Source organism: Lithobates pipiens, unplaced genomic scaffold, assembly GCF_037356315.1.
Source record: "Lithobates pipiens isolate NorthernLeopardFrog02 unplaced genomic scaffold, aLitPip1_a1.2 Scaffold_22, whole genome shotgun sequence".
NCBI classification, from domain to species: Eukaryota; Metazoa; Chordata; class Amphibia; order Anura; family Ranidae; genus Lithobates; species Lithobates pipiens.
In genome coordinates this window covers 99692908-99811668 of record NW_027507784.1, presented here as the reverse complement: position 1 = coordinate 99811668, position 118761 = coordinate 99692908, and the positions used below count along the sequence as shown (strand labels likewise).

Below are 118761 nucleotides of genomic sequence, written 5' to 3'. Positions count from 1 at the left end.
AAATAGGCACTGTCACTGTACTAATGACACTGGCTGGGAAAGGGTTAACATCAGGGGCGATCAAAGGGTTAACTGTGTGCCTAGCCAGTGTTTTACTACACTGTGTGGAGTGACACAAACTCCATCCCTCCCATCCCATCCTTGTTTACATAGGCAGATCTCAGTTTTGTGTCTCTGTCTGAGACACGGCGGGTATCAAGCACCCGGTGTCTTGTCAAATAGGGTCCTCCATCAGATGCTGTCCCCTGCGCACTGCGCATGCGCAGTACACAGGAACACAGATTCCGAAAATTGCCGAGGATGAACGGCGCCTGCGCCGTGAGTCCAGGTTCTATCCCCACTATCCAAGTGGACATAGAGTTAGAATAAAAAAGAGCCGAGTGCAGCCCTCTAAAATTCACAACCCTATGTCCGCTTGGATGGTGGGGCTACCACCTCCTCTCACGGCGCAGGCGCCGTTCAGCTTCGGAGATTTTCCGAAGCTTCGTCTGCTCCGTACTGCGCATGCGCAGTACGGAGCGGACACATATTGATGGCCGGACTCTATTAGGCAGAACACCGGCACCTGCCGCTTGGTCTCCGCTGTCTGTATTTACAACGCATGCAGGCCCTCTATGTGGAGGTGAAGGCTCACATATATATATATACGTGATCCACCCTGTAGCAGTAAAACTTTAAGCAGACTTTTAAAAAAAGGAAGAAGCAGAAATCTTTGATTATTATTATGCAGAATTTATATAACAATATTTTGTGCAGTACTTGAAAATATAAAGGGTGGCAATACAGTTACAATGTAATTCAAGACATGAGGGTTAGGAGGGTCCTGCTTGTGGGAGCTTACAATCTAAAAGCGAGGGAGAAAAATTATACAAATAGTAATAACTGTGTGGGGGTGAGGTAATGAATAAAGAAATGTTAATTTGTTAGGTAGAGGCGGGATAAGTTTCCCTGGGGAGAGGTTTTCAGCGACTGCCTAAAGCAGGGGTGCCCAACCTTTTGAAGAGCGAGGGCCACTTAAGTGACTTGGTAACCGGTCGCGGGGCCACAATGAGCAGAGCAGGCGGATGACAGCCCATGCAGAGCGGACACAGACACAGCCCCCTCTACTCTATGGGACCTCCGATCCGCACTGACGGAAGGGGATTGATCCCCTTCTGTTATTTTTTATTTTTTTTAGCGAATCAGATTGGAGGTAGGCGGGTGTAAAAGGACACAAATCTGTTTACATCTGCCGTTTTATAGAGGTAAATGTAAGGTCCGATTGAGTCGGATTAATTGTGTGAAAGGGGCCTTTCACACTAATGCAGCGCAGTGCACCTGTGTCTTTCCTGCGGGTTAGCTACACTTTGCCATAGACTTCTGTTATATCCTGCAGGTGTGGTGCACTTTCTGAAAGCACAACAAACCCGCAGGTAATAACAGAAGTCTATGCCTCAGTGCAGGTAACCTGAAGGTCAGTTTGAAAGCAGCCCAGTAACCACTGCGCAGATATGCCCATATATACACTGAAATTTTAGTAATAAACTGACCTTTAATAACAGTCTTCCATTTAGGTATCGCCTGCTGTTGCTGTCCCCGGCAGAGTGCATTTGGTATCACTCCGCCTGTGGCAAGAGACGGCGCTGTACAGGAAGCATCAGCTTATACAGTTCTGCTCCACAGCTGCTTGCTTTGCTGGCTTCATTAACAACACAGATGCTCTGGGATGGCGGGTCTGCAACCCATGATCTGGGTTTGTCAATCTGCCATCCCACACAAGGAGGTCGCGGGCCACATCAGAGGGCTCCGCAGGCCACTGGTTGGGCACCCCTGGCCTAAAGCATGGGTCTGCAAACGTTCTAAACAAATAATTGGTTTACTATCCTTCAGACTTTAGGAGTGCCAGACTGTGGTCATTGGGAGTAGATAATGCCTCAGGCTTGGTGGTCAGTGGAAGTACAAAAAAAATAAAAAATACACAGAACCCCTGTGGTCAGTAGGAGGAGGAATAGTGCCCCATCATTGGTATTAGCAAGTGGAATAGTGCCAGTATCGTTGGTGTCAGTGGAAGGAATAGCGCCCTATTATTGGTGTTGGTGGGAGGAATAGTGCCCCATCATTGATGTTGGTAGGAGGAATAGCTCCCCATCTTTGGTTTGGTGGGAGGAATAGTGCCCCGTCATTGGTATCAGTGGGAGGAATATTGCCCCGTCATTGGTGTCAGAGGAAGAAGTTATGCCCCATCATTGGTGTCAGAGGGAGGAATTATGCCCCAAAGGCAAGAAAAGGGCTGCATCTTGCGTGCAGGCTACAGTTTGGAGACCACTGGCTTAAAGTATGGACAAAGTAGGAGTAATGCATACACACGATCGGAGTTTCCGTCAGAAATATCTTGGATGGTTTTTCCGATGGAATTCCGCTCAAGCTTGGCTTGCATACACATGGTCACACAAAAGCTCTCTGAACTTTCAACGACCAAGAACGCTGTGACGTACAACACTACGACAAGCAGAGAAAATGAAGTTCAATGCTTCAGAGCATGCATAGGAATTTTGCACGTCGGAATTGCTACAGATGATTGGAATTTCCGATCGGAACTTTTTCCATCTGAAAAATAGAGAACCTGCTCTTCATCTTTTACCGGTGGAAATTCCGCCAGCAAAAGTGCGATAGAGCATACAAAGAGTCGGAATATCCGACCAAAAGCTCTCATCGGACTTTTGCTGGCGGGATTTCCGATCGTGTGTACGGGGCTTTAGAAGGCCTGGCTTTTTATATTTATGGACATATGTTGGTTTTTTCAATAAAACCCACTTTTTTGATCTACACCATATAGAGGCCTTTTTGCTTTCTATCTCCCCTCTGATGAGCGTTTTTGGCTTCCCACTCCGGCTCCTTAACATCTGAGTTCCAGCCTCACATTCATCTGCCTGATTCCCTGGATCCTTTCTTGGAGTTCGTTGGATTCCCTGGATCGTGTCTGCAAGTCAACTGATTGGGCCATTCTTGCGTAATTCACTCGTTATCACTGACACTCGAGTCCTCTACTTCCGGTAAGGGTGAATTCCCCTCAACTTGGGTGGAGGACACATTATCCCTGGTGCTCTACATGCCTGCCAAGGCCATTGTATCCCACTTCTGAGCAGCAACCTTATTTGTGGTGGACTCGTTTTACCTTAAGGTCTTTCCATCTTTGGGACGTTTCACTTGTGTTTCTATACACTATATATATAGCTCTTCACATGTTAATTTCATTTTGTGATCGATCATATGTTTTTGCACTCTTTTTTATATATTATTTGATATATTGTTATTGATTATTGCTTTTCATCTTTTAGCTCTACATTTATACCAGTCTCAAAGTAGGAGATAGCCAAACAGATTGGGATAGGGAATTCAAGAGAATGGGGGAGGCTCTGGAGAAGTCCTTCAGGTAAATATGGGAGGAGGTGATGAGGGCATTAGAGAGCAGAATGTCTTGGGAGTTAAGCTCAGGCATGTTTGGATCATAGCATGAACCCACCTGAAATCTGTTACTGTATGGGCTAATTCTGAGTGGCTGAGGCATTCCCTGTTCTGTTACGGCATGTATACAATGGGGAATGTATACATGCCATAGACTTCTTTTATATATTACGAGTGCGGTGCATTTTCTAAAATGCACGCCAAAACTTGCATTCAGGAGTTTTGGTGCAATTTCAGTAAGTGCACAAAACTGCAGTATATATTAGAAGTCTATGAGTCGGTGCAGCTAACCCGCAGCAAGTTGCAGGATCAGTGTGAAAGCAGCCTGATAGTTGTTAACCCTTTTATAGGTGCTAATATGCTTATTGCAAAAGCACAGTGTATGTGTTTTTTAATGTGGCAACAGCTGGCCCTACAGAGGAAGCATCGGCTTATGCGGCTCCTGCTTTTCTCCGGGACTGCCTGCTCCCTTCCCTGCCGCCACTGCCAGCTCCATGCACTTTGATGCTCTGGGATTGGGAGTCGTCGAGCCCACATTGCGATCAACAGGTTGCAACCCTGGGTATGTGCTTCCCTGGTTTGAGGTTAAGAGCCACAACTGAAAAGCGATTTCATTCCCTATTTTTTTTCCATTCAAACAGGTAATATTTATTGAACATTATTGCAAGAGTACAGTCACAAAGGTACATATCAAACATTAAAGAGGTGTTGCATCATAGCCATAACAGTAAAGGAAATACATTTCTCCAAACCAGTAGTCACCATACATCACAGACAAAGAACAAAGGGTCCCAATAGTGACATGTTATTCATCGTAACAGAACATCAAATTCCCTCATCACACGTGGCAACCTCCTACAACCATTTATCCCAGATTCTATGGTATTTAGCTGGACAACCCCTGTTTTTATACAAATTTTTTTTATATGGGAGAGTAAAATTAACTTCCGGCTTCCAGTCCTCAACTCGGGGTGGAAGGGGCCTCATCCACTGTCTAGCTATCACCTTTCGAACAGAAAACAAAGTTTCCTGTAAGAAAGTGCTAGTAATTTTATCCAATACGTCAGGAAATATCCCTAGTAGACAGGGTTTGGGATCGAGGGCCAAAGGGGAGCCCATGACATCATGTAGAAATGACACTACTTGCTTCCAGAGTTCCTGCAGTTTGGGGCAAGCCCAGATAAGATGGAAAAACGTCCCAGTCTCAAGGGAACACATTGAGCAGAGCGTAGATTGATTCGCATTATATTTAGCAGTCCTGAGTGGGGTGAGGTATGCTTTATGTACTATGTAGATCTGAGAGAGCCTGTCCTGGAGCCTAGGGGACACCAATTTGCACGTTTCCAGAGCCTCCTCCCATTCCTCGTCTGTCAGAGCACCCACATCGCCCTCCCAGCGGGACTTGAGAGCATACGCTAGTCTCGCCGAGACGGGGGCCGTAAGCATACCATAGAAGCACGAGATTAGCTTTTTGGGATCAGTATCCTTCACTATGGCGACAATAGGATTGGGAGCAGGCCGAGGCAATGACTGCGAAAATTGTGCTCTAAGTGCATGCTGAACCTGTAGGTATTGAAATAACATAGTGTTTGGAACATTAAATTCCTCCTGCAGTGCCCGAAACGTTTTAATAACACCCTGGTGAATTAGGTGGTGTAGGTAGTATATTCCCCTCGATACCCATAGCTGTATACCCTGGAGCTTTTGAAGTTCCGGCAAATGTTTGTTATGCCAAAGTGGGGTATAGTCATTCGGCGATGCCACATTCAGTTTAGTGGATGCCAGATCCCAAATCCTTCTGTAATGAAAGAGCATGGAATGTTTACCTGGCTCCATGGCAGAGTTCCCCGCTCCTGTCGAGATAGCCGCAATCGGGTCATCTGCAATTTGTGCCCAAGTGGGGCATAGAAGAGTTAGAAAACGTTGTTTATCAGTCTTGTCTATGTGGAAGAGTTGAGACAGTTGTGAGGCAACATAGTAAAGATTCAGATCTGGAAGAGCCATGCCCCCCATATCAGTCGGGCTTTTCAAAGCCTGCCAAGCAAGCTTGTGTCTAGCAGTTCCCCACACAAAGGGCCTAAGGAGACTTTCAAGGGATTTAAAGTATTTCAATGGCAAATATACCGGGGCATGCCACAACACATACAGTAGTTTAGGTAATAGGACCATTTTAATCAGATTAACTCGTCCCCAAACCCCTAGGGGGAGACGGGACCAGGCCTGAATCTTGGTACGTACCAGGGCAAACAATGGTTCTACATTCAACACAATGTAATCAGCTGGGTTCCTAGAGACATAGACCCCCAAATATTTAATAGTGCCAACTCGCTGAAGAGGTAGACTGGCCTGAGACTCTGACTGTGGAAAACTGTCAATAGGTAAAATTTGGGATTTTTCCCAGTTTATGCGGAGACCGGAAAAGCTACCGAACCATTCTATCATGTGGAGGGCCTTTGCAAGGGAAGGGCCAGAGTCCGCTAGGTATAGCAGCGTATCATCAGCGTATAGACTGATTTTCTCGATAAGTCGACCCATCGCCAGTCCCCTGATCTCAGGGTCGGCCCGAATCGCCACCGCTAAAGGTTCAGCCGCCAAGGCATATAGTAGCGGGGACAGTGGGCACCCCTGTCTGGTACCCCTACCGAGGCCAAACGCCCGGGAAGACCATCCATTCGCCACCACCTTAGCCGTTGGGTGATGGTACAACAGTCTCACCCACCGAATAAAGTTCGGGCCGAAGCCGTACCCCGCTAGACACTTCCATAAATACTCCCATTCTACTGAGTCAAATGCTTTAGCCGTGTCAAGTGACACTACCACACGCTCACCCATCTCCTCATGTGTTGCCTGAAGGTTTATATATATAGCCTACGCAGATTGAACGACGTATTCCGCCCCGGCATAAAGCCCGCCTGGTCAGCCTGAATCAGACTGAGGATCACTACGTTCAATCTGGTAGCAAGTATTTTGGCCAGAATCTTAACATCTACCTGCAATAGGGATATTGGGCGGTAGGATTCCCGGGAAACCCGGATCTTTTCCAGGTTTGGGAATCAAAACTATCGTTGCCTCCCTCATAGACGGAGGCAATGTTAGCGTGTCAAAAAGATTCCTATAAAGGTCGAGAAGCCTAGGCACCAGCATGTCTTGGTAACGGGAATAAAATTCAATGGGAAGACCATCTGACCCTGGTGACTTGGATTTTGCAAATCCCGCAATAGCTTCTACTATTTCATCGGTGGTCAGGGGGGCCTCCAGAGCCTGCACCTGCTCCTCCGTAACCTGAGGAAGGGAAACCTGAGCCAAAAAACGGTCCATCGGGGTGGTGTCGTTTGAGACTGTAGTGGTGTATAAGTCCGCAAAAAAGTCCCGAAACCTCTCTGTTACCGCAGAAGGGTCCGTGATGATCTCATCACCCTGACCCCGCAAAGAAATAACAACCGGGGGTCTGTCTTCCCTGTGGACCAAATATGCCAGCAACTTACCAGCCCTTTCTCCGGATTCAAAATATTTTTGTTTGGAAAAAATAAGTTTCTGTCGGGCCTTGTCATGGTGCAGCTGAGAAACCACTCTCGACTGTAATCTAAGGGCATCTGCATTTGCCGTAGACGGGTCATCGACGTAGGTGCGTTCCCTGGAGCTCAATTCTGCTTCAGCCTCAACAATAACAGTGGCCGAGTCAGCCTTGAGTTTATTAATGCGGGCAGTCAGTACCGATCGGGCGTGTAATTTAAACGTGTCCCACACTGCCGGAACTGATGCCGTGTGGTCATTATTCTCAAAAAACGTTTTCCATTCCATCTCAATAGTGTCATCATCGGGCAGTAATGTCAGCCAGAACGGATTCAGTCGCCATGCCCGCGGGGGTCTACCTAGGGGTACGTCAAGCACTACAGAGTAGGGGCTATGGTCCGAAAGTAGTCTGGGGCAGAACAATACTTCCTTAAGTCTGGGAGTGAGTTGTTTAGATATTAGTATAAAGTCAATCCGGGAAAGAGAGCCGTGTGTGGGTGAGAAGCATGAATACTCCTTCTTTTGAGGAAATTTGTATCTCCAAGTGTCCACAAGGTGAAGGGTGGTTATAAGCCTGGACAGCCTAGTGGACCCAGCTTGCCCCATCATCAGTTCAGGGGGCTTGAGCCTATCAAGAGAAGGGTTAAGCGTAGTGTTGAAATCCCCCAGCCAGACAACAGGAACCGCCTGGTGTCCCGGACATAAAAGACAGTCCTTCAACCACCAACGTCATGTTAAATGGGGGGGGGGGGATATAAAAAGCCATAATAAGGTAGGGTTCCCCATAGAGTTTAGCATGTAAAAAAACAAACCTGCCCTGTGGGTCAGTAAGAATTTCGCAAGGTTCAAATTGGACAGACTTAGCTACAAGTACCGAAACCCCCTGCGAGTGAGACGTGTAGGTGGAGTGAAATGCCCACCCAATCCAAGGGCGTTTGAGGGCCATCTGCAGTCCACCCTCTACATGCGTCTCAACCAGAACCATCACCTCCGCCCTTTGTTTTTTGAGGAACGTGAAGGCTGCCGCGCGCTTAAATTTGTCACGCAGGCCCCTCACGTTCCAGGTAAGAAACCGTATAGACGCCATATGGATACATAGAAAGTAACAAGTGCAGGCAACCCACCTCCAAACAGCCCTCCCATAAACACACCCCAAAGCAGTTGTGCTAGGTCAAACCCGAGCAGGGGCTTCATAGACAGCAGTAGTAAAAAACATTCAGGGAAAGCAACACTTAATTTAGATACATACTCCAACACATTTATAGTAACCTTCTGCATGGAAACCCCAACCAACTCACCCCCCTCCCCCCACCCTACCCTACACCAACCCCAACTCGTGCGGGTATATTCCCTGAAAAACCAAACACGTCTGGCTGGGAAAACCAGTTTCATGAAATCAATAAAACAGTTAAGAACATTAAGTCTGAGAGAGGGCTGTGGCCACCGGTACCAGAGGGTAAGATAAAATAGAACCCCCTGTATAGTGGTACACAGTGTTGAACAAGAAAAAGTGTCTGTTGCTGTCCAGCCCCGGTGACCATCTCCCTCATAGCAAAAAAAAGGCCCAGCAGACAGTGGAGCAGTCTTCCGCTGCACCGTGCAATTAGACCGTAGGTCCAACATGTCTCCCCTTGCTCTGGGAGAAAAAAGAATAAGAAAAGAAAAAGTGTAAACCAAAAAAGTTTTGAAACAAAGCAAACAGGAATGTACTGCAGAAAGGGTCCCTCATCAGGGACACTAGACAAAAAAGGGGAAAAAGTTGATGCATATACGTTGACACCAGCAGCATGTGCATATGTTCCAGATTCAAGAAGTTCAGCAGGTCACACTGCAGTAAGAGTTTAAAGAGAGAGAACATATGCCCCGGATGCAGGCACCCTGAGCAAAAATAGAACAGTACAAAAAGATCAGGCAATCTGTCACAGTTCCAGGAGCCCAGGGGTGAGATAAGAAAAGTGGTAGCTTACATGTCCCAAGGAGTCTCAGGCGGCTCCATCTCGAGGCGCCCTGCGTTCCAGCCATGCTATGACCTCTCTGGGTTGTTCAAAGAAGAGCGCCCGGTCCCCTGCCTCCACCCTGAGGCGCGCAGGGAAAAGCATAGAGTATTTCACTTGCTGTGCACGCAATAATCGTTTGGCCTCCATGAAACCCTGCCTGCAGGGAATATTGCAACTTTAGTATTGCCCACCGGGATATTACCCTTTTCCCGGGCCATGCGGAGGGCAGCATCTCTGTCCTTATAGTTCAGGAGTTTTGCAATAAAGGTGCGTGGAGGTGCACCCTGAGGTGGAGGCCTGGCAGGCATGCGATGCGCGCGTTCAACCGCCAGCATGGGGGAGAAAGACTCTCTGCCATAGGTACTTATCAGCAATTGCTCCAGAAAAGTTGTGGGGTCCTTACCTTCAGCCCCCTCCGGAAGACCAATCAGTCGGATATTGCATCTGCGTATGCGGTTTTCCATTTCGTCCTGTTTAGTAATCAGGAGGTCTATTTGCTTCTGCATGTGGTCAGTGTCATTTTGCAGAGGTGAGAGAGCATCTTCCACATGGCTGATACGGGTCTCAGTGTCCCTCACCCGGTCCCGCAGCTTCTGGAAATCTTGTCTTAATAAAGAAATGTCCATTTGCACCTCCTCAATCTGGGATGTAAGGGACGTGCAGCATAATGTAATTGCTTCAAGAAGCCTGTCTGTGTCTCCCGCCACACGCGGCCCTCCCGGTTCCTCCGCGCCGCCATGTTCCTCCCCCTCCTCACTCACATGTCGGCGGTACTGGGACAGCCGTGCCGCCGCTGAGCGCTGAGATTTTGAGGGAGACATATGCTCCGGACTGAAGGGATGCCTGCCAGAAGTATTAAGGTGAGTATCGGTGCTGTGGTGTCACAGGATCAGCGTGGGAGACAGGATTCCTCGGCGGAGCTCCGGAGACACGCGTCCTACTCCATGCAGGTTCAGGCCACGCCCCCCTCATTCCCTATTTTAACTACAACACTTAAACTGCAAAAAAAAAAAAAAAACCTCAAATATTTATTGATTATCAAATAGCATTTATTTTTTTAGTAAAAATTGTTCAGCTCTAGTTAAAGCAGAACTAAAGGCAAACTTTTTCTTTCCTATCAAATACTTACCGTAATTTTCCTTTCCTGATAGGCTCCATGGCAGCATACGTGTGGGTAGCACCGCCTCCACGATTACCCAATAGGACCCAACTCCCATAAATCTTTGCTCCTGGCTACTATCAGTGTTCCTTTTTTGTCCTCCCCAGTAGGACCAGATGGTTTCTTTCCTGGAAACAAAACTTCACGACGATCGATTGGCTGATTGACTGAGAATTATTCCTCCGATAGGCCCTGACTGTCAAGCAGGGTATGGAGTGTATTTGCAGAGTAGCGCTGAAGAAAGGATTTCCTACCTGAAGTGCGCACGGTCTGTGTCCCGTTGCTGTGGGTGACCATTATCTGATTGGAGGTGCGGCGTGTGTGTTCCAGTCCGTTCGGCCAGCTGATCGTTGGTGGAGTGGTGAGCCTTTTGTCTATCCATGGCAGCAATGTATTTGTGTGTATTTTCTCTTTTTCTGTTTGTCTAGGGGTTCCCTCTATGCTGTTTGCGGACGCTTCCGCATTCCAGCAAACCTCTCTCTCCTACTTCCGGGTTACGCAGGCGTTCTGCGCATGTGCGAACCCGATGTGAAGCCGAGGCTTGGTTCCAGCGCATGCGCGCGAGCGCCTCGCGTCTGACGTCAGCAATGACGTCACGGGCGCCACTTTTAAAAATCTTTGGAAGCTGTCAGAACCCTGGGAATGTTTGCAGTGGTCGCAGCGACTTCCCGGGGCTGACAGTTCGGCGGTTTAAGGTAAGAGCATGCCCCTTAGGCTAGGGAAATGCTTTTTTATTTTCTCTTTGGTTTGCAGTATTTCTTAATCTGTTGGTTTGTTTGGAATATGGACGCCTTAGGCCGCGTACACACGCGCGGACTGTTTGCCCAACCTTGTTCGTCAAACAGTTTCGGCAAACAGTCCGCTCAAAATTTGCATGAGCGGACTTGCCCACACACGAGCGGACTGTTTCAGCGGACTGTTTGCCAAACAGTTCGCTCAACTTTTGAAATGAACGGACTCGCCCACGTAAGGAGGAGGCAAATCCGCCCATTTCGAGCGCGTGTACAGGTAGGCGGGGCCCGCGAAGGAGACGTCGCGGGCTCCGCCGCCTGGAATGGGCTTAAAGGGGAACCCCAACGCCGAAAAAAATCGGCGTGGGGGTTCCCCCAAAGTCCACACCAGACCCTTGTCCGAGCACGCTACCCGGCCGGCCAGGAAAGGGGGGCGAGCGAGCCCCCCCTCCTGAGCCGTACCAGGCCGCGTGCCCTCAACATGGGGGGTGCCTTGGGGAAGGGGGGGCCGCGCGGCCCCCCCACCCCAAAGCACCTTGTCCCCATGTTGATGAGGACAAGGGCCTCTTCCCGACAACCCTGGCCGTTGGTTGTCGGGGTCTGCGGGCGGGGGGCTTATCGGAATCCGGGAGCCCCCTTTAAGAAGGGGGCCCCCGGATACCGGCCCCCCACCCTATGTGAATGAGTATGGGGTACAATGTACCCCTACCCATTCACCTGTGAAATAAAGTACAAAAAAAACACAACACAGGGAAAAAATATTTTATTGCACAGCTCCGGGGGTCTTCCGTCTTCGGGGGTCTTCTCGCCGGACTCCTCCGCTATCTGTGTGTAGCTCTTTTACTAGCGGAGGAGTCCGGCTTTCTTCCTCCCCGCCGCCGGCCTCTTCTCCCGACTTCGGGGGTCTTGTCCCCCTCTTCGGTTCTTCTGCCGGGCCACCGCGCCTTCTTGTAGCTCTTTTGCAGGCGGTGGCCCGGTCTTCTGTCGCCGCTGCCTTCCGTTCTTCTGTCGCCGCCTTCGGTTCTTCTGCCGGGCCACCGCGCCTTCTTGTAGCTCTTTTACAGGCGGTGGCCCGGTCTTCTGTCGCCGCTGTCGTCGTCGCCGCCGCCGCCTTCCGTTCTTGTTCTTCTTCTTGTTCTTCTTCTTCTTCTCCTGGAGATGTTGACTCGACGAGCTCTCCGGCCGGAATGCCAGAGCCGCGCTGTGCGGTCACTTATATAGTGACAATGGGGCGGTGTCACATGGTATATGTCACATGGGTTGGTCACATGGGTTGATGTCACATGGGGACTATGACATCGTAAGGGGGCGGGGTCACCATGTGACCAACCCATGTGACATATACCATGTGACACCGCCCCATTGTCACTATATAAGTGACCGCACAGCGCGGCTCTGGCATTCCGGCCGGAGAGCTCGTCGAGTCAACATCTCCAGGAGAAGAAGAAGAAGAACAAGAAGAAGAACAAGAACGGAAGGCGGCGGCGGCGACGACGACAGCGGCGACAGAAGACCGGGCCACCGCCTGTAAAAGAGCTACAAGAAGGCGCGGTGGCCCGGCAGAAGAACCGAAGGCGGCGACAGAAGAACGGAAGGCAGCGGCGACAGAAGACCGGGCCACCGCCTGCAAAAGAGCTACAAGAAGGCGCGGTGGCCCGGCAGAAGAACCGAAGAGGGGGACAAGACCCCCGAAGTCGGGAGAAGAGGCCGGCGGCGGGGAGGAAGAAAGCCGGACTCCTCCGCTAGTAAAAGAGCTACACACAGATAGCGGAGGAGTCCGGCGAGAAGACCCCCGAAGACGGAAGACCCCCGGAGCTGTGCAATAAAATATTTTTTCCCTGTGTTGTGTTTTTTTTTCTACTTTATTTCACAGGTGAATGGGTAGGGGTACATTGTACCCCATACTCATTCACATAGGGTGGGGGGCCGGTATCCGGGGGCCCCCTTCTTAAAGGGGGCTCCCGGATTCCGATAAGCCCCCCGCCCGCAGACCCCGACAACCAACGGCCAGGGTTGTCGGGAAGAGGCCCTTGTCCTCATCAACATGGGGACAAGGTGCTTTGGGGTGGGGGGGCCGCGCGGCCCCCCCTTCCCCAAGGCACCCCCCCATGTTGAGGGCACGCGGCCTGGTACGGCTCAGGAGGGGGGGCTCGCTCGCCCCCCTTTCCTGGCCGGCCGGGTAGCGTGCTCGGACAAGGGTCTGGTGTGGACTTCGGGGGAACCCCCACGCCGATTTTTTTCGGCGTTGGGGTTCCCCTTTAAGCCCATTCCAGGCGGCGGAGCCCGCGACGTCTCCTTCGCGGGCCCCGCCTACCTGTACACGCGCTCGAAATGGGCGGACTTTCCGAGCGGGAACAGTTTGCTCATTTCGAAAGTAGCCTACACACGGGCGGACTGTTCGCTCAAACACAGTTTCAGCGGACAGTTTTTCGGAATTTCCGAAAGACTTTGTCCGTCCAACTGTCCGCTGAAACTGTCCGCTGAAAGCCCACACACGGGCGGACTGTCCGCCCAAACACTGTTCAGCGGACAAGGTTGGGCGAACAGTCCGCCCGTGTGTACGCGGCCTCACTGCCTCCTAGTGGCCAGCCTGCTCATGTTAGGTAGGTTGCTAGCATTCATGTTTTTTATATAATGGAGAGAGTTTTGCATAGGTAGGATTGACTGTGTGTCTTTTTCTCTCTCTGTCTGTTTTGTCTTTACAGCCCTTCTGGGTCTGATCCACAGCATAATGCCTCCAGACGCAGTGGATCATCAAGATCACACCGCCATAAATCCTCCTCAAGGTCTAGAAAGCATAGGTCAAGGTCTGAACAGCGTGACAAGAATTATTCTCACCCCCCTGCTGCTCACTCCAGCAGGCATCCGGAAAAATCATGCTGGGGGTGCAGGATGCCTGTTCCATCAGACAAATCCCTATGCGATCACTGCTTCTCCAAAGCTGCAGATAAAAGGGATGGTGCAGACCAGCGTTTGGAGTCATTAGTAAGACGGGTTGTGAAGGAATCCTTGCAGGAGAGGGATGCTCTACAGTTGTGTGAATCCCCGTCAGATTTATTGGCTCCTCCAACCGGAGAGAACCCATTGCAGGAGACATGGGAATCCTCTCAACCAAGTCGCCTATCTGCTCCCATCTCAGACAGTGAATCTGACTGTGAGGATCCTGGTTTAGGATTTGACTATGGACTGGTGCCTTCATTGGTCAAAGCAGTGAGAGAAGCTCTGAAGTGGGAAGACCCTATTACTTCCCCACCAAAGCAGAGAAAATTCTTTAAACAGCTCAATAAGGAGCGACAATATTTTCCTTTCCTTTCAGAGTTGGGTGACATTATCACCAAGGAATGGAGCAAGATGGATAAAAAGGGTTCCATGCAGTCAAAAATCCTGAAGTTATACCCTTTTAAAGAAGAGGATGTGAAACACCTGGAGTCAGCTCCACTGGTGGATGCAGCGCTCATGCGTTTGGTGAGATATGCAACCCTCCCTTTAGAAGATACGGTATCTTTTAAAGATCCTTTGGAAAGGCGGATCGACTCAGACTTAAAAAGGATCTACCTGACTTCTGGAATGGCTTGCAAACCAGTGCTTGCAATGGCAGCGGTATCTAAGGCCATAGAATCCTGGGCTGATTCTGTAGAAGAATTTCTGAGGGGTATTTCTATCGAAACAGCCAAAGACTCCCCTATTCAAGAAATCGGAATGGCGTCTGCCTTTTTGGTGGAGGCATCTATTGATGTTATTTGCCTGATATCTCGGGATATGTTAGCAGCGGTCTCAGCATGCCGTGCGTTATGGCTCCGTCCATGGCTGGCGGATCCAGCATCCAAACAGGCCTGGTGCCGTATTCCTTTTGAGGGGACATCTTTGTTTGGTAACAAGCTGGATACTGCCATGTCCCGGGCTACAGGTGGGAAATCTGGGTTTCTTTCCCAGGACAGACGTCTTCAAAATCAAAAGCGTCCATTTCCTAGAAGACAAGGCCCTGATCGTGCCAGGGAGGTGCGGAGCTATAGACCTGGTCGAGAATTCTCAAGGTCATGGAGATCCAGGCAGTCTTCTTTTAAAAATACCTCAAAAGGGGGTTCGTCCGGCAAGCAGGATTCCGCTAAATCCTATTGAAATTGGGCCCGCTCAAACTTGTCAGGTGGGGGCTCGTCTTCTCCACTTCAGGCATGTTTGGGCGGCCTCAATTCGGGATTTTTGGACAGTAAAAACAGTTTCCTCAGGTCACAAGTGGGGTTTTATCAGCACCCCAAGGCTAAGATTCATTCCCACAAATCTTCCAGAATCAGAAGAGAAGAAACAAGTCCTATCGACCTACGTGAACTCTTTACTGGATCAAGGCGCAGCCGTACCCTTTCCAGAAGAAGAACGTGGAGAGGGCATGTATTCCCCTCTGTTTATGGTTCAAAAGAAAAACGGGACATGGAGGCCGGTAATAGATTTGACCCATCTCAATTCCTTCATTTACAAAGAGAAGTTCAAGATGGAATCTCTGCTTACCATCCAGCAGTCAGTGCATCTGGGGGACTGGATGATATCAGTCGACTTGAAGGATGCTTACTTCCATGTGCCCGTGGCAAAGGAGTTTCAACAGTACCTCCGCTTTGCGGTAGGCAATCAACATCTTCAATTTACATGTCTTCCCTTTGGGTTAACAACGTCCCCACGGGTCTTCTCCAAAGTTCTTTTGGCAGTTGTGGCCTTTCTCAGAGTCAAAGGTGTTCGTCTCCACCACTATCTCGACGACCTACTTCTGCTATCTCAGAACAGAGAGCAGCTCTTGGAGCACAAAGACCTAGTCATCTCCACTCTGCAAGAGTTCGGGTGGCTTCTGAACCTAGAAAAGAGTCACCTAGATCCAACTCAGTCTCTCATTTTTCTAGGGGCACAGTTCAACACGGTGGAAGGTACTATCGCCCTTCCAGAAGAGAAGGTTGGAGTCATACGAGACAGGATTCATGCAGCCCTTGTGTCATCCCATCTCTCGGCTCTCCAATGTCTGAAGGTGATTGGCACAATGTCAGCCACCATTCCCATGGTAAAGTGGGTCCAGTGGCACACTTGTCCCTTTCAGAAGGGGTTTCTACAACAGTGGGACTTATCCAGCCAGACACAGCGCATATTCCTCACTCCAGCCATGAGGACGTCTCTTCTTTGGTGGCTGCAGGGGAAGAACCTGCGCAACCACCATTCGATCATTCCCATCTCATGGGTCACGGTAACTTCAGATGCCAGCAACCGAGGATGGGGTGCTCACTGCCTTTCGGATGTCGCTCAGGGCAGGTGGACATTTCCATCACAAAGAGTCGTCTCCAATGTTCTGGAGTTGAGGGCGGCCTTCCAGGCGCTTCGGTCATTCCACCATCTGATAGCGAATGCCTCGGTCATGCTAAGGTTGGACAACACAACCGCGGTGGCTTACGTAAAGAAGCAAGGGGGAACTCGCAGCTGGTCTCTGTTACAGGAGGTGGAGCCGATAATGAACTGGGCTCAGAAGAATTTGTCCAACCTTTCTGCGGTCTACATCCCAGGGGTGCAGAATGTTCAGGCGGACTTCCTATTGCGTGTCGAGTTGGACAACAACGAATAGTCCCTACACAGGGAAGTATTCGATTGGCTCCTGATCTTAGGTTTGTCCCTGGAGGTCGACTTGTTCGCTTCCCCATGCAATCGGAAGCTTCCCAAATATTACTCAAGGTTCAGGGATCCTCAGGCATATGGGATAGATGCCCTCACAGAACATTGGAAGTTTCAGACAGCTTATGCCTTCCCTCCAGTTCCGGTGATCCTGCAGTTCCTTCGGAGGCTCAGGACAGAGAAGGTGGAGATTCTCGCAGGGATTCCATTCTGGCCCAACAGGCCTTGGTTCCCTCTACTGCTGCTCCTCAGTTATCAAGAGCCGGTTCCCCTGCCTCTCAGGCCGGATTTGCTATCTCAAGGCACAAGGTTACATCCATGCCCATCATGTCTACACCTCAGGGTATGGTTTTTGAGAGGGAAAGGCTAGAAGCTCTTGGTTGTCCGGAAGAACCTATTCCAACCCTTCTCAATTCCAGACGAGGGAGTACTAACAGGGTATATGAGCACATATGGTCCAAGTTTTCAGCCCATATGTCCTCCAGAGAAAATTCTTGTAGTTCTCCAACAGTACAAGACATACTAAGCTTTCTCCAAACAGGCCTTGATTTACCTTTAGCTATCACTTCATTGAGAGTCCAAGTGTCGGCTATTTCAGTCTTTACGGGTATTTCCTGGGCAAATCATGCACTGGTACGACAATTCTTCAAGGGAGCTATCAGGCTCAGACCCCAAAGAAAACCAAGGTTTCCTAAATGGGACCTCCCTTTAGTGCTGGATTTTCTTTCGAACCTTGGAAAGGATCCTACAGAGCCTCTGTCCGTAAGGGATCTCACTCTCAAGACCATATTCTTGGTAGCTATAACCTCAGCCAAGAGAGTTTCTGAGATTAGGAATCTAGGTTCGGAGGAACCTTTTCTGACTTTTTTTCCAGACAGGGCAGTATTGATTCCCATGTTGGGATCGAATCCCAAAGTAACCTCGGTCTTCCATGAGAATCAGGAAATTGTACTTCCCACTTTCAAAAACTCAGAGAGTCAGGATGTTCATCCTCTGGACGTAGGACACACACTAAAGCAATATTTGGAAGTCACAGCTCCTTTTAGGCAAACAAAATTTCTTTTTGTTCTCCCTCATGGCAAGAATAAAGGATTGCGAGCTTCGGCTAGATCTATCTCTACCTGGATCGTTCAGATCATCCAGAGGGCATACAGAGCAAAGGGCTTGGCTCCTCCTGAGGCACTAACGGCTCATTCAACATGGAGTATCTCAACATCGTGGGCAGCTTCTCGACATGTTGCGCCTGAAGTTATTTGCAGAGCGGCCTCTTGGTCTTCCATTAATACTTTTGTTTCTCATTATTGTGTAGAGCCAGCAGCTCTGTCTTCTGTTAATTTCGGTTTTCAAGTTTTGTCGGTTGACAATGCTGAATAAACTTTTGTTCTTTGCTCGACATTTTGCCCACTCGGGTGTGTTTGGCGAGTTATTTCCCACACGTATGCTGCCATGGAGCCTTTCAGGAAAACTGAAAATTTATATCAAATACTTACCGTAATTTTCCTTTCCTGATAGGCTCCATGGCAGCAGGAGTTCCCTCCCAAATGTCTGGAGTAGGCTAGTTACGGAACACTGATAGTAGCCAGGAGCAAATATTTATGGGAGTTGGGTCCTATTGGGTAATCGTGGAGGCGGGGCTACCCACACGTATGCTGCCATGGAAAGGAAAATTACGGTAAGTATTTGATATAAATTTTCAGTTTTTCATTTTCCATAGCATAAGGAAGGGTTATCACCCTTGCAAGTTTTTTTTCCCCTTTGTCATTTGTGTCCTGGTGGGGAGATTTGCTTTCACTTCCTGCCCCATAGCCAAAACAGGAAATCGCTTCAAAATTAGGGTAAACCGGGTCACCAGAACTAGTGTCCTCATTGGAACATTCCCCCTCTATTGCTGTTCTGATGTCACTTTCACTTTTAGGCTGGGTTCACACCATTGCGAATTGGATGGGGAATCACTGCATCCAATTCGCAATCACAGGGGATTTTGACCGGCTCTCTATAGAGCCGGTTCACATATCTTCGCAGCAGGTCCGGTGTTTTTTTTTTTAAAGAAAAACCCTGTGCGTCTTTTGATCCGTTTCAGGTACGAATTCAGCCAAAAATTCGGCCCTATGATGCCAGCAAACAGAAGAGCGTTACTGCTGATCTCACAGAGAGCACTCTGGTCCAGGTCCACAGCAGTCCAACACATTGCCCCAATCAGCAATGCTGCCCAGGGAGGGATTAGCCATCTGTGTCCAAATATGGCGATTTTTTTTTCTTTACTTCCTGTCCCAGAGACACAAAAAGAAGTGGTCATCAAGACAAATATGAAAGGTGAATCTCCTGCACAGGGACACAGACAGCAAAGAGAAAAAAAAAAAAAAGAGGTCCTAAACCCTTTCCTAGCCTTAATATACAGTTAATGTATCTGAATTTGTTTCAGCATGTTTGCTATCATCACTGTATACAGTTTTACAATAGTTGTTTGAGAATCTGTACCAAAGTTTTCTGTCTCTGCAATGCCAACTATCTGATAAACCTGATAAGCAGCACATGGCTAACTGAAGACGCGCATGACAAAGCTGCAAGGCTTAGCATTGTCTTCACATTCCAAGTCAATATTTGAAGAGAGAAGAATGTAAATATTGTTTTGGAAGACAGCTGAATTTTTATACCAATAAGTAGATTTAACCGCTTGCCGACCAGCGCACGCCGATTTACGTCAGCAGAATGGTGCTGGTAGGCAAAAGGGCATACAGGTACGTCCCCTTTAAGAAGTGGTGTCGCGGGCGCGTGCCCGCCGCGGTCTCCATGGCCATGGGTCCCGCGGACTCCATCTCCACCGGGTGCCCGCGATCGTGTCACCGAGAGGAAGAATGGGGGGGGGGGGGGCGGGCGCAGGGATGCTTTTGTAAACAAAGCATTTCCCCGTTCTGCCTAGTGACAGGACAGTGATCACAGCTCTATCATTGAGAGTAGTGATCACTATTCTGTGTGTTAAAGTCCAGCCACCTAACAGTTAGAATCACTCCCTAGGACACACTTAACCCCTTCACTGCCCCCTAGTGGTTAACCCCTTCACTGCCAGTGTAATTTACACAGTAATCAATGCATTTTTATAGCATTGATCGCTGCATAAATGACAATGGTCCCAAAATAGTGTCAAAAATGTCCAATGTGTCCTCCTTAATGTCGCAATCCCGATAAAAATCGCAGATCACCACCATTACTAATGAAAAAAAAATTTTGTAGACGCTATAAATTTTGTGCAAACCAATCAATATACGCTTATTGTGATTTTTTGTTTTTTTACCAAAAATATGTAGAAAAATACATATCGGCCTAAACGGAGGAAAAAATAGTTTTTTTATATATTTTTGGGGGGTATTTTTTATAGCAAAAAGTAAAAAATATTGTGTTTTCTTCAAAATTGTCGCTTTTTTTTTGTTTATTGTGCAAAAAATAAAAACCACAGAGGCGATCAAATATCACCAAAAGAAAGCTCTATTTGTGGGCGGAAAAAAAGACATACATTTTGTTGGAGTAGAATGTTGCACAACTGCGCACTTGTCAGTTAAAGGGATGCAGTGCCGAATCGCAAAAAGTGCTCTGGTAAGAAAGGGGGTAAAATCCTCCAGGGCTTTAGTGGTTAATATGCATAAGCAGTGCAGTAGGTTCTGAGATAATGAGGGCAATGTATGTACAGATAATTTTTTGAATAATGTAAAGATTTCTGCAATGTCACTGAATCTCACTGATTATTATTTGAAGTGTAGTTTAACATATGGGAATAGAAATTTATTTTGTGAATCTATCTTCCTAGTGTAGAAAAGAGGTTTATTTCATGAAAGTTACATTTGATGAATCTGAAAAAAGACTATTATGGCAATGTGTTTTTTTTTTTTTAGTTTCATACATGTTACTTACTTTGTTTGGATTTTACTTACCCACTTAACCACTTGCTTACAGGGCACTTAAACACCTTCCTGCCCAGACCAATTTTCAGCTTTCGGTGCTCTCACACTTTGAATGACAATTACTCAGTCATGCAACACTGTACCCAAATGAATTTTTTGTCCTTTTTTTCCCACAAATAGAGCTTTCTTTTGGTGGTATTTGATCACCTCTGGGGTTTTTATTTTTTGCGCTATAAATGAAAAAAGACCGAAAATTTTGAAAAAAAACGCATATTTCTTTGTTTCTGTGACAGAATTATGCAAATTATTAATTTTTCTTCATAAATTTTGGTCACAATTTATACTGCTACATGTCTTTGGTAAAAATAACCCAAATTAGTGGATATTATTTGGTCTTTGTGAAAGTTAGAGAGTCTACAAGCTGTGGTGCGAATCGCACAAAATTGATCACATCTGATGTACTGATGGCCTATCTCGCTTCTTGTGACCCGAACAAGTCAGGAAAGTACAAATACCCCCCAAATGACCCCTTTTTAGAAAGTAGACATTCCAAGGTATTTAGTAAGAGGTATAGTGAGCTTTTTGATGTTGTCATTTTTTTCCCACAATTCTTTGCAAAATTAAGATTTTTCATTTTTTTTTTTCTCCACAAAATTGTCATTGTAATAGGTTATTTCTCTCACGTGGCATGTGTATACCACAAATGACACCCCCCAAAAAATTCTGCTACTCCTCCTGAGTATTACAATACCACATGTGTGGGACTTTTTCACAGCCTGGCCACATAGAGAGGCCCAACATGCAGGTAGCGCCATCATGTGTTCTAGGAACATAAGTTACACATCTAACTTGTTGACTATTTATTACACTTTTGAAGCACCAGGACAATGACACGTGACACTGATGACAGATGGCACTGATACGTGGCAATGATGACAGGTGGCACTGATGACAGATGGCACTAATATGTGGCACTGATGACAGATGGCACTAATATGTGGCACTGATGACGCGTGGCACTTATACGTGGCACTGATGACACGTGGCACTAATACGTGGCACTGATGACACGTGGCACTGAAACGTGGCACCGATGACAGATGGCACTAATACGTGGCACTAATATGTGCCACCGATGACAGATGGCACTAATACATGGCACCGATGACGCGTGACACTGATGACAGATGGCACTGATAAGTGGCATTGATGACACGTGACACTGACAACAGATGGCACGTGACACTGACAGGTGGCACTGATGACAAATGGCACTGATACGTGGCACTGATGACAGATGGCACTATGTGGCACTGATGACACGTGGCACTGACGGCAGGTGGCACTGACGGCAGGTGGCACTGACGGCAGGTGGCACTGACGGCAGGTGGCACTGACGGCAGGTGGCACTGGGGGCAGGTGGCACTGACGGCAGGTGGCACTGGGGTGGATGGCACTGGGGGCAGGTAGCACTGGGGTGGATGGCACTGGGGGCAGGTAGCACTGGGGTGGATGGCACTGGGGGCAGGTAGCACTGGGGTGGATGGCACTAGGGGCAGGTAGCACTGGGGTGGATGGCACTAGGGGCAGGTAGCACTGGGGTGGATGGCACTGGGGGCAGGTAGCACTGGGGTGGATGGCACTGGGGGCAGGTAGCACTGGGGTGGATGGCACTGGGGCAGATAGCACTGCTGGGGGCGGATGGCACTGCTGGGGGCGGATGGCACTTTTTATTTCATTTTTTTAATTTATTTTTTTTCCAGAATCAGAACGGCTGCCGCTGCAGCCGTTCATCTCTCCCCTCTCGCACTGTCTGTGCGAGGAAGGAGAGCGGCGCTGCGAGATGATCTCATATGTTTACATATGAGATCATCTCCCATTGGACACGCCGATCACGCTGTAAACGGCCGCTGTGATTGGCCGTTTACAGCGATCTGTGTTTGCCTGTCCCCGGGGGACACGGCGAACACAGAACTTCCGCGATGCGCGCCCGCGGCGGCGCGCATTGCGGAAGTAAACATCAGGCCGTCCAGGGACGACCGCCCGAACGAACGCGCCTGCTCTACGGCCGTAATTCGGCTATAGGGCGGGCGCGAGGAGGTTAAGGACTAGCCTTGTTTTGAGATTTTGGCGTTTACATGTTTAAAACAGTTTTTTTTTGCTAGAAAATTACTTAGAATTTTTTTTAACAACCTAGAGAATATAATGGCAGTCGTTGCAATAATTTTTTCACAATGTATTTGCGCAGCGGTCTTATAAACGCCTTTTTTTTGGAAAAAATAAATCACTTTTTTGAATAAAAAAAAATAAGACAACAGTAAAGTTAGCCCAATTTTTTTTATATTGTGAAAGATACTGTTACGAGCATATCACGCTTCAAAATTGCACCCACTCGTGGAATGGAGTCAAGCTTTTACTCTTAAAAATCTCCATAGGCGACGGTTTAAAAAATTCTACAGGTTGCATGTTTTGAGTTACAGAGGAGGCTAGGGCTAGAATTATTGCTCTTGCTCCAACGATTGCGGAGATACCTCACATGTGTGGTTTTGTGGTTTGACCACCGTTTTCATATCCGGGCGCTACTCACGTATGCGTTTCGCTTCTGCGCGTGAACTTGTCGGGAAGAAGTACTTTAAAAAAAAAAAAAATCTTATTTATTTTACTTGATTTTTTCACTGTTTCAAAAAAAAAAAAAAAATAAATTGGGTCACTTTTATTCCTATTACAAGGGATGTAAACATCCCTTACAATAGAAAAAGGCATGACAGGTCCTCTTAAATATGAGATCTGGGATCAAAGAGTCCTCAGATTTCATATTTGGACTAAAATGCAATAAAAAAAATGTCCCTTTAAGACGTATGGGCGGAAGTGATGTTTTGACATCGATTCCGCCCTGCTATAGTATGGAGACAGGTGGGGGCCATCTTCCCCTCACTCGTCGCAATACCGGGTCACGGAAAGGTCCCGATTGTCTCTGCCATTGCCGACGGCTTCGGTAAGCGGCAGAGGGTGCGGGAGAGCGGTGGGAGGGGGTGTGGCACCTCTCCCGCCGCCGATAGCTGTGATCTTGCGGAAAATCTGCCACAGAGACCCCCATTATCGTAAACGCGTCCGGCTCCTGAAGAGATGGATACCTCTGTTGTGGCAGCAGCTGCTGCCATTACCAAGATATCCCTCTTCAAAGTGCCAACGTATATGTACAGGAGCCGGTCGGCAAGTGGTTAAAGGTGTTACAATTTACATTTGTGCAACAGTAGAATTATATAACCTAGTTTGATTGTAGGCATATGTTCCAGCCTAAACCCCTACATGGGGCCTTTTCTTTCCTCTTATTTACGGGATTGGTGTTGGTTGGAATGTTTAAATGCTGTCAACTACCGAAGACATATAGACTTTTTCTCTTTTGCATGCTGCCTTTACATTCTTTATGTACATTCAAAGGAATAATCCTTGCATTTTTAAAATTTTTTGGGGGAATATTTTACACTTCCATGTCTAGCACAGACCACTAAAACCCCATAGGCTCAGTTCACAAGTCACGCAACTTCAGTGAATGCTTGTGTAATCTTACTGTAATGTCGGATTCAAATCACATCAATTAGGATGAGGTTCTGTCTTGGAAGCAATCTATGGGCACAAGTTGGATAGAAGTCACCATGAAGTAGTACAGGAACCTTTTCTAAAGTCGGAGTGACTTCAGTAGTGCCAATTAAGACCGTTCTTATGGACTAAAAATGGGATTTCACATGTCATGCGACAAGTCTGATTCAGTGTAATGCAAACCAGTGGACCCAATGAAGGTGGTAAACCAGCTGCGGGATCATGACGTTCGCACTTTACGAGGTCTGGGCATTTAGGTAATTTTACATAGAGCTTGTGTATCATTAAAATCCAGACCATTCACAATCTTTGCCCAATTAAAACACCCATACAGGTTTTTTTTATGTTTTCAAAAATTCTTTTATGTTGGTGATGTATCTCTCCTCTGATGTATTCACCTGTGCAATGTGAACTACTGACTATTCACAACAGATCAGTACATGGTAAAGAGCTGCAGGAGTACCCTCAAGTGTGCCAGCTGGTGGCTGCATGTGGTACATTTTCACATGCAATACATATTTCCTCAACTAAAAACAAGTCAGGTGATAAGGGTAAGGGGGGCGGGAGCATTTGGTTTTAGGTCTTTTTGAACTCTTTAAAAAAGGATGGGTTCACGGTTTTAATTTTTTACACCCCTATAAAAGGGTGTAACATCTTACTGTGCTTCAGTCCCCGCACCCTGATGCCCCCGCTGAGAGAGTGGGCAGGGGGTCCTCTCCTTTCACAATTTTAAAAATGGGTCGGTCACAGGGTTCTGCCCACACAGCTGCATCATTAATTCACACAGATCTGTGAATGAACTACAAGTCCCGTCTTCCACCGTGGCATATGGCTCGTAGTTCATTTACTGTTCCTGCAATTCAGTAACTGTCTGCCCGTATGGCGGTAAATGCAGACAGCTACACCAAAAGTCTGCAATTGCACCCATGATACACTGATTGTGAGTGCTTTGCTTTACAGGCTGCAATCTAAAACAAAATAACAAATGCAATATATATATATATATATATATATATATATATATATATATATATATATATATACACATTTTTTTTTTTTTTTTTTTTTTTACAAAAAGGTGAACTTCACCTTTTAACTATAGTGAGGTTCAAGAAGTGAGTGGAAAAAAATAATAATAATATCACAGGCACCGTGGATACCCCTTTTAAAGAGGGTGCATCAAGTTGGAGGGCATTCTGCTTTTGATATGTACAGTTTGCAACAGTATTGCTTGTCATAAAAGCTGAAATAATTTCTTCCAGAAACACTGCCACAAAAGCATGCTGTATGAAGCAGCAGATTGGAAGAATACTTCAGACTGAAAAAAAAAAAAAGAAAGAAGAAAAAAAAAAGAAAAAAAACTGATGTAAACAGGGGACGTTATGCAAACGATTTGGAATGTATTCAAACTTTGCATAACACAGTAGCTTAGTAATACCATAAGTGCATGATTCAGCAAGTAAGTAAAGTATATAGATATTTTTTGAATAATGTCTTAAAAACAGGACTAAAATACAAATGATAGTGAAGTCATTAAGCAGGTAGATGAAACAGATATGAGCAAATTATGACTGATAGAGAGGGAATCACGACCTGCTTTTAGAAACAGTGGGAGCCCTGGACCTCTTTTAGTTCACATTGCGGAAATAAATACTGGAATTATCAATAAAATAAAAAAATTACGGAATATGTTTTGGTAGTGAGTCTTATGCCTTTACATTCTGTTATGCTATTTTCAAGATTTCAGTATCTCTCTCTACATTATATTATTATATATATATATATATATATATATATATATATATATATATATATACACACACACACACACAATCTCACAAAAGTGAGTACACCCTCTTTTTTAAATATTTTATTATATTTTTTCATGTGACAATACTGAAGAAATTACACTTTGCTACTATGTAAAGTAGTGAGTGTACAGCTTGTATAACAGTGTAAATTTGCTGTCCCCTAAAATAACTCAACACACAGCCATTAATGTCTAAACAGCTGGCAACAAAAGTGAGTACCCCCCTAAGTGAAAATGTCCAAATTGGGCCCTATTAGCCATTTTCCCTCCCCGGTGTCATGTGACTCATTAGTGTTACAAGGTCTTAGGTGTGAATGGGGAGAAGGTGTGTTAAAATTTGGTGTTATCACTTTCACTCTCTCATACCGGTCACTGGAAGTTCAACATGGTACCTCATGGCAAAGAACTCAGAGGATCTGAAAAAAAATAATTGTTGCTCTACATAAAGATTGCCTAGGCTATGAGAAGACTGCCAAGACCCTTAAACTGAGCTGCAGCATGGTGGTCAAGACCACACAGCGGTTAAGCATTACAGATTCCACTCAGAACAGGCCTTGCCATGGTCGACCAAAGAAGCTGAGTGCATGTGCTCAGCGGCACATCCAGAGGTTGTCTTTGGGAAATAGGCATACGAGTGCTGCCAGCATGGCTACAGAGGTTGGGCGGTCAAGCCTGTCAGTGCTCAGACCATACACTGTATCAAATTGGTCTGCATGGCTGTCGTCCCAGAAGGAAACCTCTTCTACAGATGATGCACAAGATAGCCTGCAAACAGTTTGCTGAAGACAAGCAGAGTAAAGACATGGATTACTGTAACCATGTCCTGTGGTCTGATGAGATCAATATAAACTTATTTGATTCAGATGGTTTCAAGCATGTGTGGCGGCAACCAGGTGAGGAGTACAAAGACAAGTGTGTCTTGCCTTCAGTCAAGCATGGTGGTGGGAGTGTCATGGGGCTACCAGCATTGGGGAGCTACAGTTCATTGAGGCAACTATGAATGCCAACATGTACTGCGGCATACTGAAGCAGAGCATGATCCCCCTCCATTTGGAGACTGGGCTGCAGGGCAGTATTCCAACATGATAACAACCCTAAACACACCTCCAAGATGACCACTGCCTTGCTAAAGAGGCTGAGGGTAGGTGATGGACTGGCCAATCATGTCTCCAGACCTAAACCCTATTGAGCATCTGTGGGCCAGCTCTGTGATGTCATCATGGAGGAGTGGAAGAGGACTCCAGTGGCAACCTGTGAAGCTCTGGTGAACTCCATGCCCAAGAGGGTTAAGGCAGTGCTGGAAAATAATGGTGGCCACACAAAATATTAGCACTTAGGGCCCAATTTGGACATTTTCACTTAGAGGTGTACTCACTTTTGTTGCCAGCGGTTTAGACATTAATGGCTGTGTGTTGAGTTATTTTGAGGGGACATCAAATTTACACTGTTCTACAAGCTGTACACTCACTACTTTACATTGTAGAAAAGTGTCATTTCTTCAGTGTTGTCATATTAAAATATTTAATAAAAAGTTTACAAAAATGTGAGGGGTGTACTCACATTTGTGAGATAATGTATATGCCCCTGCAGAGGCTTTTCCAGATAGAACCCACAACTGGTTTGTACCATAATCTAGAGCAAGGTGTACTGGCCAAAAGCTCTAATATATTTATGGGCAGTTTTCTCTCCTGTGGAGACAAAGTCCATTGAACTGTAGCCACCCTCAAACCAAACGGAGAAACTGGCAACGGTAGTTATCTTCCAATACCTGAAAGGAAGAATTCAACCTTTCTAGATTCCGAACCATCAACCACCAATGTTTAGCTGGGCAACACCCCAGGAACAGAGCCCTCCGGCAAGCCAATGCCTGGATCTTCAAGTTCCAGATAGAGAGAATGATCCTCTCCAAGATCAGGAGTAGGACTGTATATAAGGAATGTGCTTCGACCTAGATACAGCTTCCTACTGCAAAATGTATCGAAGGAAAATCTGGACCAATTGCTTCCTGTGCAAAAATTATTGAGGTATACCAAGATTGACACCCCCTGCGTCTTTAGCAAGTACAGCACTGGACCTAGGCGCTTTGTGAACCTCAGAAGCTGTGGCCAGCCTTAAGGATGGTCACAAAAAAGGAAACAGACCTGCAGAGAGGTCTGAAACAGAAGGATGCCCAGCGGATTGAGATCTACAGCTAGACATGTCCCTATTCAGTTTTGAAGCTTCTACCATTTAATTATTTTGCAATAATTAGCCCATAACTTTTGCTCCAAGACCCAACGCAAGGCAGACTGACCCGACTAAGGAAGGAGCGAACCAACTCAGACTGCTCTAAAATCTTAGGATCTGAGATGCTCTCAAACACAGCAATCTCAGATGCCTCCCTCACTTACTAGGCAAACCTGGGCAGTCTCCCATCCAAGTACTAACCAGGCTTGATTTGAGATCAGGCGCCAGTGGCTCAGATCACCCGGATGCCATTCGTCCAACAGGAGACGTGAATATTGCCAGACCACTGAACCAGAGGTCTGTGTACCTGCCTCACCATTCTAAGTCATTTAGCTAGTCTAAACAGATACATAATAAAGTGACTGTATTAGGCAAATATGCAGATCCACAAGGATGCAGGCCTAGACAATGTTGGTCTACCACTACGCAACCCCATAGGTATGCAAGTATGCAGGTACCCAGGTATGCAAACATGCAGGTATACAAGTATTCTTGCCATTCATGCATCTGTGTATGCAGCTCAAGGCAATAAGAACATATGCATGTATCCCTAGACCAATAAGCACATATGTATGTAGTAGTCGTGCACCGAATGTGTTTTTTGGTGCCGAAACCGATAACGAAAATGAAAAATACACTATGCCGAAAACCGAAACCGATACCGAAACATATTTAAAAAAAAAATATTTTTATACAGGAGATGGTCAGAGACTGGGGACATGGTACAAGAGATGGTCAGAGACTGGGGACATGGTACAAGAGATGGGCAGAGACAGGGGACACGGTACAGGAGGTGGTCAGAGACAGGGGACACGGTACAGGAGGTGGTCAGAGACAGGGGACACGGTACAGGAGGTGGTCAGAGACAGGGGACACGGTACAGGAGGTGGTCAGAGACAGGGGACACGGTACAGGAGGTGGTCAGAGACAGGGGACACGGTACAGGAGGTGGTCAGAGACAGGGGACACGGTACAGGAGGTGGTCAGAGACAGGGGACACGGTACAGGAGGTGGTCAGAGACAGGGGACACGGTACAGGAGGTGGTCAGAGACAGGGGACACGGTACAGGAGGTGGTCAGAGACAGGGGACACGGTACAGGAGGTGGTCAGAGACAGGGGACACGGTACAGGAGGTGGTCAGAGACAGGGGACACGGTACAGGAGGTGGTCAGAGACAGGGGACACGGTACAGGAGGCGGCCAGAGAAAGGGGACACGGTACAGGAGGCGGCCAGAGACAGGGGACACGGTACAGGAGGCGGCCAGAGACAGGGGACACGGTACAGGAGGCGGTCAGACAGGGGACACGGTACAGGAGGCGGTCAGAGACAGGGGACACGGTACAGGAGGCGGTCAGAGACAGGGGACACGGTACAGGAGGCGGTCAGAGACAGGGGACACGGTACAGGAGGCGGTCAGAGACAGGGGACACGGTACAGGAGGCGGTCAGAGACAGGGGACACGGTACAGGAGGCGGTCAGAGACAGGGGACACGGTACAGGAGGCGGTCAGAGACAGGGGACACGGTACAGGAGGCGGTCAGAGACAGGGGACACGGTACAGGAGGCGGTCAGAGACAGGGGACACGGTACAGGAGGCGGTCAGAGACAGGGGACACGGTACAGGAGGCGGTCAGAGACAGGGGACACGGTACAGGAGGCGGTCAGAGACAGGGGACACGGTACAGGAGGCGGTCAGAGACAGGGGACACGGTACAGGAGGCGGTCAGAGACAGGGGACACGGTACAGGAGGTGGTCAGAGACAGAGGACTTGGTACAGGAGGTGGTCAGAGACAGAGGACTTGGTACAGGAGGTGTCCCCCATTGCAGGCCAGCGTCCCCCATTGCAGGCAGCCAGTGTGCCTGTGCCCCATTGCAGCCAGTGTGCACCATTGCAGCCAGTGTGCCTGTGCCCCATTGCAGCTAGCGTGTCCCATTTTGCAGCCAGTGTGTCCCATTTTGCAGCTAGAGTGCCTGTGCCCCATTTTGCAGCCAGAGTGCCCCCATTTTGCAGCCAGCCTGTGCAGGGAAGAGAGGAGAGCCGCCTCCGCCGCCTGTTTGATCACAGCGCCGGGAACATCACAGCTTTCATTTCAATAGCTGTGTGTTCCCGGCCGTGCCGTCACACACAGCCCCTCCCCCTTGTCCGGGCACTTTGATAGACAGATCACCCGCAGGATTGGACGGATGATCTGTCAGATCCGTCCAATCCTGCGGGTGATCTGTCTATCAAAGTGCCCGGACAAGGGGGAGGGGCTGTGTGTGACGGCGCGGCCGGGAACACACAGCTATTGAAATGAAAGCTGTGATGTTCCCGGTGCTGTGAACAAGCAGGCGGCGGAGGTGGCTCTCCTGCGCTATACACCCCCCATGATGGGCGCCACCTAGGCCACGCCCCATTTTCGGCTCCATTATCGGACGTTTTTCTCTTTCGGCAAATTGCTGAAAAGGGCATTTTCGGCCCATATGTTTCGGCGGCCGAAATTTCGGTGTATCCCTAGTATGTATTCCTGGGCAAATAAACACATATGTATACAGTTTAATGTAAATAAGCCCATTTATATGCAGTTTAATGCATATAGCAACTAAGTACATATGCATGTAATCTATATGAAAACATGGCAGCCTATGTCTAAGCAATAGGCAAAACACGAAAGCGCGTGTCCATGCACACGCTTATAAAAACCTGCGTCTACGCAACACACATCCACGCAAACACACTGTTGCGGCCAGCCTGGGGGGGCTGTATGCTGGGAGGATGGGCACCATCCGCTTGTTAAGAACAGGGCCACAGGGCAGGCGGGCCGGGCCCTCTGCAAACATGTACCTATGCAAGTAAGCAAGCGTTGTCAAACATGTATACTATGCTGCACCTGGTCCATACTAGTTATAGTCAAGATTAGTCAAATACATAGGCACCCAATGCAGCTTCAACAGCCCAAGGCCTCTTCCACACCTGTGCGACCCGTCCTGCATCTTGGGACTGCAAGGTCACCTGACAAGTCGTACCCCACGATTTCCAAAGAGTACCTTTCACATCTGTGCATCTTCAAGTCGCAGCAACTTCAAAGCAGCCCCTGCCTTACTCTGTCTGACCTCAACACAACTTTAGGTCCATGGACCTCAAGATTACGCAGGCACTGCTTCACTTAACTGAAAAATCACATCAAAAGTTGTGGCAAAATCGCACGACATTAAAGTCACACAAGTGTGAAAAGGAGCCCAAAACTAAGCTCCTGCAGACACAACTCCTTCAAGTGCACCGACGCCCATGTACTTCCAAACGTGCTTATGTCACATGAATATATGCAACATCTATGCAAAACATGTTTATTCAAACAAGCATTTAGGCAACAAGCTTACAAGCATGTAAACTATGCTGCACCTGCTCAACTACACTTGGCCCCATACTAGTTTAGCATATATGCATGTCATGCAGCCTTTTTCTGCTTCATCTCAAAAGTAAGCTCCTGCAGACCAAATGTACATTATTCTGAAGTTTGGGGCCTGGGCTACTGAGAGAACACCAGACAGTCAGATCTTTATAAAGAGAACCGCAAACAAATGCAGACTTACCATTCTTGCCGCAGGACTCTGAACAGTCCAATCTTTACCCATCACAGCAAGCTTTGTCATAAAAAGACCTTCAGGGACTGGGCCCCCCCTAATGTGGGGTCCACTCCCCTGGACCTGTATAGCACCCTGCAGGAAAGCACCTTGGTCAGAACAAACACTGCACAGGGTTCAGCGCCATAAGGCTGCATTACAGGTAAAATCTTGAGGAAGCTTCTCTCCTTCCAATAAGGCTTGGGTACCATCCATTTTGGCTTTTTTTGAATGGATCCGAATGAAGATCGTGATTCTAAATAGAACCGTCCAGACCTTCAAGTATGCGCCAAGAGCACATGCATCACATCAGTAACCATTCCACCTTACAGACACTGGCGAAAAAACGGAGGTCCTTCCTGTGTAGGAGGGGTTATATAGGGGAGGAATTCATGTTTGACTATCTGCCAGTGTCCATCCACCAGTAGGTGGCATATAACCCATATAGTCATTATTATGGTTGCTCTGTGTCCCGTGCTGTACGATAAAGAAATTATTTTTCTCGCTATCTGGGAATCAGTATGGAGGTCCAAAACCAACACGTAGAAAATCAGACCATCATGCATTTGGTGGGCTCCAAGAAAGGATAATGCTTATAGCATAGATACCAATGGCCTCTATGCCTTCCCCATAGTGAGACCCAGGGATCTTGAGATGAGATGAGTATACTCGCAACTACAGTGTTTTATCTAACAGGCAATCTAGGGGCATAGTATGTTGGTAAGAATGAAAATATAAAGTTATTATGTATGAAAGCTGTGCTTTATTTTTAAGGCAAGAATACCATGTTTGATTGGAGTATACTTTTCAATAATATATTGCAGAAAGCCTATTTGATATTTGCAGTTTGTACTCTAAAGTCATCCCCCCGAAGATTTAAAGAACAGACAGTAAAGGATTTCAATGATAAAACTTGGCTGTCCAAAAATATACATTTATTGCTTTTATGAACCAAAATACTAAACCAAACATGATCACACATTCGTTTTCAGAGTTTAAAAAGTCTTTCATATCCAACATTAATCCTCCAAGTTGCAGTGCATTTTGTAAACATAGCATGAAAAGTTATGGTTTGGCCTTTCCTCTATGTGTATTAGAGTGTCACGATCAAACACTAAGGCGTGGCTGTGAGTCTGAAAGAGAAAAAAATGCAAAAATTAGACTTCAAATGAGACTTGATAATATCTCACTAGTAAATATAATCCAGGCTCTATACAGAAGAGGAAATCAAAAATAGTACAAGTTAGAACTGATCTAAACAGACTATAAAGTAAACCATAACTGACTTCCATCCCTCCACCTACTATTCCCTAAGCACTCATTCACACTACTGTAGAGCGTCATCAGGCAATCGCACATAAACTTGTTATACTTCGCATATTGGTATGCTATAAGCGTAGGGCAGCTCATTCATTTCAATGGGCTGTCCTACGCACGACAAAGAAGCTCCTGAACCTTTTTGAGCTTCGAGCTTTGCGTGATTTCTAACCATGTGTTTGTTGTGCATGCAAAAAAAGCTCTCCTTTCTTGGTGCGTTCGAGGTGCAATTAACAATAATTTGTACGCCAAGGATGACACTCATTTTTTGCACATTTTGTGAACGCACACAAAACAGCATGCGTTCAGGGGCTACACTTTTCTCTGCTGTAGTGCAGTAAAGCCAGGCATACATGGATAGAAATTCATCTGGTTGGAGCAGGGACCTGCTGAATTTTGATCCATGCATGAAGAGAATGGTTGGACACCCATCCTGTTGGGTTTTTTCAGCGAGATCAGTGCTGCTGGCTAAAGCCAGCTACACTGATCATTGTTTTGCAAAGGCAGGGAATACAAAACCACAGCAGGAAGGATTTCACCCATCCACATCAAATGTGTGGATGGGGGAACCGGATCATTTTTTTATTTTTTGCTTAACCCACTGGTTAAACTAAAAAAAAAAAAAAAAAAAAAAAAAAAAAATGATCAGTGTATGGGCTACCTAAGGCTTGCTGGTCCTTTCCCCACCCCCCTAGTCTTATTACACAGTGCAAGGAAAAGCAGCACATTTATGAGCCCATCTCTGTCATTCTGCTCTCTCCTCCTATCGGGCATCTGCATTGTCTCCTTGTAGGCTCAGGTTTTTAACGGATTTCTACCTGTATCCTAAATGTAAATATCAAGTATAATAAAGTTTTAAAACCATAGGTGGGCACAACAGGTACAAACAGTGCATCATCTGTATAGTTTGATTTACTAATGGTCTGTGTGATGCGAGAATGGTACCAGAGGACAGACCTAGCCTATGGGGAAATGCAGCAGAAAATGAAAGGCAAAAATCCAGCTGAGCAGACTTAGCAAAGCTAAATCCTAAATAGATTTAAGGACATCATCTACGATCACACGAGAAATCCGAAAGCACCTATTCCCTGGCATCCTTCCAAGCCACAGCCTGCAGTGCAACCTATACTGCAACAATATCAGGATACCAAATGACAATGTTTCAGTAGATCTCAAGAATCCAGCGAGTGTTTATTGGTATAAAATAATACACAGCAGTCATCTCAGAGGGGTCTTAACATGTTTTGAACTAATGTGTTTAGGGGAGGCCTTATGAGTAAATGCGTTACTACGAGATGTGTTAAAGGCACTTCCAAGATGATTATGAGCAATTAGGTTAGTGCAAAATATGTTAAAGCTGCTTCTATGATGACTGCTGTGTAATATTTTATATCAATAAACAAACACTCAATGAATTTTTAGGATCTTCAAATTAGTGAATTAAAAATAGTCACAAACACAGGGAATACATGTGCATCTTCATATTCAGAAATATGCAATAATCATAAGTATCCATGCTCAAATTGCATAAATAAATGTCCATATATCACCACATTGATTGAATCTGTGTCTTCAGTGTAATAACATCTATTCAAGTTTTCCCTGAAGAAGTCACGGGGTATGTGACGTAACGCGTGGACGCAAGCAGGCAATCGCCGCAAACCGGAAGTTGTTAGTGTTGACCGGAAGTAAACATCACAATACCGGAAGTAACGTAGGTGGCGGCGGCGAACGCCAATGTACCATTTGTCTGCCCATTTTGTTATATGTTGAATGTAAGCAGCCACTTTTTAAGCGTATTAAACTATTTTGTTCATTGGGGTAATACACTATTGGAGCCTTATTCATTTTTACATGTGGATACTGTTCATCTATGCGAGTATTCATCCAATACTTCTAGTGGACGCTCATCTTTGCATTTGGCACAGTGGTACGATGGATCCAAGGGCCTGCACAGATGGCTAAAGCACCCATTTAAGGCACTTTTAAATGCCTATGAGGTAAGAGCACTGCGAGCGCACCAGTGGAATTGTAACCAACGCCTGACAGTGGTCATCTCGTTGGCAAGAGCACATTCACTCACTTGGATGTCCTTTTTTGAACTATTTTGGACTGACACCAGTTTTTGCACTTTGTTAGCACTTTAGATCTGTTTTGCACCGTATGGGCTGTCAGCCCTTTTTTGGCATTGAGCACACTATTTTACTTTATATAGTCAGCTTTTTATAGAATTTATATGTTATTTGTTTGACTTTATTAATTCACCAAGAGGTTTTGCGCATTATCTGCATTGTTTGCACAATTTTTATTCCTATTTTATGCGATTGGTGATCGCTATTTGATTCTGCAGCAATTCCATTCATATAAGCACTTGTCACTTTTAGTAGCGCAGAGGTCCTTACACGTGTTAAATTTATTTATTTATACTGCACCACAGTCCTTTATGCAATTTGAGCACTGATATTTATGATTATTGCATATATCTAAATGTATATATGACGATACATGTTTTCACAGTTTTTGTGACTATTTTTGATGGTATAGTGTGACACTGCACTTATTCATGTGTATAAAATTTGGTTGGTGCAGGAATGCATGTCAGTGATCTAGCTGCAACAATCATAGTATATTGTTGCTTGCTTATATACACATTGCTGGTAGCACAGAGGATAACCTAGGTTTAGTTTTGTACTTTTGAGTATTTATTTTGTGTCCTAAAGCTAAAATTTAGTTCTGCCTTTAGAGCTGAAGCCCATCGCCTCACTAATCAGAGCGATCCAGCAACCACTAATGACGTTCCAATTGAAAAATAGGGCAGAGCATAACAGAAGTCCAGTAATATAATGTAGAAGTATGTAGATACCTATCTTAATGCAAACTGCTTACAGCAGTACAAAATAACAGAAAATAAAACATGGATGCAGATGCGTATCTTACCACATCCCAGGATTCCTGGAGTATGGTCTTCTTCAGTACTCTGCCCGTTTCATTGCAGTGTAGATTAACATGTGCTCTTCCTTCAGAGTCTGTTTGGGTCACAGCCACCACCGTCAGCAAGTCCAGCTCATCTTCATATACTACAGCCTCGAATGTCTGGTGTGGCCAGGAACAAAAGCACAGGAAGAGGTTAACTGTATAACATGCTATGAGCATCAGCCATTTTTGAAGAGTCAAAATGTTTTGCTCTATTCCTAATACATGTACATATTCACATATATGAAATACATACATATATATATATATATATATATATATATATATATATATATATATATATATATATGAAATACTACCGTATATACTCGAGTATAGGCCGACCCGAGTATAAGCCGAGGCCCCCAATTTACCCCCAAAAAACTGGGAAACCTATTGACTCGTGTATAAGCCGAGGGTGAGATATGCCTGTCCATCCCTGTGTGTGTCCGTCCATCCCTCTGTGTCCGTCCATCCCTGTGTGTCCGTCCATCCCTGTGTGTCCGTCCATCCCTGTGTGTGTGTCCATCCATCCATCCCTGTGTGTGTGTCCATCCATCCATCCCTGTGTGTGTGTCCATCCATCCATCCCTGTGTGTGTGTCCATCCATCCATCCCTGTGTGTGTGTGTGTGCGTCCATCCATCCATCCATCCCTGTGTGTGTGTGTGTGTGTGTCCATCCATCCATCCATCCCTGTGTGTGTGTGTGTGTGTGTGTGTCCATCCATCCATCCATCCCTGTGTGTGTGTCCATCCCTGTGTGTGTGTCCATGTGTGTGTGTGTGTCCATGTGTGTGTCCATGTGTGTGTGTGTGTGTGTGTGTGTGTGTGTGTGTGTGTGTGTGTGTGTGTGTGTGTGTCCGTGCAGCCTTGTGTGTCCAGCCTACCTGTGTCCCGAGCCTCCGTGTCGTCCCGTCCCGAGCCTCCGTGTCGTCCCGTCCCGAGCCTCCGTGTCGTCCCGTCCCGAGCCTCCGTGTCGTCCCGTCCCGAGCCTCCGTGTCGTCCCGTCCCGAGCCTCCGTGTCGTCCCATGCCAGGATCGCCGCTCTTCGTCGGCGCCCTGGCGGCCATTCCCCTGTTCAAAAGCCGCGCCTCCGCCTCCGCCTGTGATAGGCGGAACACTCAATTTCCCAGCAGTCAGTGTTCCGCCTATCACGGACATCGGCTCATCCGATGTCCGTGATAGGCGGAACACTGACTGCTGGGAAATTGAGTGTTCCGCCTATCACAGGCGGAGGCGCGGCTTTTGAAAGGTAGAATGGCCGCTGTCTGTCTGCTCGACACGCTGTTCGGGCAGTCAGACAGCGATGACTCGAGTATAAGCCGAGGGGGGCACTTTCAGCCTCAAAAAAGAGGCTGAAAATCTCGGCTTATACTCGAGTATATACGGTAATTTACTTTTTTTATTTTAATAGAACTATACTGACTGGCCATTTTAGATAATACTCAGAGATCCATTTATCATAATTTTTACCTAATTTTGTAACTGAATCTGGAAAATGAATGAATGAATTTTAGGGAGAAAGTTATGTTAATTATTGAGAAACTTATTTCAGTTATTGTAGAAAATACATTTTTGTATTCACCTCTTCATGTATAGCTGATGTGTTTGGTGCGTGAAACAAGTACACTGTAGAAGTTACAGTAGGCTCTGTTCTGGCCGGTGAAGCATAAAACTCAAATACTTTTTAAACTAAATCACTTTTTCAAATGAGGAAAAAGATATTGAATCCAACAGGATGTCTTTGGCCTTCCAGAGAAACAAGAGCACCCAGTAGAAGCCCATATATAACACAAGGAGTTACAGCTACTGTGTGTACTAATAACTTTTTTAAATCCTCTATAAACAGAGAAGGTTTATTGTAGTAATATTTACCTCTTGTTCTGGATCATCATCCAGCTGATCATAGCGCCTTTTCACCAACCTCCCATATGCAGTTACGGTAACCTTCTTGTTCACCTATAAAAATATTAAAAATTTTATTTTATTTTTTATTTGAAGATAGATAGGCTCTCATTGCCCAACTTTTGTTTTGAAAATGCTAGTTGCCAGACGGCTGTTATTCCAAAGGCATTAAAGTGGAATTCCAGACCAGCAGTAACTACGGTTAAAAATGTACACCCCCCCCCCCCCCCCCATGCCACCTATCCTGCTTGCTCTGTGTAAAAACAAAACAAAAACAAATGATATGTATACTGCCATATTTTTAGTACTCTTTGGCCTGGCAACCTCATCTGTGTCAGTGAGTGGTGGCTTCAGGGGAGAGGAGGGAGTGCTGATAACAGATAGGAATTAAGGGAGCCACAACATCACCCATAGGTTCCCATGGCCCAACTGTTGTCTGCACCCCCCTCCTTTCCCCTGCAGCCGTCACTCACTGACACATGGAGTTTTTGGGGTGTCAGGTTGCTGACTGCAAATTAACTGCTCTCTGCTCTTTTGATAATAATATTTAAACATTTAAAACAATATTGTGTTCTTTCATTACATCAAACTTGTTTAAAGAATGAACTACTATATCCAAAAAAAACTATTAAAAAATAAAATAATCCAACAACTTGAGGCTCCTGTCCGACAGTGTGAAGTACCAAATCCAGTTACTATGTAAAGCACAAGCTTCATACAAGTAACCAAAAACACTTTATTTACCTTCCCTGACTGAGCCAAATCCTCCATGTCATACAAATTACACATGGCAAATTAAATAATTATTTCAATGGTTGTTTTAAAGACAACCATTGAATTACTTAATTTGACATCTCCATTATACTACCATAGTCTTCCATATGTGTAGATGTACATCCTATCCCTGATAATCCGTACATGGTATGTTTGATTTGATGCAGATGTACACATGCATCTGCACACATTCTTTTTACTTAGTTTATTTTATGCCTTTCTTCCTATTTTAACCTGTGGTTTTAGTGCACTGTGGTATGCTTACAATTAGGCATGCATTTTAAATCATTTTAAATAAGACTAGTTTGTCCTTTTGTCTATGTCCCGCCCCCTCCCCCTTGTCTATATTTTTTGCTCTCCCGTCTCAACGTGACAGCCAATCATGGCAATCTAGACGATAACCACTCCCCTTCCCCGCCCCTATATTACCATCTTACCAGCCCCTGTCTAAACAGCTTGAGAAAGAAGTGCGGCTGCTCGCACTATCCACAGCCTGCACGCTCGAGAAACGCGTCGCATTCCGGTGATGTCATCCCCTTTGCCTGGACACCTTTGTGCGCTTCAAGCCTCGTGCGGAGGACAGACTCCACTGCATCCGGCCGAAACAACATCCAGCGGTGTTTGAGGATCAACACAGGACAGGAAAAAATAAAAAATAAATCAGGGATAGACTACACCGAGAACAGCCTCATTTGGGACAACACTACATACCTTTTATTAACTTCAGAAATGTGAGTGCATTGTGAATATTTTTACTGCATATTAAAAATCTGCACCCAGAGGTGCCTCTTCTCACTCTCTTGTCTTTTCAGTTTTGGGAACATGGTCTCTGTTCCCCAGTGATGGAAGCCCTGACAGTGGATTACCACCATTCCTCCTTCTCCTCCCCCACTTCTTCCTAATGACTATCCTAATGACTATCTCAATTGTTTTAAAAAAAAACATAATAATTTTTAAGGATATATTTTTATATACCCTTTTTAAAGGAATATTATTGTGGACTTCCTCTCTAACAATCAGATTGTGGACTCGATGTTCCTGTTTGCATATAATACAATGCGTATCCAAGCACATTAATCACATGCATACAGGATATATACTGTTTTAGTTTTTTGCAGTTTTTACTTGTATTAAAGTCCACTGTCGGCTGATGAGCCGTACTCTCGACAGGGATTCCCAACAATAAATAAGAGGCAGAGTAGAGAGTTACCACATTTGATTGCTCAGTTCTCAGTGCCAGCCGGGGACAGCTGCAATAATAGACCAATGCTGCAGCAGATAAGTATTTTTGTTAATTTTATTTAACATTTTCATACTTTAACTGCTTTAGGGCCATCCCACATATATATACTGCGGCAGGGCAGCTCCTGAGCACAAAATCACGTACCTGTATGTGATATTTTTCCTTGGGTCAGGGGCGCACATGCGCCGCCGGCAACCTGCTCCCGCTGTAATTGGACACAGCGGGAGCCAATCAGTAGGTCCAGCAGACCTGATATTTGCTGGGACCCGTCGATCGTTCCCGAGGCAGACAGAACAGCAGTCTGCCAAAGTAAACAAGGCAGATCGCCGTTCTGTCAGAGGGGAAGATGAAGATCTTGTGATTCTGATTAGCAGGGACACAGATCTCTGTCTTCCCCCACTCAACCCCCCGCCCCCCCCTCATTAGCAAGTACTACCTAGGGACACATTTAACCCTTTGATTGCCCCTAATGTTAACCCCTTCCCTAAAAGCGTCATTAGTACAGTGGCAGTGTATTTTTTTTTAGCACTGATCGCTGTATTGGTGTCACCAAAAAGTGTCACGTAGTGTCAGACTTGTCCGCCGCAATGGGCAAGTACCGTTAAAAACTGCTGATCAACGCCATTACTAGAAAAACCAAAAAAAGACATTTCCATAAATATATCCCATGTAGACGGTATAACTTTTTCGCAAACAAATTAACATACGCTTATTGGGATTTAAAATATATATATATATATATATATGTAGCAGAATAGATGAAGAAATTTGATTTACATTTTTCTATTGGGTATGTTTTATAGCCGAAAGTAAAAAATATTGTTTTTTATTTCAAAATTGTCAGTCTTCTTTGGTTTCTAGCACAAAAAAAACAAAACAAAAAAAAAAAAAAAACGTAGAGATGATCAAAAACCTTTAAAAAAATAAAAAATAAAAATAAGCTTTATTTGTGGTAAAAAAATTAAATAAAAAAAAAAAAGCACATCAATTTTATTTGGGTACAGCGTCACATGACCACACAATTGTGAGTTAAAGTAACCCAGTGCTGTATCACAAAAAATGGCCTGGTCATGAAGGGGGTAAACCTTCCGGAGCTGAAGAGGTAAAGAATAAGTTCACCTTTTGGCACATGTTGCATGTTCCACATGTATTTAGGTTGGAACACAAAACATGTTCCAGCAGCTACAGCCTCTCGCCCGTTCCAATCTGTGACAGCAGAGCGGAGGATCTGCTTCCTGCACCCGCTTGTCACTATTTAAAAATACTGCGGCCGTGCGAGGTTCTGCCCACGTGGCTGCTTCATTCAGTTTCCTGTGAATGTACAAACTACAACTACAGTCAGCCATTGCAGCCAATGGCTTGTTGTTCTGAATGGACTGTGAGGTCGCTTATTAGCAGCCTTGTAGTCCATTCACGAGTCCTGCAGCTTGTCCATATAAAAAGGTATGGACAGAAAGGTGCAGGGGCTGTCTGTAGGAGTGTGGCATTGCATTCCTAATCCACTGATCATGGGTGCAATGTTTTCCAGGCTCCTTAGAGAAAAAAATAATAATAAAATCCCATTTATAGACTTATCCCCTGAATGACATTACAGTATTGTTCTCTGCACCTTTAGCAAGTGAAAACCATGTTCAGACTGGTACAGGTGGTATATACAAATTGTGCTTACCGTACGGTCTCGCATGGCTAGAATGTTGAATTCTTCTATGACACCATATTGGTATGAATCATTTTCCAGCTCCTTAAGCCGTAAAACACTGCAGTAAAATACCAAAGAAGTAAACACATAAAATTATGTAACACAAGGGCAGTACTCTATTTGGCAACAGCCAATTCTGAAAAAGAAAAAAAGGGAACGGATTGTTACAGCAAACTGATCACATATGGTTTATGTATATATCTACAGTATATGGTGCTATACCTTTGTGCAAGTTACGTCAGATTAAACTCAAAAACATTCATATGCCTACTATTCCATCCATGTGTGTCCAACTGCCAAACCACTTAAAATAAATCGATGAAATTCATTAGCAGTATATAATAGCATTGGAAATATTCATGGTAGTCCAATAAATGGTACAAATTATGGCAGATTAATGTACATGTTGGTAAGGTGTGCAAGAATTGATTCAGACAGAATTTTATCTGCAACACAATTTACTCCAACATGGAAGCGGTCTTTTTTACCTCCATTTATCTTATCACTGATATGGCAGGATTTTATTATGCATTTGTCACAACACAAACACCAGACAGTAAAGATGTTGCAAAAAAAAAAAAACTAAACTTGTTGCACACATCAGGACCAACAGTCACAATGTCCAATACGTTTAACCACTTGACTTCCGGAAGGTTTAACCCCTTCATGATCAGGCCATTTTTTGCTATTCAACTCTGCGCTGCTTTAACTGGCAATTGTGCAGTCATGCAACACCGTATGATATGTTATTCTTCTCGTCATTGACCATGTCTATTCATTAGGGGTGCAATGGATCGGCACCGATCCGAACGGGTCACCCCGCTCGGATCGGCACACGCCGCCATCTGCGGAGCACTCCGCGGTCTCGGCCTTAGGAAAGGCCGCCGCTTTGGCCTAGTTCCGGAGCGGCGGCCATCTTGGTGCACCCATCCGTGTTTGCAATGTGATCGCTCCATCAAATGGAGCGATCACCTGTAAACAAACCGGAATCACGAGGACGCCGGTTCCTCTCTCCCCTCTCTGTACAGTGGAGGGTAGAAATCGGGTGGCAGCAGCGATGTGGGTTGCATCTATAGTGCCCACAGCGTTCCTCTGTGACAATTGTAGTCACAGCCATCCCTCCATACTCTGCCGTACCCTGCCAATACTCTAATATCCAGCCATACTCGGCGATACCCAGCCATAACCATCCATGCTCAGCCAATATTACATTGGGGGAGATTGTGGATATTACAGTAGAGAGATTGTGGATATTACAGTGGGGACTATATGGTGGTGGAATTTTCAAAGGTTTTTGCAAATTCAATTATTTGCTGATCCGAAAAATGATCCGATCCGTGACTCTGATCTGAGAAACGATCCGATCCGTGAGTTTTTTGATCCGTTGCACCCCTACTATTCATGACAGTGGCTGCAGAGGGACTACAAAATGGTCACTTTATGACATAAGTAGTTAGCCTGCACAATTGTGGTCCCAAATCATAATTCCAACATGGGGGCATCTAAACCAGTCTTTGGTGTGATTGGCATTTAAGAGACAGCATGAAAGTGTACAAACGACTGTTAAGTCGTGGCTAGCTAAAAACGCTTCACCATAAATGTTGCGGAAATCTACAGTGCGACTGTGCAATAACCAGACGGAAAAATATTCAGTGTTTATACCCTGGAGGATTCCAAACACCTTTCCTCACCTGATCCGATCCGGTCCAACATGGATTATTCTTTCAGATGCATCTGGATGGAAGTGAATCCAATCAGGTTCCAGCGCACAGTATTTCAGGTCACGAATGCCATTCTTTGCCTGCAGTAAATATATACCACATAATAAGATCAGGGAGAAAACAAGAAAAAAAAAAAAAGACTTGTTAAAAAAAAAAAAAAAAAAGAAGAAGAAGAAGAAGAAGGGGAGCAGACTCTAGGCAACCAGTGAAAACATCTAGCTGTCTGAGTGAGAGGCTGGGAGGAGGAGTATTCCAGCATCCCCAGCAGGTGTTTTCCAGGATCACCACTTTACAGGCAAAAAAACAAACAGTGGGTGGACAGTAAAGTACAGCAGTGTTTGGGTGAGTAACCCATCTATTTAACAGACAGGCTTTGCGCCCTTTATTGGCAAGGTTTAAAATGTACCTTTACACGACTAGTTCACTTTTAGGAAAAAGCTACATTAGAAAACCCCCATAGCCCCTTATACCAAACTAATCTAGAAACCCGTACCCTGCTTCTTTCTTCAGTATTTGCTGGGGCTGTACAGCGAGCCTCCATAAACTACCATGGATTTGTACTGGTCTCCATTGTAGCTAGTGCTCTGAAAGATTTATTTTAGAGCATTAAATCTATATTCTAATTTTAATGAACACCTAAGTAGATTAAAGTCTATTTTTCCTATATTTGCCATAATAGCTGCTTTCAGGTGGTTACCAGTATCATCAGATCATAGGATTTCCTATGTGCATAGTCATGTTCAGGAAATATGAGTGTGCAGGATTGTGAAATGATAGACCTAGGAAACCACCTAATAAAACAGATTCCACATCCAACCACCATTTAATGTATTAGTTAGCTTAGGAAATGTACAAAGTCACATCAATTAATTTCTGCTGTAATATCTAATTAAAAAAAAGTTTGAACAAGAAAAATAAAATTGTGCTGCAATGTTTTTTTTAACCACTTCAGCCCCAGAAGGATTTACCCCCTTAATGACCAGGCCATTTTTTGCTATACGGCACTGCAGCGTTTTAACTGACAAATGCATGGTCGCGCGTCCGTGTACACAAACAAAATTGATGTCCTTTTATTTTTCCCCCACAAATAGAGCTTTCTTTTGGTGATATTTGATCATGTCTGCCGTTTTTATTTTTTGCGCTGAAAAAATAATAGTAAAAAAGAAAAAATAGCACCCCTTTTGTTTCTTACATCACCACTGTGCACAAAGAGAAGAAATGTAAAGTAAATCTCCAGCTGCCACTTATAAATAATATATAAATACGTGATTTCAAGTGAATAAAACAGTAGCGCTAATATTCACATCTAAATGAATAAAACTAACACAATCACCCTGTGAAACAAGTGATCAATAATAAGTGTCCATAAATTCAAACTCAAGTCCATGAGTAATTAAATAATTGAAACATCAAAGTGTTTAGACTCCAAAAGTGAACAGATAATCTTGAAGTGACTTGAAGCAATCTTCCACCACACCATATGTGTTCAGTGTCACCGCTCTCTTAAGAAATGCACTTACCAATAGAACATGCCTTGCACTCTCATGCTCAGCAGCATCGCTTAATATCCCCCAGGGGTATCAAATAATTCCAAAGGTGTTATTTAAACAATTTGCAAACCTTTTTATCACACAAAGGCACTTCAACATAAACTTTCCAAAGTGGGGAATGCACAGTGGCAACGCGATGTAGTGCGGTCTCGGCAGACCCGGAAACAACTTGTGAGTCTCACCCTCCACTCTGCTCTCTCTCCTATCCACTCCACCTTTCTCCACTTCAGAAGTACTGCACACTCAATGGCTGGTATCCGAACGTCATAAGCTCCTTTTTTTTTTTTTTAGCTTTTAGCCACATCAGCGAATCCTCAAGGAGACTAGAATCAACTTTACGTTCATTGCTGTCTCGTATTTATTTTCACATCATAGTAGCTATCGTTTATTTACTCCCACTTTTTTTTTTTTTTTTTACTTTTTTAAAATATAAATGGATTTCGGAGATAACTTTATTTCTTCGCTATAAAAAGTAAAACAACTTATTTCATCACCCATCCTCTTATACTTTATTTACCCTCTACCCAATCTCCTCCCCCCCCCCCCAACCCCGCCATGTCAGTGGTGTTCCTCTTCTAGATATCTTCCTCTATTACCTATCTTTTAGGTCTCAGCTGTGCTGCATAGCTCCAATTCCGTTTAAACTCTTTCCATCCTTTCCATTTTTTTTTTCAAATGCTATTCTTTCATCTTCATCATTCATACATAGACTTTCGTGATCAATTATTCCCTCTACCGCATCTACCTATTCCCATATCGTTGGGCATTCAACCTCATGCCACTTCCTGGGAATCAATTTTTTTTGCGGCGTTTAAAAGATGTGGAATAATTGTATCTTGGTATTGTTTAATTCCCCCCTCAGTCCCGTGAAAAAGCACTATCCAGGGGTCCGGTTTAATAGTTGTTTGAGTTATTTCCTTTATCCTTTGAAGGATCTCATCCCAATATCTCTTAATTTTTGCACAGTCCCACCATAGGTGTGTCATTGTTCCTGTAACTTTACACCCTCGCCAACACTCAGCCGTTGTTCCTTGTTGGTATTTAACCGTTTTATCTGGAGTGTTATACCACCGCGAGATGAGTTTGTAATTCATCTCGGCTGTCCTATTATCTATTGCCGAACTATGTGTTATTTTCAGTATTTTATTTATCGTCTCTTGACCTTTTTGTGACCCTAATTCCTGCTCCCATTTTTTTTATATATGGCGGTATCTCCCTCTGGTTGGCCAATATCAACAGTTCATATATCCTTGATATTGTACCTTTAGTTCGGTCTGCTTTGCAAAGTTGCTCTAGCCCTGTGAATTCATTTTCGACTCTAGGTGGCTGAGGCAGTCTTTGTATAAAGTGGGCCAGTTGGAGATATCGCCATCTATCGTTCACCATAAATCCAGTGCGTACTAATTCATCAAGTGAAATAAGTTTGCCATTCTTAATTATATCATTTAATTGTGACCCTTCTTTTTTTAATCCAGTTCCCCGCTATCTCCTTTTTACCTGGGGGGAAGTATTCATTATCTTTTAAAACTATCATCAGTGAGTTATAGTGTCCATTTAATCTTTTATATACCCCATCCCAAATCCTAAGTGCCTTCTGTGTCAACTCATTCGTGTTTATATCCAGTGCCCTATATTTCGGGGGATTCCATATCATCTCTCTGAGTTGTACCTTACTATATATATATTCAAGATTCACCCACCTTTTTTCATTCCTTTTTCCCCTACCCCATTCGACTATTCTAGACAATAAGACTGCTTGGTAATAATAGTACAGGTCGGGAACTGCCAGTCCCCCTTTCCTTTTCTCCTGTTTTAATACCCTATGGGAGATCCTAGGTTTTTTATTATTCCAAATATAATTTACTCATTAATGAATTTAATTTTAAAAAATAGCTAGAGGGTATATTAATCGGTAGCATCTGAAATTTATATAATATTTTGGGAAGGATGAACATTTTAAATACATTTATTCGGCCCAGCCAAGAAATAGATCCGTTAGCTACCTTCCTCAATTCCGCTTTGATTTTTTTTTTGTAATTGTTTATTTAAAATTTTCAACATCATACAGAAGAAAATATACATGAAATATTAATATTAACATATCGAGATTGCAGGTATACTTTGATTACAAGGCATACAAACTCTAAACATATAGAGGCATAGCGATGTGATTAAAGTAGTGATCTTCTACCGTATCTTTAAGGGGGTTATAGACAGAAACTGTAAACAGACTATGTAACTTCAAAGAGAGCTTTAAGGAAAAAAAAAAAAAAAAAATAGATTTCAGACCTTCTCTCGGGGACATGTATGTATCCAGGTTTAACTAAGTAGGAGCAATCCCATCAGAGCCATATGTAGACTCATCCCATGTTGACCAAATTTTAGAAAATTTCTGCATCTTACCCTCCACTACGGCCGTCAAGTGTTCCATTCTGCGTATGTCAGCTACAGTGGTGATCAATTGCGGAAGTGTAGGTGGAGAGGTGGACAACCATAACCTGGGTATGACCCTTTTAGCAGCCAATAAGATGAAGGACAACAATCTGCGCAAGGCCTTAGAAATACCAGAGAAAGGGAGGCCTAGCAGATAATGCATGGGCGTCAGGGGAATAGGAGTGCCAGCCAGTGTTTCTAACAGATTTTGGACTTGGAGCCAGAACTGGTGGACTAGGGGGCAGTCCCAAACAATATGGTAGTGAGAGCCGACTTCCCCACCACATCTCCAGCATTGCTTCGAAATTAACCTGTTACGGGCATGTAGAATATCTGGAGTCCTATACCAGTGCATTAGAACTTTGTATGCAGTTTCCTTGTGGGTCACACATCAAGATATTCTGGAAGTGTGCTCCCATATGTTCCCCCAGTCCACCAGGGAAATATCGTGTTGTAGAATCTGAGACCATTTCCTCATGTAGTGGTGGGTGTTCACCGTCATAGGTATGGCGTCATGTAATATCGTGTAAATAGTAGAGATCAGTCTGGGTTCGTAAGGACCCTTAGCACATAGGCTCTCAAAGTCTGTGGGTTTGTCCAGAGTCAGAGAAGGGGACCTGATAGAGAAAAAGTGTCTGATCTTTAAGTATGAATGTAGAAGCCTTTGGGGGATCTGGTGTTGCTTTTGCAAGGTGGGAAAAGTCAATAAATGGCGTGTCGCCGGATTAACAAAGTGTCGGAGTTGAAAGAGTCCCGCTTGGGTCCATGGTAGCATACGATCATAGGACAGGCTATCTGGGATGTCTGGGTTAAATAGGATATTTAAAAGCGGTGGACACGGTGAGGCTAGGGAAAAGCGGTCATTGCACCTTTTCCAGATATTCAACGTGAACAACATGGGAGCTAGGCATATGCGCCGTAATTGGGGCATATGAAGGGCAGTAGAAGGCCAAAGCATATAGCAAGGATGTACCGGGGCTGTAACACTCATTTCTATTTCTGACCATCTATTTGGGGCCTTCCGGGAGGTCCAGGAGGTAAGAACTCTCAGGTGTGTGGCATAATAGTATTTAATGAAATCTGGGCCTCCGAGCCCCCCCCTATTCCTCCGAGCCAGGACCACTGTCCCCGCTAACCTGTGGGAAGCGTTATTCCAAACAAAACGGAGGCTTCTCCTTTGAAGGGATTTCAACTGTGACATAGGGATAGCCACAGGTAAAGTTTCAAACAAATATAATAACTTAGGGAGGATAGACATTTTAAGGACATTGATTCGGCCCAACAGGGATAGGGGGAGAGATGTCCAGTATGTCAGCAAGCGATTAATTTCCGAGAACATGGGGGGGAAATTGGCCTTATATAAAGTATCATAGGAAGCAGTAATGCGAACCCCCAGATATTTAAGTGAGTGAGGACACCAGTGGTAATTATACTTACTTTGGAGCGAAGATAAGAGGGACGGGGTTATGTTTACAGGTAATGCTTCTGTTTTAGTATCATTAATTTTGAAACCCGAGAGGCTACCAAAAGTGGATAGTAGGTGGTGAAGGTGTGGTAGGGATGTGTGCGGGTGGGTGAGAGTTAGGAGGACATCATCCGCGAATAAGGATATTTTATATTCTGCGTTGCGGAGGCAAACTCCTTTAATATCTGAACATTCCCGTATAGCCGCAGCTAGGGGTTCCAGACTGAGGATAAAGAGCAATGGCGATAGAGGGCAACCCTGTCTCGTACCATTGCTAAGGGAAAACGGACGGGACAGATGGGAGGAGAGTTGTACCTGGGAGGTGGGCTTCGAGTATAGGGCTTGGAGGGCGTGAATAAAGGGGCCTGAAAATCCAAAGTGGTTTAGTATCGCAAACATAAATGGCCAGCTAAGGCGGTCAAATGCCTTTTGGGCATCTAAACTGAGTATCAAAGCGGGGTTTTTAGTTTTAGTAAGCAGGTCTATAAGGTCAATTGTGCGGCGAGTATTGTCCCCCGCATGTCTTGTGGGAACGAAACCCACCTGGTCTCTATGGATCAACGCTGGCAGCAGTAGAGAGAGCCTGTTCGCTAGAATCTTGGTAAAGATTTTGTAATCAGAGTTCAATAGGGCTATGGGACGATAATTGTCAGGGAGGGAAGGATCCTTATCTGGTTTAGGGATAGTGGTTATGACTGCATGTAGGAACGAGGGGTGTGGTATTGTGCCCTGGAGCAGTGAGGAGAATAGGGTCAGCAGGTGTGGGGACAGGGACTCTAGGAACGTCTTATAATAGGAGTATGGAAGGCCATCTGGTCCTGGGGCTTTATGTGTGGGGAGATGTTTAATTACGTCAACTAGTTCGTCAGTGGAGATAGGTTGGTTTAAGGAGGAGCGTTGCTCTGGTGAGAGTTTTGGGAGGCGAATAGATGATAGGAAGGAGTCCAACCTGTCTTGTGGGAACTGATCCTGTGTGCCCGTGTTCAGGCAGTTGTAAAGTTTGTTATAATATTCTCTGAATACTCCGGACATGGTCTGAGGGCAGTGCGTTGGTGTACCGTCTGATTGCAGTATATAATCAGGAATGGATAAAAAGGGCCGGGGCTTAAGTTTGTGGACAAGCATCCTATGTGGTTTGTCTGCAAACTCATAGAACTTTCGCTTAGACCATAACATTGATTTCGAAATGTCCTTTGCGTCTATAGCCTTAATGTGGTTGCGAATAGTAGTTACTGCACGCAAGCGATCCACCGTAGGGGAGCGGAGTAACCGCGCCTCCGCCACCTGCAGCTGGGCCACAAGCTCCACCCTCAGCCTAACAGAGTCCCGCTTCAGACGTGAGCCGGCTGAGATGCACTCCCCCCTAAAAACTGCCTTGTGGGCCTCCCACACAGTAGATATGTCTGAAATGGAGCCTACATTGAGATGAAAAAATTCCTCCAATCTCTTGAGCAGTCTATCTTTGGTTTCAGCATGTCGCAATAGAGACTCATTCAGTCTCCAGTGGCAAGTTTTAGGTGATGCGTTATGGAGCGTCACATTGAGAGTGATGGGGGCGTGATCAGACCACGTGATAGGCTCCATTTCAGAGGATACTACATTGGGTAGCAAGGGTGCAGTTATTAGAAAGTGGTCCAGTCGGGAATACAATTTATGTGGGGGGGGAGAAAAAGGTGTATTGGCGATGGGTGGGATGTTTCACTCTCCATGCATCAAAGAGATTGTGGGAGCGGATTAGTTTGCGAAAGGAGGTGGACAGTTTAAGAGTTTGGAGGGACGGGGTTTGTTGAGAGAGTGCTAATCTATCCCTACCAGGGGACATACACATGTTGAAATCCCCGCCTATGATTGCGAAAGGCTGAGAGTAGGAGCGCAGCCGATCCAATACTCTAGTGAGGAAGCCAATTTGTCCCGTATTAGGGGCATAAATATTAGTTAAGGTAAAGGAGGTGTTCAGGTGAGAACAGTTCAGGAGTATAAACCGACCTTGGGGATCTAGGATCGAAGCAAGGATCCGTATAGGGCATGAACGTTTAATCAAAATGGCTACTCCAGCCTTCCCAGATGGGCTGGAGGCCATAAAAACAGTAGGGTACAGCTTGGAGGCAAATTTAAATGAGCCCTCCGGGCGGAAGTGCGTCTCCTGAACCATTATCACATCAGCCCCTGAGGATTTGAATTCTCTCAAGGCTAGCCAGCGTTTTCTTAAGGAATTCAAGCCCTTAACATTACAGGAAAATATTTTTAGAGCCATAATACATTCATGGAATAATTAGCAGATGATATTGGAATCTGGTACATGTGGTTGGAGGGCTCTGATCTAAGGAGGTCTGGAAGAGGCATATACACATCAGCATTTCCTAGTAACATAACATTGTATGTCAAGTTTACAACCTGCAGCGACATGTAAGAATCAGGACAGGTCAAAAAAGGACCTGGTAAAAACTTTAAAAAATTGAAAAAAATAACCTGAGTAAAATATAGAGAGACAAAAATGAAGAGACAAAAAACAAAAAACATAAAAACATGTATCTTGAAAGCCTGAAGGATATAAAATCTTCAGGAAGCCAAGGCAGAATACCTTGGACCTATAAAGGGACATAAACATTTGGAGTGGTAAACTATGTACCGCTCCCGCAAAGAATGATTAACCTCGGATTCTTAACATTTGAACAGTGGTCAGACATACCACCATCGACTGGGAGTACAATACCAGCTGGAGGGGCCCCGCGGGGGGGGGGGGGGGGAGGAGGCTCGTTGAGCACTACAGAAATGGGAGAGATTTAAAGTTAGGGGGATGTTCCCCGAAGAGTTCCTGAAGAGGTCCGATAGGTTCCTGGAAACCAAGGGTAAGGAGGTGCAATTCAGACAGGCTCTGGAACCTCAGGTGGGTTGTTTAGGCACATTGGGGCGTTGCGGTGTGGAGAAGCCTCTCTGATGTCTCCGACGAACTGGGGTCCAAATTGCCGTAGGGGCTTGGAGGTCCTCTTCCGGGACAGGTGGGAGGCCCAAATTTCGAATGAAGGCCTCACATTCATGCAATTCTCTGATAGAGTATTGTGTGCCATCTTTGGATGCTGACAGCCGAAAAGGGAAACCCCATCTGTAGGGGATTTGGTGTAGTTGGAGGTGTGCAGTGATTGGTCGGAGGTTGCGCCTTTTGGCCAAGGTGATGGGAGAAAGGTCGCTGAAGATGTGGATCTTAGAGCCTTTGAAATCGATGCGATTTTTATTGCGTGTGGCTGCAGTTAAAGCTTCCTTGCTGTCATAATAGTGGAAACGGACTATAATGTCCCTTGGATTGGATCCAGGAGGAGGTTTAGGGGCCAAAGATCTATGGGCTCTGTCTAGACGCCAATCGATATCTGGTATGTGCGGAGCCAGAGTGACAAACAGATCAAGCAAGTATACCCGCAACTCCTTATCACTGACTGTTTCAGGGACTCCACGAATCCTCACGTTTGAGCGACATTCTCTATTCTCCAAATCTTCTTGTTGTAGTTGTATTTGGGAGACTGTGTGTTTAAGAAATGCGTTTTCGTCCTCCAATACGTGCATGTATTGCACATTCTCATCAAATTTAGATTCCAAAGTGGCAGTACGCTCTCCAAGCTGGTCGATCTCTCCCCTAAGCAAGCTTTCCAACCTCTTTAGCTATATTGCGTGTCAAATCCTGTAGGAGTGTCTGTAGTTTCAGGTCCAGGACCGTTACCGTAATTGCTTCGGCAGGATTTGTTTGCTGGGTAGAGCCACCTTTGTGAAGAGAACTAGGTGTGGAGGGCAGGGGGTCGGTGGCCTCTAGTGGTTCTGCCAACGTGTGTAAGGCTGGAGATTGCGATCTGTGTAGGTATCGCTCCATGGCGTGTGCAGGACGGGAGGTCGATGGCGGGATAAAGCCTTGATATATATTCTTTCGAAAACCAACTTTGCCCATGTAGTATCCGGAGGGGTCCGGGGGGCAGCTGATAATGACCCTGTGTATGTGAGAGCTTATGAAGCGGTGCAGGGTCCCTTAGGAAAGGAGCGGTATATTAAGCCATACTAAGACATGGTGTCAGCGTTGTTAGTCGCCCATGAGTTCTGCTAGTTTGCGCTGATTCCAACAACTGAAATTATGAAAGTCTCAGGAGAAGGGGGTATGTCTCTTTAGGGGCTTGTTGAAGAGGCTGTGTAGGGAGAGCCGACTGGTGAGTAGATGACTCCCGTGGACTCACCGTAGCTGTCCGCCTTGATGGTCAAACAATTTCACCCAGATCGGGGGGGGGGGCCTCCTGGATTGGTCCACGGAGACTCCGAGCGGAGATGGCGGAGGCCAAGCCAGGTGTAGCCTGGAGAAGGGGCCTTAGCCGGAGCTCTAACCCACTAGGGCGGTAGTCAGGCTGTGGAGAGCCTGAACCCAGGAGGAGGCCGGGTCGAGGAGAGGGCCGTGGAGCCGTGGGGATGGGGAGAGTGTCCAGAACACAGCAGGGCGAGGCCTGGGGAAAGCAAGGGCCCCCTGGGCTAAGACAGTGCCTCACCTGCAGTCCGTGGAGCTCACAACTCTACTTCAGCTGTCTTGGGATCTTGGAGTGTGGGGGGATGAGATGGCAGCTGTAGTGTCCAGGTTCCAGTGAGTAGGCCCCCTGCCAGGCGCTGGGGCAGGAAGGTGTGGTAACTGGCAGGCTTCACTGGGCCTCGCTAGGCCTCACTAGGCCGCATCCGCGGCAGACAGTCCGGTGATGGAGTCCAGGAAACACTGCACTAATGGGTTACAGGGAGAGACCAGGCACAAATCAGGGTGCAGATTGGAGAGATGTGGGCCTCAGGAGGGTGGAAGGAGGGACTGGGTGCACCAAGATGGCCGCTGGTGGGGCCTAGAGCGTGTGCAGGACTTAGAGAGGCGTTTGGGCCGAGTGGACAGCTATCCAGTGGGGGGCAGGCTGTACTGAGATTGGGGACAGTGTCCTCCCTGAAAGGATTTGCGAGACAGCTGCCAGAGGGGGTTTGCAAGAGAGCTGCTGTAGGCCTCAGGTGTACCAAGATGGCCGCCGGGTCTCACCTCTCAGGATGTAGTGCTGGATCCTCTCCTGACCTCCGACGGGCGATCATCAGCCCCCTGTCCCAGGCAGGGGAGTCCTGTGGGCCCAGTGGTGAGTGGCGCCTTGGGATCCGGCTCGGATGCGTCCCGAAAGCTGGCGCCCGGAGGTCTCGAGGTGCGGAGTAGGCCGCAAGATGGCGGCGGAGACCGGCCTGTCTCGCCGCCCGCAGCCCCGGGATCGGTTTCGGCGTTGGAGCAGCCGAAAATAACGACTCCGTCTGGAGCTCAGATGTTCCCCGGGATAGATGGAGGGTCTAGCGGGGCGAAAAAACGCCCAGTGGACACGGATGGACGAAGATGCTGAGAGGCCTCGGCGGAGCTCAGCAAAGGCACGTCCGTCCACCTCAACTTCCGGTCACGCCCCCACCAATTCCGCTTTGATTTCGTTTAATAATGGGATATAGTTTAAGTGGAACATCTTATCCAACGTACGTGCTAGTTTTATTCCCAAATATTTCAGTTCTTTTGCCCATTTAAAATTACATTTTCCCTGGATTAGTTGTTCTTCCTGTTTGCTAACGTTTATATTAAGGATTTCTGATTTTATTTGATTAATCTTAAAATTCGATATTTTCCAATAGTCGTCAAGGGCCTCTATTACTTTTAATAATGAACTTTTGGGATTGCTAATATAAAATAGCACATCATCTGCATATGCAGCGAGTTTGTGCTCTTCCTGTCCCGCCATAATTCCCTTTATTTCTGGGTTATTTCTAATCGTCGAGAGTAAAGGTTCCAATGAGAGCACGAAGAGGAGGGGCGAGAGTGGACAGCCCTGTCTAGTCCCATTTTCCATCTCAAAGGGAGGGGAGGGTAACCCATTAATGTTTACAGTCGCCGTGGGATGTTGATACAATGTTTTGATCCACCTGGCCATCCTGGGGCCAATACCCATTTTTTCTATTGTCTGGAACAAATCCCCAGTCAACCCTATCAAAGGCTTTTTGGGCATCTGTTGATAGTAGTAAAGCCGGGGGTTCCGTCTCCTCCCTTTGAGATAGCAATAATAGGGTTCTAACCCCATTGTCTTTTCCCTCTCGACCTGGCACAAACCCCACCTGGTCTGGGTGTACCAGGAGGTTCATTACTGTCTTCATCCTATTCGCCAGTACCTTTGCAAATAGTTTGGTATCTACATTTAAAAGTGAAATTGGTCTAAAACTGGCACACTTGGTTTCATCTTTCCCTTCCTTTAATCTGACAGTAATAGAGGCAGATAATGCCTCTTTACTTATATCATATCTTTCCCCAATTCCATTCATGTACCCGCAGAGTTCCGGTACCAGGATTTCCTTAAACCTTTTGTAATAGTAGATTGTTAATCCGTCCGGTCCTGGGCTCTTCCCCAGAGCTGAATCTGCCAATACCTTGTTTATTTCTACTACTGTTATGGGGCTAAGTTTTCTTGATCTATTTCCCCTATCTGAGGAAGTCTCGCGTTGTTAAGGTATCTATCGATTTCCTTTATGTGCCCCCCTTTTCCCCAACTTCTTATTTTTTATGGCATATAATCTCTCGTAGTAGGTTTTAAATGTTTCTGCAACCTCCTTAGACGTATATACCAAGTCCCCGTGTTCTGTTTGTATTTTCTCTATGTAGTTGATGGCTTTTTTCTTTTGAAGTCTATTGGCCAGATATTTAGTGGGTTTGTTCCCCTCTTGGTAACTTATTTTCCTTAGTTGATTGAGGTATTTTTTTGTTTCTTGTTCTCTTAGCCCGTGTAGTTCTTCCCTTTTAATTAGTAGATTTTGATGTATCTTCTTATCCGCGATACCCAATTTATGTTGTTGTTCTATCTTGCGGATTTCCTCGCCAAGTTTGTTAATCCTTTCGACCCGTTCTTTTTTTTTTTTGTGTACCTCTAGCTATCAGTATCCCACGGATATATGCCTTATGGGCATCCCACAGGACTTGTCCAGAGATGCCCTCAGTATCATTGATTGAGAAATACTTTTCTAATTCTCTTCCTACTACTTCTCCCCCCTCTGTCTCGGATTAATTCATCATTTAACCGTCACCTAGTGGCTGGTTTACTATATCCAGGAATCTGTATCTTCATTTTTATTGGAGAGTGGTCTGATTGTGTTATTATTTCTATGCTTGTTTCCAAAACTGTTTCAAGGGCTCTATGCTCCACGAGAATATAGTCGATCCTGGAGTACGTCCCGTGCACCGGGAGAGAAGAACGTGTAGTCCAGTTTTTTAGGATGTTGTACTCTCCAAACATCTACTAGTTGATTCTTGTTCAGATCTTGAATAATCTTTTTCATTTGGACTTTGCTCCCTCCCCATGCACGGGACGTACTATCCAATTCGGGGTTCAAACAGAAGTTCAGGTCTCCCATCAGAACCACATATCCACATTTAAAATCCTGTAGTTTAGCTAAAATTATTTTCAGAAATAATATGGGGTTTTTATTCGGGGAGTAAATATTGACTAGTGTGTACGTTATACTGCCAAGTCTGCCTTTTAGAAATAGATATCTTCCTTCTGGGTCTGTTTCTCTTCCCTCTACAATGAAACGGGTATTTTTCCCGAATCCTATTGCGACTCCTCTTGCTCTGTTGGTGATCGTGTCCCCGTAATACCAGCTTGGATAATCTTTAGAATGGAGCCTAATCCTAGACGTATGTGGGATGTGCGTCTCTTGTAGGAAGACCACATCTGCCTGATACTGTAACAGTTAAGCCAGAATTTTGTGCCTCTTTTTAACAGTACTGAGCCCCTTGACATTATAAGACATAAAATTTAAATCCTTTTTTTTGTTATCCATATCTTATCTTTTTAACCAATTTGCTTTCTTTTTCCTGGAGGATTTTACCTCTGACATGTCCCCTTCCCCCCCTCCTCACCCCGACACCCTCCCTTCCCTCCTGCCACCCCCCCCCCACCCCAACCCACCCACCTTCTTTTAGCCACTGATCGGCCCTCGACTTGTCAATAGGCCTACGTTCTTTGGCCATTTCCAAGTCTTTGGTGTTCTAAGGTGGGATTCTACCTTTGGCCTCCATATCCACCCTCTTTAGGTGTATTCCCAAAGAAAGAGGGGGGATATTGGGCCCGTCTCCCGTCCAGCCATTACGCTCAGAGTCTCCCCCCCACCCCTCCTTATATTGCGTTTTGTGCTCTCATAGTATTACATCCATCTCATCCAGCCAACCTGGAAGGGTTGGAATTTGAATTTCCATTTTTTCGCAAAAATCCCCTAACTCCTCTGGGAAACTCAGCTTAGCAGTTCTTCCATCTTTAAATGCTAACAGACATGCCGGGAACCCCCAGATGTATCTGATGTTCTGTGCTCTCAACTGTTCCAGCAGTGGTTTTAAGAGGCGCTTTCTAGCCAAAGTCTCAGGCGCTAGGTCTGGGAAAATTTGTATTTCTATTTCAGCATATTTTAATGGGGTTTTCCCCCCTTAATTTTCTCCAGATCTCTGTCTTGTCTTTATAGTGTTCAAATCTAACAATAATATCCCGCGACCTTCCTATCTCGTCTGGTTTTTTCTTCCCAACCCGGTGCACCCTCTCAATCTTGGGGAATGCTTCTTCTCCTCTGTCTATTATTGGCCGGAATATATCTTCCATGATCTCCTTTAGCTCTTCTTTCTTATTTTCTGGGACAGATCTTACTCTCGGATTTTGTCTTCTGATTCTATTCTCTTGATCTTCGAGTCGATAGAGAATTCTCCTCTGATTTCGACGTGCAACTTTGGCTTGTTCCTGCGCTTTGTTAAGCTCCTGGGCTTGTGTATTGATTTTTTCTTCTACAGCCTCGACTCTTATTAATAACTGTCCCAAGTCGCTTCTTAACATACTTATCTCTGATTTTATGGCGTTCTCCAATTTTGAGAGCATCTCCCTCATCACTTCTTTTGTTAACCCGTTGTCATCCGGTCTTTGATCTTCACATTTACTTAATTCTGGTTCACTCTCTGTTGTCAATTCCTCTCTAGATTGATCTGAAGTTCCCTCTGTTTTTTTATCCATCCCCCTGCTCTCCTCCGGGTTAGAGGTCTGCTTATCCTTCCCTCCGCCCTTCGGGCTAGCTCCTTGGTTCATATATTGTTTTATAGTGCTTTCAGTATATTTATTTTTTGGGGTCTTAGGGCCGCCTCCCTTGACGGTTTGTTTTGCGGTTCTGCTCATGATGTTTTTTTTTTTTTTATCTCCCGTGGTCGTCTCCCCAGTTTGATAGTCTTCTTATAACCCCTTTGTCTTGTTATATCTTCGCAGCTTATTTTGCGAGGCGGGGTCCTATATTTAATGGCTACCTGCGCGCTTCAACTATATCAGTCCGTTTACCCACTACCGGGGAGTTTCCCAGGTTGTTATACCGTTCGTACTGTTCCCTGCCTTTTACTATTGTATTAACCATCCAATGCTTTTATGTAGTTCATACCTAGGTAGATAAAGCCTTCAGAGCCGGCACCAGACGAGGCTATTCCTGCGTTACCGCACTGCGTTTCCTGATACTGTCCAGCCTGTAGTCTTCGTTAAGCATCCGCTATGGTGGATTTATCAGATCTAGGTGTTACTCTCGTTCCAGGTGACCTCTTATATAAATCCACCGAAATGCCCTGCACCAGAGTCGCTCCGAGGAATTTCTAGGTGATTATATCATATGTAATGTTCACAGCCAGTTACTTCCTCAGACTAGTCAATCAGTTAGAGATACTTTATAATACTCTAAATTATAAGCAGTAGGAATTTTTCCCACTATTGCACCATGCCTAATGTCTCCGGCCGATCATAACCGTTGAGCAATTTGTCATGCTTCTTCTGGAGTTAGATGTCAGGTGCATATGTGCTGGCAATCTCTGTAGATGATCTATTGCATACTACTGAGAAACAGGAAGAAAAATTTCCAAGCTGTTCTATCGTTTGTATGGTTCCTTCTCTGTTACTGTCGTATCAGCAGACCATTAAATAAATTAAATAATTCATGTATAATTATAATTCATGTAGTGATGGTTCTTATATCAGTTAATGAAAATTGCACGGTCACTACTACACGTGTCTGTTTCCTCAGTATATCAAAATGACCTCAGCCTAGTAGCCTCTTTTTAAACTTCTCTATAGTGACTTTTTACCAGCAACTAGGAAGGGTTTCACAGCTAGTTTCTCATACTCCCCTTCCTTAGCCTGCAACCACTCAATACTTTTAACCGTCAATGACATGTACTACTTTGCAGACAATTAGGGTAGTGCAAAACAACTTTCAAGCGAGATATCCCTCTGCGGTTACCAATCTCACCAGCCCGGTGGCTACAAATAAACAGTCACATTTAAAAATCCATCTGTAAAGCCTTTTTAGTGATGTTCCAGGCTATTATGGCTCAAACCGTCTCCTTCCTTTACTGTTGAACGGCACTAAATTAATAAATCACAGTCTGACAGTCTACCGGAGTTCCTAAGCAGATTAACCAGAGTGAGCTACAAGATATCAGCTGGACTTATCTGAATGTGAGCGTTGTTCCTCTGTGTGCTGGTCTCTTTTCTGCCTCTGTGTTCCGTGCTTGCCACAAATATCCCTCCAGCATTCCACTGAGATCCTGTGCGGAGGAGGTATAGTGGGAGGGGGGGGGAGCGGGGGGTGAAGAGCGAGGGACAGAGAGCCCTCGTCAGCGATGCCCGTTCGCTCGGCCGGCTGGTGGACGGGTGCCGGAGAGGTCTCGAACGATGGTTTCAGCAATACATACTTCAGTTCAGCGGGTCTGCCGAAGCCTCTCACCTTCCGGCTGTCCCGCTATTTCACTTCCGCACGCCCTCTCCGGCAGCCTCCTCAGAACCCCTCCCCCTAGCAGAACGTCCCTACGTCATCTTCCCGTGGATTTATTCCAGGTTTGGTTCGAACGTCATAAGCTCCTAATCTTTGCCGTTTAGCCATGACTAGACATGTTTCACCAATATGGCTTAATAATTGGGGTTGGCTCCACGGTCCAAGCTGCTCCCCTTTATACCCCACTCCTTGAACACGTAAGCAAAATTTAACACGCACAAGCGCTCAGACTCGTGCATGCGCGCAAATCGAGACTTATTGCGCATATGCGTGCACAAGTTCACACAATCGCACACATGCACGCGCCAAAAGGCTTTATACGCACTTTTGTGCGCTATATACAAAAAAGACCAACAATTTTGAAAAAAAAATGCTATTTTTTACTTTTTGCTATAATAAATTTCCAAAAAAAAAAAAAAATAATTTCTTCATCAGTTTAGGCCAATATGTATTTTTCTACATATTTTTGGTAAAAAAAATAATATCATTGCAATTGGCGTATATTGATTGGTTTGCGCAAAAGTTATAGCGTCTACAAAAATAGGGGATATATTTATGGCACTTTTATTATTACATATTTTTTTTACTAGTAATGGAGGTGATCAGCGTTTTTTAGCAGGAGTGCGACATTGCGGCAGACAGATCGGCCACTTTTGGGACCAGTGACATTTATACAGTGCTAAAATTAGTCACCGATTAATGTATAAATGGCACTGGCAGGAAAGGTGTTAACAATAGGGGCCGATCAAGGGGTTAAGTGTTCCCTAGGGAGGTGGAGGGAGTGTATTGACAGGGAGTAGAGAGAGATTGCTGTTCCTGATCACTTGGAACAGCAGAACTCTCTCCTCCCCTGTCAGAACGGGGATCTGTTTGTTTATATTGGCAGATCCACATTCTTGCTCTCTGTGGAGTGATCAGCGGTGGCCTACATCGCGGCTGTGCCGTGCACCTCCTATTACTCTTAAAGCGGCTGACGTACAGCTACGGCGATTTGCGCAGCTGTGCCAACTTTCTGCAGTATAATGATGGTGGCTGGTCGGCAAGTGCTTAAAGAGAACCTGCAATTAAACTACACGAGTCTACCGGTTTTTCACAAGCGTGTTAAATCCACATCTCTCATGTATGACCAGCGTTGAGCTATTAGTCACTGTGAGAAAGATTGAGAAAGGCAAAATTTAGAGATGGTTTTGGAGGAGCTCCTGACTTCCCAGACCTGCCTAATCTTTAGTCCCCCAAGACCCTCATGTACAAACCACGTGGCCAATGCTTCAGGATTGGCTATATGATTGGGTACCAGATAGATTAAAAAGAACCCTTATTACAGAAATGAAACTGGTTAGAGCGTATTTTACAATATCAAGATGACTACATCTTAAAATAAGCAGGTATTAAAATTCAGAGATAGGTCTGCTTAGGGGCGGACTGACCACTGGGCCACTCGGGCACTGCCTCTGAAACATCTGTCTCTGAAATGTCCCTTACCGACATCCTTTTGGTCTAAAAATCCTGAGATTATAGCTGCCCCACCTCTCCAGTACCTTCTCAGCTAATAGAAACATGTCTGTGTATAGTCTGTGTTTGTGTGTGTGTGTGATTGTGTTTGTGATTGTGATTGTATAGTGTGTGTGTGTGTGTAATTGTATAGTGTGTGTTTGTGTGTGTTTGTGTATTCTGTGTGGCCCCATAATCTCTGATTTCCTGGGGGCCCCATAGTCTCTTATTGCCCAGGGGCCCCATGAGTTGTCAGTCCACCCCTGCTTTAAAATCAGACTAAAAAGTTAATACAATTGACCTGGTAAGAAAAAAAAGTTTGCATTGCCATCATAACTGGCACTGTCCCTAACATTGGGTTTTAATTAATTACACAAAATGAATCCACTGTTTTTCTGTTTGCTTTGTGGCATACATGCGGAAGAAAATTATACTTTGTTCTGGAATAGTTGAAAATGAACACCATTGGTACTCTCAGCTACAAACACTACAACGTTGCTTGAGCTTACAAGTCTCTTAGTATGCTAAAGATAATTGAGTTAATAAGGTGAACAGCAATAAGCAGTAACCTTAAAGTATCTAATCAACTCTCACTGTTAAAGCCAAACTTTAGGCAGATAAAAAACACAAAATTAATGCAGCTCTGTAATAATTAATAGATTATTAAATGTATTTTGGCAATTACACGCAGCGCAAGTCCCTGAATTTAAAACAGAGCTTGTATGCGAGAGGAAAAAAACAGCACAAGCAGCCAAACATTTCATGAGCTGCCAAAAAGCATGCCGATAGGTGGAGAAAGCAGAATGACAGAAAGAACAGCTCATTGTGGTGTGTTGCTTTTCCTTTCACTATTCAGATACAAGAAAAAATAAAACAAAGCTGCGCTTACCAAAATAATACATAAAAATGTGAGTAAATAAAATTTTAACCCGCATCTACCTAAAAAAGTCCAGATAAACAAAAAGACTACAAGTAAACAAAAAATGGTAGCACTGGGATATCACCTAATAAGGTTAGTGCAAATAACATTTATAATGCTTTCAGTTTTGATTGGAGTGGCATGGACTGAAGACCCATTTGAGAAGTTCCTTGCCATTTGGTTATTATGAGTTTTGAATGTGGCACTGTATATGGGATGTTTATAATGTCTTCAGTTTTGGGTGCTACAACTGAAAATAATAATTTAAATGGTAGACATTGAGTGTGGACATTTTTTATGTACAGTCTATTTACACACTGTTAGTGGGATGTATTAGAACTATAGCACTGCACTATATGGCGTATTGTTCCTTTAAAAAATAAATAAACTCTAGTAATTGTTATTACAGGCCAAGAATCTCCTATAGCGCACAGGACACGTTCTAGAGCACGACTTCGAGGAGCAACAACCCAACGGCAGAACCTCTCACAGAAGTCACTCTCCGAGAGACCCGTCATCGCACAGACTAGCAGCAAGCGAGGAGCAGCCGATTTGCAGAATTTACTTAAAGAACATGAGAGAGGAAACTACAATGCTGCCGTGCACCCACCAGTTCCACACTGGATGCATCACATGGATGGAGCAGAGCTCTACTTGTCCCCTTTGCCGGGCCATTATTTCTCAGCCCAATCATCGGAGGATCTATTAATGGGAGATACCTTACCTAAGCCTTGTAGAATTTATGGCCCTTCAGTTTTCCTTTGAGATAGATAAAAATGGTACCAAACATCTGGTTCTCTTTTGTTTAACTGACATATCCTGTATTTTTTCCAACAGAGCTGGAGAGTGTTTGCCGAGACAGCAAAGAACAGGGTGACAACCCTACCATTGTGCCATTCTGCTCTCAAGAATTCCACTCCACCTACCTCAAAAGTCTGACAGAGGAAAGATCTTTCTCCATTTATCTTTTTGTAAATATGAATATTTAACTCTTTTACCCTTTAAAAAGTTAAAGCAAAACCAAAAAACTAAAAATGTAGTAGTGTTGTAGATTATAGCGCAGTGTTGCATGGAGTAGTGTCATGTAGAGTACTGGAGTGTATACTACAGTAGAGTGGTGATATATAGCGTACAGTACTGTAATCGTCTAGTAGTGTATTGTTGTGCAGTATAGTATAGTTTAGTGCAGTGTACTGTAGAGAAGTGTACAGTATTCATGTGTAAAGTACTGCTATATAATGGAGTGCAAAGAAGTGTAAAGTAGAGCAGTGTACAATAGTTTAATGCTGTGTAGTGTTGTGTAGTATCATGCAGAGTAGCATTGTATACAGTAGTGTCATGTAGAGTAGTGTAGATAAGTGAAGTGTCTAGTGGTGTAATGTAGTGTAGAATAGTGTAATGTGTTTAATAAAGTAATTTTGTGTAGTGGTGTCATGTACAGAAGTGTAATGTAGTGCAGCATAGTGTAGAGTACTGTAGTGTAGTGTCATGTACTGTAGTGATATGTAGCATTGTGTAGTGTAAAGTAGATTACTGTAGTGTAGTGATGTGTAGAGTACTGTAGGTAGAGTAGTATAGTGTATATGTAGCGTAGTGTAGGTGCTATGTAGTGTAAAGTAGAATGCTGTAACGTATTGTTGTGTCATGTAGTGTAGTATAGTTTACAGTAAAATAGGAGCAGTGTAGCGTAGGGCCTGGCCAGAAACAGAAAAAAAAAAAAAAAGGCCCTAAATCTATCCCGTAGTTTGTAGACATGATAACCTTTGCGCAAACCAACCAAAATACGGCCATTGCAATTTTTTTTTTACCAAAAATATGTAGAAGAATAGATAATCAGCCTAAACTGATGAATACATTTGTTTTTTTATAGATTTTTTGGGGATATGTATTATAGCAGAAAAAATAAATAAAATACATTTCCAAAATTGACGCTTTTTTTTGTTTATAGTGCAAAAAATAAAAAATAAAAACGCCAGAGGTAATCAAATACCACCAAAAAAAAAGCTCGATTTTGTTTGAGTACAGCGTCGTACGACCACGCAATTGTCAGTTAAAGCGGCGCAGTGCCGTATCGCCAAAAGAAAAGCTCTGGTCATTAAGGGGCAAATCCTTCTAGGGCTGAAGTGGTTAAAAAGTACATATGTCGTCAAATCCAAATCTGTGTAGCATCTCCGTCGATGACAGAAATCCAAGGCCGCTGGAGGTGCTCAAAGGGTAGGAGGAGAAGTCCTGGGAGCCCTGTGGGTATAGGGCGGAAGTGATGTCAGCTTTGGGGTGGACTGCCTATACATCTCCTTCAGCTGCCATGTTTTTCTATTATAGGCGGCACAAGGACACTATGCAGATTTGGATTTAATGAGATTTGTACTTTAATGTGAGTTCTTTTTTTAATAAACTGCCCATCGCTGCACTAGATGGCGCTTCCTTTGCTATACTGGGTTCACACACAGGAGCGGTGGGGGAAATCGCACCACATTCATGTTCAAAATTGCATGCGATTCTTTTTCAGTGTGATCTGAGCCCATTCATTTGGTATGGGCTCAAATTGACTGCAAAGGTATCGGTTTCGGGAGTATTTGCACAAATACTCGGTATTGGCACCGATATTACTAATCGATGCAACTCTAGTTATTAGATCTGTGCACATACAAAGATGCCGATATAAGCTTTAAGCTATCAGCTCAGATCATGCTTGAGGCAGTTTTGTGGTTGCTTAAAATGAAACCAAAGCAAAGGGTTGATCTTACCAAACACTGAAACACTGGTTAATGATAACGTACTTACAAGGATGTGATCATCCAAGGAGCAGATATGATAGATTCCTTTTTGTGTTTTCTTGTTGGGTGTAATTATATAATGCCAGGGATAGCCACCAACTTGGAAAGCATTTTCTAGGCAAGGTACTTCAAAGAGAATTGGAGGTCTTTCTACAGAAAAATAATAATGAAAATAAAGCTTCATTTCATGATGTGACATAAGTGAGCAATGATGTGCAGTAACCCATAGCAGCCAGATTTCAGCTTCAGATAGTACAAGGGAAAGCTTTAGTCAAGAGTAATATGGCAAGAAGGAAGTGGAAAATACCGATTTTGTATAATGACAACTACATTAACGACTATATTATGGCAATTCAAAATTTTCACACATATGGAAAAAAACTTACTTTTTTTTGCTAGAACATACAGTTGTGCTCATAAGTTTACATACCCTGGCAGAATTTATGATTTCTTGGCCATTTTTCAGGGAATATGAATGATAACATAAAAACATTTATTTCACCAATGGTTAATAAATGCCTTAAGCCAAACACTATCAATCAACCGTTTACTCTTTTTAAATCATAATCACAACAGAAACTACCCAAAATTACCCCATCAAAAGTTTACATACCCTGGTGATGTTGGCCTGATAACATGCACACAAGTTGACACAAAGGGGTTTGAATGGCTATTAAAAAGGTAACCATCCTCGCCTGTGATCTGTTTGCTTGTAATTAGTGTGTGTATAAAAGGTCAATGAGTTTCTGGACTGCTGACAGACCCTTGCATCTTTCATCCAGTGCTGCACTGATGTCTCTGGATTCTGAGTCATAGGGAAAGCAAAAGAATTGTCAAAGGATCTGCGGGAAAAGGCAGTTGAACTGTATAAAACAGGAAACGGATATAAAAAGATATCCAAGGAATTGAGACTGCCAATCAGCAGTATTCAAACTCTAATCAAGAAGTGGAAAATGAAGGGTTCTGTTAAAACCAAACCACGGTCAGTTAGACCAACTAATATTTCAGCTACAACTGCCAGGAAAATTGTTCAGGATGCAAAGAAAAACCCCCAAATAACTTCAGATGAAGTACAGGACTCTCGGAAAACACGTGGTGTGGCTGTTTCAAGATGCACAAGAAGGAGGCACTTAAAGAAAGATGGGCTGCATGGTCGAGTTGCCAGAAGAAGTCCATTACAATGCAAACGCCACAACAGCACAGAGACAAGCCTCAAACATTCTGGCACAATGTCATTTGAAGTGATGATACCAAAATTTAGCTTTTTGGCCACAACCATAAACACTACATTTGGACATTAACATGACAATGATCCAAAACACAAGGCCAAGTCGACCTGTCATTGGCTACAGCAGAATAAAGTGAAGGTTCTGGAGTGGCCATCTCACCGTCTCCTGACCTTAATATCATTGAGCCACTCTGGGGAGATCTCAAACATGCCGTTCATGCAAGACAGTCCAAGAATTTACAGGAAATGGAGGCTTTTTGCCAAGAGGAATGGGCAGTTTTACCATCTGAGAAGATAAAGAGCCTCATCCACAAATACCACAAAAGAATAAAGGTGTAAAAAAATACTGCGCTGTGAAAGGATGTGTTCTACCCAGCTGCCAACACTACTGAAGACTACACAGTAACATACAAAAATTAAAACAAAAGTGTGGCGCTTAGGTGGCAACAAACCACATGAACCAGTAAGGCACTAATTCAAGCAAAGAAAATGACATACACTTCAAAAAAAGAAAATATGTGTAAATTCTGTTGTATATCAAGAGATCTTACTCCCAGGTGGAAGAGTGCATGAACCTCATGCACACAAAAGGTTAAGGTAAATAAAATTAATTTAACATATACAGTCCATCAAGTGAACGTCTAACAGTCCTTGAAATGTGTAATATCAATCACAATTCCAAACTTGAGGTGACGTGAAAAAAGGTGAAATTCAACTTCTGATGTGTAGAATAATACCACCACCACCGTGATAAAGAAGGGGAGAGGAGGCTTACCAATTGACGTGGACTCAGAGGAAGGCTTACGCCTCTCGAGTCATATGGGCCTGTAGGTTAGCAAACCAGATAATCATACATCTAGAGGACGGCTGTTTAGTTGAAACGCGTCGGGTGGACCCCCTTACAGACATCGCTACTTTCTGACTATGTTATTACGATTGAACCAAATGTGAGTGTATTTTATTATTATTTTTTAATAAATTGGATGTTAAAACGGCATCACGCTATGCTAGTTTTCTACTTCCATGGTCTTTGATACCTGAGCCCCCTATTTTCGTGGGATGAGCACTATAGGAGGATTGCTACGGATGATTTCATGACCTGAAGACATGCGGGAGATTACATACTAGATGTATGATTATCTGGTTTGCTAACCTACAGGCACATATGACTCGAGAGGCGTAAGCCTTCCTCTGAGTCCATGTCATTTGGTAAGCCTCCTCTCCCCTTCTTTATCACGGTGGTGGTGGTATTATTCTACACATCAGAAGTTGAATTTCACCTTTTTTCACGTCACCTCAAGTTTGGAATTGTGATTGATATTACACATTTCAAGGACTGTTAGACGTTCACTTGATGGACTGTATATGTTAAATTAATTTTATTTACCTTAACCTTTTGTGTGCATGAGGTTCATGCACTCTTCCACCTGGGAGTAAGATTTCTTGATATACAACGGAATTTACACATATTTTCTTTTTTTGAAGTGTATGTAAATTTTCTTTGCTTGAATTAGTGCCTTACTGGTACAAATACCACAAAAGACTTCAAGCTTTCATTGATGTTAAAGGAGGCAATAAACGGTATTAAGAACTGGGGTATGTAAACTTTTGATCAGGGTCATTTGGGTAGTTTAGGTGATGATTAGGATTTAAAGCGGAGTTCCACTCATCGGAACCCTCCCCTCCTCTGGCACCTTTTAGGGGGGAGGGGGTACAGATACCTGTATAATACAGGTATCTGCACCAATTTCCGGGCATAGATATCCGCAGGAATCTGCGGGTATTTACAGCACTTCCTGCCAGGAAGCCCCCGCTGTCTGCTGGGAAACATAAGGATCCCAAAGACAGCAGGGACCATCCTTGTTGCGCAGAGCGACTCGAGCATGCGCAGTAGGGAACGGCGAAGTAAAGCCAAATCATAAATTCTGTCAGGGTATGTAAACTTATGAGCACAACTGTACTTTATATCCCCCCCCCCCCCCCTAAATGAAATAAATAAATAAAATAGTAGGCATGGCAAATGTTTATTTTGCAAGAAAATTTTGTGCAGCTACCGGTATTTATCAAACATTTTCAGCATATGAACAATATTATCATTATTATTAAATTGGGTTAAGTAAAAAGCTATAAAAACTAGGGATGCACCGAAATTTCGGCCGCCGAAACATATCGGCCGAAAATGCCCTTTTCGGCAATTTGCCGAAAGGAAAAAACGGCCGATAATTGAGCCGAAAATGGGGCGGGGCCTGGGCGGAACTCCGCCCCCGCCCCGCCCCTGGTGCCTCCCATGATGGGGGTGAATAGCGCAGGACTGATGCAGCCAGCGATGCCCCTCTGCAGTGAAGAGAGCCGTCTGGTTGAATAGAGCGCCGGGAACATCACAGCTTTAATTTCAATAGCTGTGTGTTCCCCGTCGCGCGCCGTCACGCACAGCCCCTCCCCCTTGTCCGGGGAACTTTGATAGACAGATCACCCGTCCAGATCAAAGTGCCTGGACAAGGGGGAGGGGCTGTGTGTGACGGCGCGCGACGGGGAACACACAGCTATTGAAATTAAAGCTGTGATGCTCCCGGCGCTCTATTCAACCAGACGGCTCTCTTCACTGCAGAGGGGCATCGCTGTCTGCATCACAGGGGGCAACACACACTGGCTGCATCACAGGGGGCAACACACACTGGCTGCATCACAGGGGGCAACACTGGCTGCACTTATCTCTTATCAGGTCGCCAGCCTCTGACCACCTCCTGTACCGTGTCGCCAGCCTCTGACCACCTCCTGTACCGTGTCGCCAGCCTCTGACCACCTCCTGTACCGTGTCGCCAGCCTCTGACCACCTCCTGTACCGTGTCGCCAGCCTCTGACCACCTCCTGTACCGTGTCGCCAGCCTCTGACCACCTCCTGTACCGTGTCGCCAGCCTCTGACCACCTCCTGTACCGTGTCGCCAGCCTCTGACCACCTCCTGTACCGTGTCGCCAGCCTCTGACCACCTCCTGTACCGTGTCGCCAGCCTCTGACCACCTCCTGTACCGTGTCGCCAGCCTCTGACCACCTCCTGTACCGTGTCCCCAGCCTCTGACCACCTCCTGTACCGTGTCGCCAGCCTCTGACCACCTCCTGTACCGTGTCGCCAGCCTCTGACCACCTCCTGTACCGTGTCCCCAGCCTCTGACCACCTCCTGTACCGTGTCCCCAGTCTCTGACCACCTCCTGTACCGTGTCCCCAGCCTCTGACCACCTCCTGTACCGTGTCCCCAGCCTCTGACCACCTCCTGTACCGTGTCCCCAGCCTCTGACCACCTCCTGTACCGTGTCCCCAGCCTCTGACCACCTCCTGTACCATGTCTCCAGCCTCTGACCACCTCCTGTACCATGTCTCCAGCCTCTGACCACCTCCTGTACCATGTCTCCAGCCTCTGACCACCTCCTGTACCATGTCCCCAGCCTCTGACCACCTCCTGTACCATGTCCCCAGCCTCTGACCACCTCCTGTACCATGTCCCCAGCCTCTGACCACCTCCTGTACCATGTCCCCAGCCTCTGACCACCTCCTGTACCATGTCCCCAGCCTCTGACCACCTCCTGTACCATGTCCCCAGCCTCTGACCACCTCCTGTACCATGTCCCCAGTCTCTGACCACCTCCTGTACCATGTCCCCAGTCTCTGACCATCTCCTGTATAAAAATATTTTTTGAAAACAGTCATTTTCGGTATCGGTGCTGTTTCGGTTTCGGTTTTCGGCCTAGTGTATTTTTCATTTTCGGTATCGGTTTCGGCACCAAAAAACCCATTCGGTGCATCCCTAATAAAAACCATGTCAAACCATAAAATTACTTGTACCTGTGAAAAAACAATGGTACCCAAAAAGTTAACCATGAATTATGGCCCTAGAATTATTGCTCTCACTGACATTCATGACTGTACATCTCACGTGTGGTGCAATTTGTGTTTACACACATTTCTATCATAAATTTTTATTTTTTTTGTAATTCTCGTCTCTTAAATTTTATTGCTATTTCAATATCTAAATGACAGCTCTAGACCCAGAAGCGACATAATGCACATTTGTTCCTGGTTCATTAGAAGCAGGGGGAATTTGGAAAAAGGAGGTTTCGCACCTTTAAAGCTCCATAAAAGTGATCAGGTGGCTCAACAGCTGCCCAGATCACTTTTACCTGAAAGCCCATTGCTGGTTCTAAAAATCCATAACAACTTCATGGCTGCAGTAGCAGTAAGCTTGATTTAACCCCTTTAAATACCAGAACATGAAATGTACCTTGGTAGACCAAGAGGTTACTGACAAATTTTACTTAATGCAGGTCATGCAAAATTTTAAAGATAGTGCTTGCAAATCTGACTTCAGCTACCCTGTAATGTTTACGGCCAGCTTTAATTTAAAGCCCCAGTGTCCTTATGGAACAGCATATGAGACAGCATGACTCCGCCCCTCCCCTACGTCTTCAGGATCCTCTCATACATACCTCTCAGAAAGCTTGTCATTTGTTTGATGTCTTCCATCTTATGAAACCATTGCCTCAGTGGTGGTGGAGTAGTTGGTTTCCATAAGGCAAGGACACAAAAGTAGGCTGCATTCACTAAATGTCTCAACTGATCTCCTATAGCCCTGCAAGCTTGCTGTTTTTTAATGAATGCCAAGCGTATCGGTTACATCATCTTTCCCTCCCCAGATTGGATTTGCACAATCAGACTTTCCTAAACAATCGCCGATGTTCTCAAAGCGGGCCAGTTTGAAGTTGTGCGAGTTCAGCTGAACTCGCACAATTTCAAACCAGCATTTCAGTCCGACTTCGGAGGCGGTTTGGCAGACATCTGTGTGGGTTCATGTATAGAAGTCTATTCAAATCAACCCCAAAGTCACAAAGGTAGTTCAGCAACCAGATGGTGCCGTTGCCGGCAATAGGCAGTGATTTGACATGTCAAAACAGCCCCATGTGAACGTGAATGAAGAGTACGCTGAGTGTTCTGAAACCTCCAGTATAGTGACAATAGCATACAGACTTTTTTCTAATATGTCCATTTGTGGGTTCCCCAAAGAAATGTTGGCCATGAGGGAGGTGGTGTGGAGGCAGGAGTATATGTGGGTGACGTGATGTCACTAGCTTGTACTCGAGCATTCATCACCTGGCGACACAATTTGTTTCCTTCTATTTAGAACACTCCATTACTTTACCTCCAACTCAACGTGCATTCATCTTGGATGTTTTAGACTATCTTTTGAAGCACAATTTTTTTATTTTTGATGGTACATTCTATCTCCAGCAGTGTGGGGCCGCGATGGGGGAGTTTTCACCCTCTCTCGCCAACCTTTTCATGGGTTGGTGGGAGCGGCCCCACATCTATGAAGATAGAAACCTTTTCAGGCCACATATTCGTGAATTCTTTCGCTACATAGACAAAATTATTGTTTGTGACAAATTGGGGATTTGCAATCCTTTCTGACCTATTTGAATTTAAAAACAATTTGTCATTCACAAGATCAATGGGAGAAAATGAAATTAATTTTTTGGACGTGCTATTGGTTTCCACTAAGGATCGTGTTATTACACGCCTCTATAGGAAACCCCTGACTGGCAACAGCCGCATTATGGCACAGTCCAATCATCACACACACACACACACACCACTAAGGGGATCCCTGTAGGACAATTCAATAGTCTACGTCGCATATGCAGTGAGGATACAGATTTTGAAAGGGGCCAGGGGCACTGTACATACAATTGGTTTAGACAACAGGGTTACCCCGTTTGGATGTTAGAGAGTGCACTGAGCATCGCTAAAAATAAGAACAGGGAAGATCTTCTCTCGAAACAAAAACGTCCCCAAAATAGATATAAATGACAAACCCACTGTAGTTACACCATTAAGCCAGGAAAATTCTATTAGATTAGAGAACCACTTGCCTACCGTTCACTTACACCCCTTCCTGCCCAAGCAATTTTTCAGCTTTCAGCGCTGTTGCACTTTCAATGACAATTGTGCGGTCGTGCTACATTGTATCCAAACAAATTTTTTATCATCTGCTTCACACAATAGAGCTTTCTTTTGGTGGTATTTAATCACTGCTGAGTTTTTTGTTTTTTTACAAAAAAAGAGCAAACATTGAAAAAAAAAAAAAAAAAAAAAAAAAAAAAAGTTTTTTCACTTTTTTCTGTCAGTGAATTTTGTAACCAACAAATTTTTCGCCTTCACTGATGTGCGCTGATGGGCACCGATAGGCTGACCTGGTGGGCACTGATTAGGTGGCACTCATGAGGCGGCACTAATATACCGCACTTATGGGCACAGATAGGCGGCACAGGCAGGCAGCACTGATGGCCATTGATTGACAGCAGTGATGGGCAGCACTGATTGCCAGCACTGACTGGCATTGCTAATGAGCACTGATTGCCATCACTTGTGGGCAGTGGTGGGCACTGATTTATAACATTGTTTTTCACTATTGTAAGCAATGTGCTGATGATCAATGACCTGATTACATTCCTAAATGTCCCCCTGCGTGGAGATGCCGCTGATCGGCTCTCTTCTTCTCACAATCTGTCGGTGTGAGGCAAGGAGTGCCGATTACCGGCACTTCCTTGTTTACCGGCTGTGATTTGACGAAGCTTATCACGTTTAAAGAGCCACGGATGCGGCTCTTTCCACAGATCGGGGTCGCGCTGTATCCTAACAACACAGCACGAGCGCGATTGCCACACTGCGTGCCCGTTCTGGGACGCCCTCATATGACGGCATCCCAGAACAAGACTTGACGGTGGGTGGGCTGCAACCAGTTAAGTATTTGTCCCTCGTTTAAGGACGAGTCTTTGATGAAGATTCTAAGTGGTGGGGATAAACTTTATACCTAGTAAGGCACAGTCTCTAGATTCCTCTCTTTCTCCTAGCTTTTTTTGTTCCACGCCTAAAACAATCAACCACATGATTACCACAGGGATTGTCCTTGCTGTCTGCATATATCTGGAAGTCAAGAGGTGACGTCCAGCAGTAATGGCAGGATCTTTCATTTAAAATTTTTTTCAGTTGTAATACCACATATATCGTCTATGTCATTACTTGCAAATCATGCAATATCCAATATGTGGGACGCACCACTCGCAGACTACGAGATCACTTCCGTGAACACCCAAGTGACATTAGAACAGAAAAAGCCACTAGCGAGGCATTTTAACAACCACCACGGTGGTAATACTGGTCTGGTGCAAGTACAAATAGTAGAAAGGGTTAAACTCTCAGCTAGCGGGGGTGATTGATTTAGACTTTTATGTAGGAGGGAAGTTTACTGGATATTTTATTTGAGTACCTGTATTCCCTCTGGTTTAAACTATAAATGGGATGTTTCCCATTATTTAAGTACCGTATATACTCGAGTATAAGCCGAGATTTTCAGCCTCTTTTTTGAGGCTGAAAGTGCCCCCCTCGGCTTATACTCGAGTCATCGCTGTCTGCCTGCTCGATCAGCGTGTCGAGCAGACAGACAGCGGCCATTCTATAATTCAAAAGCCGCGCCTCCGGCTCCGCCTTCGCCTGTGATAGGCGGAACACTGAATTTCCCAGCAGCCTGTGTTCCGCCTATCACGGACATCGTCTCATCCTCGTACTACGGACGAGGATGAGACGATGTCCGTGATAGGCGGAACACAGGCTGCTGGGAAATTGTGTTCCGCCTATCACAGACAGGGAGGCGCGGCATTTGAACAGGGGAATGGGCGCCGACGAAGAGCGGTGATCCTGGGACGGGACCGGACGGAGGCTCGGCTCGGGACGGGACGGGACCGGACGGAGGCTCGGCTCGGGACGGGACGGGACCGGACGGAGTCTCGGGACGGGACGGGACCGGACGGAGGCTCGGGACGGGACGGGACCGGACGGAGGCTCGGGACGGGACGGGACCGGACGGAGGCTCGGGACTGGACGGAGGCTCGGGACACAGGTAGGCTGGACACACAAGGCCACACACACACACACACAGGGATGGATGGATGGATGGACACACACACACACAGGGATGGATGGATGGACACACACACACACAGGGATGGATGGATGGACACACACACAGGGATGGATGGATGGATGGACACACACACACACAGGGATGGATGGACACACACACACACACACACACAGGGATGGATGGATGGATGGACACACACACAGGGATGGACAGGCATATCTCACCCTCGGCTTATACACGAGTCAATAGGTTTCCCAGTTTTTTGGGGGTAAATTGGGGGCCTCGGCTTATACTCGGGTCGGCCTATACTCGAGTATATACGGTAAATCTAATGTGCTTCATATATATTTTTTGTCCTTATTAAACTCCTGCTCTGTCTTTTTTTATGTAAAACTATTTTTGATGCGCTTTTTTTGAACAAATGCCTAGTTTTCTTGATTTTTCTCGGCTAGTATCTATCTTTATGGGCTCAGTTATATGCACACATTTGTTTTACATGAATCATATATACTTTGTTTGAGGACTATACCATTCTAATTTTTTTGTAAATGTGTGGGTGTTTTTGATTTTAATGGTGTCAGTATAGTGGCATTTTCATGTGACCTTTTATTTACTTTTGTGCCTCCAATTACAAATATAATGCATTTTCTTTTTGGATTTTTCCATTTTTATATATACTGCATTAGGCTACTGGTAAATTCTGGTCCATGGGGTGATTTTTCATATATACATATGTTATATATCCTTACACAGGAGTTTCCTCCTACAATGATTCCATCACTATCTTTTCTGTTATGCATTTGTAAGTATACATTCTTATATGTATACTGTTTTAACCCATTTATACATGTTTTTCAATGTTTATACTATTTTATATCGATATGTGATTAATTAACTCCTGTGACATTTTTACATTTGTATTATACATGTATATGTGTTTTGTCCAGGTGTGCATGTCTCCTTTGACTGATCATGCTATTTGCACATGGTGTGTTGAACATTTTTTTTGACAGGTGATTGATTGATTGGTTCCAGCCACACACTTTGGTCTATAAAAGGACCATGAACAACCGTTGCTAGTCAGCGTGATTAAGCACTTTGTGTGAAACGCGTCTGCAGTGTGGATCCCTCATGTGTCACGTTTTTAAACCTTTGATACTACAATAAACCAACTAATTTTTCTTCATCTCTGGATGTGCCGCTTTTTCTCTTTGTAGCGTGGATGAAGAGTAGGTGGAGTGTTCCGACACCTCAAGTATAGTGACAATAGCATACCGACATTTCCTAAACTGTCCATTTGTGGATTCCCCAAAGAAATGTTGGCCATTAATATCTGTGGGCACTTACTGAAATTAAATGTCCCTTTCAGCTGAAAATAGTTGTATTGGAAACTCTTATTTTAGATCTATGGGTACCTAACACACCAGGCTTATAGAAGCCATCACAAGGTTTTATACATTTTTTTCTATCTAGTAATATTTCCTACTTCAACCTGGGATTGTTGTATTTTCATACAGATCACACTAATCTAGGGCTGTTGGGGAGGACAGAATCTTTATAGGCTGCTATAGATTATTGTATTTGTTCAACCTGTCAAGGTGGAAATACTGTATATTGGTTGCCACTGCTGACCACCATCACAAAATGCTAGTTGCATGGCTGTCTCTGGCTTCTATATGTACTGATATATTAGCCAGGGGCAAACATGCAGCAGGTACACTCAAACTCATGATATGCATAATTGTTGATGTTAGTGACTAGGAGAGAACTGAAGCGAAGGAGTCAGCAAGATTATAAGAAGGGGATCCATAAAGGTGTACTCTTAGGCTGCTTTCACACTGGGGCGGTATTCAGACGTTACAGCGCTAAAAATAGCGCCTGTGTAACGCCTGAAAAAAAACGGCCCCTTTAACTCCAGTGTGAAAGCCGGAGGGCTTTCACACTGGAGCGATGCGCTGGCAGGACGGTGAAACAAGTCCTGCTAGCCGCATCTTTGCAGCGGTGAAGGAGCGGTGTATTCACCGCTCCTATACCGCTCCTACCCATTGAAATCAATGGGACACCGCGGCAATACCGCCGCTGCGGGCGGGTTTAACCCCTTTTCGGCCGCTAGCGGGGGTTAAAACCACCCCGCTATCGCCCGCACACCGCCGCTAAAACGACGGTAAAGCGCCGCTAAAAATAGCGGCACTTTACCGCCGACGCCGCTCCCGCTGCAGTGTGAAAGCAGCCTAAATGTCTTTCCTTTCATAGAGGATTAGAGTAGTGCAGCTACCAGGTTCTCTATAATCACATTGCACCAGTCATTAAACAAACCTCATGGTGGTATTTTCATTTCTTGTAAATGCACCAGCAGTTCAAGTTCCACATGCAAAATACCATACAGTATACAATACCTGTCAAGGTGATGTTACAAGGAACGCCAAATGGAAAGTCTCCAACGGTCCCAGCTTCACCTTTCCAAGTGCATGTCTCTCCCAAGACACACATCTGCTGCATATTCTGAAAATTATAAATTAAACAGTTACAATGTATTCAACCAGACTATAAAGGTCGGGATTATTTTATAGGGTATCAGAAATCTGTAGATTGCATAAACCCACAGTAACCAATAAGCAGCCAGCTTTGATTGTTCAGACTTGGGAAAAAATAAAACTGACTGCAAACTGTACCGCATACAGTATATGCCCACTATACTGCTATACTAAATGTGAATGTGTATTGTAGACAAACTAGCAATCATACAATACAGTCTGATCCACCATCAGGCTCTCCCTACATCCACACAAACCCACCATATAAAATATGTGCTCCTGCTGGGAAAGGATTTGTATTCTGCACCATAGGAAGTTCTGGAGCTCATAAATTCCAAACGCGCATTACCATTAATTGTGGAAATCTGTTACCTTGCTGTCAGCATGGCTACCTGAGGGAATGTAACACTAATACACGTGCAATACATCTTTTTTGGGAAAAAGTCCTCTTTAATTTCAAAACAGTGCATGTTTAGTGAGCTTACTGCAATATTCAAGTGTACCTGTGTCCAGACTATGAACATTAAATATATACCGTATATATAAAAATACTAAGAAAGATTGCTGCCAATGCTATATACAGTATCTCACAAAAGTGAGTACACCCCTCATGTTTGTAACTATTTTATTATATCCTTTCATGTGACAACACTGAAGAAATCCCACATTTCTACAATGTAAAAGTAGTGAGTCTACAGCTTGTATAACCATGTAAATTTGCTGTCCCCTCAAAATAACTCAACACACAGCCATTAATGCCTAAGTGAAAATCTCCAGATTGGGACCAAAGTGTCAATAATTTGTGTGGACACCACTCTTTTCCAGCACTGCCTTAACCCTCTTGGGCATGGAGTTCACCAGAGCTTCACAGGTTGCCACTGGAGTCCTCTTCCACTCCTCCATGACGACATCACAGAGCTGGTGGATGGTGAGACCTTGCACTCCTCCACCTTCCGCTTGAGGATGCCCCACAGATGCTCAATAGGGTTTAGGTCTGGAGACATGCTTGGCCAGTCCATTACCTTTACCCTCAGCTTCTTTAGCAAGGCAGTGGTCTTCTTGGAGGTGTGTTTGGGGTCATTATGTTGGAATACTGGCCTGCGGCCCAGTCTCTGAAGGGAGGGGGATAATGCTCTGCTTCAGTATGTCACAGAACATGTTGGCACTCATGATTCCCTCAATGAACTGTAGCTCCCAAGTGCTGGAAGCACTCATGCAGCTCCAGACCATGACAAATGCTTGACTATAGGCACTAAGTGTCAGGGCTGGGCTCAGCCCTTCCTTCTCAGTGCTCAGCTGTCGGTTAATTGCCAGCACTCATCTTCCTCAGTGCCTCACCTGGTGATAATTTCCTGCTTGTCAGCCAGCCCCGTCTGGCTAAACGGCCTGGTTCATATCTCCCATGCCTTCCCCTTGGTCAACATATATGAAGATTCTCTGCTGTGCTCCTGGTAAAGACTTGCCTGGCTGACATCCCTGCCTGATCCTGTTTGCGGTCTCCATCTATGCTGATCTCTGGCTTGCTGATTTACTGGCTTGCACCGACTACCGGCTTTGATGAGCGAACCCTGGCTATGTTTTGCTCTATTTGTGGGTAAAAAAAAAGGACACACATTTTGTTTGGGTACAGCGTCGCATGACTGCGCAATTGTCAGTTAAAGTGATGCAGTGCCGTATCACAAAAAAGGGTCTGGTCAGGAAGTGCGTAAATTCTTCCAGGGATGATGTGGTTAAGGATGCGGCAGCCAACTTCTTGGCCCCCTCCTTAGCAACCAGCTATATACAGTGCTTGATGTTCAGTTCAGTCACTTTTTTTTTTTTTGCAAAAAACAGATGGAAACGGATGAAAGTGACGTGACTGAACTGATGAAATGAACGGTCCGTATGTGTGAAAAGGGCCTTAGAGCTCAGGGCCCCTGAGCGTGTCTGAGGGGAACTGCATGAGATGCTGCCATGCATCAAGGTCAGGTTGGGACAAAGGAAAGTCCAAGCCTGAGAGAAAGTCCATGTCAGATGGGAGCAACCAGGAGGCTGTAGAGAAGGGGTCCTCAAACTTTTTAAACAGGGGTCCCTCAGACTTTTGGGGGCCGGATTCCTCACCATCACAGAGCCCCCACAGTCTCCCACCCCTCCATCACAGACTCCTCGCCATCACAGTCCCCCCCCCCCCCCCCCCCAATATCACAGAGCCCTCCATCCCAGAGTCTCCTCCTAAAAGACTAAAAATGTAAACATTCCATTTAGAAGTGATTAAAATGAGTGGGTGTTATCAGTGCTTGCATTTGCCTGATGCTGCCTTAGGCCATCAACAACTATGTGAAAACCATATGATGGCCTCTTAAAAGAAAAAGAAAATCAAACATACAGTACCCAGAAATCTGGCATCAATTGTTTCAGTAAATCATTTCAGCAACATATGGCAGCTGTACCTTGTTTTTCTAGGAAACTCACAGCTCTGGAATGTCTGTTGTAATCACTGCTACAAAAACCTTTAAGGTTACAGTAAAAAAAGGAAACAGGGGGAGAGGTGACTAGCCTCAGCGGGACTTTTAACGGTATCAAACATTACATGCATTAAAGAAAATCACATCAAAAAGAGTTTTTTTTTTTTTATTTCATAGAAATTTATTATACAAAAAAATAACAAATTTTGCTAAAACAGCACTAAGAATAGCAACATGTCAATCTATCGGCATTGTATATCTAATGACTTGCAATTGTGGGGCCTACTATGTAGGGAAGACCAAGCGTCCCTTTTTCTGCCGAATCAGGGACCATGTATCCCTGGTTCCAGCCAAGAGAATGGAGACACCAATAAGTAGGCATATGGGTCTTTTTCATGCCGTCGACGAGACATGCATGCACTTTTTTGCACTGGAGTCGTATCCCCCAGGTGAGAGAGGGGGCAACTATGACCGTATACTTTTACAAAAGGAGGCACGATGGATTTACACCCTAGGGGCTACCTGTGCCCCTGGTTTAAATGACTCGTTGAGTTATAAACCTTTCCTCTGATGACCATACATACAATTCTTTTCCATTACTTTTATTTTTTTTTATTTTTTTTGAGTTATTCTTTCATATTTCTATTGAATAGACGGGCACTTCGCTATTTATATGTAGATCTATACTTCAATTTGGTCGAAGAATCGGGGGTTGGGGTATCCGTGTATACTTACCATGGCACATTCAATTATTCAAAACCAATTTTTAAACTATAATCCTCCCAAGTTCATTTTGAAGAGCACTCTTAAAACGACGGTCTTATGATATTTTCTTGGCTGGCCTATTTTTGCTGTTGTTTCTGGTGTTTATCTTCAGTGATGGGGCACCTCTGGACTAAAGCTTGCACGGGCGCACTGGGCCTTATTACAGTCTCACATTGATTGAGCTACTGTTGCTTGGCTATATTTATGTAAGTCCCTATTTTTCTCAGCACTTTGTTGGCCACATATGCCCTATATGTTAGGATTTTCTCCCCTCCATATAGAAGCATACTCTATGCTCCTCGATGTAGGTGGATTAGATCCTCTGCTGTGGTTGGTTACCGGCATTGCTCCCTCCCACTGGGTTTGTCCTGGTGGCAAGTGACTTTGCATTCTCAATGCCTGTTCTCTCCTCTCTGCTCCTTCATTCTAATCCACGCACAGTATATTGTGGATTACCCCAGCTAATATGGCATATCCTGTGTGGTACTGTTTCACGCAGGCGCAGGAAGTGGATTACAGGAATCTTCTGGTTTGCCAGTACTGTGGATGGCTATTAGGATTTTCCAAAATGGCCGCCGTGCGCGGGTGACGTTGGTTTCCGTCACGGCGCGCATGCGCGGCACACTCCTCGGCTGGTTCCGAGACTGAGTGTTGAGACACTTTCGCCCGCCCATCGGGGGCGTTCCCAGACGCCGCTGTGTGGGGGGGGAGGGCTTTATAAGGCAGCATTTGTCTGCCTTTCATTTGTTCTGTGGAGGACTGTGTGTATGCAAGTTTGTTACATCTGTGCAACTAGGTATGTAGCCGTTTGCTTTTGTTACTTTCAGCTCAAATCTCTATCTCTATTTGATCCTTTAACATTCAATATATCTGAACTAATTTGTGGCTATTGCTTCCTGGTTTGTTTTTCTCTTTTGTGCATACCAGACTTGATAAGCCCTAGCGCAATACCAAGTCAACTTTACCTTATATGAGAGTGGCTAGGAGGACATCTTTCCTGTCCATCTTGGAAACTGCGGTCTAGCTATGGCAGCCCCTGACCCCTATGTATGGGTTCAGTTTTTTTAACATTGATCCTATCAGGTAAGGATCCCAAACTATTTACTAATCTATGCAGATAATATAAACATCTCTCAGAAGTCGCAAAATTTGAGCGATTCCTGAGAGCAATATTATGCCTTTTAAATCACAGCGGGATTTTTGTTTCCCTCTCTTTATAGCATATATTTAAACTGCTATTTTGAAGCACCTCCCTGCAAGCATATATTGTCCGGATATTCCCCCCCATCCACCATTGAGGCTCTTCATTTTTTGCAAAACGGGATAAGTTTGATTTATTATGTAAACACACAATGGGTAAGTATGTGATCCTTCAGCCCCCTTGATTCTGAACGACCTAAATGTTTTGCTCCCTTAATACTCATCTATTTCATTTTGTATATGGCAATGCTTTGTGTAGCAATCATATTTATTGGTTTGCTTTTTTCTCTAAAGCTTATTGTAAATAATGGAACATGCACTAGAGGTCGACCGATATGGGTTTTTCTCTGGCCGATGCCGATGCCGATATTGAGAAATCATGGCGGCCGATAGCCGATATATGATGCCGATATGTTAGGCCGATTTTATTTTATTTATTTATTTTTAATCCCCCTTGATCTAACGCACCTTTCCCACTGGGGCGTTTTTTAAGGCGCTTTTGGGCTAAAAATAGCGCCTGTAAAGTGCCTGCAAAATGGCTCCCCTGCAGTCTGTGTGAAAGACAGAGTGCTTTCACACTGAGGCGATGCGCTGGCAGGATCTTAAAAAAAAAAGTCCTGCAAGTAGCACGTTTGGAGTGGTGTATACCGCTCCTCCACCACTCCTGCCCATTGATATGAATGGGCACCACTGCCGAAGCGCATGCAATGCGATTTGGCAGCGGTGCTTCATGGGCGCATTTAACCTCTTCCTTGGCCGCTAGCTGGGTTATATGTGCCCCACTAGCAGCCAAATAGCACCGCTAAAATGATGGTAAAGAGCCGCTAAAACTTGCGTTTTACCATCATCGTCTGCCCACTCCAGTGTGAAAGCAGTCTTCATAAGTGATACAGAAAATTTCTTACACTTAAAGCGGAGGTCCACCCTAAAATGGACCTTCCGCTCATCGGATTCCTCCCCCCCTCCGGCGCCACAATTGGCACCTTTCAGGGGGGAAGGGGGTGCAGTTACCTGGATAATCCAGGTAACTGCACCCACTTCCGGGCTAGCTCTCTACGGAAAGGGGTGTACATTACGCCCCTTTCCGCAAGTGCCCGTCCCCTTCCGCAAGTGCCCCGCTGCCTGCTGGGAAACACACAGATCCCAGAGGCAGCGGGGACCGTCCTCATTGCGCAGTGCGGCTCGCGCATGCGCAGTAGGGAACCGGGAAATGAAGCCGAAAGGCTCCATTTCCTGATTCCCATACCCAAGATGGCGGCGGCAGCACTCGAGTGTCGATCTAGAGATCGGCTTCGGGTGCCGACATCGCGGGCGCGCTGGACAGGTAAGTGTCACTATTTTAAAAGTCAGCAGCTGCAGTATTTGTAGCTGCTGGCTTTAAAAAAAAAAAAAAAAAAACGCGGAGTCCCGGCGGACTCCCGCTTTAAACATTTATTAAACAAAACAAACCTCCAATCAGTTTACTTGAATGTATAATCTAGATAAAAAAAAAAAAAAACTATATATTAAATAAAAACGGGTAGTCAAAAAAAAAAAAAATGGGCTAACTTTACTGTTTTTATTTTATTTTTTAAATGGTGTATTTTTTTCCCAAAAAAATGCATTTGAAAGACCTCTGTGCAAATGCCGTGTGACATAAAATATTGCAACAACCGCTATTTTATTCCCTAGGATCTCTGCTAAAAAAATATATATAATTTTTGGGGGGTCTAAGTGATTTTCTGGCAGAAAATACAGGATTTTTACTTGTAAGCAACAAGTGTCAGAAAAGATTTAGTCTTTAAATGGTTAAACTGAGAACTTCTACACACAGAGATGACTTCATTCATTGAAGTGTAAACATTGTATCATTTAGTTCTTTTCTTGGCAGTCTGCCCAGAGAGGAGGAAAGGGTTGCTATGACGACTCAGCAACTCACACTGACTTCTTATCGGCTTTTTATCAGCACAATCAGCCGATTCCGATTATTTAAAAAACGGCAAATATCGGCCGATATATCGGTCGACCTCTAACATGCACTATTTAATTATTTTCTTTATGTGTTGATCCATGCAGTATTATTTTTGTCAATGATATTCAAAGCTCCTGAAGAAACTTGTTTATGAGTGAAACATGTCGAGCATCATACTACATTGACTGAGTTCACAAATGATTCTTCTAGATCTCTATGTATTGTATGGATGTATATCTGTATTTTTAGTGCTGTTTTAGCAAAATTTGTTATTTTTTTGTATAATAAATTTCTATGAAATAAAAAAAAAAAAAAAAAACTATTTTTGATTGCTATGTGATTTTCTTTAATACATGTAATGTTTGATACCGTTAAAAGTCCCGCTGAGGCTAGTCACCTCTCCCCCTGTTTCCTTTTTTTATATTGAATACTTGGGATGTGGTATCATTTTGTTTGGTTGGCTTCACTTCATCCTTTAAATTCTTTAAGGTTACAGGACAACTATAAATTATAAATTAAACACAAAGAATAATGTCATTAAAGCTTTACATTATAAAGAGCTCTGTATTATATTTCACACCTCAAAATGAAAAACTGGAGAGCTTTTAATGGTGCCTAAGCAGTACCCCAAAATATTGAAATTTTCCTGAAAAATAGCAGTGAACTTCCTGTGCCTAGAAACTCAGGTGCAATCAGCCTCAGACTTGGGTCACACTGTCACGACTTGGGATCTGACACACGAGACCCCAAGTTGTGTGACGTGAAATCTCATGTTAGTCAATGAGAGCTGTCTTAATTAGCACTACTGAATTTGTTCCAACTTTAGAAAAGGTTTCTGCACTACTTCAAGGCCAATGCTATTAGACTTGGGCCCATAGACTCCAAGTCAGATCCTCATCTATATTGATGCAATTTGGATCCAACATTACAGGAAGATTACCCAGGCATTCCCTAAAAGTTGCATCAAGTCATAGTCAAGTCGCTAGAAAATAGTCGGGAAGTTGCCTGGCATAGTTGCGACTTTCAGGTCATGTCAGTGTGTAAGGAGCCTCATAGCTGCGCATATTTTCAGCGTGAGTTCATCTAAGGTACTGCTATTTGTTTCTTATCACATCCCTTCCCTCTGTCAGAATGGCGATCTGCCTTGTTTACATTGGCAGATCCCTGTTCTGTGTAGTTTACTGATGATCTGACGGTGCCAGAGGACATTGAGTGCCCAGCACCTGCAGATCGGCTTCTGCTGAGAATTATCACAGCAGAAACGGCCCGCCAGCAAAGCATGTGTGTAGCCCCTACAGGAAGGAATACATACGTGTGTGTGTGTGTGTGTGTGTGTGTGTGTGTGTGTGTGTGTGTGTGTGTGTGTGTGTGTGTGTGTATATATATATATATATATATATATTATATATACACTGCAATAGGGTGGTCATCAAATGGTTAAAAAGAAATGGCAAATGTTTATGAAGTATAGCTCTTTAGCATACTTATGTCATTCATTTAGGATTCAAATCTACTTTAAAAGTACATACACACACACCTGTTCAGCTATTCTCTCAAAGCTGTAGAGGCGGACTAGTCCGGCACTGTGCATTACAATCAGCATCCCATTAGAAATCATGGCATCAGCTACATTGGAGCCAAAGATCTGGGAGGAAAAAAAAAAAAAAAAACAACAATAAAACAGTTTATTTCACAGTTTATTAAATTCTAAATATTAACAATAGCTTACAAAGCCATCCACAACTCGGCCCCCAGCTACATCACTAGCCTAGTCTCAAAAGACCAAATTGTTCTCTTCATTCTTCCCAAAACCTCCTTGCTTTCTAGCTTCCTCTTCACCACCTCCCACACTCGCCTTCAAGACTTCCCCTGAGCCTTTCCCATCCTATGGAACTCCCTAGCCCAGTCTGTCCGGCTATCTCCTACTCTGTCCACTTTTAGGCGATCCCTGAAAATGTTTCTTTTCAGGGAAGCCTATACTGCCCCCACCTAACAAATACTTTAATTTTCTCCATCAGCAGAACTTGACCCTTCCTTTTAGATTGTAAGCGCTAATGAGCAGGGCCCTCTGATTCCTCCTGTATTGAATTGTATAATAAATGTATTGTTTGCCCTAACATTGTAAAGCATTGTGCAAACTGTCGGCACTATAGAAATCCTGTATAAAATAATTTCACAAAATGGTCATTGCATAAAAAAAAATATATAGAAATTATGATAGATTATGATAGATTATGATAGATTTACTGCCATCACTATATTAACCCCTCCACGCCAACCATACGCAAATTTGCGTTCATGGCTTGAAGGGGTTAAACAGGGGTTATGCCTGTAGCTGCATGCATCATCCTGGTACCGTTTTCTAGACCGGGAGGTTGGCTCTTTAAGTGATGACAACCAATGCTTTTATCCTAAAGGAGCGGGAGGGGACGTCCGCGACCCCGCCACCCCCACCCCCACCCCACCACCACCTCCTTCCGCCTCCCTTCTCAGGCCTCCAGGTCAGCTGGCTAGGCTGAGACCTGAACAAAGCCAGATTTGGCTCTGATCGGGTCTCCGATGTAAAACGAACCACACTCGGTGTAACATTCCCTTTACATTATACAAACAAATTGGGTTAACTTAACTGTACAGTTTTTTTTTCATGAAAGTGTATTTGAAAGACTGCTGCGCAAATACTATAAAAAAAAAAAATTGCAACAATCGCCATTTTATTCTAGAGTCTTTGCTAAAAAATATTTATATTATAAATTTTTTCTAGGAAAAATACAGATTTTATTTTGTAAGTAACAAAATGTCAGAAAAAGGCTTAGCCATGAAAGGGTTAAAATAGTTTTCCTTAGTAGCCTGCACCTAATGATGGCTGGATAAGAAGCATATCTAATCTTTTGGGGGCTCCTCAGTCTGCAGGTATCTCCCTGTTAAGGGATGACTGATCATACTGGATTGTGTGGCTCTACTGGCCAATACCAGTCTATGGACAACTCCATCCAATAATTAGATATCAATTTTGCATAGGTACTATAAAAAGGGAAGGGTTAAAGTTAAAAGAGAAGTATGTTTTTTTTTCCATACTTACCTAGGTGGATGGAGCATCAGACCGATGCTGCAGCTGTCCCCCGCTGTCTCTGCACAGAGAACTGATCCATCGCCTATGGCTGGGTTCTCACAGATCCCTTTGGAGGAAAGCTGCTAACTGTCAGTCAGTGTCTCTCCTCTCTGATCCTCCACGCTCACTGGAGTGCTGAGCTGTGGAGGGGTGGGGAGAGGCTGTCTCAGCAGCCCGCTGAGACTGCCATCGATCAAGGCAGCTGGCAGATCTAGACTTGGAAGTCGGGATGACGCGCCGCCTCGACTGATGGCAGCGACATCAGCAGACAGCGGACTTCAGACCGCTCTCCGCTGAAAATGGCTCACAGGAGTGCAAAAACTAATTGCACTCCTGTGAACTATAGGAGAAGCCCAGCCTAAAAAGCTCATGCTGGACTTCTCCTTTAAGCTCCAAGAAAGTTAAAGCGTTTGTTAACCAAATAAAAAAAAAATTGATCCTGCTGTTTTTAAAACATGTTATACAGCACAGTGGTTGTACTGCCCCCTGTAACACCTAAAAAACTTGGCTGATCCTGACAGTTTCTGCCTTCCCCTATGTAAACTGACCATGGTTTATCATGGCTGCTGTGCCCTGACACTGTGGTCAGTTGATGTGCTTCTGTCGTCCGCAGTCTTGCTCTCTGTCTCTTCTCTGCTCCTGTGTCCTCTTCCCCCCCTCCCTGCCTGTCAGCTTGTGACAGTGCCACCCCTCCACCCCCCCCCCCATCCTGCTGCTTGCATAACACTAACTTGTATACACACCATCAGTACTGCCTCTTACTGTAGTTTCCCCCTCTGTGTGCGATTTATAAAAATAAATGCTGCGAACACCTAAATTTCAGAGCCGAGATCCCAATCACATGACTGCCCGGCTCTCTCCTCCCAATTGACGTCAACGGGGGAATCTCGACCCCTCCCACTGCATCTGTCAGAGGAGGAAAGGAGAAAGCCGGCCGCTCATGCGATCGTGATCTCGGCTCTGAAATTAGGTATTTACAGGCATTTTGTGTATAAATCATCCACGGAGGGGTATACTACAATAGGAAACAGCGCTGATGGTGCATACATGTTAGAGTGGCTTAACCACTTTAAAAGTAGAACAAAACAGATTTTTCTATTTTGGATGGCATAAGAGAGATGAAACCCCCGCCAGTTTTTTTGCCATCTTTGTCCCATTGGGGAAGATTTCCCTTCAAAGACAAACTGGAAGTGAGAGTAAATCCCTCCACTGGAAGTTTTCCCCTCTATTTCTGTTCTGGTGACAGCCCAAAATGTTGAGTTTTAATTCATTTTATTTGATAACAGTCAACAGGACATATAGAGTGGGGAAATCTCCTTAACAGGAATACATACGCAATAGAAACCTGATAGTGGTTTTAATCCCTCTCCACTTTATGAGCCCCATCTCTGTCCAGCCATCTCCACAAGTGTGTTAGCCATCCGGGACTCTTCTCCTGATTGGCCGAGACATAGCAGGGATGCCACTGGCTCCCCAGGCTGTCAATCAAAGTCAGTTAGCCAATCAGGGGAGCGAGGGGGTGAGGCCGAGTCAGGGCTCCGTGTCTGAATGGATATGGGTCAGGCAATCCATGTCTAGGCTTGGGTGCCCCCAAAGCAAGCTGCTCCCTGTGGGGGCACTCAACAAGAGGGAGGAGGCAGGAGCAGCAAAGATGGACCCAAGAAGAGGAGGATCCAGGCTGCTCTATGCACAAAGTATAACATGTTTGTTCTGTTTTTTTTAGAAGACTTTACAATCACTTTAACTTAGCTGATCCTCCGCTTCCCCAGCAGATGGTGCTCCCCCATGCTCTAGTGCTGGACTGTCCCTTGCGGTCATCACATCGAATGCAGGGCTATGTGCCTGCATTGGTCTGGATGAGGTCAAGGCCTTAGACCGCTGGAACATGAGGGAGAAGATGCTACAGGGACCAGTGGCGTGGGATATTTGTTACGTAAATCTTCTTTTCTATGTCCCCTAGACCTAAATGAGCAATTAACCATTGCTGTGAGGGCACAGCCTCACAGCAAGGGATACTTATTAGGTTTCTTGGAGTTAGAAAGAAAATCTGGTTACCCTACACGTCATGGAGTTCAACTGCAAAGTCATTTATTTACTTACTAGCTGTTTCAATCTCTGTGTATACAGGTGTGGAGATGTTCTACATATGCATTTGTAGAGCAAGGGTACCTTTAGAAGCTTTGTGCCTGTGACTATAGGCAGCAAAAGAAAAGTAGTGACTTTTTGATGTTTAGATAAGGGCCACACATTTGTTACTATCATTGACGAAATTTAAAGACAGTCTAATGACAGAAAGTTTATTTACACATGGTCTTAATATTCTCAGTTGGGTAAGAACTAGAGAGAAAAAAAAAAAAAAAAAAAAAAAAAAAAAGCATGTTCCGTGTAAAAGAGGGGAGATAATCTGAGCATCAAAAGTTATCCGTCTTTAGGCTTAGCCAATGAGCCACTTTCTTACATAAAGTAACTTGAAATTTAGGTTTTAACGACAATTAAAAAAAAAAAAAATGACTAAACATTAATGCTATATGCACACACACTTCCTATACACAGTATACATTTATATTTTCTTTGCAAGATTGTGGCTTAACAAGCCCTATACTCTTGTTTTTTTCCCTAAAGACATTCAACATTTTTAATACAATTAGGATTGCTAGATAAAACACTAACAAAATGTTATAACCATAGTTGACAGGTGAAAGAAAAATTAACGGATTTGAAACCTGCCCTCTAGTGGTCATCTTCAAGAAACAGAAAAAAAACTATTGAAAAACAAAAATGACAAACCCACAAAATGACATATTACAGACATAGTTGAGGCAACCATTTTTTTTTTTTTTTTTTTTATGCAAAAACACAAAAATGGCAGTAATTCAGTGGAAACTGCTCTGAGATTCAAGACATTTTATGTGTGTTTGTAATATATACATACATACACGCACATACATATACACTGACAGAGATGCACGGTCCCCTATAAGTTTATAGAAAAAGGTGACCCAGGAGTTTCATTAAGGGTTAATGCAAGGTCCAGAACTAGCATCTCTTCAGATTCTGTAGTTCTGAATCAGAACATTTAATCCTGGTTCCAGGTTTTCCTAGAGGCCTTCAACCTTGCTCACTATACAGATGTGCATGGTCTTTACATAGTCAGGTCTGAGAATTGCTCAAGGCTCTCATTTTGGAGACAGCTTCCAGTTTGGAGATGGAAGGTCTCACCCAGGGTCAGGGGGCCCCCCCAAGCCAGAAGCCACGAGACAGAGGCCTCATTGAGGGGTCAGAGGGCCCAGCCAGAAGCTATGAAGCCAGCTCTTATCAGGGGTGTCAAGTGAACCCCAATCCTTAGGTCATAGGTGGGCCACGCAGCAGGGCACTGCTACTGAAGGCTAGGGAGCCAAGTGTTCTTAGAGAGCTGAATGACACAGTCAAAAGGACTGGTAAGAGGAGCAGCCTTGCTGCCAACACGTAAGCCAGATGACTTGGTATTTTCATGAATTCATGTTATGTGGAAGAATCCCCTGCGTGGACAACTGATGTATAAGTGATCTTTCCTTTTTTCAATAAAAGTAAACTGTAAATGCACCTGCTACTTGAGTTTAAATTCCCCAATCTCCCATATTGGTGTTCGAATGTGGGCAATGACCCGTGGAGTTCCAGATCCTTGCACGCCAGAACAGCCAGTTAGCCAGTAACTGTATATGCTCTGCAGCGTGTGCAGCATTGCGTGTGTCTCAGCTCTTAAAGAAACAGTACTCCAGGTTGAACTGTACAATTGTGCTGTAGCTGTGCAGCGGAGTGACTGTAAAGATGGGATGGTCAAAACGTAAACCAACTGGTTGCTGACATAAAAAGACAGAACTTTGAGGCTGGAGGGGTTGTTACAGACAGAACAAGCCCCAGACTGGTGCAAGATGCATTTGGCCGTACTGGAGCAAAGAAAAACGGAACACAAACCATCAAAGTGCAAGGAGTGAGCAGGTGGGTGCACTTGCCCGTGGCAATAAAGGAGAAATATGCATGGCTGGCTTCATACAGCCCAAGTTGCCTTCTGAACATGTTGAAGACTTTTTGGCTGAATTTGTGATGATTGCTTTCTACCAAGGGTGGCCCTAAGGCCGCTGGGCTGAATTGGTGTAACTTTTTCTGATGCAAGAGTACCAAGGGGTGTACCGCTTGATGGGTCATGAGCGAGATGACTACGATAATTATCTAGAAGCCATCTAGTCTATGGAGCACTGGAAAACTTCTGCGGGGAGGAAGTGGTCTCACATAGCAACCGGAGAAATTTTGTTTGCTGAAAGGAGCTACAGCGGAGATGTGGCTCAAATTCTGATTGAAGTGGTTCGTCTGTTGTCACCCCTGGCAACCGTGAACAAAATTTTGTTCAGCCTGCAGGGGATGGAGAGCACAAGAAACCAGTGGTTTCAAGTTATGGCTGCTTGTGTGAAGTGGTCAGCTCAGAGAAGAGGGTACAGTATCCAGTATCCTGCAACGGGTATGACCATGTGTGTGGGTCTGCTGTTACCCCTGGCAACAGGAAATCTGTTTGGCCTGCAGGGGATATTGGAAAATCCAAGTAGGTTGCAATCTTGCCCCATGTAGATGTGGGGGTATTAGCTTGTAAGAGCACAGCAAAGAGGGGATAACAATTTAAGCTTTCAACACATGCCAAATGGAATGGTAAGACTGTTGATGTTACAAAAGTAAGAGAGACTGGTCAGGGGACTATTCCCTGTGAAGTGGAAGCAAGACCTGTGAGAAAATCTGCTTTCAGAGACTTTCTAAAAATGCATACCCTGTCTAGTAGCAAAGCACAGTTGGAAGCTGAACCTGCAGCAAGCTTGAGGACTGTTAAGGACTTGTCTCCATGCAATACCCTTTGTAGCAGAGAGACAACTGGTTAAAGCTAAACCTAATAATGTGGTGTGTACCAAGTCGTATAAAAATGGTGATATATTTTCCTCTATGTTGATGTTTAAAAAAGGGAAAACTGTTCTGTGCAAGGGACAGGACTGATTCAGCAGAGTAGATAGATCAGGGGTGACCAATGACAGATACGTGCCATTGCCCCTAGCAACCATGACAGGTGCAACAAGGTTGTCCTTGGAGACCTGCCAGAAGCTCATGGTGTCTGAGCTTGACGTTTCCAAGGATGACTGTGTAGCCACCATGACAGGTGAGAAAGTGTATGATAAAGTAAAAAGCGATGTAATAAATATCCCACAGGCTCAAGCCGTTAATGAGCTGGGACAGTCTATGAAGGTCAGGAATGATGATGAGGAATATATTTCTGACAATGTTGATGATGGTTTTCCCATAGCAACCACAGGCAGTACCGCCAAGTTTTCCCTGGAAATCTCACAAGGACTCCCTGTGTTGGAGCCGGCAGCGGTCCAGGACAGCTCTGATACTGCTCAGGTGGAACAAAATGGGAAAATAGCTCAAATAGTAGAGCATGCATTATCGCAGTCTAATATCATTAACAGTGACTTGTGCCTGATGGAGCACAGATAGGATAGACCGGGATAGTTTGGCTAGAAAGTTAATGGTAGTATTGAAGGGAACCTTCATGTATGATAGTAAGGTGGACACTATTGCTGCTGTGACAAATGGAGAGGTTGAAAAGCCAGTACACACTGGTGCATTGGCTGTTGCAGAACTTAACCCCCTTCAGGCGGAATGATCGGAAAAGGGAGCGTACATAGCAGAAGTTTTGTCCACGGCATAACAGTTTAGCAATGTTAAAATGTCAGAATGATGGGGTAAAGGATAATGACTTGGAAAAGTTCAGTATTGCTAAAAATAAGAAGTTGAATATGACGCATGCCTTCGGCAGTGCTCAAAGGGAGCCGCAAGTTGTGTCAGTTACCTCTGAGGTGGAGGTCTCCAAGTATTTCAGCCTCTCAAGCCTTAGCAAATGAGCCCCTCCACGTCGCTAGCATGGGAAGAGTCCCTAAAGTTCTATGTTTGGAGATGGGATCCTGAAAATAACCGAGATGTTGTTAGAAATGCTGGAATTGGTGAAATCCTTTTCGTTATACACCTGCGTGTATCCACCACAGATGGGCAGTCTGGTACTGCGTAGTACCAATCAGTGGAGACAAGGGGTACAGGCGATGTTAGAAAATCTTGATAGAAATTGGTATTGGTTACTTTTGTGGAAAGTGGTCTCACGGTTCTCTGCGGGAGTGCTTCCAGCGGCAGTTGTGTGCGGAAGGCGCTCAGTGGAAGTCTCTCCCTATGGTGATGTGATGAGGTGCATTTCTGCTGGTGCGGTCCAAAGTGCGGCTGAGCAGTGGTTGGTACATGGAGCATGTACTGTATCAACCACTAGGCCTCATGTGAAGGAAGGGCCCGGAAAACACACGGCAGTAGCGGTGATTCTGTCAATCACCCACAAAGATGTACAAGTTGAGGTACCTGGAGACACTCTGATAGAAAATAACAGTGTTGGTAAATTTAACAGGGAAATGGATGAACTGGTGTTGCACATTGTTGCAAATGAGGTATTGGTTGCCAAGAGTAACCACAAAGGGTTAATGAATCCAAAAAGGTACATCAAGAGTGGCTGAAGTTGATACAAACGAGAAAGAAAAAGGGGTTTGGGGTTAAACACAGGAGGTTCCCAACAGCATCAAGGCAGCATCAATAGCTTGGGAAAAGGTGTCAGGAAAGCCAAAATAAGCCAACAAAACAAAGGTTTTCTTAAGACCCTACGATCGAAGGTTGATAGAAGGACCTTGTTAAGGTCTCAAAAGTGCTTGTGGAAGCATGTCCTGAGACATGGGAAGGTCTACATGGGTAAAAGTGAGCAGTTCCCCTTTAATGGTGCCAGTTAGAAGCTTGTGTCTCCTGCCCTCCGGTTGGAAACAAAGGGGGAGGTATGTGACAGAGAGAGAGGCTCTGTCCCTATAAGTTTATAGGAAAAGGTGACCCAGGAGTTTCATTAAGGATTAATGCAAGGTTCAGAACTAGCATCTCTCCAGATTCTGTAGTTCTGAATCAGAACATTCAATCCTGGGTCCAGGTTTTGCTAGAGGCCTGCAACCTACCTCACTACACAGATGTGCAGGGTCATTATATAGTCAGATCTGAGAATTGCTCAAGGCTCTAATTTTGGAGACAGCTTCCAGTTTGGAGACAGGTGGTCTCACCTGGGGTCAGGGGGCCCCCAGCCGGAAGCCACGAGACAGCAGGTCTCAGTCCCAGGAGTCAGGTCAGCTCCTATCAGGGGTGCCAGGAGAACCCCAGTCCTTAGGCCAGAGGTGGGCCATGCAGATGGGCACTGCGACTGAAGGCTAGAGAGCCAAGTGTTTTGAGAGAGCTGAATGACAAAGGACTGGTAAGAGGAGCAACTGTGCTGCCAACACATAAACCAGGTGGCTTGGTATTTTCATTAGATCATGTTATGTGGAAGAATCCCCTGCGTGGGCAACTGATGTTTAAGTGAACTTTCCTTTTTTCAATAAAAGTGGGCTGCCACGCCCTAAAACTACACTTTGAACTGGCGCAGCTCATTGTAAAGGCATCTGCTACTTGAGTTTAATTCCCCAATCTCACAACACATATACATACACAAACACACAGTATAACACGGTATAGTGAGTGTACAGCTTGTGTAACAATGTAAATTTGCTGTCCCCTCAAAATAACTCACACAGCCATGAATGTCTAAACCGCTGGCAACAAAAGTGAGCACACCCTTAAGTGAAAATGTCCAAATTGGGTCCAAACAATCAATATTTTTTGTGGCCACCATTATTTTTCAGCACTCCCTTAACCCTTTTAGGCATGGAGTTCACCGAGCTTCACAGGTTGCCACTGGAGTCCTCTTCCACTCCTCCATGATGACATCACGGAGCTGGTGGATGTTAGAGACCTTGCGCTCCTCCACCTTCCATTTGAGGATGCCCCACAGATGCTCCATAGGGTTTAGGTCTGGAGACATGCTTGGCCAGTCGATCACCTTTACCCTCAGCATCTTTAGCAAGGCAGTGGTCATCTGTGGAGGTGTGTTTGGGGTCGTTATGTTGGAATACTGCCCTGCAGCCCAGTCCATGAAGGGAGGGGGATCATGCTTTGCTTCAGTAGGTCACAGTACATGTTGGCATTCATGGTTCCCTCAATGAATTGTAGCTCCCCAGTGCTGGCAGCACTCATGCAGCCCCAGATCATGACATTCCCACCGCCCTGCTTGACTGTAGGCAAGACACACTTATCTTTGTATACAAGGCCTATTCTGAGTGGAACCTGTCTTGTTAAACAGCTGTATGGTCTTGGACACCGTGCTTAGTTTCAGGGTCTTGGCAATCTTCTTATAGCCTAGGGCAGTGATGACGAACCTTGGCACCTCAGATGTTTTATAACTACATTTCCCATGAGGCTCAACTACACCGCAGAGTACATGAGCATCATGGCAATTGTAGTTCCAAAACATCTGGGGTGCCAAGGTTCACCATCCCTGGCCTAGGGCATCTTTATGTAGAGCAACAATTCTTTTTTTCAGATCCTCAGAGTTCTTTGCCATGAGGTGCCATGTTGAATTTCCAGTGACCAGTATGAAAGAGTGAGAATGATGAAACCAAATTTAACACACCTTAGACTTTGTAACACTAACAAGTCGCATGACACCAGGGAGGGAAAATGGCTAATAGGGCCCAATTTGAACACTTTACTTAGGGGTGTACTCACGTTTGTTGCCGGCAGTTTAGACATTAACGGCTGTCTGCTGAGTTGTTTTGAGGAGACAGCAAATTTACACTGTTATACAAGCTGTACACTCACTACTTTACATTTTACATTTACAAACTCCAATGTATAGAAAAACAAAAAAGTCCAATCTGCAGCACCTTGTAGATTAAGAGTTACAAACTCATAAAATGACAACAGTTTTGTATCTGTCAGGACCCTTCATCAGGTATAAAAAGCATGGTTGTTATAGCTGATGAAGGATCCTGAGAGAGCCACATACAAACACACACACACACACACACACACTATATTTATATACTGTGAAAAAAGGAAAGAAGAGTGAGCGCTCAGCCTGCTAATAAAAATACAACTAAGGAAACAAGAATAAAAGAAAAAAAAAAAAAAAAGGCATTTGGCGTTCAATAGGTGACCACCCTAATAGAATTATAGCATACAAGCAGTGCAAAAACAATTTATATTGCTGTACAATAAATATATTATACATACATATATGCACAGCAATTTTTTTGGGGCGCTGCACTGTTTGTATGCTATATTTATATACTGTATGTGCACAGTACTTTTTTTCCCCTATTTTGAGTACGGTCCATAAAGCAAAAATTGTGAAAAAAAGGACAAAATATACATACTTTTTTATCAATCTCCATTACGCCTACTAATTTCAGAGGAAAAACATTGAAAATTGCAAAATAAAACAGCACTGTGCTCTGAAATACAAAAAGAAAGATTATAAAAGTCAATCATCAATTAAATGGTTTACAGAAACTAACATATGTAGCAGTTTTTAAAAAAGAATTTAAGACTAAATAAAAGTTTGCTTTTTGTTTTCTGAAGATGAAAGGGTATTTTCTACTTTCGCATCCACATTGGGATGAAATCTACTTTATATTTGCCATGTTTTTCAATTCACATAGCACACCTGTAAAATAAATTATAATATTATTATATATGGTGGTAAGTGCTAAAGTGCAAAGTGAAACAGTTGCTAGGTGCAGCAATCATAATAATCAGCACTAAATAACACAAATCCAATCACAAAAAAGAAGGGTTAAAATATCACTGGGTGTAATCTTGAATGAAGAAATATTTTAAACACAGGATGATGGTGGTAAACAAAATAACTTGTCCAGTGAGCCACCCTAGGCCCTCATGACAAAATATAAAGATATAAAACAGTCCCAAAAAATTGACTCCAGAATGTGAAATATGTGGTATTTCCCTTCACTGTGAAAGGTGAGTCCCTCACCTTACTGTTGTAAGGTTACAGCATGAATGAATCAGATGCTTTGAATGGGGGTCATCAGAGGGCGCTTCTTTGATGAATGCAGCAATGGATCATAGATATGGATACAGAATTCGCCTCCAGTTAGCTCAATTGCGATGGTTAAAAAATAAAAAAAATATGGAAGAAAGATCCCAATAGCATAATACCGCTTAAAATTTGAATTTATTAAAAAAAGGTGCCCAAAGTAGATACACTCACTTGTATATAAAAATGCTCAGTTAACATTCTGAGTGTCGAGCTCGTTTTTTTACGTCACTTCCAGTTTCCACCTATTGCTCCAATACCACGCATATCACCACATCACGTGACTTCATCAGGGCCTAGGGTGGCTCACTGAACATTTTATTTAGTTTACCAACATCATCATGCATTAATATATTTCTTCATTCAAGACTGCACCCAGTGATATTTGCACTTTTAACAAGTATTTTTTGCGATTGCATTTGTGTTATTATTTAGTGGTTATCATTGTTTTTTGTGCCGATTATGATGATTGTTGCATCTAGCAACTGTTTCACTTTGCACTTTAACACTTACCACTTTGTGATATGTGTCATAGTTAACGATTTACTTCATGGCCGTTTTATTGGCACATTATTATAGGGCTTTCACACTGGAGCAGTGCGCTAGCAGGACGGTAAAAAAAGTCCCATTAGCAGTAGGGCGGCAACTAACGATTATTTTCATAATCGATTAGTTGGCCGATTATTGCTTTGATTAATCAATTAATAACCTTTAAAAACAAGAAAATAAAACTTCAATTTTACCAACTTTTTAACCACAGTGACGGGAAAATTTGGAAATAGAAAACTTCTTAGTCAAAGGAATTTTCAGACAATGTATGTGGTTTTCGTTCAGAAATTACATTCATTTTAAAAACAGAATGTTAAAAACAAGTGAAAATTTCAAACAAAATTCTTTCATCAGCAAATGTACAAAGATTTTTCGTCTGAATATTCTCATGTGAAAATTGATCCGTGTGGCCAGTATAAGGCTCGGTACACACCTATGCAATTTGCTTTTGATCCGTTTCTGCGGTGCTTTTTGCGCACAACAGATTTTACTGCAATTTGCATTTTTACATTTTTTTTTGGGCAGATTAAAAAACACAAATTGCTGCAAAAACGCATTACATGCTTTTCTGCAGCTTCTCCATTGAAGTATATTGATCCAATAAAAAGCACCATTTTGCCTTAAAAGTCCCTGACTCTTTCAGTTATAAGCATGTCCCTTAAAAAACCATGTAAATGAACTGTAGTGCATTTCTGCAAAAAGCACTAACAAACACATAGATGTGAACCAGGTCTAAGACGTTTAGTAACATAATGGGGTTAAAAAAAAAAAAAATAGCCCTTTATAGTAGAAAAAAAAGTAGATAATCACTACTGTAAGAGGTTCATTTTTTTTACTGTAGAACAGTGAAAATAATATTTACAGTAGCGATTATTTGCTCTTTTTGTACTATAAAGGGCTCATTTTAATTTTTTTAACCCCATTATGTTACTCGCCGATTAATCGATTATGAAAATAGTAATCCATTCATTTCATAATCGATTACTTGTTTCAGGCCTAATTAGTAGCATCTTTGGAGCGGCGAAGGCGCGGTGTATACACCGCTCACTCACCTCTTCTGCCCATTGAAATCAATGGGGCAGCAAGGCTATACCGCCGGCAAAGTGCCTCTGCAGAGGCACTTTGCGGTGGTTTTTAACCCTTTCTTGGCCACTAGCGGGGGGGTTAAACCGCCCTGCTAGTGGTCGAATTGTGCTGCAAAATATAGAAACGCTTTACTGCTGACGCACCCTCCACCCCAGTGTGAAAGGGGCCTTATAGTGATTCTTATCACTCATCAGAGTTCATAGCGCAGAATCACATTTCTACCCATTCACTTGTTTATCTGCCAAGGATCAGCTAACTAGGTGTCTGCCGCAGTGAACCCTCAGTTTTCTAATTAGTGGACAGCATGGAATTACCAGTTATATTACATATTAAAATTGTACTTTCTGTTTCTATGTAATGTTAATGAGCGGGCTGGGGAAGTAAGTTTACCATATTTAAAGAAGAAACAAAAGCTAAACTATAAACCATTTTTTAAAAGTTGCCTTCATAGTGCACCCCATAATTGTTCTATTAATAATACCTTTTTTACAGTTTTTCTATGTGATTATATGACTGCAAAGCTCAGACTCATATGTGTAATGTGAAGATCGAACAACAGGGCTGAATTCCATAGAGCAGTAATGTCACCTGTTGGCGTCCATTTCTGAAAGCCACCATCAGCTGAAGAGTGTTCCCAACAGCTGCAGCAGTTGCACAGAAAGAAGTGAAAGCTAGTGCTCAGGAGTCACATAGAAAAAAAAAATCTATTTAAAAATGTATATTACAGTTTATTAGAAAATGTATTGCAGTGTAATGTGGAGTACAGTAGAGACACAATTTAAAAGTTGTTTTTTACATTATTGTTGAAAGTGAAGGTAAAAGAAAATCCCAAAGTCTGGGTTGCCCCCAAAAAAGTAATAGAGGGGAAACCTTCCAATGTGGACACTTCTGCTGACCTGGGGTTCCCCAAGGGATTCCCTTAATTTGCAGGGATTTCCTCTCATTTCCTGTTTTAGCTATGGGACAGGAAGTGAATGGAAATCTCCCAAATGGGACAAAGATGGAAAAAATGTACTGTCAGGGATTATAACCCTGCCTTACCCTTTCCAAAATAGTAGAAAAAATTCCCTATAGCTCTACTTTAAAGACCTCAAGGCCTGGGGGGCATGACGTACAATTAATTCACTTAAAAAAAAACAAAATAAAATAAAAAGTCCCTAAAGTGTTCCTATAGTGTTTTGTTCAGCAAGTTATTGTAAACAATTCCAGCTGCCTATAGAATACAATGTATATACCTGCTCTATAGAAACAACTAGAAAAGACCTTTTTTTTCCAACTATTTTTATGGTATGGGGAGTGACCGGAAACAAATAAGCACATAGTGAGGGTTTCTCAAAATTTGCCTGCCAGGGTGAAAATACACCTAAAGACCTGCTAATATGTAAATTATGTGATCTGCTAAACTACGCCCCTGGACGATAGCGTGTCTGAACTTTAAGATCACTAGAAGTCAGGGGGAACTTTAACTGATTATTCAAATAATAATTAAAAAACGTAATATAAGCTTTTGCAATTGTTAAAATATTTCCAAATTATTCTTTTGAGCATTACCTCCTTTTAAAAATTTTTAGCAATGGATGAGTGAACAGAGCCAAACTGCGATGTCACCACTACCTAACCATGGTCCTTCAAAAGGGCATGCTGCAGAAATAGGAAGCGATATCTTGCAATTCATCTTGTGTTCCGGAACACATGTATACGAATTTAGGAAAAACTATTTCCCAGCATTCTTTTTGTTTTCCCGAAATATGGGGGTTTCGTGTGGGAGGGTCAGTAGGAAGCCATTTGGGTTGGTTGTTTTGCAATAGACTGCAGGGGTGGCAGGGGGTAGTTGTGTGCAGGCAAGGAAAGCTGTGGGTACTTGTAAGATTTAGACCATGTTGTAGCATACGGCGCGGTGTTATGCTGTAGTGTAGGCTCTGAAAAAGGGCAGAAGCGTACTGGGACTATGGAGAATTTAGAGTGTAAAAGTGTTGTCATTCAACCGAGTTTAAAAAATAAATAAAAATAAGTTTCTATATCTATAAAAATATGTTTAAGTCACTCTGAAACTACCGTAGTTTCTGTATACCCCTGCAATTTTTATATTTTTGTTTCTCTTGTGTCGTACACAACACTTTGGGTAAAAACACATACCTGTTGGTCTTCAGATACACCACTCTTTTGGATAGATTTGACCACTAGAGTCTCCTGTGGAACATCCCAGGTAATATACCTGTTGTAAAAAATTTGAAGATGTCCATTGTCAGTTATAAGATGTATGCGTTTAGCTTTTTGAAGGTAGAACTGAGCTTTAGTTTCCTCCGAACGTCTCTGTAACCTGAACTCCAAACTTCTGCTATTTTGTACTCCAATGAGCTGTGTACTGGGTCATTCTCCGCTCCATAGGTCATGCAAACTGCAGGCAAGAAATATCCCCATCCTACTCAATGGAGTACGAAATATCTGTAGTTCAGAAGACGCCCAAGCTCATTGCGATACACAAAAACTCATGAGATACACAACTAGTGCCAAGCAACGTTCACCCCCTTTAGATATCCCAATAATCAGCTGTTTTAGAGGCTTAGGGTGGAATGGCACATATCAATGGCCTGAGATTTTGAAATCCCCTCAAAAATATATTTGACATACCTACATTTTTTGTTCTAGCTGCCAAAGATTTAGAATTCTGTTTAACCAGTGTTATGATGTACACATATCTGCTGTAGTAGGGGACACTCGTTTTTTTTTTCTCCTGCAGCAATGCAGCTACCTTGTTTACATCCTGCTCATTGGACAACTAATTCCTATACTGTATATTTATGTATACATTGTCATTTTTTATTTTTATTATTATTTTATTTTTTTAAGGTGCATACTCCAGGACTGATGTGCATATTCTTGATTATTCCAAGTGTATGTATAGCCAAAACTTTTTTGGTGTGGATAGTGTAGGGAACTCCCTGACAGTTTATTTTTTGCTCTTCTGTACCATTAAGGAAACTTCCCTTGATGTCCTGCCCCAGTAACACATAAAGAAGTTAAAGGGCAATCTACCATAGCGAGGTCGATTTCCTATCTCAGAGAGCCGTCCCTGAAACAGACGACAACTCCATTACATTTAAAGAGGACCTGCAGTCTGCTCTCGTAATTTGTAAAAAAAACTAATTGCTATTCTGAAGCTTTCCTCCAACCACTTTGCATATTATTTTATATATGCTGTGATTCTGTAATTGCCAAATATGCTGCAGAAATCTCCCTCCACTAAGTCTGGCTGAAACCATTTTAACTGTGGGCAGCTGAAGCTGCTGCCTGTTCACTTCATGGATTTACACAGACACACCTCCAGCTTTGCTGCTCTCATTGGCCCTCTTATGACTCACCCCCCCCTCCTTCCTGGCTATATATATATATATATATATATATATATATAGTGTGTGTGCGCATGATGTCATAAGCCCAGGCTTTTTACCAGACAAGAAAAAGGAAGTGGGCTGTATAAGGTAATTACTGGCAGAATTTTTTTTTTATACTATCCAAAGTTAAAAACGTAAAGGGCAGAATATTTGAAAGTTGAAAAAAACTGTCCACTTTAAGTTTGGTGGAGAACAAATAAATGCCTTAAGTAAAGACTTTTCAATGCATTTATTCCAGGCACATTTTATTTCAGGTGTGTATAGAGAAGTTACATCTCCTGAAGTGTACTCTATTGCCCAGTTGTCGCTATGCAATCTATTGCAAATTAGCAAGCTAGTGATGTTTATCTGTGCCTCCTCTCCCTGTCCATTCACAGAACACCTTGTATTCTGTGAACCATTTATCAAACAAGGAGTTATGCGAATAGCCGAAGCCACAGTGATCCACAGCTCTCATATTAGCAGCATGCCAAAACTACAGCAGGAACTGTAGTATCCGGCATAAACAAATGTAATTATACAAAAAACCACAGCAGTGATTGGGCAATAGAATACACCTCAGAAGAAGCAGCTTTTCTATACATACCTGAAATTAAAACAAAAAACAAGCAAACACAAAAAGGAAGTGCCAGGAGTTCTGCTCTAATTGCCGATAAATGCAATTTTGTGACTTGGTAGCCCAATATGCCATATAACAGCTGGAATCAGACTACATGTTCTGTAAAATGGATTTCCCAGTTGATAGTTTAGTTACTGGATCATGCATCGCATTTTAGCAGACATTACCTGAATTTTCTGTATGACCCAAGGTAGACCTTCTGCAATGTCTCCCCAGTGTCAGCAGCAATACGCAACAGCCAGTTGTGACCAGTTATGGCAAGCAACGAGGAGGTATAGTCTGATGGCTGAGGAAGAGCTTCCCCCTGAGCAATAAAAAATATTTATATAGTTATCCAGATTTTTCAGCGAGTGAAATACAGTTGACATGAAAATCACAAAATCAAAGCAGGGATTATCCTTTAGACGTCGACTCAAAGTAGAACCAAACCTAGAACTGCACATTGTTTGAGGCTGGGGTCACAATGTGTGTGGATGCAGCTCACAGCAGAGGTCCGGTGTGACCCCGTTCTCTGCTTCAGGGACGAATCAGGACCACATTTTTGCCTGAATTCGGACCTGAAACAGAGCCAAAAGATGCACAGGGCCCTTGTGCAATCTGCTCCACAGCTGCCCCAGGGATGTGTGAACAGGCTCCATTGAGAGCCAGTCACACGCTCCTGTCACGCGAATTTGGTGTGATAAAACCTGCATCCAATTTGCATCAGTGTGAACCCAGCCTTAAAGTGACCCTTTCCCTTGCTACTACAAGGTACTTACCAATGAACCTTCACATAAAATTGCATCTTCAATCTTCTCTGATTTTAGACATCTGGGCATTTCATACAGTTGCTGTGGTTTTGAAGAAATACTGCATAAAAGATAAATAATTATTACCACTCTATTTTGCATTTTTTGACTCAAGCAGGTCTTATTTAATAACCCCAAACAAACAATAGCCAAAGTGAGAAATAACAACCAACCAGAAATGGCCTTTTACTTTGCTAGGTTAAAATTTGATTGGTTGCTTTAAAGTCTAAGTTCACCTTTTCAGAACACCCTCCACCAGTCCTCCCTCTACTTCACCTCAGTGGATGAGGAGCTGTCACTGCCCATGCAGCTGGTGCATCTGAAAACCCTGCTCTATTCATATTTCTCTCTGCAGGTCTACCCGGACGGATCAAAGAGATTCTGATGGGTCAGTAACAGCACAGAGAATCTGTGATCCATCCTGGAAGCACTTTGAAAAGATGAGGGAGAAGAGCAGGGATTTCAAATCCCTAGACCGCTACACTGGCTGTGTCGGCACACACCGAGCACCTGTGACCTAGGAGGATGGGAAAGGTCTATGGTGTTAGTTTACTTTTTCATAAAAAAAGGTAAACTAACGCACAGTTAAAAGGATGAACTTTACCAGCTTCAAATGTGTTTAAAAAAAAAAAAAAAAAAATCCTTAAGGCTCCTTTCACACGGGCGTCTACGCCTGATAGACTCCGCTTTCTCAGAGGGGTAATCTGATCGCTGATCCCCGCTGAGCAGGTGGATGACAGGTCCATGTTCGCTCACTGCGCAAAGCGGAGACAGACCCAGTCCCGCTCTCCTCTATGGGAAAATCGGACCGCCTGTCTGTTTTCATGTGATCCTATCCGCCAGACGGATGGAAAATAGGACCACCATCCATCTGGATTTTGCAGACAGGATTGGATCAGATAGCAGCGCATGTCACTGCTGACATCCACCGCTCCATAGGGGCATAGGGGAGAGTGAAAGGTCAGATCGCCTGAAAAACGGACAGGCAGACCTGACCCGACAGCCTGTGTGAAAGGGGTCTTAATCTATTTTTAATATAAGACTTGTTACCAAGTCTTATGTATTTTTATTTCCTGTAATTCCCTGCATAATACAAAGGCAAAACAGAGGTCTATTGCTTTGCTTTTTCACAACATCATTTTGCAGTTGCTTTATCGTTTTTACTCCTTAACTGCAGTTAGGAAAGTAGGGTTACAGGCCTGTCACGCTAAGAAAAATGAAAAAAAAATAAAAAAAAATAAAAAACTGTCATGTAGAGCAGCAAATGTGTATAAATACATAATTTATCTCCAAAACTGGTTAAGAGACATTTATGGCTCTTGCCAAGGTAATGGATCAAAAACAGCAGTGTCCATCTCACTAGAGACAGATGGACTGAGCTTCATCAAAACATGGCCAATAAAAACATTACGTTTTGATCTTCCTCCTCTGCAAGACCCATCAGTTTTAGATTTATATGGATTTGTTTGTGGGTGAGCACCTGGGCATTTCCTTTAAACATAGAGCGCAGTGGCTACCCAAAAAGATTTCTAGAACTGAATAAAAATGTAATCTCTGACCTTGATTGAATTTTTTCTCAGATCCCTCTTGGCATGTATGTGATGCAGTACTCTATTACAGTCAGACAGATGCCAGTAAAAAAATCAGGGCACTGGCTGACATCAGGCACTCAGTGATGACCTTTTAGACCTATAGAAAGGTGACTGAGCACCATGGCTCACCCAGCCATATTCGGGACTTGCATAGCAAATACAATGCATTATATTATTACACACATCTAGAAATTAATACATTACCTGCTGTAACAGCACCCAAAGTTAGCAAAATAAATTCTTCCATTGACATAGTTGATGGCAGACTTTGAATGTTTTGTCCAAACTTTGCGAAACTTTGTGGTTTTCTAAGGAAAGATATAAGACCATTTGTGAATATAAACTATTTCCAAGTGTTTTATTTTAGGCATTAGGGACATAAATGACTTCTAACAGCAGATGAGTCCAGTAGTCGGTCATCACTGGAGGCTCTGGGTGATAGCGATCTGAAAACTAGTATGGGCATTCTTTGATAGCTAGTTCGGAACAAATCGGCAGCAAAATTAATGGCAGAGATCTGACAGAGCTCTTCAAGAAAACTTTAGAAGGAATGTCTGTAAGGCTTAAAACATATACTTATTTTATTTATTATTTAGGTGACATGAAACAATTTTTTTTCTCTTTATTGAGGAATATGGCTGCAAGATTGTCACATCTGTTACTACCCACCTGATACTGAAAAAGTGTCACACACTCTAGACGACTAAAAAAAAAAAAAAAAAAAAAAAAAAAAAAAAAAACTTACCCAAGTGCCCGCTTACCTCTCTTCAATGGCCTCCTATAGCGTTTACATCCTCTGCTATCCACTATAGTATGCCATACTTGAGCCATTGGAATAACGTCCCATTCAAGTCTATGGAAAGTTACTGCACAGGTGGGGCAAAAAGACTTCTCAACAGAGGATGCAAACACTGCAGGAGGCCATCACTATTAGAGGACAGTAAATAAACTAGTTGGGTGGATGCTGTTTAGCTTAAAGCAATAGTATACTGCACTTTGTTGTTTTTTTTAAATCCTGCAAAATAATTTCATAAGCACATTATGAAATACTTACCTTAGAACGAAGCCTTCCAGCAGAATGCTGTTGCTGCTTGCAGGGTTTCCATTTTTGCCCAGTTACCCTTCCGGGTTTGTGTCCTCTGGCTCGTCTGATTGGCTGCGCCGTGATCACAACACTCCAGCGGCTTGGGTCACAGACCACGGCACAGAGCTCTGAACGGACTGCACAGGTATGCCAGACATTCAGAGTGCATACGCTGGTGACATCACCAGCTGCATGCAGTGTGAATATCTCCTAAACCTAAAGGTTGAGGAGATATTCACTGTACCTACAGGTAAGCCTTATTTTCATTTTTCATTGTTTAATTTTCATTTCCTTAGTTTCTTTCACATTACCTGACATACAATTTTTCTTAAAATGTTCATATTAATCCTGTGGATATTGTAGGCACCCTTTGGGAAGGAGCCCAAAGTCTTTCTGGCGACAAGGACGCAGACATTTTTCACATCATCAGCCCTTGAAGAAAGTCTTCCACTGGTAATTTGAAGAGATGTGGGTGGCTTTAGGCCTATACCAGAATTCATTGCTGGTCACATCACCGATATCCTGCAAATGCAGACTTTAAAAGCTAGGCAGGCACTTCACAATCCTATGTGGATCCACATTGCTATATGTTCCACGCTATGCCAAATCTTCACATGGCCTGTAATAAATATCAAGAATAAAACACGTTAGCAGCATATAGCACAAGAACCCAATTTAGGAGACAGATTTTAAAGCTGATCTTCACTGCATCTAAGCACCATAAACCGGAAACACTATTTAATTCATTTTTAATATTCAAAAGCAAAGTTGCCCATTCATCTATGTCTCCATGCTTTATTTAGTTGAGAAATCACTTTGAAAAACAACCCCTGGCATTTCTGGCTATGGCCATCTTGAGTAAGGGCAAAAAATTAATGGAGCATTTACTTCCTGGAATCCATCTGCCCCTAGCTCAAGCATGCATGAAGGTGCGCTTAGCTCCTCCCTCCTAAAGACTCCTGGGATGTATGACATTTGCCTGGGCAAAAAAGCTATTATTAAAAGCGATTATTTCCTCTTTTTGTACTAATTTTAGTTTTTTTAACCCCATTATGTTACTAAACATCTCAGGCCTGGGTCACACCTCTGCGTTTTGGTGCTTTTTGCAGAAACACACTACAGTTCATTTACATGGTTTCCTATTGGACATATTCACATCCATGATTTTTTTTCAGCTGCTGCATATTTGGAAAAAAGACAAGGACTTTTTAATTTTTTTTAACACAAAACGGTGCTATTTCGTTTTTTTGGTTCAATATACTCCAATGGAGAAGCTGCAGAAAAGCATGTAATAATGTGTTTTTGCAGCAATTTGTGTTTTTTTTAATCTGCCCAACAACAAATTGGCCAAAAAAAAATGTAAAAATACAAATCGCAGCAAAATTACCTTTTTTTTTTTTCTTTTTTTTAAGGTTATTAACCGATTAATCGAAACAATAATCGGCCAACTAATTGATCATGAAAATAATCGTTAGTTGCAGCCCTAAAGTGGTTAATTTTCCCTCATTTACAGACCAAAGGTGCGAACAAGTGGAGCTTCCCCATATGGGTGGAGATTATTATTATTTAAGGTACTTATACAGCGCCATCAATTTACACTGCGCTTTACATATACATTCACATCAGTCGCTACTCTCAAGGAGCTTACAATCTAAGGTCCCTAACTCACATTTATATACTGGGATATATACTGGGGCCAATTTAGACAGAAGCCAATTAACCTCCCAGCATGTCTTTGGAGTTCCACTTTAATAGCAGCATATAAGTGAGGGCAGAGCATCAACCACATGTATGCTGCCATGTATAGGCACCAGGAAAGGAAAATTATGGAAAGAAGTTACGGTATTTTAAACCTTAATTCTTTTTTTTAAAGATTTCAGAAATGCAGGTCTACATTTACATGGGGTGCCGATTCTCACCCTTTCAAAACTTTGTTTTCTTCCTTGTTTGGCTGGTCCAATTATTGCTGCCTCCCATCTTCCTGTTTTAGGGTAGCTCCTTTGCCTAGCAGGGTTCTATCGAGCCACTTATTTGTGCATATCATAAGACTACAGCCCCATGTGGGAAGATGCCTACAATGGCATGCACACACACACGCACGCACACGCACACGCACGCACACGCACACACGCGTAAACATGTTTTAATGCTAAGTGCGTTTAGCACTTGTGCGTTAATTCATTTTAATAGCCTGAATAATTTATTATTCTGGCCAATTAAATGAATTCCCAAGTGCTTAAGGCGTTGACAAGCATCAGGGATTTTTTTTTCTGCCAAAAGACCGCTGCCAGGAGGAAAAGCATCTATGAGAGATAACAAACTGTCCGGTGTGTATGAGGCCTTCCTCTCTGTAAAGTATTTCTGAAAATACTTACAATTTGTAAATGAGACATAAGAAAACAGAGAGTAATAAGAGAAGAGCTGAAGGTGCAGCTCAGGGTGGAATTGCCATTTAGAAGCATAGGGAAAACGATATCATCTGGCTGGTAGCACAGATAATGCTGTAACATTGCATATATGTCAGGATGGACAGGCTGATGTCTCAGCCACATTCTGCAACAATGTATTAAATGAGGCCACTAGATATAATAATACAGAGCCTGCTATACACAGAACTCATACAGTCACACTCACCTCCTATACACAGCACTGTGAATGATTCCAGCAGCACTGAAAACACACAACAATCTTCCCCTTCCGGGTTGAGCCCCTGCTGCTCATGGGAAATGAAGTCTTCTGATAGGCTACCACACTGAATGAGCGGCCTGAAAAACTACAACACCCGGCATGCATTGCGGGCTACTTTAACGTTGGAGTGCAAGAGAGAGGCACGCTTCCGCTTTGAGTGTTACGCTCATGCTGTCAGTTTGACGAAGTTCTGTTGACTTTCTATATTCCCTGCGTGGGTTCAGTCATGTGATAAACAGTAGCCATACACTCTGTACTGCACACCTCTGCTATACAAGTGATTGTCATATACAGGTGTGATCACCTGACTGCATGGAGCTGCACATTTCCAAGGACAGTCACTCATTTTATACGTTTTCGATATATAACATTGTGATTGCATATATGAACAGACCAGCAATAAAGTATGGAAGATTACCACAACCTGACAGAGGGTTCAATTCACTGCCTGGTACACACAATGAGATTATTGGAAGAACGATCGTGTTTTTTTTGCATGCTAATCTCATATCAAAAATAAAGAGTTTACTTCTGCCGCAGAATAAAAATTTGGAAGTGATGTAATGTGTTGTACTGTATTCGTATTGTATTTTTGAACGACTATGGCAGTTAGCTGCCATAACCCTGGTATCATTTTTTTTCTGTGGATGACTTGGCATCTGCTAAAAGTGATCTTGGTGGCGGATTCACCACGGGATCGTTTTTATGGGCACAACAACATATTCTGAGACCCATCGCAGTTTGCTACAGAAGTGACGTTCTGTCGCTGCCATCTTGGTACACCCCACACTCGTCCACAGTAAGGATACACTAAGAAGGGGGAAAGCGGAAATCTTGTTACACCCACCAAAGATGGTGGCGACGGAACGTCACTTCCGTGGCAAACTGTGATAGGTTGCCGAATATGTCATTACACCGGCAATGATCCAGTCCATCAGATGGCTAGGCAGGAAGTAGAGCTGGGCGATTTTCTAAAAATAAAAATCTGCGATTTTTAAAAAAAAAACTTGATTCACGATTCAAATGAAGTTTTTATTTTTGATTGACACCGCGCCGGTCCTGAGGAGCCACGGGCAGGAGTTTTTAGGCGATGCCGCGCCTTCGGCCTAGTCCATGGAGTCTGGCCTCGCAGACTAGGCCGAAGCCGTGGCCTTGCCTAAAAACTCCTCCAGCATCTTAGGACCGGCGCAGTGTCAGTGCCGGTCATGGTGAAAAAATAAATAAAAAAATCGATTTGCTGAAATTTTGAATCGATTTGACCTCTCAACTCGATTCAAGGTTTAAATCGATTTTTTCCCCAGCCCTAGCAGGAAGTCAAGTGAGGGCAAGATGGCTCTATTCCCTTGGAGGGCTGGAGCGACTTCTGACGTCACTGGGGCAGATAGACAGGAGTTTGTTTGTTTTTTAAAGTCAAAATGTAATTTTTTTTGTTTTTTATTTTTTTGCTTTTAAAGGCAACTGAGAGATCTGGGGTCTTTTTGACCCCAGATCTCTCAATAAAAAGGACCTATCATGCTTATTTCTATTACATTCCTTGTAATAGGAATAAAAGTTATAAATGAAAAATAAAGGGACAGTGTAAAAATAAAAAGTAAAATAAATAAGAAAAAAAAGTAAAGCACCCCATTCCTCCGTGCTCGCCTGAAGAAGCAAACGCATACGCAAGTCGGCGTTCAAACCACACATGTGAGGTATCAATGCATTTGTTAGGGCAAGAGCAACAATTCTAGTACTTCTCTGTAACTCTAAACAGGGGCCCTGTAAAAAATGTTAAAGCATTGCCTTTGAAGATTTTTAAATATTTTAGCTTGTCGCTATTCAACGAGGGTCTAATTTTAAAGCATGACGTATTAGGTATCTATTTACTCAGCGTAACATCATCTTTGACTTCATACAAAAAATGTTAACTAACACTAGAGTCTTTTAGTTTGTTTTTGTTTTTTATTCAAAAAAGTGTATTTTTTTCCAAAGAATTGTGTATGAAAGACCGCTGCGCAAATACAGTGTGACATGAAATATTGCAACAATCGCCATTTTATTCTCAAGGGTCTCTAATAAAAATATATATATATATATATAATATTGCCATCAGGGGGGTCTGGGCAATCTGAATGAGTGAGAGTGCAGAATAAAAAAAATAAAAATAAGAAAAAGTATTTCTCCAAGAAGCTGGCTTCCCACTGTAGTTTAGGAGTCTCTCACGTCCCAACTGCTGCTGCCGCCTCCCACCTGTGTGCTGTGTGGGAAAACCGCCACATGGAACAGAACAGAACAGGCTGCTGTCTGGACCGGGCAGTCTAATCCCCTGTCATTACCCTTTGGTGATAAGAGAACAGACGTGACAGTCGCTACATTCCCAGGATGAAGCACAGGAAGACGTCTTTCAGATGTTGAGCTGCTTGCGCGGGCGAGAAAGGGGGGGGTCATTTACAACATGAAGTCGGATAGCTGGTGTCCTATCACATAGAGTCCCCCATCGTATAGTGTCCACTGTGTACTGGGCATGCGCAGTACACAGCACACACAGATTCCGAAAATAGCCGAAGATGAACGGCGCCTGCGCCGCGAGTCGAGGTTCTAGCCCCACCATCCAAGTGGACATAGAGTTGGAATATAAAAGAGCCGAGCGCAGCGAGGCCGAGCCCGAAGCGTGGAGAGCGAAGCGTGGCGAGCGAAGCGTGGCGAGCGAAGCGAGCCCGCGAGGGGCCCTCTAATATCGCCAGCCCTATGTCCACTTGAATGGTGGGGCTACCACCTCGACTCACGGCGCAGGCGCCGTTTATCTTCGGAGATTTTCCGAAGCTTCCTCTGCTCCGTGCTGCGCATGCGCAGTACGGGGCGGACAGTATCCGATGCCAGGACACTATATGGCAGAACACCTGCACCTTCCTATCCAGTGTGTGTCTATCACACAGGGGGGCTGCACACTTGTGTTCTGTCTAGTTTCTTCTTGGGATCCTTATGTAGGAATCTTGTCCCTCGTGAGATGCTCACTTATCAGTATACTCCTTTCTGATTGCTGATTGGAATGCTATCCTCTTTTTTTCCCAGTGTTTTGGCAATGAGCCAAGTGATACTAAAAGGGTTTTGTTTTATTTTTTGATTAACAACATATTCTTTCCTGCTGACCATCTCCTGTACCATGTCTGCAGTCTCTGACCATCTCCTGTACTAGGTTTGCAGTCTCTGACCGTCTCCTGTACCATGTCTGCAGTCTCTGACCATCTCCTGTACCATGTCTGCAGTCTCTGGCCATCTCCTGTACTAGGTGTGCAGTCTATGACCATCTCCTGTACTAGGTGTGCAGTCTCTGACAATCTCCTGTACTAGGTGTGCAGTCTCTGACCATCTCCTGTACTAGGTCTGCAGTCTCTGACCATCTCCTGTACCATGTCTGCAGTCTCTGACCATCTCCTGTACTATGTCTGCAGTCTCTGACCATCTCTGACCATCTCCTGTACTATGTCTGCAGTCTCTGACCATCTCCTGTACTGTGTATGCAGTCTCTGACCATCTCCTGTACTGTGTATGCAGTCTCTGACCATCTCCTGTACTGTGTATGCAGTCTCTGACTATCTCCTGTACTATGTATGCAGTCTCTGACCATCTCCTGTATTATGTATGCAGTCTCTGACATCTCCTGTACTATGTATGCAGTCTCTGACCATCTCCTGTAGTATGTCTGCAGTCTCTGACCATCCCCTGTACCATATATGTAGTCTCTGACCATATCCTGTAGTATGAATGCAGTCTGCAGTTTCTGACCATCTCCTGCACCATGTGATCATCTGACCTTCTGTAGTATGTCTGCAGTCTCTGACCATCTCCTGTACTGTGTATGCAGTCTCTGACCATCTCCTGTACTATATATGCAGACTCTGACCATCTCCTGTAGTATGTCTGCAGTCTCTGACCATCTCCTATACTATGTATGCAGTCTCTGACCATCTCCTCTATTATGTATGCAGTCTCTGACCATCTCCTGTATTATGTATGCAGTCTCTGACCATCTCCTGTATTATGTATGCAGTCTCTGACCATCTCCTGCATTATGTATGCAGTCTCTGACCATCTCCTGCATTATGTATGCAGTCTCTAACATCTCCTGCACTATATATGCAGTCTCTGACCATCTCTTGCGCCATGTCTGCAGTCTCTGACCATCTCCTGCACCATGTCTGCAGTCTTTGACCTTCTGTAGTATATCTGCAGTCTCTGACCACCTCCTGTACCATGTCTGCAGTCTCTGACCATCTCCTGTACTGTGTATGCAGTCTCTGACAATCTACTGTACTATATATGCAGTCTCTGACATCTCCTGCACTATATATGCAGTCTCTGACCATCTCTTGCACCATGTCTGCAGTCTCTGACCATCTCTTGCACCATGTCTGCAGTCTCTGACCATCTCTTGCACCATGTCTGCAGTCTCTGACCTTCTGTAGTATGTCTGCAGTCTCTGACCATCTCCTGTACTGTGTATGCAGTTTCTGACAATCTACTGTACTGTGTATGCAGTCTCTGACCATCTCCTGTACTATATGTGCAGTCTCTGACCATCTCCTGTAGTATGTCTGCAGTCTCTGGCCATCTCTTGTAGTATGTCTGCAGTCTCTGACCATCACCTGCAGGATGTCTGCAGTCTCTGCAGGCATCGCCTGCGTTATGGCATTGGCAGGAGGTCTGTTCTCATCTGAAAACAGTATTTCTTTTGGATAATCAAACGTATAACTGGCTGGATAAGAATAAATAGCACTTGAAGACAGACCTGCATTTTTTTCAAGGTGGGTCTGGGGAGGGGCCAGGGGGCAGGGCTGAAGGGGGCCCGTTAGGTAGGCTGTATGGGGCCCCATGATTTCTCTCAGAGGCTCTGCACAGAGCAATGAGCACACAGAAGCCAAATCGCATGCGCAGGAGTGACGTCATTGCTGCTCCGGCGCTGTGAGTGGCCTGATCAGCGATACCGGGAAGAAGATGGACGCTCTGTACTACAGGGGACAGCGGTGACATCGCTGACTCCTGCGTCAGGTAAGTGACACATAATGGGCTACTATGCGATGCATAGTAGCCCATTATGCTTTACCTTTGCAGGGAGACAAAGAAGAAGTAAACCCATCAGGGTTTACTTCCACTTAAAGCAGTCAGGTGAGAGTGGCTAGCCTCTTAATCTGAACACATGGAGAGGTAAGCTGGCAGATAAACATTACTGCATAACCATGACAAGTTGGTTTTCAGCGCTGAAGGCGCTATTGGTGGCTCCTCCTTGGACACTTCCGGAGCACAAAGATGTCCTTCTGCAGGGTCCGGTTTACCATACAGGCCCTTGGATTTACCATTTGACTGCCTGGATGTTGAATGGCGCATCTTACAACTGAAGGGTTGTTCAGAAACAGTCAACACTATACTAAGTAGTCGTAAATTAGTCACAGAGGAGGAGGGGGAGAGACTCTGCCTTCTGTCCTGGATTTCCTCCAAAGTGGCATTGACAAAGCTTTGACAATTAGTACCCTGCCAGATGAAAGTTGCTGCCCTATCCGTTTTCTTTATTAGGAGGCTTGCTAAATACCCCTTGATTAAGAGATCTCACTTGGAAAGATCTAGAGCCACACCGAGAGCATCAAAACAAGTGGCCCCCTGAGACTTATCCTTAGTCCTCAATGCACGTGCCAAGGAACCTTTTGAGCCACTAGAGGGAGCCATCTTAAAGTGGCTTACATTAATGATCCCTTTTCTGTTAGCTGTAACTTCAGGTAGAAGGATCTCGCACCTGGAATCTCTCTCCTGTAAAACCTCCTTTTTGAGAGTCCTGAAGGACAGGGTTATTATAAAGCCAGATCCCCTATACCTGCCCAAAAGTCTATAACTCTTTTCACAGGTCAAAAGTAGTGATTCTACCCAGTTTTTGCAGTTCTCCTAAAAATAAGGAAGAAGAAAGGTTTAGCTTTCTAGATGTCAGAAGCTTCAAAGCATCTGTTTGGTCTTCATATGCCTTTATCAGACACTATAGAGTTCATATGCTCTCCAGCCAGGCCCTTTCCTTCGGAAGGAAAGTTTTATAGGCTGTGGTCCATCCCCAAGCATGCAATATATATGTATGTGTAGCACTGAACCCCGAAAGAGCTGCTGGTTTTATTGGGCTTACCGTTACCTTCTTGACCTCAAATGCATCTAGGGGTTTCCCGTGGTAGATGGCCCAAAGAATTGCAGAAACTGACACTGGATCCTCTTTTTGGGATTTTTATTTAATAGATAGGGTAGAGGGTTAGGAAGGAAGCTCAGGTACTTTTTTGGAACTGCAGAAATAGGAAATTTCTCAAAATAGAAATCCAGAGAATTACCGTTTCACAACTGGATTCTCACAGCTACCGGATAGACCTCCTCTCACTAGGACTAGCAGCAGATAGAGTGTTTAAGTAGAACAAAGTCTCTGCCACAGACTTGAATGTAGAACACTTGTGAAAAAAGCCTCTGCCACAGATCTGAATGTAACTGAGGGTAATTTAAAGAGCTATCATACGGTACCAGTATCTCACAGTTGGTCCGGCGATACCGTATGAGTGTAGATCCATTTAGTGTCCTTCAACTAAGCTTCCAGGCTCCTTTGGCATAGCCAGCCCTGTGCATAGCCTCCTTCCGAAGAGTCCTTCCCTGGGTGCTTCTCCAGTTGCTGGGCCTATCCTCAGGTGAGACGGCACCAGACCACCTTTGAATAGTCCTCTCAGTTACTTTGCCTCAGGCTATCCAGCCCAGAGGCTCGAAATTGAATGGATCCGCACCCCATGCCATGAGAGCCATGGGGGCAGGTCAGGAGGACCAGGACCAAACAGACAGAAGAATCTTCTGGACCGGAACCCAGAAACACGCAATGTCAGTACCTTAAATACCCTTTCCTGGAATGCACAGCAGGACGACGCTCCCTCTGGGCTGGTTCAGAGAAAGGATGGCGCTCAATACGCCTAGCTAAACCGCATTCTCACACTTGGCAGTGGTGACAGCCACACCTGTGGCCAAGGAGAACCCAGTGCAATCCAGCTAGACTGGTACTGAAACCACAATTTGGCATAATTAACCCCAAAACCCAACTGTGGTTTTAGGAATATTAAATTGAAAAAAAACATATAGCACGTGCTCGTCAGGAGCCGGCACTACATATGCAATCTTGCTTATCCTCTCTAAGTAAGTGGTCCTGGAAGATGAACCCCAGGTAGACTTACTAGTAACGGTATTTCCATGAATCTTCCAGAACAGCATCCAGATTCCCACCCTTTCTTTTTGTCTGTTTTTTGCGGCTTGTTTGGAAGTTCCTTCACAACCTAGATGTTCTTAAGTTGGGAGTGTTTTTTTTCTTCTTTCTCTCTATCTACAATACAAACTGAGGTGGCAGGGAGGGGCCTTTTACACTCTTTCTGATTTGTGTTTCCGGTAAAGGGCGTGGCCAATCATCTCTCTAAGTAAGCTGTCCTGGAAGATTCATGGAAATACCGTTATCAGGAAGTCTAATGTTTTTTTTTATAATCAGCCAACCAGCTGATCAAAAAAATAAATAAAATGGATTTTCCTATCCACACATTCAGTGTAGGGACAGGATAGCGGCCCTGGACACACATGGAGAGATTTACTAAAACTGGAGCATACCGAATCTGGCTTCTAACTTCAGCTTGTTCAGTTAGGGCCCTTTCACACAGGGTTGTTGGATCAGGTCCGCCTGTCAGTTTTTCAGGCAGATCTGATATGGAGCTGTGGATGTCAGTGGACACACGTCTGCTGACACCTGCCGGAATCTGATCCAATCCTGTCTGCCAAAAACAGAAAGATGGTGGTCCTATTTTCCATCCATCTGGCGGATTGGATCAGATAGAAACAGACAGGTGGTCTGTTTTCATCCAATTTCCCAATAGAGGAGCGTGGGATTGTGTCTGTGTGTCCTCTGCCTGCTCAGCGGGGATCATCAGAGCGTTGTCCCGCTGAGCAAGTGGATTCCGTTAGGCAGAGGCGCCCGTGTGAAAGGGGCCTTAAGCTTTGACAATAAAACCTAGAACAGTGATGGCGAACCTTGGCACCCCAGATGTTTTGGAACTACATTTCCCATAATGCTCATGCACTCTGCAGTGTAGTGGAGCATCATGGGAAATGTAGTTCCAAAACATCTGGGGTGCCAAGATTCGCCATCACTGACCTAGAAGCTAATTGGTTGCCATACACAGCTGCTCCAGTCTTAGTAAATCCCCCTTACACCGTCTGCATTTGACCCTCCTTCCTCTCAGTCCTGCGTGCCTGTCACACATACAGGCATTCCCGTGCCCACACAGTCACATAAAAAAGCATTTGAAGTGCCTTTAATGAGGAATGGGCTCCCTACAGGCAAACCTGCCCTTAATTTATCCCCTGCTATATATGCTCCAATTTGGAGACCTTTCAAAAATGTAGAGTTAGGACCGCAGTACACAGAGCTGCCTTGACATAGGCACTGCGGCTTCCACATATATTGGCAAAAGTGTGCAACCAAAACCTTTGTTATTAACATGAATTGTTGGGCAGGGTCAATTTGTTTTTATCACAGGCTAGCTGGTAAATGTGCTGGGAAATCTTTGTGTAGTGCGATGCCCTTCCATGTGCATCTTACTGCAAAGGCTAGTTATAAATTGGGGTGGTTGCCATCTTTTTGTATAGCTCAGCCACATAAAAAGTGCGCTCATTTGAAATATGTTTTTGTGTGTTTTTTTGCACTGCCACACAATTTTATATATATATATATATATATATATATATATATATATATATATATAAATTTCACCCCTGCGGTTTTTATTTTTTGCGCTATAAACAAAAATAGAGCGACAATTTTGAAAAAAACGCATTATTTTTTACTTTTTGTTATAATAAATATCCCCCAAAAATATATAAAAAAAAATGTTTTCCCTCAGTTTAGGCCGATACGTATTCTTCTACATATTTTTGGTAAAAAAAATCGCAATAAGCGATTATTGATTTGTTTGCGCAAAAGTTATAGCATTTACAAAATAGGGATAGTTTTATAGCATTTTTATTAATAATTTTTTATTATTTTTTTTTACTAGTAATGGCGGCGATCAGCGATTTTTATTGTGACTGCGACATTGTGGGGGACCCATCGGACATTTTTGACACATTTTTGGTACCATTGTCATTTATACAGTAATCACTGCTATATAAATGCAGTGATTCCTGTGTAAATGACACTGGCAGTGAAGGGGTTAACCAGTGGGTGGCAGTGTAGGGGTTAAGTGTTCCTAGGGGTGTGTTACTAACTGTGAGGGGGTTGGTCTTTCATTTAGTGAACACTGATCTCTGCTCCAATCACATGGAGCAGAGATCAGCGTCACTAGTTGCTAGGCAGAATGGAGAAATGCTGTTTACTCGGCATTTCCTCCATTCGGCCGCTCCGTGAGACGATCGCGGGGATGCCCGCGGCGATCGAGTCCGCGGGTCCCGCGACCGGACTCACGGGGGTCCCGACCAGCGCGGGAGCGCGCCGCCGGCGGCGCGCTCCCGATGGCAGGGCGGCATTGAATATTGGACGTACCTGTACGCCAATATGCCTGCCCATGCCATTCTGTCGACGTACATCGTCGTGCGCTGGTCGGGAAGTGGTTAAAGGGATTTTTATTTGCAAAAATGTAGTTAACAAACAGTCTCTCAGTATAGGATCAGAGGGTTTAGGTGAAAAAGTCCAGGTACTCTTGATTTCAAAGACAGTATAGGAGAACTCACTTACTTTGAATAAATTCAGGGAATAGCCATTCACAGCTGAATCTTCACCCTAATTGGATAGTCCTTCTCTCACCAGGCCTAGCAGCCAACAGGGTGCTTGAGTCAGGAACAAGTCTCTGCCACAGACTTGGTTATAGAACATGTAGGAATAAGTCTCTGCCACAGACTTGGTTATAGAACATGTAGGAATAAGTCTCTGCCACAGACTTGGTTATAGAACATGTAGGAATAAGTCTCTGCCACAGACTTGGTTATAGAACATGTAGGAATAAGTCTCTGTCACAGACTTTGTTATAGAACAGGAATAAGGAAACTTGAATACTTGTAGAACACTTGTGTGGTACCAGTATCTTGCAGCTGGTCCGGCGATACTGCACGAGATTGGATTCGTTTAGGTGCTTCAGCTTTACCATAGGAGTCCTGAACTTTACGAGCATAATCCTGCTGTTCAGCATCCCCCCCCAATACTCACCTGAGCCCCATCTCGAACCAGAAATGTGCACAAAAGTCTCAGCTTTCTGGGGACTCTCCTTTGTCATTGGCTGCGACAGCAGCAGGTGCCATTGGCGCTCGTTGCTGTCAATTACAGCAGTAAAGAATAAAAAACTGCATTACTGGTTAGTAATTTACATGTGAATATGTGCACGTATGCAAGTAAATCACACCTCTCCTATATTATTTAGCATTGTGATAGGTAGAAGAACTTTACGAGCATAATCGCATGTATAAATGCATATATTTGCATTATAAGGCCCATATTTGCATTTTTGGACAGGAACTTTCTGCCAGATCAATCCAGCAATCATACATTAGTATTATGTGCAAGGACCCTAAGGCCTTTTGTGCACAGACCTCATAATTTACTGATGTTTAGGCCTCTTGCACTCAGATGTAAAAATGTTTTGATGTGTGGGCCGGTTCACACCATAAATCGCACAGCAAAGTGTTGTGTTCCTGTGTGATTCAAATGCGATCCGGGTGAAGTGTGATTTCAGCTCATTCGTTAGCATGGACTAAAGTCGCGATGGACAACACCAAAAGTAGTGCCTGCACTACTTTAAAAAAAACGCACAGAAACCGGATGCCTGGTACTACTGTACCGTGTGATCCAGTGCAGGCAAATGCACTGCATTTGCAACCTGCATTAGGGATGTCATTAAGTTAACATTGATACCCGCTGCAAATCATAACAATGCGTTTTGAATGCAGTGCAGGAAAGGAGCATGGAACGCAGGATTCTCG

General features: G+C 44.2%; 1 protein-coding gene across 1 annotated transcript; it reads right to left on the bottom strand.

Annotated features, from left to right (window-relative positions):
• Window positions 1–32520: 32520 nt before the first annotated feature.
• On the bottom strand, window positions 32521–107833 carry DCAF17 (DDB1 and CUL4 associated factor 17). Its single transcript, XM_077447987.1, has 15 exons — window positions 107716–107833; window positions 105393–105700; window positions 104202–104305; window positions 102376–102466; window positions 101785–101921; window positions 99740–99818; window positions 95289–95366; window positions 84376–84483; window positions 76341–76446; window positions 64752–64894; window positions 43226–43335; window positions 41505–41592; window positions 37789–37872; window positions 35877–36032; window positions 32521–32755 (listed from the first exon to the last, which is right to left on the bottom strand). The coding sequence occupies exons 2-15, from the start codon at window positions 105579–105581 to the stop codon at window positions 32642–32644; spliced, it is 1587 nt and encodes a 528-aa protein (XP_077304113.1). The 5' UTR covers window positions 105582–105700; window positions 107716–107833; the 3' UTR covers window positions 32521–32641.
• Between the last annotated feature and the right edge of the window lie 10928 nt (window positions 107834–118761).

Excerpts from the sequence above, each read along its gene's own strand:
- DCAF17 (XM_077447987.1), bottom strand. The coding sequence starts at position 105,581 with ATGAATTCTGGTATAGGCCTAAAGCCACCCACATCTCTTCAAATTACC. Across the intron at positions 95,367-99,739 it reads GTGTATCTGAAGACCAACAG|AGCACAGTGCTGTTTTATTT; the intron begins GTATGTGTTTTT and ends TTTGTATTTCAG. Across the intron at positions 32,756-35,876 it reads TCCAGGAATCCTGGGATGTG|ACTCACAGCCACGCCTTAGT; the intron begins GTAAGATACGCA and ends TTTCTCTTTCAG.